This window comes from Rhipicephalus microplus, chromosome 2 (genome assembly GCF_043290135.1).
Source record: "Rhipicephalus microplus isolate Deutch F79 chromosome 2, USDA_Rmic, whole genome shotgun sequence".
NCBI lineage: Eukaryota > Metazoa > Arthropoda > Arachnida > Ixodida > Ixodidae > Rhipicephalus > Rhipicephalus microplus.
The window spans coordinates 258,634,218-258,778,396 of record NC_134701.1 but is presented as its reverse complement, the minus strand read 5'-3'; the positions used below and the strand labels follow the sequence as shown (position 1 = coordinate 258,778,396).

Here is a 144,179-nt window from a genome sequence, read left to right as displayed (position 1 = left end):
CTTTCGTAGGTCTTGAAGACTCCTGCGTGGCCACATTGTGGGTCAGCGTGAAAAGAGGAACAAATCTGCGACCTCAGGGTTCGTGGAACGACGAGCAGCCACTTGCGTCCCTCTGGTGCGTAGTTACGTCGATAGAGACGCGTGTCACGTATCGAGAAGTGTGGAACTTGGCGCCGAAGCGTTCGCGTCTTTGGGAGTGCAGAAGTGTCAGAGAGATGATTGAGGAGAGACGCAGTCCACGGGTCATTGCGTTGTTCGATAGCAATGGTGTCAAAGTCAAGCGATGACAATGTGGAATCGCAAGCGGAGTCAGCTGTGGCATTCTGGGACAGGGGGGAACGGGAAAGGGCGTCGGCGTCAGCATGCTTCCGTCCTGACCGATAAACCACGCGTATGTCGTAATCTTGAATTTTCAACGCCCAGCGAGCGAGGCGGCCAGATGAGTCTTTTAACGTCGAAAGCCAGCACAGCGCGTGGTGGTCGGTCACGACGTCAAAAGAACGACCGTATAGATATGGGCGAAACTTTCCAAGGGCCCACACAATGGCCAAGCACTCCTTTTCTGTGACGCTGTAGTTGCTCTCAGCCTTGGTAAGTGTGCGACTAGCGTATTCCTGATGTTCCGGTTTACGCTGTGCGAGCACAGCACCCAGGCCTACACCACTGGCGTCGGTGTGGATTTCAGTTGGCGCTTCAGGATCGAAATGGCGTAGAATTGGTGGCGTCGTAAGAAGCCGTCGCAGGGTGTTAAAAGCCTCGTCGCAGGCAGGGGACCACGATAAGAGGTCTTTACAGCTGCTGAGAAGTTGCGTGAGAGGTGATATAATAGACGCGAAGTTTCGGACGAATCGCCGGAAATACGAACACAAGCCGATGAAACTTCGAAGTTCTTTGATGGTGGCAGGTTTAGGAAACGCCGTAACAGCTCGCAATTTCTCGGGATCCGGGAGGATGCCTTCCTTGGAAACAACGTGGCCCAAAATGTTCAGTTGACGCATGGCAAATCGACATTTTTTGAGATTTAATTGCAAACCGGCGTTAGTTAAGCAAGTAAGGACGTGCTGAAGGCGACGTAAGTGTGTGTCAAAGTTAGGGGCGAAGACCACGATATCATCGAGGTAACACAAGCATATCTTCCATTTTAGTCCACGCAGGATGTTGTCCATCATTCGTTCGAACGTTGCAGGTGCATTGCAAAGTCCGAAGGGCATGACGGTGAATTCATATAAGCCGTCTGGCGTGACAAAAGCGGTTTTGGGGCGATCGGCCTCCGCCATAGGCACCTGCCAGTAGCCTGACCGCAAGTCTAACGAGGAAAAGAACTCGGCACCCTGCAAACTGTCCAAAGCATCGTCAATGCGCGGTAGTGGATAGACATCCTTCAGCGTGATCTTGTTCAATCGCCGAAATCGACACAGAAACGAATAGAACCGTCTTTCTTTTTGACGAGAACCACCGGAGACGCCCATGGGCTCTGTGAAGGTCGAATGACGCCTCTGCGAAGCATGTCGTCTACTTGGTCTGCAATGACGCGGAGTTCTGTAGCGGACACGCGATATGGTCGTTGTCGCAGCGGTGAGTGGGACCCAGTGTTGATGTGGTGTTCTACTGCTAAGGCACGGCCGAGAGATGTTTGTTCAGCGTCGAAAGAGTGGCGGTAGCTCTCAAGAATGGTGAGGATTTGTGAACGCTGCGAAGATGTCAAATCTGCAGCGATGAATGGTTGAAATATGTTTGCCGACGTTGAGTCAGGCGCTGAGACGACAGCCAGTTCACAGACGGAGGTAGAAGGCACCTCATCGGGGACGGATATAATTCTGGAAGAACTGATTGTCTCGACGTGGCCAAGGCACTCGCGACAAAGTAGAGATAAAGATGACGACTCATGATTATAAATTGGCATTGTGGTTGACCCTTCTACAAGATCGAGAGCAGCAAAAGGCAGGGGGAGAGCTCTTCGGGCGACGAATGTTGGAGATGGTGTGAAGAAGACCGTGCCGTCGGATATGGCGCAGCATGAAACTGGCACGAACGCAAAAGAGCATGGAGGGATGTAGGTGTCATCGCTAACGACAAGTTTAGCGGCAAACTGGGTGTCGACGGACGCTTGGTCATCCAGTGAGCAAAATTCGACCTCAGCCCTAGCACAGTCGATTACGGCGTTATGACGCGACAAAAAGTCCCATCCCAAAATAATATTATGGGAGCATGATGAAAGAACAACGAACTCTATCGTATACAGAACGTCCTGAATTGTCACGCGGGCTGTACATACTGCGGTCGGTTGAACAGGTTGAGCACTGGCTGTGCGAAGCGATAATCCGGAGAAAGGCGTCGTAACCTTACGAATTGAGCGGCAAAATCCAGCATCTATTACCGAAACAGCTGCACCGGTATCTACAAGAGCGACAGTAGGGATATTTTCGACGAACACATCAATAACATTGGTAGGTGACAAATGAGGACTTGGGCAAACCGAAACTTGCGCAGTTCTTGCCTCAGGAACTGCGTCGTCTAGTTTTCCTCCTCGTTAGGTGCGGGCCGTCGACGCATAGGAGAAGGCGAGCGGCGGCGTGGAGAGGGCGAGCGAAGACGTCCCGGCCGAGGGCGGTGGTCGTCCTGGTAGCGGGCTGGCATTGGAGTGGAGGAACCGTATCGCGCGTTGGAGTCAAGCGGGAAGAAAGGCTCACGGCGGTTTTCATTGGTGATATGCGTCCGGCGGCGGCAATACCTTACGACGTGTCCGGGATATCGACAAGTGTAACATATCGGGCGATTATCGAGGGTGCGCCACGGGTTGGCGGTGTTAGTGCTGGTCCAGTGAACTGGAGCTGGGGGATAGCTCGCGCGAGGCTGGAACGGAGGCGCAGGCGCCTTGCGAGTTGGCATGGCTGCAGCCGCGGCGTAGGTGAGAGGAGCAGCCACAAGATTAGGCTCGCGAGCAGCTGGTAAGGCCTCGGCGACCTCTCCTTGAATGACGTCACGTAGAGACGATGGTAAAGTTGTGGTAGCTTCTGGTGTGAAAGGCACCAAGAAAAGCTGTCGTGCAACTTCTTCGCGGACAAATGCTTTTATTTCGGCCATTAGTGACGCGTTGTCATGACCACTGATCGCACTAGACAGCGATGCCAAATCGTGCGCTGGAGGAAGTCTTGTCAGCGCTCGCTGCTTCCGCAATTCATCGTAGCTTTGGCAGAGGCTAATTACGTCGTTAACAGTGGTCGGGCTTTTCGCCAAGAGCATTTGAAAAGCGTCGTCGTCAATCCCTTTGAGGATGTGCTTACATTTTTCAGCTTCCGTCATTTCGGCGTTCACGCGTCTGCACAAATCGACGACGTCCTCTATGTAACTTGTAAAGGTTTCACCCGTTTCTAGTGCGCGTGTGCGTAAACGTTGCTCGGCACGAAGTTTTCGGACGGCAGGTCGATCGAAGACTGCTACAATCGACGTTTTAAATTGCGGCCACGTTCGGACGTCTGCCTGGTGGTTTCTAAGCCAAAGGCTGGCTACACCCGTGAGATAGAACGAAACGCGTGTCAACTTGTCCGCGTCCGTCCATCTGTTTAAAGCGCTCACCCGTTCGAAAGTCGAGAGCCACTCTTCAACGTCGTTGTCATCTGTTCCACTGAAGATTGGAGGCTCCCGCTGAGGAACACTGCCTGGACAGGTGGCCGGAAGAGATGGAAGCGTCTGCTGATCGGCGTCCGGCATAGCAGAAGGTAGCCGTCGAGAACGGAGTTCCAGGATGGTAGCGGGAAGGTGTAAGGGACGGTACCCGGCACGTCTCCACCAATTATAAAGGAGATTTATTAAGCAGAAAGGTTGGTGCTTGGAAGGCTTGGAAGGCGATGCACCAGCCGCAATTTCCGAGCTCGAGCCGCTGCTGCACACTCGATGCTGCTGCCTCTGCGCCGGAGTACTTCCTCTTCTTTACAGTAGAAAAGTTGTATTCGTTTACGTCTAACGGCTCCATTCACCACGTGTATTTGGATCCTTTCCCCCTGTTACACGCTCACAGAAACACACTATCACGCACACAGTTTCGTACTCACTTTTGTTCGAGGTATCGTTATCTGGAAGAGTTGAAAAAGAAACGAAGTCAGGGCATGGCCAGTTTTCGAATTTCGCAGTTTATACTGACTCAATAATATGGCGCGGCAGGTCGTTAAAGTTGTAAGACCTAAAACAAACAAGGCAGAGATATATTGACTTAAGACTAACCATTCTAAACATGCAAAAGTGCTTGAAGTCGCGATAAACGTGTTCTTATTAAGGCGAAATTCTTAAATGTTTTGTCTGATGGGAAATTATACCGCCTGCGGTGACTGCACCGCGTCGCCGCTGGGGCGAGTGTCGCAAAAAAAAAAAAAAAAATCGCGCGGTGTCTTCACCATGTGACGTCATCATGGCGTCACAGATCGCAATATTGTGGGATGTCTCGTGACGTCACAAGTACTGGCGTGACGTAACACCATAATGCCACTGTATAGCGTCCTCCTTTGGGCGGCGAAAGAAAAATCGGAGAATGCGTGAGCTCAAGAGAACTTCATTAAATGAAAACGGCGCTAGGCACATGAGGCCATGATTCGTGTTTCCCGCTTCCTTATACATCGACTAAGAAGAAAAAGAAGATGGCTTTAGCATTTGTGAAGTTTAGGTACATGCGCAAGGGACCCTAATATTTTTTTCCTGTGTTCATATTGCACCAACCCCCTCTGCGATACCCTGAGGGTATACTTACAACTAACTAACTAACTAACTAACTAACTAACTAACTAACTAACTAACTAACTAACTAACTAACTAACTAACTAACTAACTAACTAACTAACTAACTAACTAACTAACTAACTAACTAACTAACTAACTAACTAACTAACTAACTAACTAACTAACTAACTAACTAACTGACTGACTGACTGACTGACTGACTGACTAACTAACTAACTAACTAACTAACTAACTAACTAACTAACTAACTAACTAACTAACTAACTAACTAACTAACTAACTAACTAAACAATAAATAAATAAATAAATAAATAAATAAATAAATAAATAAATAAATAAATAAATAAATAAATAAGCGAGCGACTTTAAAATCTCGCGGCTGAGAGGAGCGGGAAGTGTGACCGGCGCACCGCCGTTTTGTTCGCGGCTGTCCCACAAGTTGCGGGTGACGATGACAATGACGGCGACACACAGCACGAGGAAGCCGAACGCTGCCCCCACAACCAGTGCGGTCATCTTGTACGAGACCGCGTCGTCCTGCAGCTGGTTCATGAAGCTGCAACAGACAGGAGACGTTGTTGGACCACAGGCGTGCACCAGGCAGTCCCCCCGTAGAAGTTTATCAGACCAGACCCTCTTTAATCGGCGTTATTGTGTGTCCGGACTGAGCGTGGAGGCGGCAGCGCTATTCCATCTAGTGTGGACGACTACTGCCATCTTGGGCTCCCACAAGTTTCTTCACCTATGCTTGCGCAACTACCCCCCAATTTCCCATTCCTTTCAACATGCTGTATACATTTACACCCGCAGGTACAACACATGTCATAAAATTCCCTCTTTAATTTAGAGCCCGGTCACATGATCTCCACACACCGACATCCTACTCATCACTGCATCCTAGCTCCGTCCATGTTCGTGTCTGTATGCGCAATATGCCCAATTAAGTGAGGATCCCCCCGCAAGCAAAACACGGAGATTGCCGCTCACCCTGCGACACCCGCCCTTACCACTTCTCTCCGCGTCTTCCTTTCCCTCCCTACTAATTATCTCACAAGCTAGATCCTTTCAATACCTTTGCCCGTCTTACTACGCTTCTATACAACTTCTCTGTTCTTGCGTACTTTCAAGATATCCGCATCTTACACCATGTGTCTGCCAATCGTGGTTTCACGACCCCACAAGTCTCCTATACAGTGCGCTGGCCACGGTTCACTACTGCATTGCAGAGCCACTGCTTGTGGACGCTGGAAGCGGGCGGTGACGACTGACACAAGAATCACAGCACGGGTACGAACAGTTCGCTCTCGGCGCTTCTGACTAAAAAGGTGGCCCACTACGGCGTATTATCCTTCTGGCTCCTTACAATGGTAACATTTTCGCAAATCTGATGAGGTTGGCTTCTTCTCCAGCACCCCCGGCAGTAGCATGCATCCTCACGGCTTACACCCCTGCGATCTTGTCGTCACCACTGCCGCCCCTCACATATGTGACTTTCACCCCACCAAATGTCCGCACAACTTCATTGCTTATCCGTCTAATAATTTCCAATTGCTAATAAACGCAAACCTAATTTCGACATCTCCGCTTTAAACCCTTACAAATTCTTCCAAAATTCTACACTCTGGCTAAGTGGCTAAGGCACTCGGCTGCCGTCTCGCAGGTCACGGGATCGAATTCCTACCACGGAGGCCGCATTTGCGATGGAGGCGAGAATTCTTGAGGCCTGCGTGCTTTCATATAGGTGCACGTTGAAGCACCCCAGGTGGTCTAATATTTCGGAGCCCTCCACTACGGCGTCTCTCATAATTATACGGTAGTCTTGGGACGTTACACCCCAAAATTATTTGCCCCGCCGCGGTGGTCTAGAGGCTAAGGTACTCGGCTGCTGACCCGCAGGTCGCGGGATCAAATCCTGGCTGCGGCGGCTGTATTTCCGATGGAGGCGGAAATGTTGTAGGCCCGTGTGCTCAGATTTGGGTGCATGTTAAAGAACCCCAGGTGGTCAACATTACCGGAGCCCTCCATTACGGCGTCTTTCATAATCATATGGTGGTTTTGGGACGTTACACCCCACATCCATCAATCAACACCCGAAATTATGATTATTAGTATTTTTTATTAAAACAATGATAAGATCCTGAGGCACGCCGTGGAAGAGAGGTCCGGAAATTTCGGTGTTATTTTACATGCACTAACATCGCACAGTGCAGGGGCCTTTAGCGTTACGCCTCCATAGAAATGTGAACGCGGGGGCCGGGTTCAAACTCGCGACGCTCGGGACAGCTGACGAGGGCCGTAATAATTTCACGGCCAAGGCAGACATGGCTCTTAGAAACCACGATAAAGCAAACAACAACAACAACAACAACAACAACAACAACAACAACAACAACAACAACAACAACAACAACAACAACAACAACAACAACAACAACAACAACAACAACAACAACAACAACAACAACAACAACAACGCATGTCCACGGTGGTCTAGTGGATAAGGTACTCGGTTGCTGACCCGCAGGTTGCGGGATCAAATCCCGGTCGAGGCGGCTGCATTTTTGATGGAGGCGAAAATGCTGTAGACCCGTGTGCCTAGATTTGGGTGCACGTTAAAGAACCCCAGGTGGGTAGAAATTTCCGGAGCCCTCCACTATGGCGCGTGTCATAATCATATATGGTGGTTTTGGGATGTTGAACCCCACATATCAATCAAATCAAAGAATCACAGGTGGTAGAAATTTCCGGAGCCCTCCACTACGGCGTCTCTCATAATCATATGGTGGTTTTGGGAAGTTAAACTCCGCATATCAATCTATCAGCAACAACAATAACAACGGTTTTTCCTTCCGACACGCGAAATAGACGTTTAAGGTGCCCCCTCCTTGCCCCCCCTCAAAAAAAAAAATAAGACAATATATGACAGAAGTGCGAAAATGCGACGGCTGCTCACTTTTGGCGATAGGCCGTGCACGCCTGGAAGATGGAGTTGGCGACGGCGCGCTTTTCTCCTCCGGCATCCTCATCGCTGTCCTGTGAGGTAGGACAAGGTGGCGGTGCGACCTCTGCTGGCTCCGGGTCTCCCTCGCCGGAGAACACCTCCGTCTGGGTTTTCATCTTGCCAGCGTCGGTAAACGCTTCCGCTGGGTCTCTGGCATCGTTGTCGGACATCTTCACAAAGCAGCACATGCGTACACAGCACCGTACTTCGTCTTACAGTACGCCGATGCGGTGAGGAAGCTCGATAAATTTTCGCGTAGGATGAAGAATCGGCACACAGCTTTGTGCGACACGACTCAAGCCTAAACGTATCGGTCTAGTACACTGTTCTGACTGCCACGTCAGAACACACGCAAAGCTTACAAAACAAACAAAAAAACAGCATATCTAGGGTAAGGTGGTTCATTCTTGATTACCATTGGCACAGGTATTCCTCCATCCCCCCTCTTTTACCTAACGCTTTCAGTCTTCCATCTGTGCCGTGTTCGTGCTGGTTTTTTCAAGAGTAGATTCACGCGTATATACACGGGCACACATAAAAATGCAACGCGTGCTTGAACATACACAAAAAGGGGTCACCGCCTCCCCCTCTGCGGTAATTTATTTCTGGCTGCGCCCCTGTTGATTACTGTCAGAGGCCCTTGACGAGTTGGGTCAAAAGAGTTGAAACAACACTTTTATCTAATAGCTGCTACTATAGCGATTAGGAGAGAGAGAGAGAGAGAAACAACTTCATAAAAAAAGTCCGCTCAGTTATTCGGGTATTCGGGCGAATATTCCCGCCTAGATGTCGGCCACGAGCCCTTGAGCTATGGCGACTGTCTCGGCCCGCTGGACGCCCACAGTTGGTTCTTTAGGGCATGGCTGAGGAGTGTACTCTCCCAGCGCGTTCGGTTCGAGGCTGCTTCCCCTTCTAGAGTCCACCTCTGTCACTCCCATAACATATGTTCCAATGTTTCCCTGGCCTCACAAAACATGCAGCGTGATGAATAAAGCTTCGGGTAATAGAGATTGAAGATCATTGGGTTTTGAAACGTTGTGGTCTGAAGCTGTCACCGCCTGCTTTTTGTGCAGTTTTTGGTGCAATGGCAGAAATTTGCCCCTGACCAGTCTGCAATGCTGTGTAACATCCTTGAAACTGCATGGTGAGGTGATCCTACCACTCCCACTTCGCACCAGATGTCGCGGCCGAGCCGGTGGTGACGGTGGCAACTCGGTTCTTGTGCGAGGCTGTCGCTTCAGCTCAATGTAAGCGGTGGGAGCATATCAACCTGAAGGTACGATTCGCCTGCGGATATGGGTCGAAACCGTGCTTTTTTGATGGGAGTCCGCAGTATATGCCCAAGCGACGCCGTCCACTCTTTCTCTCCCATCCCCATGCCGGCGCCTTGAGCCGCGCCCATCAGCGTTCGCGAGCGATTCCCCCCCCCCCCCCCCCCCCGCATAGAATGTACGACGCGTGGGTTGATGTTACAAATTTGAACTTTGTACGAAACATGAGGACGACGGCGAAAATGCGCTTTGTGAGCCCATATAAGTGCTATCGCAATGAATTATATTTCGCCATTAGGCATGGCGAACCGGCAGCCGTACGACAGCCCTATGAGGTCCATGTATGTCGTTGCCTGCGTGATTGGGCCGCTGTGGCACTTCAGTTGGGAGTTTGTTGTTCTAGAAGTGAAGCTTGGGGGTGGTCAATGTGAACAGAGAAGCTCACCTTTCTCCTTACAAGGCCGTTGTTGTGTCAGTCGAGCACAGCGTGATGTGGATTAGCGAAGATGATAATTGTTCTCAGCTACATGGAACATACCCACTGTGCAATGTAGTCTCATTTGGTCAAGCAATGGTTGGGAGTAGGAAACATAAGCTTGTTGAGGACACTAAAACGACATAAATAGATAACAAGAAAAGCAAGGGAAAAAGGAAAGGAGAAAAGATAAGAACAAGCTGCTATAGTGTTTTGTCAAATACAACAATCATTGTGAAATGAACTATTAAAAAGATGTTTTAAAGTGTGCAGCAAAACACCGTTGTGTAAAAGAACTAAAAGCACAGATAAAGAGTTGGTTGACTTTAAGATGAAGAACAAAAAAAAAAGAATAAGATTATCTCGATAACCGTTTTGTTTCCCATACAAGTCTGAATACTACGCAGTAAGTGCCTCTGGCGTCAGGGATATAATGAAAAAGTCATAAATGTTTCTACAAAAATATCTTAGTCCAGATTAACAAAGAAAAGCCTCGAGAAGTTCTTCCTCCTCTTTTGAAGAACGGTCAAAGGGTCAAGAAAAGTAGAATCAGTTTAATTACATGCAGGTATGATACGAAATCATGACACGGCGAATATAGTTTGTTTCAAGACATGACGCTTATCCACTACGAAAGTTTGCATGAAATGGTTCATCCCTGTGCTGCTTTATAAAAAAATGCAATGTCGTGACCAAATGTGAGTCACCCTATATGTTTGCATAGTTCCTACCGGAGCGAGCGTAGACCAATGAAATGGCCCGCACATGGGTCTAAGTTGCCCGTGTCTTCAGGGAAATGATTAGGAATGATAGCTCGCACAAAAATCAATTGATACAATGTGAGTGCATGTACAGGTACTATTACCTAACCCACGGAGACAGTTTGAAGTTGTGGCGTTGGGCTGATAAGTACAATGATCCGGGTTCGTTTGCCAAATCACGGTCATGGTTTCGTTTTATTTACAGTGCGGTAGCGTGGAAATTAGCGTCTTTCTTTTTTTTCCTTCAGCGTTAAGTGAAGTCTCTGAACGCTGTCAGATGATCAACCCATGACCATCATGATTCTTGTTGTTGCTGCCAGGTTGTCGTAGTGTATCAATCCTAGATAAAAAAAAAGAAACTGTATTTATTGACCACAATTATTCGACTACAGTTGAAAAAACGTTTTATGTTTGGCAGCCTCCTCAATACAATTAACACAACTATCTGAATCAGGAACCCTGTCAACGAGCCATGGCTTGTTCTCAGGGTATATGCGTCATCAGTAGATCATATACCTCACTTAAAAACACAGACAGAAAGATGAGGAGAAATAACCAACAAGAGGCTGAGCACTCGCTGATGGAATGTACACAAACGCAGACACAACAGGGGTGCTCTGTTAAGGTCGCGTTACTATTGCAGACTGTGTGGAAAGATGTAGCGTACTCTGTCAACGACCCATAGCTGGTTGTCAGGGTATATGCGTCATGAGTAGATCATATACCTATGAAGCACGATCTTCATATATACGTTATCAGTAGATCATATACATATGAAGCACGATCTTCATAGGTATTCATAGCGCCGTCCCTTCATTAGAGCTTCTAGCAGTGCAACAGAAAAAAAAATTGTTGTATAGCAAAATGGCTTTACAAATGAACAACTCTTCCCGCAACAGAGCTGTGTTTCAGTGGAATGCCAATGACCATAGGTTCAAAAGCGCAGACTTTAGGAAGCTGGTTGCTCAGTATAGCTTCCCCGTTGTCTAAATGAAGCCAACGTTGCCCTGATTTTAGGATTTCTAATAATATCACATATGCACCAAGAAGAAATCCAGGCTTGAGCAGGGCACTGTTATGCGTACGACGCGATTTACTCTCTTTTGTTTTATACTCATCGGACTCAGACGTGTCAGAATTTGTAGGGTGCAAAACTCAATTCCAGAAACTTGCCATCACGTAATTTGTGGTTATTTGCAACCATCAACAAGCATCTCCGAAGCATCCCTTATTGGGTGAAGTCCAGGGATCTGCCCTCATCTGTAGAGATTTTAAAGCACAAAATGCCGCGTGGGGCAGTACTCATACCGATTCATGTGGGAGAACACTTGAAAAAGCAATTGATCGATGTGGTCTTGTTGTACTGAATGATGAATCAGTAACGTTTTAAGGGGTTATAATTATGCCAGCTGTCTAGATTTGGCTATAGCCTCCCCTGACATTGCACGAGATATGAACTGGTGTACAGATCTCGAAACACGAGGGAGTGACCATTACCCAGTTCTCATGCAACACCCAAGAATGCAAGTGCAAACGATCACATTGATTTCAAAGCTAACTGACTGGAAATTATTTTGTTAACATACTAGACGTGACTGTGATGGGAGTTAATGAACTGGACACATTTATATCCTGCATTAAAAGCAGTTACTCCCGTGCGACAAGGTTTACAGTGGTCCCAGCAGGCCACTCCAGTGTAGATGCAGACTATGAGCGCCTATGAGCAATTAGAAGACGAGCAGAACGTCGCTATCGCCGCACTGGGAGGCTAGACGATTACAAGAAGAGTCAGGTCGCACGCATCCAAGCTAACCGATACATCCAAAAGTTAGGTCAGAAAAAATGGCACAATTTCTGCAATTCATTGACCCCATCTAGTCCACTTCCGAAAATCTGGCAAACAATCACTGCTTTGAGTCATCCAGTATCCCAGCGAAACTCATTCAGAGCATTGCCCATATCTCTTGAATTATCCGAACGTGATGTTTCTAATAAGTTTTGCACAATGCTGTCTAGAACTGGGCAATTGGTTCACAACACTACTGCACTGCCTAATTCTGTAGAGAAGCAAATCCAAAATACATACGCTTTATCACATGCTCAACTAGATAACACGTATTCTCTACTAGAGTTGCGTACTGCTATATCACTAACCCGCGTAAGAACGGCAACCAGTCCCGACAACGTATCGTACAGTGCTCTGAAAAATCTAGAGCCCAACGACATGCCAGTTCCTCTACAGATATATAACGTATATGTGGACGAAGGCGTACGTTCCAATGTTTTGCAAGGTCGCGAGAATCGTCCCACTATTGAAGCCCAGTAACTCACCGCTTTTGCGTGACTCATTCCGACCAGTCAGCCTCACTAGCTGTGTATCTAAAGTCATGAAAAACAGGGTTGACACAAGATTACGGTGGTGGATTGAAGCTAACAATTATCTTCCAGAACAGATGGCTGGCTTCAGACGACGGCGATACACCATGGACTGCGTCTTCGACCTCATTACATTTGTAGAGCATGAGATGAGCTGTGGAAACATGGCTGTTGCGGCGTTCATAGATATTAAGAAGGCGTTCGACTCTGTTAGTCACCTTTCTGTGCTGCATGGGCTTACCTCACTCGGGGTTCACGGTCGTATCGCCAACTTCCTACGTAACAGACAAATATACATTTCAACCAATAACGGAGACAGTGATCGCTTCAACATGATTAGAGGTGTAGCCCAAGGAAGCGTTCTAAGTCCACTTCTTTTCAATGCTGCAATGGCAGGTCTTCCAGAAGTGCTGCCCGAAGCATTGAACATATCCATGTATGCGGACGACATATGCATATGGACGTCCCACAAATCACTGGAAGTGATCGAACATCGGCTTAAACAAGGACTAAATGCCATAAGTGATTACCTCAAAGAGCGAGGCATGCAGATTTCTCACGCCAAATTGGTAGTTCTGCCGTTCACGAGAAAGACAGTGGAAAACTTGAAGCTTTTTTTGGATGGCCAGAGAATTGAAATCACACAAAAGCATCGCTTCCTTGGCGTTACTGATTGTTGAGACTCACACCGCGCTGGAATTAAACACACAAATAAAAGACACACTGAAGCACAGGTAGGACACACACGAGCGCGATTTTTCGCGCTCGTGTGTGTCCTACCTGTGCTTCAGTGTGTCTTTTATTTGTGTGTTTAATTCCAGCGCGGTGTGAGTCTCAACAATGTTCAACCAACTAGCCCCCACTCTTGCCCTTCCTTGGCGTTACCTTAGATAGCCAACTCAGATGGAGTCAGCATATTTCTGATCTAGAAAGTTAAGTGAACTGCAGCATAAATGTTATACGTCGCATCACGGGAACAAAATGGGGCGGTACATCAGTGTCTCTACTCCACGTTCATTGCGCACTAATCTGACAGAAAATTGCCCACTCTGCGACAGTTCTCCTCAACATCTCTCAGACGTCTCTACACCGACTTCAGCTGTTGCAAGCACGAAGCTTACGCATATCTCTGGGGGTTCCACAGGCAGCATCAAGTTCTTTGACATTGTCAGAGGCAAGAGAATACAACTTTATAGTAATTAGAAATGTGGGGACATGTCGGCCCCTCTTCCGACTAATCACGCAACACTCTTCACATACGCTCATATCGAACATCGTGAACTGTGCCGGATCGCAAATACACCATGTGTACCAACAGTACATTTCCTGGTTTCCTGTGTCAACACATTGGCCACTGGACCAAAACCACCCGCCATGGCTGCTTGAGCTACCAACTATTGAAACGTCAATAGAAGGACTTCGCAGCAAACATGAAGTGCCAATCGTTGCCGCACAGCAGTTGGCGTTACATCATCTGTTTGACAGGTACCATGGATACACTCACGTGTACACTGACGGCTCCATCACCAAAGAGACAGCGACATCATCATTCATAATTCTGGAACTGCACGAAGAATAAGCGTGTTGGTTGGGCCACTTCTCCTCTTAAACAACGTCCGAACTTGTAGGAGTTTTGCTAGCCATAAGCTTTATTAAACTGTGAACGACCCCAAGAAAATGGGTGGTAATCACAGACTCTCTGGCAGCACTCGCATGTGTGAAAAACGCCACTTCAAGACACATTGATGTGCGTATAGTATACGCTATACTAAATGAGTTTTCAGAAGCTACGAAGTCGAATCATCGAGTGGCATTTCAGTGGGTTCCCAGTCACTGCTGAATTAAGGAAAATGAAATGGTAGATGAGTTGGCGAAAACCGCTCATAATTCTACGCAAACGTGCCTCATTATGGTATCTCAATATGATGTAAATAGAATTTTAAAACAACAAAACGTGAATCATGCCTGTCTACCAGGTTCACAGACAAAACAAAGGAATCGATCCTATATTCCGTGGATCCTAATCTTGAATACCAATTACACCGTGACGTCCCAAGACGTATCGATACACTTATGCATCGCCTACAACTTGGAACTGCTTATACAAAGCACTTCCTACTTCGTATTCAGCGTGCAACATTGTCAGCATGTTCATGCGGCTACGACGACGAGGATATCTGTCACCTCTTGCTAGACTGTCCGAAACACGACACACACCGAAGGCAACTAGAACAGGAACTCTATAATTTAGATCCCAAGCGGTCATTTGCGCTGAAGAAAATACTAGGTCCATGGCCATCCAAAACAAATGGCAAAGCAATGAAGGTGCTTCAACACTTCTTCGAAGAAACGAAGATATGTGATGACTGCTGAGCGGACAAAAGTTAAAAGTGAGCGTGCACCTCTACGATTTTTTTTCTGCCCATAAGATAACTTTTGCTCTCACCTATGTAGGATTGTATATATGTATATCTGCTATTATTTTTTTAATTTTCTTTATTTGTACCAATCAAGTAAAAAGGGGTAGCCGTCACCAGGTAACGGTGACAAAAACTGCTTCGTTTATTTTCTATTTCAATAAAAAAAGATCATATACCTCACCTAATAACATTGACAGAAAGAATTGGAGAAATAACCAACAAGAGGCTGAGCACTCGCTGATGGAATGTAAACAAACGCCGACACAACACGGGTGCTCTGTTAAGGTCGCGTTACTATCGCAGACTGTGTGGAAAGATGTAGCGTATTCAAGACCCGAGCTTTACACCAAGAACGTCCTTTAATTATACTTCTCGTGCCTAACTTCTTCTTTCTTCGGTTCTCCTGCTTCTTGTCGCGCGGCCGCAATCATCCGCAACATACTCCCAAGGGGCCAAGATGATCACGAGGAAGTGGAGTCGCGCTGGCTTGCCTCCAGAACGCATAAATTTTGGACGGGTCTTTTTATGGTGTGTCCTGATGCTAGTCAAAGGGTGCATATTCGTGCGATGCCATCCATTCCCGGGTGCAGTGCCGGAACCTTTCCCAGCTTCCATAGTAGCGGACGTGTGCCTTCATCGTGCACAAGCGCCACGTCACTTTCACAAAGTCGAGGTATTTTACGACGAGGCGCGTTGTGCGCGGATCGAAGTAGAAGAAGGTAGGACTGCTTCCATCGGCTCCATAGCTCCGCCGTAGGACGCTCACGATAGCGCGCGCAACATAGCAGGTGCTCTCTAGTTGATGATATGCCATGAGTATTGCTGCATTCTTGCGGAAGGCATATTAGAGGTCTCCCGATCAAGAAGTGAAACGGAGTCAGTGGTGGCAGTTAATCAGGGCTGCTATCAAAATACGTAAGAGGTCCGCTGTTTATGACCGCTTCCACTTCACATTACCCCGTAGCGAGGGCCTCGGCGTCGAGACTATTGCGCCCAAGTGACCGATTCAATGCGTTCTTTGTCGATATGATGAGGCGCTCCCACCAGCCTTCCCACCAAGGAGCTCTCTCTGAGCGATAAACTTCCATTTTATCTTGATGTTGGCTGCATATTCTCGCAGAGCTGGCAGAATGGTCTTGAGCACTCGAGCTGAGCCGTGAAAACACAGCGTGTTATTCGAGTAAATGGTGTCAGGGATTCCACGCCGTGAGATAAAATGACGGAAGGTGAAAAGAGTTGTTGTCGTTGTCATGTCGGTCGTCAATTCCAAATGTATAGCTCGAGTGACACCACAGGAGAACATGAGTATGTAAGCCTTTTTGCTCGTAGCAGCCGTGTCACGTGTGTAGAGGGGTCCACAGAAATCCAACCCAATGACTAAGAAAGGACTTGCTTCCGTGGTGCGGTCTCGTGGCAATGGGACAAATGAAGATGTCTCAGCGACAAGCTTGTATCGTTTGCAAGACAAACAATTCCTCAGTACAGTTTTAATGGTTTGCCGTTCTTTCACAACCCAAAACTTCTCTCGAAGCCTTCGCCAAGCATGGACTCTACTCCGCTATGAAGGACGCGTTCATGCGTGGCAGAAACCACAAAATGGGTGAAGGTGTGCCTTGCTGGTAACAGGGCGCACGACATCAAAAGACTCGGCTAGCTCCTGCAGACGACCTCGAACGCGAAGCAGACCACATTAGTCCAGGAAAGGATGTAATCAGGCGTATCGACATCATAGGGATCAAGGCACCTGCTGAGGAAAAGAGCAAGGCTGCACTAGAGGCATTTGAAGAGGGCATTATCAAGCTAGACGGGCGCTACTAGGTGCCACTGATGTTAAAGGATCCAGGAATATCGGCCAGCAGTGACAATTGATGGTTGGTGGAGCGCCGGCTGCAAGTACAATTAAATAGGCTCAAACCACAGCCCGAATTCCTGAAGCAGTATGACAGGGCCATCAAGGCGTACTTTAACGAGGAGCGCGCAGAGCGAGTCGAAGAAGAGCTACTACCAAGAGAAAATGTGTATTATATGGCTCATCATGCCGTCATACGAAGAGAGGCGGTTACGACAAAAACTCCGAGTAGTGTTTTACGCTTCCTCACACGCGCCTGGCCATCCCTGCCTGAATGATGTCCTGTTCAAGGGTACGAGGCTGGGAGTAGATATTGTGCAGCTGCTGCTCACCTTTCGATGTCACCCGGTGGTCCCCATCGCGCATATCAAAAAAGATACTTGCAGATGCTTATTCGCCCGGAAGACCGCGACGTGCTGCGATTCCTCTGAATTGATCGGTTGCCCACGGATAATGATCCATATCCATCTGTGGTGACGTGGAAAATGACGAGGGTCCCATTCGGAGCCTCGTCTAGCCCATTTTTTCTCGCAGCAACCATTCGACATCACCCAGCATTCGACATCACCTAGCAATATACAGAGCCTGTAGCGTTACTGGAGGAGGCTTTTTACGTCGATGACCTTATCGTGGGACTTCGAAATGTGGACGAAGCTGCTACAGTGTACAATGAAGCACGCATGATATTCTCACAAGCAAACATGGAATTGCGCAAGTGGGCTTCCAATACACATACCTTGCGGAAAATCTTCATTAGAGACAAGATTGCTTTAGAAGACGAAGCCGGAGAGAGTAGCCTAATCAAGGTCGTTGGTGTATACCTTGGGAACGTGAAGGCGACAGAATTGTCCTCATGGTGCGCGAAGCATCTGACTTCGTTGCGAACGAGCCTTCAACCAAGCGCGTGCTCCAGACGTTAGCAAGAGTGTACAATCCGTTGGGGCATCTATAGCTCCATTTTCGCTCAGGGCAAATGCATGGTTTCAAGACTTGTGGAAGAAGAAATGCACATGGGACGATGCCCTCCCGCCAGAATAACAAGCAAGCTGGAACAGTTGGCTCACTGAATTGGACAGCATGAATTCCCATTCTGTCGACCGTTACGTATTCCTGCAAGTAGCTAATGCAACGATTTCAATCGAACTACACGTGTTCTGCGACGCAAGTCCCAGAGCGTATGGTACCTGCATCTACGTACGGGCGCGCTCAATGAATGGGGGCTGCAACTCACAGCTCCTCATAAGCAAGAGTCGCGTGGCACCACTTAAACATATTTCGCTGCCACGTCTAAAGCTCTTGGCATGCGTCGCCGGCGCAAGGTTGTGCGCAGTACGAGTGCTAAGCTGTGTTCCTGTACACTTCAGGACCGACTCACTCGCAACCATCCGCAATCATTCACTACAGAAACTGTGCGAGGCTTCTTCTGTTGCCCTTTCAGCAACAGTAGATGTGTGTGGAGGTGAAACATGTTTTCGCTTCACAAGGCACAATGTGAACTTCGAAGAGACACGCAGACATAAACAGGGTGCATATACATAACAAGCTCTAGTCTGTATGAGTATTGCGTTTTCAGTATTTCGCCTATATAGCACAACGAACTTTCTATCAGTTACGTTATCTGTTACTTACACACTTGGTGCGCCTTCGTGGATCAGTGGCTTGGGTGCTCGGCTGCTGACCCGAAGGTCACTATAAACTTACCCCCCCCCCCCCCCCACCACCACCATGGAAGTTCATACTTTTCAGCGAAACACCTAGTTACAGATTCCCACGCATGCGGTGGCTTCTTTGGCGAAAATGTCGATCCGGCGAGTTTACAGACTGAGATAAATGAAGGTGTGCTGTCGTGGCTACTGTTAGAGGGAACACAGAGTGGTAGGTACTTTAGGTACAGTGTACTACAACACCCAGTGAAGCGCCACGACGGGTGCCGTGCGAACTATTGCGGCAACCGCTTGTTGGCCCAGAGAGAACGGTCACACGTGCGGCGTTCAGTGGCCGCGACTGTACAGTGTCAATTTTTATGAAAGGGAACACGGGAGCGCGTTGCCCGCGTGCTCTGGCGGTCGCTGGCAGTGCGTTCAAGCAGGAGCGAGAGCAACCACATTCTCTTTTCGCGTCATCTCGCTGCGAGCGACGAAACAACCAATTCGTTGCTGATATAGAAAAGCAAGCTTGCAACCCCCCCCCCCCTCATGGCGATTACCAGCTCTCGCGTAATCACCTGGAAAGGGTAGGCGGTCGCTATCTTGCCGCTGGTTCCATATCAGCAGCGAATGGTTGTTTTGCTCGCTGCGAGATGACGCGAAAAGAGAATGTGGTTGCTCTCGCTCCTGCTTGAACGCGCTGCCAGCGACCGCCAGAGCGCGCAGGCCACGCGCTCCCGTGTTCCCTTTCATAAAAATTGACACTGCACATAAATAGTGCATTATAGATGCGCCGGTAACATGAGCATTGGTATATGCCATTTTCCAGTAACTGCCGCTCTCTGGATCGTGGACGTGTCGGCGGTCACGTGTTATTATGTGGAAATCTGTTCGTTTATCAAATTATTCGTCATTTAGAGTTGCCACATATTGTTGTTGCCTTTCATAGTAGCGTTTCATTGTCTCACGCTTGACCATAGTTGTTGCCTGCAACAACAAAAGTGTTGCGCTGCTAATCATATGATAATAGTTTCTGGCGTTTAATGTCCCAAAACCACGATATCATGATGAGAGGCGCTGTAATGGAAGGCTTCGGAAATTTCGACCACCCCAGGTTTTTTAACGGGCGCCTAAATTTAAGCACACGGGCCTCAAGCAATTTCGCCTCCATCAAAAATGCAGCCGCCGCTGCCGGGATTCAATCCCGTTAGCAGTCGAGCATCGTAATGACTAGACCACCGTGGTGGGCTTGCTGATTATATGGGGCAAGGTCCAATACCCAGCATCATGGAAGAAAAAATGAAAAGACACCTTCTCCGTCGGCGCCGCCAGCACAGGGAGGCGGCCCTCTAAGGCTCGATGACCAGCTCCGGGTGGCCCGGCGGGCCGAGGATGCCGCCTGAGTCGGGACTCCGAAACGCCACCCCTAGCCACCAAGAGAGATAGTGGTTGGGGAAAGAAGCAGATAAAAAGGACGCTATTTTCTACCTCCCGTCGTTTGGAGGCGGCTCAGTACCCTTAGGGATGGAAAAGGGGAAGATGATGTGAAGAAAAAAAGAGAAGATGGAAATAAGAAGGGCAAGATGGTATCTTATAGGGCAGGCAGGAAGACGAAACGCAGAGAATTCGTCTATGGCACGGCGAGATAAAGACTTAACTGCCTGCCCATTCTGTGAAGCGAACTCTTCTTCCCTACGAAGCAAAACTCAATGCGATAAAAAGAAAGAAAACGAAATTGGTGGTCAGGCACTCGCACGCCAGGCTACGCTTGCCTCCATTTCAGATGTCAGAGGAAGGACTCCAATTTTTTTTAGTGGTGCCGAAGTCTTCTGAACTTACTTTAACACGTAACTGTACGCATGACATAATGTTTATGCGTGATAACTCCGTATTTGAATTTGGTGTTTGGGCGTTGAATAGACCATCCACAAATGACGCCAATTATGTCATCCGACGTGTTGTCTGGTTTCAAGATTTTTGTCTTTTTATTTTTGATGGTGAGGTGAAAGGGTGGACTTCTCCCTACAGGTTCACCTTTATAGATGTACAAAATCCAAGGTGAGAAGCAGAAGAGAAGAGACGATGTGTGGAATGAAAATCGAGGCAGCTTCGCACTATAGTGTTGCCAAGCCCGAAGGAAGTGTGGAGCTGGGCAGCCTTTCCTGTTTCTCTTTAGTTTTCTCTCTCTTTCGTCCTCCCTTTTTTTTATTGTCCCTCTTGTCAAATTTTTTACTGTATTTCTTCCTCTGCTAACTGTTATTCCTATATATGTATGTGTTTCTCTTTCATTCTCTTTCGATTTCTCTCTTCTTTCTACATTTTTCTATTTTTCATACGTGTTTTTACTTGCATTACGCCAAGCTACCACAGATTAGGAAAACCCAGGTGCATAAAGTTTACGCCGGAAGCAACAGCAGCATTATCTTTCGATTCCTCTCTTCATACATTTTTCTATTTTTCATGCGTGTTTTTGCTTGCATTACGCCAAGCTACCACAGATTACGACAGCCCGGGTGCATAAAGTTTACGCCGTAAGTAACAGCAGCAGCTGGTCCAGCAGGCTCGAAAGATCGCGCCAGTCAATGGAGTCCTGGACTGAGGACCCCACTTACAGCGAAGGCTCTTAGCACATTCACTAATGAATATTTATTCCTTCTCTCTCTGGGCTTAAAAAAAAAGCAGCTGTGTAAACTTGCATGTTTATTTCTATATTTATTTATGTGGCTAGATGTGCACCAAGACAGGCGGTTAATATATCAGTTCGCCAGCCAACAGTAGTGGCATTAGTACTGGAGCAACAGCAGCGTTGCCTCAAATAAGTGACACGTGCCTCCTCTTGCGGAGTGATTCGTCACAAATGCGGTAACGCCACAGATACATACGTAAAAAAAATCAAGGTATTCTTGTCAGCAAAATGTTTCATGTAAAGCCTGAGCGTGCTATATTACCGCAATCTTTGCCATCCAGCGTCCATTGGCCAAGACGTAGCCAACATGAATGACGGCCCGCGAATTCGATGTGAGCACACAGAGTGAGAGTTTCATAAATGAATGAATGAGTGTGCCCCACAGAACGTTTATATACTGTGTGACCTTTGTTAGAGAAAAGGACGTAGAGGTTCTTAATGAAAAAATAAAATAATCGCGGTGTCGTTTATGTCTCTCTCTATGGAGGACACCTCCACAACACCGCGCAGGGGATGGGGCAATGTTAATGATAGGGAAAGAAGACTCTTGGCCGCTGTAGGAAATGGGGTGGGCAAGGAGCATAAAGGATGATGAGCAGCTTCACGTCACGCTTTCGCACGGGTCAGGTGACCTCTCCTACACTACTCGAAAGAGGCCAATTTGACTACCGTATTGTACAGGCCAAGCTTAGGTGCGCACTGACATAAAAAAAAAGAAACATGTTAATGAATTAAGCGCTGCTTTCCTTGTAAGTTTTTTTACCTTTTTTTCTTTTCCTTTTTTTACAGTATTGCTTATTCAGCCTTGTTGTGTGTGCAGATCATCCTAACAATGAAATATAACCAGGAGACTACTGATGATAAAAAGATCTGTCAGGAAGCAAGGCTGTATTAAGTACGGAGTATAATATTGAATACTTGCGCGCAACGTTGCAGGTGGGCTTGTCACTGTGTCGGCCATCAGAAAGGGCTTATTGCTCTACGCCCCTTGACTACGCCACTTGGCGTAGCCAAGTGCCAGAAGGCGTAGCGAAGGAGCGTAGCCACCCCTTGGCTACGCCCCCGACACCAGACGGTCAAAACTTTCGTAGTCATTCCTTTTCGCCCTTCACATTCAAATTAGTGGTTATTGGTCGTAAAATCCCCAATAATGATTATTAATTATTTCAGCGTGAATGCACTGAATCCACGAAAGATTCTCGATGTCTTAATGGTCAGGCAGTTCACGACTTTTTTTTCTGGTATCCTTGAACGCGACCTGTCTCACGCATGCGCTTAAGTTATTGAGTGAAATGAATAGGTTATTGATCGCAGTATGATGGCATACTTGATTTTACTTGAACTCCAAGGAAGCGATAAAAGCCATAGTTCATGCCGGTACTTTCGGTGACGGCACGCTTGAGCGATGATAACATTGTTTCAGTTTTCCATCATGAAGATCGGCTGACCCATTGGCGAAATCATTCTCTAAGCGATCGGAGAAGCGGCTTCGTCGAATGCGGATGCCAGCAGTATACTCTCGCCACTTGCATGTGTTTATTCTGCTCCCCAGCTACAGGGGCGCTCCGGGCGCGAGCAGAGTCACTCTCGCGGCATCTGGCTTGTTTAGAACAAAAAAAAAAAAAAAGCAATGTGTTTGGTCTCGGCGTCGACGCAATCCCGCAAGACCGGTTTCAGCGCCGCGGAAGTTTGAATAACAGTGCCCCCAGCGGCAGCAGCAGCAGCGGGTGGCGATACGTGTAGCAGACACACGCAGCCGCGTCGTCCTCTTCTCCAACTGTTGTGTCTCGCTGGAAGACTCGAGGAGGGCCGCTCGCTCCGAAGCGACGGATGAACCTGTCACCGGAGGCACGTTGCTGGTTTACACGGCATCCCAGGCGACAACAGCGAGCCCGCACGCCACCAGGGGCACCTGCGCGCTGTCCGCAGAAGTGCGCCTGTTATCGCCGGCGGGCTGTAGCGGCTGCTGCCGCTAGCGCGCCGCCGACTCGCTCGTTTGCGACTCGTGCACACTGCATCGCGCGGCCGCGCACGTCGCCGCCTTGACATGTCCTTGCGGTGGCGTAGCCTGGCCTCGCGCTCCCGCCTGGGCTCCGGGCCCGGAGGCGACGGGCCATGGGAGCCCGACGAGTGCGTCAAGCTGCTCGCGAACCCCGACCTGACGCGGCTCACGGTCGTCAAGCGCGAGCTGGGCCGAGCCAGTTCGTCGTGGATGACGCGCTTCTTGGAGCTCGACGGCCTGGATGCCCTGTTCGGCGCTTTGGACGCGTTCAGCGGTCACCACGAAGCGTCGTTCCAGGATGCCGTGCTGCAACTGCACTGCGTCGAGTGTTTGCGCGCGCTGATGAACGCGCGCACAGGACTGGACCACATCGTGAGGCAGCCGCGTTACACCCGCAAGTTGGCGGAAGGTGAGTCTTTCCTTCCCGGGCCTCTCATTCCCCCGCACGCGTGCAAACCCGTGGCATGATGTGATGGAACGCATTTCTTAGCACTTTGTAACCGTAGTGTTAGCGCAGGGGCTATGTTCTTTTTTTTTTTGGAACACCACAGGTGCTCGATAACTTCCAAAATAGGGATCAGATACGGACGTTTCGCCGCCTTGTTAGCGATACAATCGACGGACGCAACCAACGTTGCAAACGTCACGTATTTTGCCCAGAAGGCTTTCGCCACTCGGCTGACAGGTGTGACGCGAAGTGTTGTTTACAGGGTGCTCATTACAGCCCATCAGTTACGGCGTCGGTGGAATGTTCTGTCAAGTTTCTTCGCGTGCCCGCGGTAATTGTGTCCGCTACAGCGGAACTTGCGTAGGACGAAGACGTCTGGCGTCGCAGTTGGACGCAAAGTTACAGCGCGCAGTGTACAACCAGGACGACAGCGGCTCGGTCCCATCAGCTGATGGAGCGGCGCGCTCAGTGACAGCTCGTTCGTGGGGGCGCATTTTCCTTCGCGCGGCCACGGAGCCGAGCGATTTACGGCGACACACAGCTGCATCGGTATACCTTCTCTGCGAAACACGCCGAGCTCGAGGCCAGCTGCCACAGCTGGCGCGGTCCGGGAACCTTTATTTCGCGCGCTCGTTCGAGCACGCGCGTGACGTCCACGCCGCAATAGAGAGCTCACTTGCGCGGCGACGCCTCGCGATACACTTGGGGGCCTTTCAGGCGAGCCCCCCTGCCAGCGGCGTTCGCCTCGACTGCAGCGAGAGTCGACGTATAATGAGCGTTTTGTATACGCACTTAGCGTCTAATGGAGTGGCCCCTTTCGAGACGGAGGGAGATTGTCGTCGGAGTTCCCAGATGATGGTGTCACGAAGTACTAACGGGCACCTCGTGTAATGTCTCGTTGGCTCGGAGCGAGGATATTGAATGCAGTTCCGTCCTTATAGGAAAGGCGCTGTCTCTGTCTCACACGAAAGTGAGACAACTTGACAAACTTTATTCTTGTCTTGCATGCGTGCGGTCTACATTAGCGACTTAACTTTCGAGATGCTTCATCACCTAGACCCTCGAGAAGTACTTCCTGGTTGCCGTTTCGCTATAGAGCGAATCTTGCGGTAGCGTGCGGTCGAATAGTGATGACAGATTCTACTGAAAGAACAAAAATCGTCACCTACCTTCATATTGTCCTTACCGCAATCGACTGAAATACTCTCAATGCAAAACTTTTGCGGAGTCGCAATGCAGCCTTCATTTTGAATAGCTTTCTTTATTAAATGTTCGCAGGTGTAGTCTACGTGTTAAATAATATCAATTAATAACTTGTTTTTGGTCCTAAGCGCTGCAGAGACGAATGAGGGAAAGTGACATATGGGCGTGGTCACTGGGACCTTCCTCAGCTATAGCCACATCAATGGTTTACCTTTTGAAAGCTTACGTTAAATGGAATCCTTAGTCTCATTGCAGAGACCTTGCATTGGGTAGTTTTTTGTCTCGTATCATTTCCGACCTTTTTAGTTAAATATATGAAATATCCATGGCACTTGTTGGGGCCGAACCAAGTCAATTCAGTTTGTTTAGTGTGCTCAGTCCCGCATTAGGTGTAGCGCTGCATTTCCACGCGCGTTTGATGTTTTAGTTTAGCTGTATTTGGTAATGTTTAGCCGCATACGTAAATTTAGTTGTATATGCAAGGCTTGATAATGTTTAAGCAACTTAGATAATATGTCATCACTCATTTAAAGAGGCGTGGTATGCAACTTACCCATTTGTCGAAGAGAAAGGAAAACCCTAAATGAATGTTGAATTAGTATGATACCAGGACCGGATAGGGCCCTCAATCCAAGGCTGAGCTTGCTGTTGTGGCTTGCGATGATTGGTCCAGGTGGGCCCCTTGGTTTCCACGTACGTACTACATCGCTTGAGTGTAGCGCCTACCACTGCCATGCAAAGGTCGGGGTGCTTGGAAGAAGTAAACTGACGCTAACTCGCTATAGTCGTTAATTTTGTAATGACTATAACTATTCATAGATGTTACATACATTTATAAAGTAATTACGCGTGACATGCACATGTAGGAATGATAAATGCAGTGTGAATGAATAAATGTGTGCCGGCTAGAATACACATGCCCCTGATAGGTGCAGAACGCTAACCCGAATGTCACGAGATCGAATTCCGGCTACATTATCGATAGGCGCGAAAATGGTTGATGCCCGTGTACTTAGATTTAGGTGCACGCTAAAGAACCACGGGTGGGTCAAATTTCGACTGCGCACAATAGATAGTTCGTCTAGCTGAAAAAGCAAGCAGTGCGCACAGTTTCCTTCCACTACCCTGCGGCGTCTCTCATAATCTTATCGTAGTTTTGGGACATTAAACCCCAGGTGTTGTTGTTATTAATGCCCTGAGAGGTGTATATGCTGAACTAGGACGTTGATCTTAGCTAAACCTCCCCCGTGGTTGTGCAGCGGCTACGATTCTCGGCCACCGAGAAGAAGGTCGCGGGTTCGATTTCGGTCGTGGGGGGAAGATTTCGGTGGAGGTGAAATGCTAGAGGTCTGCGTACACTGTGCAATATCAGCGCACGTCGAAGAACACGATATGTCCGAAATTTCTGGAGCCCCCCTCCACAGAGTCTCTCACAATCATAGCGTGGTTTTCAGACGTATAAGACACGCCCAGCAGCGGTGGTCTAGTGGCTAAGGTACTCGGCTGCTTAACCACAGGTCGCGGTATCGAATCCTGGCTGCGGCGGCTGCATTTCCGATGGAGGCCGAAATGTTTATAGGCCTGTGTGCTGAGAATCGGGTGCACGTTAAAGAACCTCAGGTGGTCGAACTTTCCGGAGCCCTCCACTACGCCGTCTCTCATAATCATATGGTGGATTTGGGACGTCAAACCCCACACATTCAGCAATCAGACGTAAGACACCAATTAATATATATCCCAGCTAGTTGGTATGGTGTACATATGGGCCCATGAAGCACATAAGAACACTGGTAGTGAGAAGAATGATGTATAGAGAGCAGAAAGCAGTAGTTACTTCTGAAGTGAAATGGAAGTTCTCTTCCTCACAATGACCATACCTAGCCCATCCCAACTTTGTTCGTACAGGAGGGTCTTGTTATCACGTGCCGTCGCCATCCTGAAAACGCAATGCATCATGCAGTAGTCGTTAAAAGAAGAGTGCTCAAGTTATCTCTCCGAGACGAATTCTTTTTCTTTTTTGTTCTTCTTGGCTAGCGTCAGACAGCCGCGTGCTTGCGGCGCCAACCGTGGTTGCTCGGAGACCGCGGTGATGTGTCGCAAAGAAAGAGAACACGGTTTGGCACTGCCGGACGCATTGAGATAGGGGCGCAACACAAACATTCCAGCACTCAGAAGTCTTTAGTTTTAACAAGAAAGACAAAGAAAATATTTATTTGTTTTCTTGTTTCATCTTGCTTGTCATCCAGCGCATCGTCTTTCTTCAGTAGGTACGGAATTTCAGGTGTCCTCTCTGTGAGTGGAGTCTCTCTTAAATATTAAGGAAACAAATAACGGTCGCGGTATTTCGGAAATCAAAATAATTGCACCAGCTGCGATGGTTCTCAAGGCCAGTATGTAGACTTTAGATGCAATTCGATCAAAATGAACGAACGAATGAATAAATTAGTTTCATCGTCGCATCGGTTTATACATATTTGCATGGCGAGCTGCGGTGCTCAGTCTGCCATGGTCTCTTATCGCGTCACCTGCAATGAAGTCGAGTAACAAGCTTTGCAATGTGGTCGTTTACTTGTTACGATTGCGTATGTGTCGCGAGGAAAGAGCAAGAATGCAACAATAGATGCTAGCCCGGCCCTTGTGCGATACAAGTAATCTTACCGTATTGTCGTTACACCGTGACACGTATACTTACTCAAGTCAGTTTCGCTTTCTTGTCTAAGAATGATCTACTGACTTCTGTGAGATTAAAAAAATAGGTTAAAAAAATCCCTCATGACATGGTCACATGCCAAGTGCGTACGAGAAGCGCAAGAAAGTGATGTCTATATTTCAGTTAGGTGCGTAGCATTGGCGCTGACGACGTATCCGGTCCTTGAACGAGGTTGCGTTCGCGTGGGTGTGTCTGTATGCGTCAGCGTCCCCCGAGGGCAACTAACTTTCGCTCATGCTGTTATACGCGTGCGTTTAAAAAAAGTTTCAATGCCAGTGTAGTATAACTGCTGTGTAAGCGTATTGCATCACTTGAGCGATGCGCAGACGTTTTGCACTCGTCCTCGGCGTGGGACGACGATAGTTATAGCGCGAGAACAGAGCGACGACAAAGGGACAAGAAAGGAGACATCCGGAAGACCTTTCGCGGGGCGGCCCGCCCCAACGATTTCCTCCTGTACGAAGAGCCTGCGGAGACGCACAGTTATGCGACTCTAGCAGCACGATGTAAACTTGCATCCGCTTATTTTACGCAGCAAAGCAGTCGCATGTCTCTTCCACTTGTTTGTACAGGTACGCGGGAAGTCGGGATCGCGGCGAATTCGCGACACCGCTGGACCGTTTTTGCTGTCAGAACGTTTCGAAGACGGCTAAATGACCGGCGTTCCCGCTGTTTAAAAAACAAAACGAAACAAAAACAAAAAAGAAACATGTCGTTCTGAGGAAGTGTGTCTGAACATACAGTGGTCGCTTAGTGGTAAATCCATAATAGCAGATGCGTTAGTTACGAAAAATAAAAACACACCCTAACACCTCGTTTCTATTCTGCATATACTTATAAACCTTAAGTACTAGCTGTATTGCGTTACAGACTAGAGAATTTTTTAGTAAATCATTCAACTGACTTGTTTCCATTTCACTTTCCCATTGTTCGCCAGGTAAGCTCGTCGATCGACGTTTAACAGTTTTATTTTTGCGTAACATTATATATATATATATATATATATATATATATATATATATATATATATATATATATATATATATATATATATATATATATATATATATATATATATTCTCTAATATTAAGTGTTAGCGTTTCACGTTCGAAAACAACGCTACGACCACGAGGGAAGCCATAGTAGATGTCTCCGGGGATTTCGGCTACCCGGGGTTTCTTTAACGTGCACCCAAGTCTGAGTACACAGATCTCGAGAATTCGGCCTCTATTGAAATGTGACAGCCACGGCCGGGATTAGATCCCACGATTTTGGTGTCAGCGGTAGAGCAACCATAAGCACCAGACCACTGTAGCAGAATTTTTTTTTTCTCAGCGTGTGGCGTGCGACACGCGCTTCGAAATCCAAGTCAAACACGCTTCCATTCCTATACAGTCGACACTTTTTGTCCGTTGTTTCGCGTGGACAATGCATTCAGTGCAAGGAGCCCGGCGACAAGACTTTGGACAAGCGTGGAAACCGACTGCGTACAATAGATAGCTCGTCTAGCTGAAAAGGCGAGCAGTGCCTCAAGTACCCTCCGGATTGCTCACTGTGCGCGCAGTACGGAAAGGGAAAACTGGAAAGCATATTTGCTGTGCTATAATAGGCGTACTACATTCGAGGAAAGACGCACTCTTTTAACGGATAGTTGTGTTTGGTTGCTCGCCATTTTTGGCTATTATACCTGATGAAGCTGTACCGTTTGAAAGAATGTATAAGTTATAGTGTGCGTTGGTATTCCGTTTAGCATTATTACACAAAACGCTTTGCTTGTGAAATCTGTGCGCAGAAAGTAAATCTCGCTGCCAGAGACTTGCTTCTGTTTTTTCTTAAATTGTAGCTGACATTTAGTAACTTATTGGAAACAATGTCTGTAACATAAAATAAAGAATTAAATAAAAATTCACGGTTTGCTCTAAAAAAAGGTGGCGGAAAAGTGTGACCAAATTAGAGGATACTTGAACTTCGCCTTCAAGGGCGGGTCGCGACAGCGTAATCGGACCTCGTGCGCATCGGCTTCTGAAATGCGTCGGTTCTCGATGCCTGCTTCAACCGTATACTGTGAGGAATCAAACGACTGTGCGCGTGATAAGGCCGTTTCAAAGCATGATTGAAGGCCCATTGCAAGCACAGTTGTTAAGTGCCCAGTACACCATAGCTATCCCTTTTCCGAAGTGCCGAACGACCAACTATGCGTCCAAACACACGAACCTATACGCCACTGTTCACTTTGTTGGTGGTTCTGCTGCTGATTGTGAATAATTATGTCTGAGCGCATTCAAATTGGTGGGCCTTCAAAACACTCACTCCAGGCCCCTATCCAGGAATATTTTTCGGTGGAGGGTGGGGGGGAAGGGCGTATTTGTACTATTTATTCTCGGTGAAACATCACCATCCATCCGAATTCCGGGGGAACCCCCTCCGCCTCCACCCCCAGCTACGAGCCTGACCCACTCGTTGCTCGATACACAACGTTTGACGCCTGGCGCGATTATGCGCTTATTCCACGCTGTATACGATGTGTTAAGGAAACGCCTTCCACTACGTGACATTCATAGGTCTTTTTTTTATGCAATGCAGTTTCAACAAATATTGCCGCCCTGCGGCATAGAACAGTTGCTTGCCACACAGACAGCCTGGGTTCGACCTTCGATAGGATCCGAAAACATTTATTACTTATTTTACTTGCATTTTTCTAGATTTTCTTGGTCAACATACAAAAATCAACATGCGGAAAGTATGTTGATTTTTCGCCCACAACTAACGACGCCCTCGCTGACACCAACTACGAAATTTCTACTAAACTAGCTCTTTAACGCTCTCGCGTTAATAGGTAGACCGCAGTGGCTCTATTTGGATGAAGGCGAAATGCTGGTTGTCTGTTTGCTTAGACAGAAGTGCAAGTTGATGAACGAAATATGGTCGAACTTGCCAGAGTTCTTCGCTACGGTGTACCGCAATATCATATCACAGTTGTGAATGTGAAACCTCAATTATTATTATTATTATTATTATTATTATTATTATTATTATTATTATTATTATTATTATTATTATTATTATTATTATTAGTAGTAGTAGTAGTAGCCGCACCGGCAGCACTAGTAGTAATACGAAATAAGCATAACGTCCTGTAAAGAAATGTGTACTGGAAGTACTCAGTGTATAGTGCACAGTAAAGATAATAACATTAGATGGTGAAGATAGTCAAGCAGAGTTTGCCATTTAAGCGTTACACCACGAAATTTAAGAAACAAACCGTGAGGCTTTCTTAGGTAGGTGCATGCGACAGCCAACATTTACAGATAGTATTTTGTTCGATTACGTGCAAATATTATGCAAAGAAGAAAACGCCGCTAGTCAAAACGTTTAGCGAAACAAGTATGAATTCTGGGCACTTCAATAAAAGAGTGGTCGCTAGACGTGTCCTTATACGATAAGCGGAATTACGTGTCGCAGAGACCAAACGAGTCAGATAGGTGCCTTGGAGATAGCTTGGCTCCGGTTGTCCGTAGTTCTGTTCACTGTGCCTGTGCAGAGGCGTATCTTAAGAATGTGTGTTTTGCACTTCATGCGGAAGCAGTATCGCTCATTATCACAGTGGCAACGGTCTTGACTGTTGGTTGCACCAATACTCAGCCCCGACGAGAGTAGCACGGTTTAGTGGAAAGCTTCCATGAAATATATACCGACAAAGAAAACTGCTGCGATTGCATAGAAGAAGGTTTTGCAAAGAAAAAAACAATACTATTGTTCCTTTAGGCCCTGCTTAGGGTGGCGTGAGCGCATGTATTGCTCTAAAAACACTGAGCTACAGGCATCTGACGCAGGCGGTAGAGTAAAAAAATAAAATTGTACAGAAACCAATGACGATGAATGTCAGTGCACGTGTTGCCGAACGCCTCAAGAAAGTTGCTGTCCGTAATAAATGAATGATGCACTTTATGCCGGGTACTTGTTGCAGTTGCGGGTACATTGTCATTGTATCGTGTGAGTTTTAGATAGTAGAGTCGATAATCAGCTTATATGTAATTAGAGTCCTGGCCTATGTGTGTTCTGAAGGTGGCCAGTCCTACAGATTGTCAATACCAGAAAGTTCCTCACTTGTGATACCAACCAACTAAACCAGAAATCCCGGCAATGGATGCACAGGGGAGGTTCGTTTATAAGTTGGCTCTTGATGACCTAGTTCCTGCACTAAAGTCATTCAAGTGTCGTTTCTCGTTCCATTGCGTGTAGAGATCTGAGTTAGCAAAATGCACCTGCATGCATTCGTAGTATAGGAAGGAAGGAAGCAACAAAAGGGAGAAGGCAAGGAGATTAACCAGAAATACATCCGGTTGGCTACCCTACACTGGGGGATTAGGTGTTTATACATAAGAAAGGTGGTTGTAGTACGTCGTTCAGTGAACGCGGCTGCCGTACTTCCGCTGTTTGTACCGCCGCGGGCTGTGCGCCATTTGTTTTTGTTGGAGTGGAGCGGCTGGAGACGTGCGGCTGCCGACGACACAGCGCCTTGAATCATCAGCGGCGAAGTGATCGGGCCTCTTCTTTTCTACGTAGTGCTCGCGAGTGTACTTTTTTTGTTGCACTTTTAGGTTGTTATAGCAAGGCGAATGCTATGAATAACAGTTACACTACGCGAGGTATAAGAAAGAGATAAAAAAAAATCCCCACGTTTTAAAGCACGACGCTCTGAAGAAATTTCTTACTGATCTCTCAGAAAGGAAGAGTCGTGCTTAAAGTAAAAAAATAAATCTTTGAATGCCGCCTGTACAGGTCCTTGCTTTCGCACGTTTGCCTTATTTTTGTTGTTAATTGAGATACGCAGCTCACAGCGAGCTTAAGTCTTGTCCATACCGAATTACACTTTGCATTCTAAATAGGTACAACCGCCCAAATACTTAACTAGCGTGCTCGAGCGGCAGCTATTCTGTGCGTGAGATTTCAGCAGAAGTCTAACGCTTGACGAAAACTCCTCTGTCGAGGAAGAATCATTGTAGAAGAAAGCGTATACGCTCGTCAACTAAAGAAGACCGAAAAACAAGAAAATCGACGTTTCGGTGTCCAGTGCAGGTGCCTTGTTCACAATGAACGAATGCACGGTGATCTTTAAAATAAATAATAACAAAACAGGTGACTGACCAAAATCAAAACAAAACAAAATTGACATTCCGGGATCCATTCGATCGCTCAGCCGTCATTTCATTGGGAAATGACGGCTGAGCAATAGGTTTTAAACATGTGGCATTAAGCGCATGACGCAAAGTTTGGTTGTACATGCAGACTTTTTGTTGTGTTTTGTTTTTACACTGGTCGATGGAGTGTTCTTTTTTTCAACAATGTCTTTACCTGACCAGATGGTATTCCGTCGAACTCTCGACTACGGTGTTTATACACTTGTCGAAAGAAGCAACGCGCTAGCGTATACCTCAGGAAACAGACCCTGTGTTCGATTTATCGGGTTGAGTTGATTGTGTGCTGAAAGATTCGATGAGCGAGTGGAGTGATAACATTTCCTATTTTTCGATGACGAAGTCCAATCGCCAGACGAGACAATGACCAGTTTTTTTCGTATACGCTAAACTACAGACTTTATCATTATTTGCAGCCGCCAAATTATAAAAAAAAAAACAAGACAAACAAAGAACTGAAACATAACGTGTGAGATAGGGGTCTAGAAAACAATAAATGCAAATAAAAAAGTAGTAGAAATTATAATAATTGCTTTATTCACGTATTACGACATACTGCGGACAACAGCTCGAAGCAGGGTGAACAATATGCACGTGTTTATATACTCAAAAGAAGATAACGAATCACGTCTATAACACAATTAAAAAAAAAGTTACTTCGGATGAAGGAAAATTGAACGACTTCGTCATAATAGGACTCCAACGAATAGTGACGTGCAACCAGTCTCTCAAAGAAGGCTGAAAAATTAGAACATTGCTTCTATCATGTATACACATTACCCACTGACTTTCTTGACTGTCGGTCTTGGTGTTCCACCTTTGCGTTGCAGCGTTGGCCAGCCCGAACCGGGTGGTGCGCAAGCAGGTGCTGGAACTCCTGTCTGCCGTGTGCGTCTACGCTCCGGGCGGCCAGGTTCTGGCCCTGGACGCGCTCGACCACGTGCGCGCCTCGACGGGCGGGGAGCACCGCTTCAGCGTGCTCGTGGACGAGCTGTCGCACCCCGAGGTGCTGCCGTACGCCGCCACCGTGCTCGCCTTCATCAACTGCGTGCTCATCAGCACCGACGACTTCCGCGAGCGGCTGCGCCTGCGCAACCAGCTTCTGGGTCAGTATCGCACGATCTGCTCTAGAGCATGATTAGAAGAGCTAGATTAGAATTCCTTGCTCAACTTTTGAACAAAAAAAAAATAGCTCTAGACCCATCCCCGTATTTGACACCCCTCAGTAGTAGCCGGCTCACCCGACACCACCACCCAAAGGCCTTGATCCCATATTTTGCTCGCACAGACCTACTGAAGTATTCGTACTTTGCAAGAACCATATGTGAATGGAACTGTCTAACTTGGACACCGATGACAGTGGTTCCCCAAGCTGCGTTGGGAGAGCTTCTCTTGCGTTCGTAGGATCTTTGCTTTGGTTTGAGAATAACGTCAAACGCATGGGGCGCCACACTTCGCGTAATTAAAATTATGCGAGACGCGGACCATATTGTCGTGGCCCGCGCTGCGTCGTATCACTGGGGACGCAGGACAATTTGAGGACCGACACTAGTTATAGATGCGAGGCAGATCTTTCACTCTAGTGTGTAACGCCGTACGTACTTGCGTCCGTACGAACACGCCACAACGTGTTACCTTCACCGCAGGTGTTGGGTCGGTGCCAAGTAGGTCATGCTGCAGCTGACCGTTGACGTCACGCCCCCCTCGCACGCTCCCCTCTCAGGTGCGCGCTCACGTCACACTATTCTTCACCCGCAGCACGCTCGCCGCAGCGCCCCTCTACCCGCTCGTAACACACTTCTTTCTCTCTTCACCCTCTCCACAGCCCGCAATGCTCGACCGCACGTGGAGTGGCAAACTCTTTCGGCTTGTTCATCTGCGATGAAACTTACAAAAAACCCGACCCACTTCCCGTGTCTTTGCGTATCAAACAAACGTTTACTTGAGTAAACACGACACCGAGTTCCAACCGTTCTTTCAGCACCAGCGTGGACGCCCGTTTCTACCGGGTAAACGCGGTGCGCACCGCTGCTGCTTCGCATCCCATCTGGGTTTCTTTCGGAGAGATAGTTCATAGTTTTGAATTTTGGGTCTTGGACAACGCTAGCGAACAGCCCGAGAGTAATTTTGCTTCTGCGCATGCATTCTAGCCGCTAGCGGAGCTCTCAAGTTTTCAAGCATCTTGTGACCCATATCTCACACTATTAATATGGAGTTAGAGAGGCAGCACGACAGGAAAGTTTATTGAGTGCTAGTAACAAGTGTTCAGGTGAGTGCAACTGCACTGGGTAACAACACTTCAACAGCACGTACAAACAGAAAGGCACATGTATGATGGAAATAATGACAATTGGAAACTATCACAGTTGACGGATTTCTGATAAAAAAGGACAGACTAATTTTGCACATATATGTTGGGAAGGAATGCTATATTTGTACTCAAAACATGCGGCGATCAAGCGTGTTGCCACCTTAGGCCGGATCATATGGTACCTTACTTTTTTTTCCTCTGCCAAGTACTATTAAAACGATTGTGGTGTTTAGAAAAAGTGGTCAACGAGTTAGAATATTTCTTGCTTTTCTAAGGGAGGGTGATGAGCCGTCCCAGGTCTCACGGACAACAGTGAAAGTATTAGGTGTGTTTATCAGAATTTGTAATGATTTGGAGTACATAATACTGTACTATGGGAGAAAATAAAGCCGTCCCAGAACATCTACAATCCCCTAGACGTGTTTAGGAATAGTGAGTAACAATTTTGAGTACTCGGTACTCTACTATGGGAGACCATAGAGCCGTCCCGTCACACTCCTGTCGCTTAGGACGATAGAAAGTCAATGCTGATTACTAGCAGTACAAACACCATCCAGATCCATGGAACCAGCGAAGCTGAAACCCGAGGTCCCGATGTTTATGACTGGGTTAATGCCGGTGGTTTAATAAGATATCTCTGAATTATTGGTCCCGTCTGTCCACAAATCTCAATGGGCGCTTGCCGCTTGTGTATCCCTCTTCATTTTTTATTGGACCAGTGGTGAATGATAGGATTTGCCAAATTTTTGTGGTACGTGCGCATGGAGTTTCTTGCCCACATAGGACGGACAAATTTTCGTTTTGCCTAGTCACACACAGCTTCACTAAAAAAAATCACCAAAAAGAAAAGCAGCCCTGAAGACACACAACAGAGCGAATCAAAATCGTTTAGAAAGTGAAATATGATGCGGTATAAAATAAAAACAAAAACGTGCGGAGCATCGTTTGAAGTGACTTATGCGTGTACCACGGTAACTATCTAGTAAAAAAATGAACGCTTTCTTTCAGAGACCTACAGAGATGAATATTGGCGGTATTAAGAGTCGGCTCTTTCAAAAAGATTACGCCGCGAAGTAGTCTCTCTGGTTTTTAAATTATTAGTGTGTATTGGTGGCGATGATGTAATATGAATATGTATACATATATTTTCCTGACGAATATAAGTGCTGCGTGCGAGTATACATGTGTGTGTGAAGCATCGATTGTACGTCCGCCTGCTCGTCATTCTATGTTATGCGTCTGTGTAAGTCAACGCTGTTTTGGTATTCTCGTAAACGTCTAGTAAACAAATTCCATGATGCTATATATATGTTGGATTGTTCACGTCAACTGGCTGTGACATAATTTTTCTAAACACACACACAGAAAATTATCGTGAATCTTGTGCGTTCTGAGCACTGGTCAGGGACACTAAGATTCCTATGCAAACAAGACAAAAGAAGCTCTGAGGAAACTGGAGATCTTACTTTGCGTTTCTCGCGTGTGATGCGCGTTTGTTTGCGCGCAGTTAAGAGTGCCGCTTCGGGGTTCCGTGCTCTGTTTCTAACGTTGTAAAATGCGCAATAACGACTTATCACGATAACTAATTGGTTATCGATTGCTTCATTTGAATCATAGTGTTAGAATTTGATGTGAACTTATAGCGTGCGTACAGTATCCGTGTACAAGCAACGTTACCTTCCAAGAGAGAATAATACACAGAGAATATAAATTTTGAACGCAGGCTCAGCAAGAACACGTTGACGTAAAATGCGTACCTGAGGTGTTAGCAGGGAAATAAAATGATGTAATTGTTTTGTAGAGGTAGTTTTAGCGCAACGCCGATGCCTTTTTCTTTACGTCACTTTTTTGGGGGGAGGGGGGTGATAACTTTATTTTTACGTGTGCCTATAAAGTTGCTAGTGTAATAAGTTCACAGACGCTGCATATAACGGAGCATCCAATATCTTCATAAGCTGTGGGCTCTGTAATGTGAGCTCGCATCGGTACATGACACGCCCACTTGTTAGTCACCGGTGTTCATAATATATAACTACATATAATTACTGTGCAGTGTACGTTCCCAAACTCTCTCTGCGGTTTCTCTATGCACAGGCGTATATCAATTTCTCGATTTGGTCTGTGTCTCGCCTTCCCATTTAATTTCTTTTACGTCGCAGCCTCACATATGCTGACCCTGGCACGCGTCGCGTGTGCGATTGTTTACAAGCATTGTCGAGATAGCGCACTTTTGAAATGTTTTTATTCCCGGCCCACAAGGGCTTCGTGATGCTCCTTGTTTGATCTGCGGCTGCCACAGAATCGTCTCGCCACATGTCTACTTTCGAGCTGGGGTAGCATGTGTTAGAGAGAAAATAAAAAAAAGAAGAAAGAAATTGAACTCAGTCATCTCGGAGACCACACGCATGCAGACGTGACCAAGAGTGCGCGCGTCCGAGTATAGTTTGTGTCGTGTGAACTTTGCTATTGATAGAAAAACATTTACCACGAAAGACTTTTTAGGGAATTCGATTGGATCGTTAGCTTTAGCACTTGAAAGGCCGCATCGGCTGTCACCGTGAGGGCTTTGCGGGATGATACTGTCCGCAGCTGGTCTATGGGCGTTCGTCTTTGTTCGCACTCAGGCTTGGGCTTCCTGGAGTTGGTGGAGCCGCTGCGTCGTTCGGGCGACGACGAGTTGTTCATCCAGTGTCACGTGTTCGAGACGACTCGCGAGGCGGACGACGAGCACGCGCTCAGCCTCGGACTCACCGCCTCGGGAAACCACTACGACGCATTCGCAGCCGTCATGAACAAGGTGAGGCGGCGCCTCTTTCCTAGAGGGCAGGGTTGCCAGGTTTGGCTACTTGGCTACTTTTTGGCTTCTTCTACGTTTCTTCGAGTCGGGCCAATGGTCGTGGGTTCGGTCCCGGCTGTGGCGGTCGAATTTTGATGGAGGCGTAATGGTTGAGGCCCGTGTACTGTGCGATTTCAGTTCACGTTCGAAAAACACCAGATGGTCAAAATTTTCGGAGCTCTCCGCACACGGCGTCTCCTATAATCATATATCGCGGTTTCGGGACGTAAAACCAATAATAATAATAATAATAATAATAATAATAATAATAATAATAATAATAATAATAATAATAATAATAATAATAATAATAATAATAATAATAATAATAATAATAATAATAATAATAATAATAATAATAATAATAATAATAATAATAATAATAATAATAATAATAATAATGATAATGATAATGATAATGATAATGATAATGATAATGATAAATAATAATAATGATTATAATAATGATAAATAATAATAATGATTATAATAATGATAATAATAATGATAATAATAAATAATAATAATAAATAATAATTCCATTCTTCTACAACTCAAGTTTTCAAGTGCGCCCACCAGACCTATTGGCATTTTCGCTAGAAGTTGATTGAAAAAAAATGGCTGCTTAAATAAAAGCCTATTGTTTCCACACAAGCATGGCTAATTTCGAATTCTTTTGCCACCCGAGGCTTAGCTGACTACTTTTTGGCCAGTTTTCTGAATTTTCTGGCTACTTTTTGTCTTTTACACCTGGCAACTCCGCCAGAGGGTTCTCTAGTTGCTTAAGTCGTCTTCCGAGAATGGCACACACCTAATACACCCTGTATTAGGTGTGCATTGGCCGGGTAGTGGTTTAGTTGGGGTAGTAGTCACGACATGGTCCCGACACGAAGCAGAACCAAGTTTGCATGACAAGCTCTAGTGAAGACAGTCTGGAAGGAACGTGTTAAAGCATCCACGAAGAGAAGGCAGGGTGATGTTCACATTTAGACAGTTTTTCTATATATATAAAAAAATCAGGGAGAGGAAAAACAAAACAAAAGCGGGGGCCATCCTTGCGCGGCGTATATAATTCTTACTTATCAAGGCGTTAGCGCATGGTGACATGAGTTCCTTGAGTTTTACCATCAAGTGAAGTTGTTCATAAGTTGCAATAGAACAAACCAATAAGCAAAAAATAAAACAGAAAAAAGGAGGTATTCAGGGTTGTACTTGATATTAACATAGGTGCCGATAAAGGCTAAAGAAGTGTCCATGTAATTAACAAAAATTAGGTGAATGTTGATAGGTCCGTATGGTGAAACTGCAAAACGAGCATTGTTTTGCCTTAAGGTAACATAGTTATCCATTTTGAAAACTGGCGAAATGAGTTTCTAATCAGCGGCCGTGCTCACACCTGACATAACTACAAATTTTTTTTTTCAATGTCTGTATATTTTTTAAAATGTAGTGAATAGGTTGTTCGTACAGGCGAGGCTAATCCTGCAACAACCTTACTTAATGCAGATGTGATTGACTAATTCGCTGTTATAATTACATTGAAAGCAAATCGAATCTCCACTTAAATTCAAGTGCTACAGAATATGTCTCGGTGTTAAATATGGGTACTGTACGATACAAAAACTTTAAATATAATTATGTGGACTGTTTGACGTTGCAGAAAGATTAATTGGGTCACCGTATTATTTTCATGTACACATATGTGAATTCACGTGAAGCGGACCTCTCAATGAAAGTATTTCGTCTGTGGACATAATTCTGGGAGTATGGGGGACGGCACATTCCCGAAAAAATATTTTTAAACGTATTTATTTTTTTTCGCGTGATTGGTTAGACCTTGCGGCAGAAAAGACTGGCATTTGGCAGGCCGCGCTTCTCTCGTGCACTATTCCTCACCCGCCTTGTTCGTTTGCAGGTTGTTGATGATGTATCACAATGATTACAAGGTGCCCGCTTCCCTATCCTACAATGGCAGTTTTGTTTTATTATTACGTTTAATGCCGTGACCAATCTACACGACTCAGCTTGTTGTTTAGCTACAGCATGTACGTTGAATCGGGACTCAAATACTTCGACCTTGAGAAATAGTCCGCTTAAAAGCCCACAGAAAGAGTCAGGCAAGCACCGCACTATGCTTTTGTCAATCTCGCAAGGGCAGTTCGAGCTCCATAGCTCTGAGAATACAAAAACTCATTATTTGAGGAGGAGAAAAAAATACGAAATGCAGGAACAGACAACGTACCTAACATTCCTTTGGTGTGGTGATCACCCCAGCACATGTCGCTATGTAGGGAACACGCGTTCCAGCTGGGATCGCAGCGGGTTGTCTAATGCCTCGCTATTGTAAAGGTGAAATGGTGCCGCAGTCGAAGTATTCTTTGTATATCAATGCTATAAATCAGTGTGACATTGCACGTCGAAGTGGAAGTGCACTTACAGATTACATCGTCAGGACTCATTCGAGCCCCTGTGGATCTCCCAGATTAACTTCGACCACTTGTTTGAAAATGTTGATATAGGACTGTTTCTATAAAGAAAAAAAAAACTAACGTTGGACGTTAACGTATGCCATTGACTTCGCTTGTTAATACGTATCATGGGGTAGTTTTCATTCCGGAGTTATATTTTTTTGTTCTTCCACATAAATTTACCATAATAAATTACATTTGGAGTAGCATTCCAAGCTGGGATATAAGGCTAGACTCTTCAGCTTTCCTTCAAAACTTTCTCTCGGCGTCCAGCTTCCAAAAAGTCATACTGTCCCTCACGAATTTGGTATTGCACTACCCATAGGCTAAAACCATCTTTCTCTTCTCAGTGGATTGCATTGATACGATCCTTTCCCTCCGAACGATCTGTGCCGCTTCTAGTGTTTTTGTAGTGCCTCTGGAATCGACGGCGCCCTCATTCGACGCCCTCATACGACTCATTCGACGACGCCCTCGTGTGACGTCATCATATTTTTTACATGACTCGTGTTGACGTCAATGGTCACTTGCCTTAAAGATAAACTGTTTATTTATTTATATATGAGAAAAAATACGAAAGGGCAAGCTACGTTACAACTGGCTATACAATCATCAAGAAACACAAAAAATGTGAAAATTAGAAAGTATAAAAAATTCACGAATATACACGTATTAAATTATGCCGAGGGTGCGAAGCTATGGGTGTCGTGTCGGCGAGGTACAGTACGTTGTCCAAGTGTTGCGCCATATAATGTAAGTTGATTGACAATAAGTGTATATACACACGTAAATTTATTTCGCCTTTCAGTCGTTTTGGGCAATTCAATGTGGATTTAGAAAAAATTCTTGTATGAAAGGTATGCCTTGAATGTGAGTCTCGAAACCCGCCATCTCACCAGTAGCAACATGCCATTTTAATACGGGTAATTTATTCGAAGTTGTAGTACTCGACGTGTGCCTTTGTGTTACAGGTTTACTGGACATCTGGGCACATTTTAGTAAAAATAAAATCATCGATACTCTCCCCGATAGGCTATTTTTAACGGGAACGGCGATACGTTACCTTATAATTAGCTAACAATTGTTATAGCGCGAGATAAGAACGACGACAAAGGGATAAGAATAAGACAAGCGCTCGTCTTGTTCTTGTCCCTTTGTCATCGTTTTGATCTCGTGCTATAGCAATCGTCATATCATACCAACTAGCTCAAATCGGCTCGCTTATAATTAGCCTATGTCTGCGTTGAAGTCTCCCGTAAAGCCTTTCTTTTTTAAGCGAAAGCTGTTATGAAATCCCTTTTAGGGTCACGCGCACTTGCGTGTTGTCCGCCACCGCCGCCGCCACCGCTGCCACCGGTGTCCGTAACCACATAGTGCGAAATTAGAAAAAAAGCCTAGCGCCAATGACACAGTGGGGATCGAACCCAGGTCCGCTGGGTTTCAGCCCACTATTCTACCACTGAGCTACACCGGTGCTTGTGACTTGCCAAACTTGCCTTAGGCAGGCTTGATGCCGGGAAAACAATCGCGTTAATGCGACTTGTGAAGCATTTTACTACAGTGAAAGAACAACCAGTCGTCGCACAATGCGAATAGCGTAACAAGTGGGCCGTCCAATGCTCCAACCTATTACAAAAGTTTGTTCTTGCTTCCATATTAACAGTGGCGCATACTCACTTCAGCCATAATTCCTCATCGTCGTCAGCCACTGCATGGACAATTGGCACGAAATTCCTTGCAAGTGTTCAGCCGATATCACGCTTCTCAGAAGAGTGACGAAAAATAGCATAGCGAATGGCGGCCTACCACCCAAAAGTTTATTATTAATGCCCTAGTGGGTACCAAGCTAGTGTGCTTGCACTAGTTACCCAATGAGCGTTTTTAAAAGACTCTGAAAGGTCGCTCTTCTAGCTTTCGCTGTGACTGTGCTGCGCCTACCGCGCAGGCCTGGCGTTTTTTTTTTTTTGTCCCGGATATGTTTTGAATATAGCAACGGTTCTGTACGGCGCCCGCAATGAAAGTCGAGGCTTGGTCCTGAGGAACTTCGCCCCTAAAAATAAGAATATACAATATGCGGCCTACAAAGCATCAGCAGAGTCTAAGAGCATGGTCTTGCGCCATACAACGTGGTAAGATTGCGAATAGAGCCTGTACAGTTAATTTTTTTGTGCACTTACTTATATCGTGATTATAAGCAAAGCTGGGATACGGGGCTGCGTATATAGATAACGAAGCTGGTCCTCTTAACAGGTATAGGGCGTCCGCTCAAGGAAAAGGGCTGTAATGTAACTTAATAGGACCTGCAAAGAAACGCTGATTTAGAACTCACTTAAAATATTTAATTTAGTCCATTCAACTTATGAAAAATCGATCATTAAAGCCTACGTGGGTTGAAGATAAGGTGTCACAAACGTGTAATGCTGTGTGGTACAAATTACGTTTACGCATAAGCACAGCATTTCAATTTGTTGATTGGCAGGCTTCGAACGATGTCGGTGCAGCTAATCAGCTTGCTGCTAAATTCTGAGGTGCCGACCTTTAGTGTGGGACTATACACCTGCAGTAAATGACAAAGCTTCCGTGCAGTCATTTCTTTTATCTATAATTATTGGCCATCTATAGTGTTCTTGATTAATGAGTGATTAGTGAATAGGCCTTACACGGGCTGCCCGCGTTCGATCTTTTCCATGCAACAGAAGGGCGTGGCAACAGGGAAGTTTAATTATGCTTGACATTCATGTGACTTTATGACCACGGCCGCACGTGGTATGACTTTCAGCGTGGCCGCGCTGTTCAATATGACAGTGGGCGAAGTCCGTGAAGGAAGGTCAATGCTGTATTTTCCTAACCAACAGCAGTTGCACGTATGTAAAAAAGGCGCAGAGTCCGGTACAAAAAATACAAGAGGAGAAAACGACAAGATATATATATATATATATATATATATATATATATATATATATATATATATATATATATATATATATATATATATATATATATATATATATATATATATATATATATATATATATATATATATATTGAACAGCGGATGAGCAGTTCGCCTTGGCTCAAATGGGATGTTCTCGGATATTCAATCCCATTTTATTTGTCTCTGACGATGAGAATCACAGAAGAAAAAGAACGACGTTCGTACAGCGATGCTATTTTTCACCAATGGAATGTATACTGTGTGCGAGATCCTTTCTGTACAAAGTAAAAAAAAAAAAACGAATTCGGCACGTAACTCCAGCGTATTACGCTACTCGTTTTATAAAGTTTTGTGCAATATAAAGACGAATGCATAATATACGCCTCTTTTTACCGGTAACTTGTTTTTGCGAACGCAAAAATACAGAGACTCCGGAACAGGCAGCTCTGATAGGAACAGGCAGCTCTGATATTTCAGTTTGGTTTTAAGTGGGTCGCTGCTGGCTTCCTTGATATGAAGCGCGTTAAGCTGGAAAAGGTTACAATGAGAAATTCAACCACATAATTGCGTGTATGATAGAAACTTAGTTCAACGAGACATAACTACTATAGTTCTTCGGAGCAACGCCTTAAAACTTTTATATATATATCGGTGCTTTCATTTTTTTGCTGATCTTTGAGTATACGTTAAAGAACACCAAACTCGAAATCTCCGGAACCCTCACTACGGCGTCTTTCACAATCATATCATGGTTTCGGTACATTAAACCCCAGATTAATAATAATAATAATAATAATAATAATAATAATAATAATAATAATAATAATAATAATAATAATAATAATAATAATAATAATAATAATAATAATATTTTGCGGCATCATGTGTTACACTTTGGTGACGTACTTTTCTCGAGTGCCGTTTCAACTGCGATGCGCTCCTTGCTTGCCGCACTGTGCGCTCTGGTAAGATATCACTCTTCTAACCCTGCTAAGTAATATAGTTTCCTTGCGGAAATGGCGTATGTGTGCTTTCCTACGTAAGCTCGATTTTCTGTGGTTTTAGTATGTCTATAGGCTCTTTCCGCATTATTTAAATGCTTGCGCTTCCTTGTTGTGAAAACTAGAGGGAGTGGTGTTGGAATAAGTATAAAGGATAATGCGCATAAAAAAAAATTTCGTGTATTATGTATCCATGTCTTAGCTTCATCTTCACGAAGTCGCTGTTTGGCAAACACCCGAATTTATGCTGTTAAGGTGCTTCAAACGCTAGCACATTGCTGTATTTATGATTAAAAAACTCTACTCGTAGCTTGCTTGTTGCCAACCGAAGTAAGCATGAACAATGACACACGTGAGATCGTTTTGCCAACAGTTTTAGAAAGCACCGTTTTATAGGGTTAACTTGCCTCGTCAAGCTGCCCGTAAACAGCTTTTCCCCGCAGGGGCGCCTGCGCAAGTAGGCGTTTGGTGTGTAGCGACACCACGGACCCGAGCTAACGGGGGAGTTTCTACTCCCTCCCACGCCTAGCCGTGCGTGGCTTTGCCGTGTCCGGGGAAAAGGGGATCCTGGGGGTTGAGCCGACGCTGGGTGATTGGACCGTTAAGGCCCCCCGGCAGAGGCAACACACCCCTTTGGCCCTGGCTTCACGTAGACGGCACCACAGGATTGACCCGCCTGGGGGGAATCGGCAGTCGCCTTTTCCTGTCTCCCCCTCACATCTTCGTCTTTTCTCTTACTTCAAATCTTTCCTGTCCTCTACTCTTTTCCGTTGACTTCCGTGTTTCCTGGCGGCAAGGGTTAACCCTGTGTGGCTATCCTACCTTGGATACACCATATTCGGTTATAGTGGTGGTGTACAGCTGGCGTCTGCAGGTCCTGTGCTTGCAGACCCTGCAGCGTCCCCTTGTAGGACTCCATGGTGGGTGGCTGGCGCCGCTGCCGAAAATAAACCTTTTCTTATGGCTTGTTCCTTCCCCCCACTCCCTGATCGCCCTCAGAAAAGAGGGCGCACCGATGAAGTATTCCAGTTTTTTGGTCACCAGAGAGTATCCTTTCCACGATTCCACGTTATCCACGCTGACACACCTGGCAAGTCAGTGAGAACAATTTCACCTTTTCTTGTTTCGAAGTCTTTGACAGAAATCTTTGGCCAAGGATATAAAGCATCGAGAATGGCAAGTGGTGACCTCCTGTTAAAGCTCCGCGACCAGAAACAATATGAGAAACTGCCTAATCTAGTGAAATTTGGAGATACCAAAATAATAGTAACCCCACACCGAACCATGAACACCACCCGTGGCGTTGTTTCAGATGATGACCTGTTAGGGCTGACTGAGGCTGAACTCCTGGAGGGTTTCAGCGAACAGAATGTCATCAACGTGAAAAGAATTAGGATGAGACGTGATGGTAAAGAAGTCGAGACTAAGCACCTAATACTTACGTTTAATTCAAGTGCACTGCCCGACTCCGTTGAGGCTGGGTACATCAAGCTTCGAGTGAGGCCTTATATTCCAAACCCTCTACGATGTTTCAAATGCCAGCGGTTCGGCCACAGTTCGCAGAACTGCCGAGGCCGCCTAACTTGCGCAAAATGCAGTGCTGAAGACCACACATCTGATGCCTGTGAAAACTCTCCTCACTGTGCGAACTGTAATGAGGAGCATGCCGCATACTCACGGTCATGCCCATGCTGGAAAAAAGAAAAGGAAATTATCACAATTAAAGTAAAACAAAACATTTAATTCAGGGAGGCACGTAGGCAGGTGTCCTGCCTACCAGAAACTAGCTTTGCCGAAGTGGCGCGTCAGGGGGCAGCGCCACGATGGCCCCCGGCACCTGTCTGGCACACGCGTAGTGAGCCAGCGGTGACGCCATCCGCCCCCTCGGCGGTTGCAGCAAGTGCTGCTCCGCCATCCAAGAAAGACCCACCAACCTCCGGGCTGGGGGCCGCGAAGGTCTCGTCCTTTGAGGCGAGGCCCTCAAAACAAATGCAGCGCTCGCAAGAGCGCGTGTCCAGCGCCTCGCAAGAGGCAATGGACACAACACCGAGCGTGAGGGCGCAGCCAGCGCCTAAGGATCGGCGCGACTCTGTCGACCGATCCAAAAAAGAAAAATCTCGTGTCACGGCCTCTGGAAAGGGTCCGTGAGCTTACTTTCCATCCTTGAGCACAGAACACAAAACACACCTAAAATGGACACACAAATACTACAGTGGAATGCCAGAGGCCTATTTAATAACCTAGATGATATCAAAGACTTGCTTAATGACTATCAGCCAAAAGTGTTCTGTGTTCAAGAAACTCATTTAAAGTCGACTCATGTGAATTTCTTAAATCAATATGTGGTTTTTCGTAAAGATCGAAATGGTGGCAATTTCTCTTCTGGAGGTGTGGCCATCATTGCACAAAGAAGCGTAGCATGCCAGCACATTGTGCTACAAAGCTCTCTTGAGGTTGTGGTTGTTCGCGCTATTCTATTCAACCGTCTTATATCTATCTGCTCGATCTACATAGCCCCTGACGAACCATTCAATAAAACAGAGTTCGAAAAGCTTATTGATCAGCTTCCAGAACCATATGTGTTAATTGGAGATTTTAATGCTCACAGTTTGCTATGGGGTGATACCAAATGTGATGCGAGAGGTCGTGCAATAGAAAACTTTCTTCTCGCATCTGGAGCCTGCCTGCTCAATAAGGCAGAGCCAACATACTTCAGTACCACACACAATACATATTCATGCATAGATTTAGCCATTGGGTCACCGTCACTCCTACCTTACTTAGATTGGAAAGTTATTAATAATCCATATGGAAGTGACCATTTTCCAACTCTTTTAGCAACAAAACAACGGGATGACCGGCCGTCTTATCCCAAAAAGTGGAACTTTCATGTTGCAAACTGGGTGAAATTCAGAGAGCTATGTACACTACACCTCGAAGAGGTAGACCATTTGGAAGTAGAAGAGATGGCCAACTATATTTCGGAATATGTTCTTACTTGTGCAAAAAAGTGCATACCGCAGTCTAGGAATGATAAGGTTAACGCAAAGCCATGGTGGAATCGGGAGTGTGAAATTGCTAAAAAACGGCAAAACAAAGCATGGAGGGTTTTTTCTCGCTACCCAACAGCAGAAAACTTGATAACCTTTCAAAGTTGCAAAGCGAATGGCAGGCGTGTTCGCCGTATAGCCAAACGGGAAAGCTGGGCACGCTATATATCCTCAATAAACTCCTACACAGACGTCAGCAAGGTTTATAATAGGGTGCATAAACTTAAAGGACGAGGCTCAAATACCTTCCCTTTGGTGAATGACTGCGGTGATACAATAGAAGAACAGGCAAACGCTCTTGGCGAACACTTCGAGAAAATGTCAAGCTCAGAAAACTATACCACTAAGTTCTTACGCCACAAAAGCATAGCTGAAAGTGTACCTCTGTGCCGGAACAAGCCTCGATCAGACGGATACAATAAACCACTAACAGTATATGAACTGAAGCTCGCCCTTGGTTCCTGTGGAAGTTCTGCTCCTGGTTCTGATACAATTACTTATGAAATGATCAGAAATCTCCCTGATGAAACCCTGAACTGCCTTTTAGCACTTTACAACAAGATTTTCAGTACCGGCAAAATACCCTCTGCTTGGAAAGAGGCAATAGTACTACCAATCCTTAAACAGGGCAAAGATCCCTCTTCGGTAAATAGTTACAGGCCTATCGCCCTCACAAGCTGCCTACTCAAAGTGTTTGAAAAAATGATTAACCGCCGCTTGGTCTATTACTTGGAGTACAATGGCATATTGGACCCGTGTCAGTCTGGTTTCCGTACAGCTAGATCCAGAACCGACAATCTTGTCCTCCTCTAGTCGTATATACGTGACGCGTTTGTACACAATCAATACTGTCTGTCTGTTTTCTTCGATCTTGAGAAGGCATATGATACTGCCTGGCGATATGGAATCTTGCAAGATCTACTGTCTTTCGGAATATGTGGCAGGTTGATTACCATCTTAAAAGATTACCTGTCTGAAAGGAAGTTCCGTGTAAGAATAGGTACTGTGTTATCGCGCACATTTCTTCAAGAAAATGGAGTGCCGCAGGGAGGAGTATTAAGCTGCACACTATTTATAGTTAAAATGAACTCTCTTCGCTCTGTTATTCCACCTGCAATATCGTACTCTCTATACGTGGACGACATTCAAATTAGTTTCAAATCGTGTAACTTGACTGTATGCGAACGCCAGATACAGTTAGGTGTTAACCGACTTGCAAAATGGGCTGACAAGAATGGTTTTAAGTTTAACACTGACAAGACTACTAGTGTGCTGTTCTCGAGACGACGAGGTGTGCATCCTGACCCCTGCATACTAATGAATGGACAAAACATAGTCATCACGAAAGAACAAAAATTCCTCGGTGTAATTTTTGATTCCAAACTCACCTTCATCCAGCACATAAAACAGCTGAAGTTAAAATGTCTCAAGATCATGAACCTTTTAAAGATTTTATCGCATCAGTCGTGGGGGACAGACGGGCACTGTCTCATATCTCTGTTTCGAAGCCTGGTTCTGTCACGCATAGACTATGGATGCATAGTATATCAGTCAGCTTCAAGGACAGCACTGAAAATGTTGGACCCTGTATACCATCTAGGTATCCGTCTGGCACTTGGTGCCTTCCGTACCAGCCCTATTCAAAGCCTTTATGCAGAGTCAGATCAGTGGCCACTAGACTATCAGCGCACGTATCTAGGAGTCAACTATGCAGTTAAGATCATGTCTCTGAAGCAGCACCCATGTAAAACACTTATGAACGATGTGTCTACTACCCAGTTATACCTAAACCGCCCTTCTATCGCCCCACCGTTTCCATTGGCAATAAGACCTGCAGTAGAAAAACTTGCAATTTTCTTCAATGACTTGGCGGAAAGTGACCATGTCGAACACATCCCTCCCTGGCAGCAATGTCCAGTCACTTGTGACTGGTCTTTCAAAGACATCATAAAGGAAAATTGTCCAAGTGCACTTATTGAGCAACATTTCTTGGCCCTTGAACACAAATATCGTTCAACCGCGTTCTTCTCTGATGGCTCAAAATCTCAAACATCTGTATCTTGTGCAGCCTATGGACAAAAGTTCTCGGACACCAGAACCATGCACACACATACCAGCATTTTCACAGCGGAAGCCTATGGTATCCTGCTTATTATACAACACATTAAACAACACAAGATGCAAAAGTCTATAGTGTACACAGATTCTTTAAATGTTGTCAGGGCCCTGTCTTGTGGCAAGTACAGCAAGAACTCTACTTTCAACAAGCTCCTTAACGAAATCTATGCAGCCTACAACTTAAAACTTTCTATTGTTATTTGCTGGGTTCCAGGTCATTCTGGAATTGCGGGCAATGAAATAGTGGACAAGAATGCACGAGAAGCCGCTGGTCGGCAAACCATAGATATAACCTCTGTTCCGGGTGTAGATCTAAAACCTGTTGTACGTAGAGGTCTACGCAACCACTGGCAAGCTGAATGGGACAGAGAAGTCGACAACAAACTCCACCTTGTAAAACCCCAGCTGAGAAAAGTTATCCCCCCAAAACTCAACAGGCTCGCCGAAGTCACTCTAACACGGCTCAGAATAGGCCACACTTATGCCACACATAAACACCTTTTGACAGGCACTGATCCACCTACATGTATACACTGTGGAGAGAGTCTAACCGTTGTGCATGTCCTCATACAATGTCCTGTGCTTCACCAAGCACGACTGACGCATTTCAGGGAGCTCTATCGATATCATATCCCACTTCATCCAGCGCTGTTTTTATCACTTGATGCAGTGGTTGACCTTAAGAGACTTCTTCATTATCTTGGGAAAGTGAAATTTTTAACAATGATATCATTCCATCCTAGGCACCAGACTGCGCCTCAAGTGTGAGGTACCCCCTGGTGCATAAAAAGTATGTCTGAGCCTTCGCAGTTCTTGCTCAGACAAGGACTTCAGCTGCGAGGGTCTTGGGCCTTGCAGACTAATTTATCAGCACAGACTTCAGCCAACAAAATGAAGGTTTTAGCAAAGTGACATTCTTTTTAAATGTACTGCGTTTTAAATGGTTCGTATATATTTGTTTTAATTTTTAATCATGTTTTAATCATTTGTTTTATTTTTAAACTAATAACCGAAATGAAACAACACTTGCACTGGCGCTCTTTGGCCTTAGATGCCCTTGCGCCAATAAAACTCAACGTAAACAGCTTTTAGCCAGTGAACCTCTCCAGAACCTCTTTCCGGGAAAATAAGATGATTTGATTTGATTTGATTATTGATTTCCGCTTGTACAAGTAAGGTGCTGCTTTGGAGATAGTGAACACGTGTGTGCGCTTCAGCAGCAACTCACCAGCAATAAGTGACGTGTGATTAATTATATGTTTCTGAATACGTGCATGAGAAATACTAAATTTCAGTTCCACGATAATTATATAGGCCTGCCTCACGGCTCGTTCTCGTCATGAGGCCGACCTCTTTAGTTATCATGGAACTACGGGGTGGGCACTGAGCGCATTGAATAGAGCACCAATCTGTTTCATTTGCCGATTGTATATGTGCTATGTCATTTCTTACATGAACCAGGCAGCACACAGTGGTCATCAGCACGCAGTGGTCATCATATACAGGGGTTAAGCACATCATATGTCAAGTGTGAACTGCTATACGACTATGATAAAGAGTTGGCGGTAACGCCGCTTAGAAATGCGCCAGTATTGTATACAATGTAATGTACTAGGCTAATGACGCTACAGCGATAGACAGGAGGAAGGAAATTTTGTGCGTGCTCCAACTCTCGGCTAATAATGTGTTATTGAAAAGAAGGAACGAACATGTGAAAGGACCCTTCTCCCCCTTCCAGAAAAAAAAAAGGCGTCTCTGAGAAGGAATGTGAGAGACTCAGCTTAATCATGATCAGCTTAGACCACGATAACTTGGGAGCCTTTCATATTTGAAAAATAAAATGAAATGGGGTAGGCTGATGACTCCTTTCAATGTGCTGTCTGGTGGCGTAGACCAGACTTAAATGATTGCGTCCTGTGTGTGGTAGCCATTTATGATTGCTTCAAACTACACACCGTCGTATTGCACTGGCGCTGTAAATTAATATGGAGGAAGTGCCATCAAAACGCAAACTCATCTTCTCCTTCCACCCATCTTTCTGTTGTAAAATAGGGTAAGCATGTTTGTCAAAGACATTTTGTTGATACTGTCAAACAATTTGAATATTGTGCCATAGCATGTGTACAGTACCACGTGATCAATATATCTGGACACGTAGTCTCTTTTTAGAACTTCGCGATGTTTCGACCTTTCGGTTATGTATGTGCTCTCGCTTTTTTTAAAATAACGATTAACGTAGAGTCAGTTTGGGCTCTGTGTTTCTTGCATATACTACCTTTGTCTGACTAGCGTCGTCGTCTTCCATGACAGTTAATCAGGTTAGCAATTTTTCTGTGCGGGAATGCAATCAATTCACGCTGATGTAACGAGGAAACGTGGAACTATGTGGTTGCAAAACGCTTCAAGTGCGTGTTTTTCCCGAGGAGCCCTGTTTTGTGGCGTGGCCAAAAAAGCAAGCTAATGAGATGACTCACGTTTGCACGTGCGACAGCAGGCATGGCCGCTAGACGACTTGTTTTTTTTTCAGCGGACAGCCTCAAAGGTTGGTTTACTAATATTGTTTTTCCCTCGCCGCCGTCGTGTCTTAAACCAGAAGGCCATAATTCAGAATGCAAGAGAACAATGAGCTGTATACAATAAAGCATCAATCGAGGTAGTAGAACAGGCACACAATGAAGGGACATATAACAAATTGTACACGGAAGCTTGTCATGCAGGTTTTGATAACCCGCGAGAATGCAAAGAAAAAAATTGAATTCTTAGTATGGTTTGCCAGATGAATAGTTAGATTGCGTTTTCAAACTATGATTCACTCAGGCGCTTTGCGAAACTCGTTTTAGTAGGGGCTAGATACCATTGCAAAACTCTTTAATTAGTATTGGTGGCGTTATCTGCTAATGACAACGTTGATTCCTCGATAATTAGTTTTTTTCCTGCTTGTGCCTTTTTTTCCCCCACTTCCTTTCACGACCGACCGGGTATACTCAGAAAGACTGAAAGCTGGTTCACTTGGTGACCGTACTTGAGCATATTTTAACACAGCGCATCACTTTGTGGACACAAGAGAAGGAACAAACCACAGCGCTGATTCGCAACTCAATAGGTAATTAATTTTCTTACTTTTTATTTTATTTTTCAATAAGTGTTCAGTTGCGAGTCAGTGATGCGGTTTGTCTCTTCTTTTGTTTTCGCGTAGTCATGCGCTGTGATAAAATATGTTCGGGTATACTCATATTTATTTTGCAAATGCACATCAATCAATCAATCAATCAATCAATCAATCAATCAATCAATCAATCAATTGATTGATTGATTGATTGATTGATTGATCGATCGATCGATCGATCATGTGGTTGGTTGGTCAGTAAATTGATAAATTGGCTGTCAAACAATCAAGAAGTAACCATTCAATCAATGGGTCAGTCAAATGATTATTCAATCAACGGACCAGTCAAATGAATATTAAATGAATTGGCCAGTCGAATAGCCAATCAGTCAGTGAATAAATTGTCAATAAATTGATTACCCAGTCAATAAACCAGCTAACAAATCAATGAGCCAATAACACGAGAAAAATGGCGAACTGGATCGCGTTGTTCAGCAAAGGGCCAACAAGATAAGACGGCTTGACGAACAGAAGTCCGCTTCACGAATTGTGAGCTTTTTGCCAACGATTTCCTTGTTCCCTGTACACCACACCATCATCTGCTGTGCAGATGATGGTGTGTGCACCGACTGTGCTATGCGATCGCTCTTCAGCGCCGCACAGGGAGTCTCTGTCTTTCGAAACGTCTACAGCAATACGCGCGCTCTCTTCTGACACAAACGTCAGCCTACGTGTTGCAACGTACCACGAAGGGCTACAATGTTGCCGGCCGTAACGCAATGAAAGGCGTCAAAGCTGTGTGCAGTCGCGTTACACCGCATGATATTCTAGTGGTGAGAATTCGAGTGTTTTCGCGAGGCTACGGAACACTTTTTTTTGAGGACATAGCTAGGCAATCATGTATACAATGAAACACGTGTATGTTTACTCAGGAATACAGAATAAGTGAACACAAATGCGCGATAATTGACACCACATAGACGGCAACACCATTTTTGGGGCAGATGAAAATATATTGCTCTAAAGTGCGTCCGAGAGGGATAGGCGTAGAGCTGCCTTGTCTAAACATTCTGTGCCTTTGCTGAAACACGAAACGCAGCTGCCTTGTCTAAATATTCTGTGCCTCTGCTGAAAGACGAAACGCAGGCTCCGCATGCAGGGCTATAAGCTCCCAGACATGGGTACCCTCAAGGTCACTGTCTGCTCGTGACTGGCCGAAAAGCGAGTGCAAAACAGCCCGAGAAAAACAATCGCGAGCTATGTGGGGCGACGGAAAAGGGTGGCAGTGGCTAGACAACGTGGAGCCTTCTTCCTCCGCTCATGCGCCGTTGCTTTGAAGCCTCAAATTAATTGCAGGAAGTGTGACTTAATTTTTAGCACTTTTAAACTTTGGGCCTTAATATTTCTGTGGGCGTGCAGAACAACGTGAACCACATGAAATCATACCTCCTTGTGTGCCGAAGGATAGCTTTAATTAAGTTGTGTGTCAGTTAGCAAATGGATTACTACTGGGTCATATACCTCTAAATATACATATATGCTATATTGCAACTTTCGTGTGAACGTGCACTCTATGACTATAACCAAAAGAAAGAAGTTGTTCAATTCATCTTTTACTTTGTGAATGGATTCGTGAGGCTATCACTATCTTCGTCAGGGACACATTGCGACTTTTGGCACGAGCGCTTGTAGCCACTTTGTACACTCACATCTTATTTTTTTATTGCGATAGCAATTACATGGACACTGTCGGCTGGATTTAACCGACGGCGTCGATGTCATGCACCGTATATGCATACGTATCTATATATAAGAATACGCAAAAGAACAGAGAAAAACAATAGACTTTGGTGCGCGGAATCGAACGTGGGACCTCCGTGTCGTGAATGCGAGACGTTTAACTCTGAGTCACCGAGAGGTTTCTTTTTTTTTGCTTTATTGCCTGCTCATAGGCGTGTACATCAATCAAACCACAAGCACAACAGAAATTAGCAGTAACAGTCCGACACAAACTAAAATTCCGTAAGTGCTACCAGGGGCTCTACCCTCGACAACGACTCAGGTACAATCTCCCGAGTTTTCTGCAGTACAACAAACTTGGCCATACATTCACGGAAATACATTCGTGCAGGCCGTGCATCCTGATCGCAATAAAAACCCCCCACACGGGCCTGCCATAAACAATGAAGGCCACATAGCATAATAAAATGAAAAGGCATTCGTCCACTATTGGCAGAAATCTTATACCATAAGAATTTAAAGGTAATTCCTTCTTTGACGTCCTTTGAAGTACATCCCAAAAATAAACTCCCTCCCAACAATGTAAGAAAACATGGTTTCTGTTTTTTCACAGATAAGGCAATTTGTCCCCCAAGGTGAGTAAAAACCACGTTCTGCTTCAAATGTCCTGACAGATAATGTACCCGTGTGAAGCTTAAAAAGGACTTCGCGGCAGGAGCCACTCGCATTCTCTTCACTCGCTTAAATCACATCTTGACCTTGACCTCCAGTGTACATGGCACGATACAGGGGTTCAGGTAAAACAACACCACGCACATCTTTGATTACCCCTTGAAGTCGCCGTGCTAGTGTTTTCATTAAAATTTTGTAATCACAATTATTTAGTGATATAGGTCTATACAAAGAAACTAATTTCAACTTCTCTCAGTGTTCTGTCTTAGGTATCAAAACTGTATGGGAGCTTCACTAGAGGACCTAGGGAGGCCATCAAGTTTATAAGCCTGACTGAAGACATTTGAGTACTTGGGATAGTTCATTTTTAAACTCCTTATAAAACGAAGCACAAAGGCCGTCCGGCCCGGGAGATTTACCAGGATTCATTTTATATATAGACCTTTCTACTTCCGTTGGCGTTATAGATAACTCTAAAGCTGATTTGGTGTCATCTGACAACTTCGGCATTCTGCTAAGGAACTCTTGCTTGAATGCCTCTGCATCAATGGGCGTAGCAGCGAAGAGTGCTTCGTAGTGTTCGCCAAACGCTCGTCCTATGCTCTCATTGTCTGAAACTTCGATACCGTTGACTTCAATGGCATCTATATGATTTTGTCTGGCATGACTCTTCTCTAATCCAAGCGCTTGCTTCGTCTGGCGATCATCCACAGTCATTGATGTTGCTCTGGCTCGCACTAGCGCTCCGCGATAGCGTTCCTCCTCATGTACCTCTATCCTTTGTTTGATACTCTGTAAATCGTCAGAATATACTCCAGATTTTTCACATTCAAAAGCTGTTAGCCTCTCAAGTGACCGTCAAAGCTCTTTCTCATTCTATTTAGATTCAAAAGATAAAACGCTAGATCTCTCTATTGCTTTCACTTTGATTCGCTGTTTGAATAGCTCCCATTCTTCTTTTATTTTGTGCATACGCTCCATGTTGATATTCTTAATTTTTTTTTTAACTGATGCGCTAGATGACTCATCACTTAAGAGGTTAGAGTTCATTTTCCAATATTCCCAAGAAAATGCGTTCTTTTCTTTTTTGACCCGATATTGCATTCTACAAGACAGTGATCAGAAAAGAAAGCATGGACAATGTTATAACTGCCATGCTATACAGACACTCCGCTACATCTACTAATTCGTATTCAGTAATCACCTGTGCCAGGACATCACTACTTTTGTCTTTGACGTCGCGACTGCTTGATCTAACACTTTCATTCAGGACAGTCAAGATCTGCAACCGATAAGAGTTTCCTACCAGTACAGATATGTTGTCGTAAATTGAAAAAAAAAAAACCTCGCTCTTTCCTGGCCAATAGTTGGAGCGTAAACACATATAATGCGCCATTCAATGTCACAATAAACTATATCACACCATACTACTCGGCCTGGCAAGCACGAAAAGCTACTTCGTATGACTAATCCTGAAAGTTTTCTAACAAAAAGAACACATCCCCCAGATGTACCTATGGCATGGCTCACAGTCGCAAAATACCGTGATGTAAACGTAAGCACCATGCGCCCAGTCTCCTCCTCTTTCAACTTTCGTCTCCTGCACTGCAAGTACAGCCAGATTTTCTTCCAACAGCAATCGATACACTTGGCTTTGCTTCTTTTTTGAAGCTAAGCATCTAACATTCAGAGTGGCGAAGCTAAGTGATACTTGAGGCACCATTTCAACCATGTGAAGGAGTTAGGCTGGGATCATGGCTCTTACCTTGCACGTCTAGCGCTACGCTAGTCTCCTCCGGGACCGGCTGACCGCCCGGTTTCACTGCACAGTGGAATCGATTTGTTCACAGCTTTCCTTTCCGCGGCGCCACCAGCCCTTGCTCTAATGCTGGTGCGTCTGCCAGTCGGCGTCTTTGCCGGTGGTTCTTCCACGCTACTTGCGCTGTTCTTGTCTCCCGTCTTCGCAGGCTCTTCCAATGGTCTTTTAATGGCTGGAACGGCACCGCTAGACCCAAAGACGCAGCTGGTGTTGCGCGTGTCTCCGTCCATCTTCATGTCAAAATCGACGTTGCAAGAGGCACCATCGACTATTTGGCCCTGTTCCAACGCAGGGGCAGACAATCTGGTGACTTCACAGCTTGCGTCTGTCACTGCATTGTCAGCTGCCTCTGTCCATACAGCTGCAGAACCTGGTCATGTGTCCACAGGTGCCGGTGTAGATTTGTCTACTGATGTTGCAGATTAGCAGTTCAAATTTGCTGCGACTTGACCTCCGCAACCTTCAGCCCCGTCCTCCGCTTCCATCACGTCCATGTGTTCGGTCGCATCCTCGGCCTCCATTGACGCGGTCACTGAGGCGTACGAACGGACGCATTCTGCGTGTCCGTGCCCGAAACGCCGGCAGCGTGAGCACTGTGGCACCTTACACTCGCGACGCACATGTCCTGTTCCGCTGCAACGCAGGAACTGCATAGGCCGACCGGGGGCCACCACTAGGGCTAATTCACCGGTGACTCGATGTCACACCGGTCCCGTTAATTAGGGAGGCAATCGCCGGGCTAATTCCAAGGGCCGAAGTATCGGCCCCCCGAACCGCACCACGAAAGCGTGGACAATTTAGAAGTGGTCCTTTTTGGCGCGCCAGCGGACGCCGGCTGTGGCCCAAAGAACAAGTCAGAGCCGAGAGTTGATAAACAAAACAAATATTATATTCTCAAAAATGGCAGATCGAAAACAATACACAAGAATGCACACTCCACAATAGTTACATACAATACGTCACCAAACAAACAACGTACTACACAGTACAATCAGCCACACTCAAAACAACGGACACAGACAACGATACGCACTACAATGCAGTTGCATGCATTGAACAACCAAGACACTTAAAGACTAAAGAGATAGAAAACCTATCCAGTCCAAAGTTCTTGGAACAAAAGTCTGGATGATACTCTTCCGAGAATCACTCACTCAAAGTCCAGCGTTGTTGTCGTTCCGCGCCCTCGAAGTTTCTCTTCCAGGAAACCTCGCGTCTTCAATTGGCCACTCTCCAAGCTTCAAACTTCTTCGCCCGAACACGTCGGCTTCACACACGCAGCTGTTGCCACGCGTCTTCGCTCGATAGCGGTAAACACACGCTCTTGCCTGTAGCTCGAGCCTTCACCCCTCAGGTGAAATCCTCTTCATCTCCTGCTTCGTCCCTACGGACAAAACCTTCGCCGACTACACGGCGGAATCCCTACGCGCTCTGGCGTTAACTTCCGTCTTCCCCTGATCTCTCGTCTCGGTTGCTCGGTTAAATACCTTCCGCGCGACTTTCCAGAAGGTTCTCGTCATTTCGTCGGCGCGATACGCAGCGAAGGCTGGGGGGAGAGCGAGACTGTACGAGGGCCGTCCCCGACCGATGACTCAACCCGGCAGAACACGCCCCTTTCCTTCTGGAACTTTCCAGCGCTTGCTCGGCCGCCGTTGTGGGGTGAGGAGGTTCGTCGGCGAAGCCACGCTTCCGAGAGGAGAGCACGCGCCCCGGGGAGCCTTGGATGTTTGATTTCTTTTTTTTTTCTTTTGACCTCGCGGCGTCTCTTTCGCGCGTTATCGCAAGAATTTGGCGGCGCGCCCATTTTTAGCGCTCGTTCTGTGACACTCGAATCTAATGAGGCAGGTCCTCAACTTTCATACCGCTTTTTTGCTTAATGAAAACAGTGTGGGTCGTCAAATTCTTCTCACTTACTTCTTCTACCCGCCAGCGTTCCCGGGTCACTTCTGTAACTTTTCCAAACGCTGCCAATGCCGTGCGGACATTTTCGTCCGCAACGCCGTGTAACTGCCAGTTGAGCTGCAGCCTCACCTGCTGCACCTGAGGGTCGATAACAAGGCAGCGGTGACCTGGAGTTCTTTCAGTTCAGTCAACCTCTTCGTCACCTCCTGGCCGTTAAAGGTGACGGCCCACACATGGTTGATCTGGTAGGCGCCCAATGCTATTCCGGAAGCAGTCGTTCCTTGTCCAGAGCATCCCGGAAATCTTCGACCTTGAAAGGCCTCACTCGAATATCCCCGTTTAAAAACACTGTGTTCAAAACAACACGTCCTGTTGGCAGATTCGGCAAGATGATCTAAAACTCCTTGTCACTTTCGTCTGTAATCCTGTTTCCGCGGCCACCGAAAACCGCCTTCGCTGCTCCGCGGCAGCCCATTATTTTTGCGTCTGACGCGCGCGAGTGCCGGCGAAAGGATTAGTCACCGAGAGGTACTTCCTTTACCGTTCGAACGGCAAGCTGTTCGTATCTACTACTTACCGCTGTTGGCGGGCATCTCGGGGGGGGGGGGGGGGGCTTATCGTGTTTTCAGCATTATCAGCAAGATGGCGCAGTAAGCGCGTGGCGGCTCTCACCTATCACGCGTACTTTGGCCCGCGTAGAAAATAAGGAGGTGTACGCTCGATCGCGTGCCCTTATCTTGCAGTGGGGAGAAGCGTACATCTTGGCTAGTCACTGAACTTCGTCGGAACGATTCTGTTGTAGTTAACGGGCGCACAAAGGTCACTTCAATCATTGCACGGCCTCCGTTTGCGAAAAGAGCGCGCTCTTCAGACACCGCGAAGTAGCAACTGAGACGCTTATTCGCGTTTATCTGTACTTGCGAATACGTTTCGTGCGTCATTTATGCGTGAGAAACGTGGGGCACGTTTCGATCTGCTTGTCATTCTGTGCGTGACCTTCCAATTTGTTGCTATCGCGTTCATCGCTTCGCCTTTGCGGCAAAGCTGTGACCTTTTTTAACCTTTCCGCACACGCAAGACTTTTTTCGCAGCACGCCGAACTCTTTCTGAAGATCCTGTTTTACATTGCCTGTTTTCCTTTTTCGTGTACTTGATTTTTGCCGGCATATATGACTCCTGTGGTATAGAGTGAATGATGTAGAGGCATGAAGCAGAGAGAAATACATCCTGTCACAACTTTATGTGTGCAGCTTGCGAACACCTTCAGCTGCAATATCATGAAGCAATGCGCCGGGCTCCCGACCTGGCTGCAAAAATTAGGTGTTTTTTCCTCTTCTAACCACTACCACCAATATCATGCGAAGCAATGATACCTGCTGAAAGACGCCAGCGCACTTTTCCTCGACAACTGAATGTGTCAATGTATGGGTATCTCAAGTTTCACTGTAATTCGTTAAGGAAAGCACTTCAGGGATATGAATGGTGTACTTTTGTTTAATTTGTCATCTGGGTATTATTTTTAAAGTTGGTTACGTCTGCCACCAATACTTGGGTGTCTTGCTTCGTTAAGTTAGGTCGACTCAAGTGTGTCGAGTTAAGACCAGGGCTTATACCCGTGTTGACCCGACAATTCTGGCATGCATAATTACCAAGCTGGCTTGTAGAACTTGCTTCAACTCTCATTAGGCTATGCACACTGTTATCTAGCCACCATAACACTGTGTGTAAATCTGGCGACCAGTTTTTACTCCAGCAAGCCGTACTTCCTTAACTTAATTGAGATAACGCTGACATGGAAAGTATTGTGTGTGTGCGTGTGTGTGTGTGTAGAAAGGGAGCTGGGCCAGTGAAAGATGTGGAGAAAAAAAAGAGAGAGGGAGCCACAGACACATAATCCGAGTCTGGCAATATTGCCACGATCACTTCGCTCTCGCTTGTCTATTGCAACATTTAAATAAAAACCGAAGCTGCCGCGGCAGCCGTTCGTACAACTAACAGGTAGTTCGTAATGAAAAATCCCTGGAACACGAGGGGTCGAAGACAGGTCACCTTGTGGAATCGCTGGCTCCTACAGCGCCGCGTGTCTCAACTACGTTTAATTGGTTCAGGATTCCATCTTCTCCTGTACTTCTACCTTATTCCATAATAGTGATAATGATGATGACGAATGATAATTAGGACGCGTATCGATGATGACGACGATGCTAATTGATGAAATAAATTCATAGGTACACGTGCAAGAAGTACGAGCCACGGAGGGTGCGGGACGAGGTTGGAGTTTGTATGAACATCACATGCAATACCCGTGAAGCAGCGCAAGTAGCAGGGAAGGAAAAAGTATACCTCCGTCCTTTGCAGTGTGGTGTGGGAATATAATCATTATCGTTCCCCGTCCACCACGGTGGATCAGTGACTAAAGAGCTCGGCTGCTGAACCGATGGTCGCGAGTTTGATCCCGGCTGATGCGTTCATATTTTGATGGAGGTGGAGGGGTAGCGGCCCATGTACTGCGTCATATCAGTATATATGTTAAAGAACACCGGATGGTCAATATTTCTTAAGCTCTCCTATATGGCATCTCTAGTAATTATATCATAGTTTTGGGACGTAAAACCACAGATAATCCTATTATCGCCTCCTGAACTCCGGCTGTGTGGCCGGTGGCAGTCTTGTCACTGATTCCTAACTCGCTGACGCCATGATCCATGATGATGCTGTGTCCCGGCCGTCCTCGTGTCCGGGGGCCCGCCACGGCAAAGGCCTAAGCGGAGGAGCGGCTTTTACTCCTATACTCTTCGCGAACACTGTGCTGTGCCCGGCAGCCCTCAAACATTTCGATCCCGCCTTTTCCGGCAGCTGCTCACACTGTGGGGAGACGTCTTCGGACATCTATCATATGGTGTGGACCGGCCTCTGCAACGCCGCTGTATCTTATATTCCCAACCATACCCGGGAGGAGTGGGAGGTGACTTTGATAGGCTTCTCTAACCTTCAGGCCCAAAAGGCCTAGGTTCGACGAGCCAAGGCAGCAGCCGATGACAATGAGGTCCCATGGATCCCCACCTACTAGTTTGTGGGTGCCGTCCTCTGATGAGGTGGTCGCTGCATACCTCCCTTGTTGTTTTGTCAATAAATGTTTTGTCAATAAACGTCATGGCGGTTATCACCCGCCATGACGGGTGGTGACCGCCACCACTCGTCATAGCGGGCGACGCTCAACTGGCGCGTCATCGTACCATTGCCAGACACGTATGCCCCGCCTTTCGTGCAGGTATATGGCAAGCCGCAGTCCATCGCTTTCCTCATGCTCCTGCGAAATCTCGAGAAGCTCGACCCCGATGACACGGCTAGGTGAGTGAAACTACACGACGCACTCTGGGGTTTTGCGAAAAGACACTGGCACGCTAGACCGGCCCGGTGACGCGGTTCACGTGACGCAGTGCATGTTAAATAATAAAAATGTGTATTCGACAATGTCAGGCTGTTGCCATTGTTGATTCCAAAAACTGCAGCGTAAGCTTTCGCAAAATTAGGCCGCGTAGGCATTGTAGATTTGGTGTTAGTTGTAAATTAGTTCAACGAGCTCGTTGGATATAGATTCAATGATAATAGAACGCCCCAATAACTCGTTTTTAGTGTACAACTACGGATTATCACTTCAAAATTTTGCCGCTGACACATTGTTGGAAATTAGAAGACTATTATTGACATCATAAACCTGATAAGCGATCGTAAAACATTTCAAGAACGTCTGTACGCACTACTGACTTAATCTGCCTTCATTTATTACATTGTTCTGCTTGTTCACTGTGTTTTGGTTCTTTTACTATGCAGTTGCTTTATATGTATTTTCATGCTGTTTCTGTTGTTATTGTACTAATGCCCCCTTACTCGGTGTCCGACAGGGCCTGTAAGTTTCTTTTTCTTTCTTTCTTTCTTTCTTTCTTTCTTTCTTTCTTTCTTTCTTTCTTTCTTTCTTTCTTTGTCTCTTTCTTTCTTTGTCTCTTTCTTTGTCTCTTTCTTTCTTTCTTTCTTTGTTTCTTGCTTTGTTTCTTTGTAAATAAATAAATAAATAAATAAATAAATAAACACATAAATAAATACGCAAATAAATTCAGTTTGTTAGTTGTGACATTATTATACAAATAATTTAGTTCATCTTCTGAACTTAAATTTATCTGATATATAATGAATTATTTAAATTGATCTGACGCTTCTCTGATAAATGTATCACCCAGTTATTTATGTATTAGTTAAAATATCGAGACGCTGGATTTTACCTAGAGCTTAAAGCTTTAATGTTTGTTAGTCTTATGACACAGCAGACATATCTTCGCCGATTCGAGGCGAAATGCGGATCAATAAATCCAAGAAGGTTAATAATTGGTGATTTTAATAAATACTGTCCTTTTATATACACCGTACTTGAATACACGGCAAGGCCGTAGGCTCGAAATAACTATTTCAGGAAGAGATAACTCTTTCAGAAAGGAAAAAAAAAAAACTCGATTTGCAGATATATAGCACGTTCTAATGATTACTGTGGGCAAAATTTACGACTGATAAAAGAAATTCGCTGAATATTGACAGCTGACGGCTGTTTGAAGTTCCTTAAGAAAACTTTGGGCACTTCAATACGTCTTTTTACGTGCCTGAAGTACGTTAAATGGGTGAAAGATGACGTGCGTACAGAGAACTGCTCGATTGAACGACGTCATTGGCAGTATAACCGCTTATGCCTGATTTCACTAAACAATCGGGCATTAATCTGGGTAGAATGTACGTCGAGCGCAGCTAAAGCTTTTGCGTTTTATGTAGTCCGCAGACGTCAGGACCTCGGCAGCTTCGTATGAAAGAAATGCCTAACCAGAACGACCTTGCAGATTCTTGTTTCTTCGTTTTTTTTTCCCTCAGAAACGGTTAGGTACTCGTCGCTTAAACATCTGGCGCAATACAGCGCTCGCGGCGAGTTGTACTTTGTTTGGCGCAGTCTGGACTCCTTCCGTTCGTTCGGTGCATCACTCATCACGCAGGAAGCCGCTGCTAGCAAGCACGACAGAACCGGTATTCATGTTTATACAGAGATCGCCGTGCTGAGTTAGGCCATACTGACAGCGACGGAACCGTCTCGAGGCCGTTGCTATACTCTGTGTCATCCATCCGGTGCGTTGGAAAAGCTACGGATCAAGGTTCAGTCAACAAAATAAGTGCGTACACGCGCCTCGCCCCGGTATTTGGTCGTTTTAAACGTGGCCATCAAGATCGGTTACGGCAACGCGCTACCAGAACTGATTGCGGAGGCCACGATAAGAAAATAGAGACGCTAAACAATGCAAATGAACCTACTGACAGCCTTGTAAATAAAGGAGTTTGCTTATTCTGTAAACACAACACATATTCATTCATTACTCGTTATGAAAAAATTAAAACCGCACTACGGATGGCAATACCATTACAGGTGCGTTAGAATTCTTGGTGCTAACGCGTCTTCTACACGAAGGCTCGCTAGCTTCCATACTAAGACACCTAGTGTACCTGTTGCACCTAATGTGAATGTAGCACCTGTTTTATGAAACGGAATGTAGTCATTTAGGTCCATCAAACTGCTCATTGAAAGTTTTATATAGAGAGGGTGTCAGAAGCATTCACAAGACACTTTATAATTTATACGGCTGCAAGTTTACTCGAAGTACGCTCTGTCACCGGGGAATTATCGAGGATGGATTAGTCATAATAGGTCGCGGATATAACAGCTCACAAAGCTCAATACGCGGCAAAAGTGGTTGCGATAGGCGGCAAAGTAGCCTTGTGAGAGTGGAGCCGTACAAGCAAACACATTCACGTTTGTGAAAAAGTATTACACTACGTGCCATCCACAAACTTGTATCGCAGTGAGCACAGCGGAATTGAGATTTCCGGTGAGGAAAGGCTAGTACAGTGTTCCTTTAAACTAAATAGTTAATTGGAGTGAATGTGCCTCATTAGATGAGAATAATTGAATAAAGATTTATTAACAATGATTACTACTTTTCGAATCCAAGAAAAACGGGAAGAAATTGGAAGGTTGAAAGGCCGATTCGAATAATGTGCTTCGTGGCAAAAAAAAAAAAAATTCCAGTATTTATGTAAAGTGGTCGAGTTAGTCGGTAAGGCTCATTCAGGTCGATTCGTTGATAGTGAATGCGGCATAAATTCATGCAAATACTAGGATATATGTAGCTCTTGAAGTTGGAGATCCCGGCTGCGGCGGCTGCATTTCCGATGGAGGCGGAAATGTTGTAGGCCCGTGTGCTCAGATTTGGGTGCACGTTAAAGAACCCCAGGTGGTCGAGATTTCCGGAGCCCTCCACTACGGCGTCTCTCATAATCATATAGTGGTTTTGGGACGTTAAACCCCACATATAAGTCAATCAATCTTGAAGTTGGAGTGCACCAAGCATTCACACGGAAACACACTGGCACCGTATGGGGCAGACTGCATGCTCTCACACTGAATGCTTGCGCACTTTTCCTTGCTTAAACGCCGCGCGCCTTGTACTACCGGCATCAAATGAAACTAGAGCAGAAGCAAGCATCCGGAATGTCATAGTGCGCGCCGTCCTGTTATCACCACCTACAGGTGCGAATATGCGCAGTTCTGCAAAACCGTGTGCGTGTGCCTGTCAATGGTTATGATTGGAGGGCGTGCACTGTATACACCATTGCGAATGCTTTCCGGTGTTCGGGGTTAATTCGATGCCCAAAGTACTTCCACGTCATGAGTGCCCAACTCTATCAGCGTTACAGATTAGCAAAGTAGCGAGCACGGAGATATAATTGAAAAAAAGGAACGTAAGCTAGCCGGTTGGCGATTACTGTTGCGCGACAGAAAGACCCGTCTATAGGTGCGACTGATTTGTTAGAGCTGCGTTTTCGTCGGAAAAGCGAACGATCTTGTTGTTACTCCCTTGTCTGCTGAACCGTGCATCTTACGTATGTAACATATCGACATATTATGTGGAGTGAACACCGAGCGCCATAAGTATGCGCAGGATTTTTCATTAGATGGGGTGAATGTTTAATATATATCCCCCCCTCCACACACACACACACACACACACCAAGTTTGCCGAGTCTAAAAGACAATATGCTTAACAATTGAAGAAAAAATTAATAAAAAAAGCGGTGAGATGCTTCTCACGATGACCTTCCTCTGGTCCGTGGCTATTCGAGAGTAAAGACAAGAATTAAACAGTTCTTTGAATGCAACGTCAGGGTAGTCATGTGCTGTGTTTAGTTGCGCTCTCACGATGGTTTCTGTGTCAACGTTAAGGTACTTCTGCCGCCATTGCCGTCAGGCACATTCGTGGCCATTCTCATTTTCTTTAAACAATGACTGGCCGTAAAGTATATGGAGCGCCTCTCTGCACCCTCTCCCTGTGCGGCCGCCGATGTTAGCAACCCTACCAAGCGTCTTCCTCAGAGTCGCGCGCTCGACGACCGAGTCAGGAGGTGCCACTCCTGGCGCAATCTGGATCGCCATGGACTCGAGCCAAACGGGACCGGCGAGTTGTCGCGTTCATTTGCAAGGCGTATTGTGCACTCAGCGCGGCCACATAGCTGTCAGCGTCTGTCTTTTCACGCCGGGCCATTAGTGGCACCTCGTGCCGGTGACAGGGCATGCGCGCGAGGGGCAAGTGCCGTATGTAGTACATCTCGCGCTAACTTTTGCACTCAAGTACGGCTAAAATGCGAACAACAAGCGTTTGGCGGGCATGGTGGGCAAAACTGTAATCAGAAGATTGTTCTATGGACCTTTTAGGGGCGAAGCTCTTGTAGTAGTAGTAGTAGTAGTAGTAGTAGTAGTAGTAGTAGTAGTAGTAGTAGTAGTGGTAGTAGTAATCGTAGTAGTAGTAGTGGGTACCTCCACTGCCGGACTAAACGAGCGGCACGTGCGAACTCTTTTGAATGGAGGAGTATACCCGCGCACGTTAATCATAAGTAAAAAGATAGTTGTTTCTGATGTAGTAACCTACAGAGACGAGTTTCAGTTACTTAATCTCCAATAAAATTTGCCTTAAATTTGATGCTCGCTAAAAAAAGGCCCGAATCTACATATTACACTGTAAATGTCGTCAAAAGACGATAGTCTTGCGTCAGGAGAGAGTGAACAAAACGTTTACTTTATGTTTGCGCAAGAAAATCGGTGAATGGTATTCTGAAGGCGCTGCATTAGAGTGCCTCCAGCGTGTAGCGGAGGCGAACAAGCGCATCTAGGCACGTTATATTCGAGCGCCATCTGGCAGTTATTTTCGAAAACGAAGGCGTGCGTGACCGTGGAGAAAGATGCGCGCCAGTCTCGGAGGTGAGAAGGTGTAGAATGCAAAGCGACGGGCAGGTGCCACCGCCATGTCGTCGTAGCAAAGCGTTGGAAAAACCTTCTTGAGAATCGCGTTGCACTGTCAGCAGAGCGCGATAAACTCTACAGTCCTTAGACTTACTTGTGTGTGCCTCTTTTCGTATAAAGGCAGACATACAAAACATAGACGTGTTGTTATGGCGCCTCAGGTATGCGCACTATTTGCTTTTTTAATTGACAATCGCACTAATATGAACGCTAAACCTTGAGCAATATTGGTGGGCACTGCTGATGGGGTTGGCCGTTTGGTGCCGTTTGAGGCATCGTTAGGGTGGACAAACAGACAAATGTGCAGACAGACAGACCAAAATTTTTCCGTTGAAGGTCCTCAAGAAAGACTATCGTCTTTAAAATACAGCGACAGAAGAACGCACTTTGAGCCCTATCTGTTCAGAAAAATTGCCACGTTAAACTCGTTGGACGCCGCGTAACCTCTTTGGCTTTACATGTTTTTTCCACGTGATCTCATGTTCATTTAAATGAAGTCTGTTTTGTAATCATCGTTATTTAAAGTCTAATAAGAAAATGTTCTGTTGAAATGTTATTGACGTCTCTGGCAATAATTATTTCTAAACAGGTTTAGCGAGGGTTGGGCCGCATCGCCATGATTTAGCGGCTGTGAAAAGTGGAAACTAGACACGAAGCGCAGGCCGTAAGACAGTGCGCGCGTGCCGCTCCTCTAGTACGGCCGGGCCACCTCTCGTGTAATCCTTGAAATGTCCGCTGAATGGCGTTACTTCTACACAATGAATATATGATCAAAAAGATACAAGATGGTGGTACTTGGAGTGTTCACTAGACAGATGGACAGGTGTACTGACGCACGGACAGACGCATGACGGACGCTTCGCTTCACACATAATTATGCACTCCGTGGATATGCTGTGAATTTTTTTACGGAGAGGAAGATTTTCTTCTTTCTGGGCTGTCGCACGAGAGAACAAAATTTGACGTCACAGCTTCGGCAGTGCATTTTTGGGGGCGTCACGCGCTCTAACAACAGCCCAGAGAGGGCTGAGACGGCGCCCAGGGAGCCTTGAGTGAAAAGGTCTATAGACAGCTCAATGAAGAACAATGTCTTAGGGCTGTATAGTCGCGTCGCATGGTCGACTGTCAAATACGCAAACTTGGAAATGAGACGCTATGTCAGAAAATATGCAGAAGTATTGACTGCTGACCGAGTGCCCTGAGATCGAGCTATTGTCATCAAAGACTGCGCACATCCGATCTTTCTCTAAATTTTGCTTCTTGTGGTTGAATCAGCTATCGGACAATTTAATCATTTTATATTGTGATTCATTCATGGTAGTGCAGATGATGCCTCAGCGAATGATTAAATTTTGTAACAATTGTATAATATGGTTGGTTCTATTTAATGGTCGTGAAATTTCTCATTTCGTCTCTCCATCTAGCCCTTTTGCTGTTCCCGACTGCGTCTCTTATTTCGTGATAAGCATGCTTGACTGCTGAGCCGCTGGTTGCGAGATCGAATCTCGGCAACGGTGGCCGCATCTACAAAGGAGGTGAAATTGTTAAGGGCTGGTGTGTTTAGCTTTAGGCGCACGTTAAAGAACCCCAGGTGGTCGTAATTTCCGGAGCTCTCCACTACAGCGCCCCTCATAATTATATTGTGGGACGTTAAACACCAACAATCACTACTATTCTATGATAAGCATTCAGTCTCTCCTAGCTGACCTTGATTATTTGTCCTCTGCATTATGTAGACTGCCCACGGAAGATCATTTTTTTCTTCTAATGTCGGTATGAATGTCGGCTGCCTCGCTACTGCGCCTATGCCACGTAGTGGGTGCATAGCAAAGCTTTTGAGGAGGAGGAGGAGGAAGAAAGTTTAAGCGGAAAGACAGGGAGGTTAGCCAGTTCTTAGACCGGCTGGCTACCCTGTGCTGGGGAAAGGGGTGAGGGGAATGAAAGATGTTAAAAAGAAATGTTGCGAAGAGAGGGAGACATTACAAAAAAAAATTGCGACAGAGGAAAGGCGACATCAAAGAGTATAAGACACTAAAGTCTGTCTCTGAGGCCAGTTGTCCGCAAAAAGCGCAGCAAAGCTTTCAAAGCCTTCTGGGCTGAGGATGGGCTTGGCCAATGACCCAGAATCCTTTGCTCCGACAAAGGCCGATTGTCTAGTCTATCCAGAGCTGCAGTGAGTTCTTGTCTTTGCACGTTGAAATAGGTGCACTCACACAGAAGGTGCGCGATGGTTTCTTCGCAACTGCAGTAAGTGCATGTAGGAGAGCTGGCCATCCCGATGAGATAAGAGTATGCGTTCGTGAAGGCCACTCCAAGCCACAGGCGGCATAGAAGAGTCTCCTCAGCTCGAGATATCCTTGGGGGAAGACGAAGCTGCAGATCGGGATCCAAGTTATGCAGGCGCGCGTTTGTGAAGTCTGTCGAGTTCCACTGTACCAGTGTGAGGTCACGTGCAAGCGAACGAAGTCTTGTAGCTGCGTCGGTTCTTGAGAACGGGATGGCTGTGTATTGGGTACCATCGTGTGCAGATCTAGCGGCCTCATCTGCGCGGTCATTGCCATATATACCGCAATGACCTGGTATCCACTGATACACTATGCTGTGCTGTTTTTCGGTTGCTTGGTGATGAAGAAGCCTTATTTCAGCTACTAACTGTTCATTAGGTCCATGGCGAAAGGGTGATATAAGACATTGAAGAGATGCCTTCGAGTCCGAGAAGATCGACCAAATTCCCGAAGGTTCTTTCACTATAAACTCCAGAGCTGCACGAATGGCTGCAAGTTCTGCAGCTGTCGACGACGTCAAATGCGATGTCATGAATTTAATTGTGATGTTCCTCGCGGGAATAACCACCGCCCCTGCAGAGCTTACTGAAGACACCGAGCCATCCGTGTAAATGTGAAGGCGTCCGTTGTGCTTCTCTTGCAGGAAAAGTAATGTGGCCTGTTTCAGGGCTAGATGCGACGACTTTTTCTTATTTTGGATGCCAGGAATTGTAAGAAGGGCTTTGAGTGGGTGTAGGCACCATAATGGTATCGGCGGCTGTGCTGCATGCGTGAAGTGCAATGGAAGCACTGCGCAATGCTGAGCTACAGTTGCGCTGAACGCTGAGTGGGGCCTTGAAGTTCGAAGTGAGGCTAGGTGATGAGATGGAAGCCGAGCGAAATGTCTTATGTGCATTCTCAAAGCGTCTACGCGGATGTATGCGTTGACTGGATAATCACGCGCAATGATGACTGTCGCTGCTGTAGACGCGCATCTCGGGAGACCAAGGCATATCCTCAGGGCTTGGGCTTGGATCGACTGGAGGACGCGCAAGTTTGTTCTTCGGATCCCGCAAAGCACGGGTAAGCTGTATCGCATATAACCGAGGAACAAAACAGTGTAGAGTTGGAGCATTGCTTGTACCGATGCACCCCACGTTTTTCCAGCAAGAAACCTCAGTACGTGGGTGATCATGGTGAGTTTAGTTTTCATGTGGGCGATGTGAGGGCTCCAGGAGAGGTCGCGATCAACTATGACTCCGAGGAATCGGTGCGTCTTCACGTAGTTGATCGTGTGTCCGTTGATTTTAATAACATATGGGCTCATAGCCTTATGCGTGAATGCTATAAGCGAGCATTTCTCTGATGACAGCTCTAGTCCCCGTTCTTCCAGGTACTTTGTCGCTATTTTTGCCGCTCTCTGAAGCCGGGCACGCAAATGAAGGCGTGTTACGCCTGACGCCCAGATGCAGATGTCATCTGCATATATTGATAGATGGACAGATTCTGGAAGTGCATAAACCAGGCCGAGTAGCGCTAGATTGAAAAGTGTGGGGCTAAGAACGCCGCCTTGAGGCACACCTCGACGGTTGCAATGGTGCGTTGTTGTGCCATTCTCCATCTGTACAAAGAAAGTTCTGCCTTTCAGATAGCTGTGGATCCATTGGTAAACCCGACCCCCTAATCCAACATTTTCCATGACATCCAGAATGGCTTCATGTGATGCGTTATCGTATGCACCTTTCACGTCCAAGAACAACGCCGCAGATAAACGTTTCAGTCTTTTTTGATGCTGAACAGATGAGACCAGGTCTATAACGTTATCAATTGCGGACCTCCCACGCCGAAAGCCCGTCATAGCATGAGGGTATACCTCGTGGCGCTCCAGGTACCACTCTAGACGAGTCAAAATCATCCTCTCCATCACTTTCCCGAAACAGCTGGTAAGCGCGATGGGGCGATAAGAGGTCAAGTGCAGAGGAGATTTACCTGGTTTAAGCACAGGGACGAGGCGGCTGGATTTCCATGAATGAGGGATAAATCCGCTGCTCCACGAGTCGTTGTACACGGATAGAAGGGCCCGTCGAGCTGCTTCTCCGAGGTTGCAAAGAGCCATGTACGTGATCCCATCCGGACCAGGTGATGAAGATCGTTTGCATGCCGTCAAGGCCGCTTGTAGTTCCTCTAGAGAGAAAAAGGTGTCCATTCTTGAATCTCTGGAAACTGGAGCGTTTTCTAGGTGGCGCGTGGTGCACGTGGACGCATGACCAGCAACTTTCATGCAGAAATCTTCTGCTACTTCAATTTCGGTGCGTCCTTGGTGGAGAGAAAGACACTTGAAGGGGCGATGTTGATGTGGCGATGTTCGTAGGCCACGGACAATCCCCCATGTCTGCGTCAAAGGCTTGTGTGGATCCAAAGATTCGCACAGATGTTTCCAGCGAAAGGATTGAAGTGAAATGATTCGCCGCTGAATTTTTTTCTGTAGGCGCCTTGCCTCCCTCAAGTCGTGAATGGACTTAGTGCGCCTATATCTTCTTTCTGCGCGACGACGGATCGCTCTGAGCCGTTCCAATTCCGCTTGATATTGACAATAATCTGAAGTATGTTGAATATGATAGGTCGCTTCTTGAGTTGCACCTCTAATCATATCCTCGAGGGTGTCAAGAGGAGGCGTTTTATTTTCTTGACACCTTTTTTCCGTCAGTGACCTGAACTTTGTCCAGTCGATGCGAGTCGAAGTGTCGTAGTTTGGCGATTTTTTCAGGCCCTTGATCTTCAAATAAGTTGGTATGTGGTCGCTTCCATGAGTTTCATAGTCTGCGAACCACTTGACCTTTCCATTTAGGCTTCGTGACACAAATGTCAAGTCAAGGCAGCTGCTGTATGTCGTTCCCCGTAGAAACGTTGGGCTTCCGTCGTTTACACAAAGCAGCTGCTGCTCCAGAGTAAAGGAGAATACTTGCCTTCCGCGACTGTCTGTCTTCTGACTTCCCCATAGTGGGTGGTGAGCGTTGAAATCTCCGGTGATGATCCATGGTCCAGGTGTGGCTGTTAACAGTGCACGTAGACTTTCAGGTTCAAAACGGTTCGCAGGTGATATATATGCGCCTACGAGCGTGAAATTGAGGTCTCTACGTTTAACTGTCAAGCAGACATACTGGTTGCCATCGTGAGGTGCTACACGGTGCTCGATATAGGTAAGGTCGCATCTGATATATACAATGACTTTACTCTGTTCGTTGCAGGTAGCGGACTTGAAGGCTTCGTACCTGGATAGTCGTATTGCATTGTGTAGCCTTGGCTCACAGATAACAATAATTGGAAACTGGTTTTTGAACACAAATTGTCGTATATCAGAAATGCGGGGCTTGAGCCCTCGGGCATTCCACTGAAATATCGAAGCTCCTTTGACCTCTTTACGAAAGGCTTGCAGAGGCGGAGCCATGGTGCCTTTCCAGACTTGATAGCACCGGCTTCAGCGCATCCACTAACTGAAGTGCACTCTTTGCAGCCGGACTGTCAATGCTAGTGAGGAGCATACGAATGGTATTCATAAGGGCTTTTACCATGGCTACGATTTCTTTGTCGCGACTATCACCGCATTCTCGTTTCGAAGTGATTGTAGACGAGCGATGCGGTGGCTCAGACGGTGGGTCTATCGTTGGCAGCGCTGGCCATGCTTCAGGCGAGCCGGTGATGCTCTTGTCTTGCTTGGAGGATTTGTTGTCGGTGTGTCTGGACGCTTGAGGTGGTATGCCGGTGGTCGTTTGGTGAGGTTGAATCCTTGCTTCAGCACTGGGTCTCTCCTCAGGGGCCTCCGGCGACGAGACCGCCGGCGTCGTACTTGGGCAGCGGCCTCCCTGTGAGTTGAGCCATCCCGGACCATTTGCCTCAACACTTTTGAAGTACGCACTATGAACAGGATGTCGCTATCACGTTCAACTCCTAAAAGCGAAGCTTATGGGCCCCCTTATTTTTTTCCTTTTATCGCACGTTTCGTGGTTTTTGGCTTGTCGAGCTTCTTTGCCATACTTCCGCCCATTAGGTTCCGCCCATTAGGTTTGTATTGGTAGTAAACAGTGGTTGCAAACATTCTGATTTAGCGACTGTGGTAAATTTCGCGTCACGCATCGTTAACAATAGCTAATGTGTTGAGGCAAAAAAATAAAGTGGTAGTTCAACGGCGCCGAATCAGTCCAACCTTCAGGGAGACATGAATGCAAAAGTAAGCTTTATCATTACATCTCTCACCTTTTCGATCAAAACGTGTACCAGTCCTGCGATATTTACAAATTCTAAAGGCTTTTACCGGTAAGTTTAGAGGGAGGCATCAAGTTACTATTCTTTATAACAACCCTTGAGAGTTAGTTTCAATTGAAGTATTGCTCGTATTTTCCGTATTCACACATGTATATGATTGGGCAAAACAAGTAATGAAAATGCTACTGACAGTTGAGCCGTTTGCTCTGTTTACACAACCTTAGGCGACTGAAGCAACCAATCTGAAATGTCCCTTTGGAAGATGCTGCGAGGATACACAATACGACACGGCTGTTGATATCGTGATGTCTCGTCTCGTATTACGCAAAACTACGCGTGCATGAGCAACGCAGAGTGTCGTGTTAGACATCCTTGTCGCCCCTGAAGACAAGCCACGGACGTAATCGCTCTCCTGATCGAATGTTATGAGCCACTGGTATGCTACGAAAGGAATAAGCCTTTTTTGACGACGCAGCGGCCCACAGTAAATTAATAAGGCAATCGATAGTTTTAGTGCGGGTTATTCGTAGTCGTTGGGTATATAGTGTGGCGTAATGTTTACAGTATCAAGATTCGCTACAAATAAGTCCTTAGTTGAAAGAAAAAGTATACGTTTTCTCGAAGGCTGCTTGCGAGAACACGAATAAAGAACTGCCGTCACTTGACTGGGGCTGTGCAAGAAGAAATAGAGATGCTTGCAGATCTCTGCAAGGGCTACAGAAACACCGCCACAGCTCTTGTTCTTGTTGCCCTTCACTTGTGGCTGATACCCACAGTGCGGGATCGGCCTATAATGTAGTGGCCTTATAGTTATTTGATTTTAGAGTAAAGAAACTTACGAAGTGAAAACACCGCCACAGTCACTGACGATGTTCCACGCTCAGTCCTTTGTTTTTCCTTCTACCTAGTGGCATAGTGCACGCTATTAATTGACGTCGGTGGAACGTCCACCTTCGCTTATGCAAATAAAGGACCCTTCACATGCATACGAATACATGTCATCTAAGAAATACTGAAGTAGCATTTGAACAGATAGTAACACCGGTACAGTTGCTGTCAGGGGCGTGTAGCCAAGGGGAGGGGAGGATTGTGGAAGTTCAACCCCCACTCACCCGAGGTTTTTAATTTTGCTTGCGTATATTGCAACAACGCGGGATCAACGAGTAAACGGAGGATCGCAAATAAATATGCTTTATCAATGAACAAAAACACTGCAACGTGTTCTTCGTCCCTGTGCTGTTCCAAGAACACTCGCGCTCTTTTGTTGTTGTCGCAACTGGCTCATACGTGCGGCATTATTCCCCTTAATAAAAAAGAAAACATCGCTCTGATGTGAAAAGTTCAGAATGAAAGGTACAGGCAGTTAGTCATTAAAAGGATGGCTTCGTCGGAAACTTGTGAACAATTTCTGGCGTATGTCTTGGGCAATTTGACCGTTGAGGAATCCCGAACAACCTCGCAGTTGACGTCACTGATGCGTCGCAGAACTTCGTAAAGTCCGAAGTATCTTCGCCACAGCTTTTCAGAAAGCCCACGCCGATGAATAGGTTTCCAGATCCACACTTTGTCGCCCACGTTGTATGTGACGGTTCTGTGCCGGTGGTTGTAGAGTCCGGCGTCATAGTCTTGTAGCTAGGTGGTTCGCAACTCGGCAAGCTGTATTTTTTCTTCTGCTCACTGTGTAAACACTTTAGCGTACTTCCCATTGCCGTCATCTTCACGAAGAAGCATCAAGTCTAACGTTGTCGTAACTTCGCCGCCGTAGACGAGGCTCAATAGCATCTTCCCTCTGGTCTCCCGACCAAAGGGAAGACTTCTCCGGGCTTTCGTGCTCTACGTTTACGTCATGTCCGCCAGGGTATGGTTGAGACATTTAACACGCACAAGTGAACTATCGTTGAAACTACGCCCCCCCCCCTCAAAAAAAAAAATCCGGCTACGCCCTCAGCTACCGCTACTGTTACTTTAGAGCCAAGCCTCAGCTGCACGTTGAATGAAATCACATAGAGCTCACTTTTCTTACATTACAAGGAGGGATTCATTAAACAGCAGTTTGGGCGATCGAATCTTATAGTGCGTAGCAGAATGGGAGAGAACAAAAATGAAACCAGCTTATAAATTTTGGTACGTACTGTAATGACATGCTTTAACGCCTCAGGTGTCGACGTTAGCGCCCTAAGTATAGTGAAGCACGTATGCGATTTGTGTGGAAGGCGCGGTCGCTGAGATCGCGCGCCGTGCGTGGCCGTGGGCAGCTGGCCGCAGCCCTTGCCATCGCAGCCACCTTGCCTGGGAACTGCTGGAGCGGCTGTCGCTGCAGCTCAGCTCGGGTCCCGTGCTGCCCCTGTACAACGTGATGGGACCCAAGCTGACCCCGGCACCTTTGGAGCTGGCAGCCATGGAGCGGCTGGACAACGGCCGCCACCGCGGTGGAAGCGAATGCGACTCCGATGTCTTTGCCGAGTGCTCCCCGCCACAGCCTAAGAACAGGCTGAACATTTTCAAGTTCATCACTCAGGTGCGCAGAGATAGTTCAGTCTTGCTTTGATTTGCCTTGCTTGTACTTTGTACATGTCTTGCTAGTGCCTGGCTTTTACATTGCTATGCCTTGCTTGTGTCTTGCCGGTATCTTGCCCATGTATTGCTTGTTACTTGTTTTTGCTCTGCTTCTGCCACGTTTTGCCTTGCTTTGCCTGTGGGACAATGACAGCCAGTGCCATTGGAAACATCGAAAAGTACGAAATTCGTTATGAGCCTTCAGTCAAGAGGTTCATGCTGCGGCTGCCAGTCATGGTATTTTACGTCACTTTCTGCAGTGCGCAGAACAGTTCATAGAACACTTCGCTGACAGCCTGCAGTGCTGCAACATAAGCGTAATATTGAGTGTTGGAAGGAATTGGAGGATTTGGTAAGCCTCTGTCTTGTCAGGGAGAATGTGCATGACAGGCTGCATGTGCCATCACGCGCACCCACATGACAGCACATGATTTCTTTTTGCCGCACAGAAGAAAGGAATGAACAACTTTATGAATCCTTGGGTAAAGGGTAGGGGGCGGGCGCGAACTGCCGCGCCGAGAAAATGCTGCATTGGTCTCACCGTCTTACAGAGCAAGTTTCCCCATTATGGTGCACGTTTCCCCATTATGGTGCACAATGTCTGGAGCAGAGGTGTGGGATAGGTGCTTAGGTGGCGGTGCTGGACGCTCTGCTTACGCGTGCGCATTTCGTGTTGCTCTTTAAAGGGTTTCAAGAAGGGCTCAGCACGTGGTCCTACGGGCGTGCAGGTCTCCAATCTGTCACGGTCCACGTCGTTTAGGTCCAAGTCTAATCAGTCGCGGAGGTCTTCTCAGCCCTCACCCGTAGTTCGGAGGAGCCAGGAGCTCATCGGTGTCGAGCGGAGCAAGTCGACAAGCGTCAAGAAGCATAGCATCGAAGGCTCGCTCCAGCGATCGTCATCGCGCTCGACGCAGCTGACACGCTCCTCTGTGCATCAATCGTCGACCGATGGCCAGCCGCCGGTTGTCCCGGCTGTGTGTAAGACATCGCCTGAAGTCCTGGGTCGCCCGGGCCTCAACGGCACCGGACGCCTATCCACCCCTTTGTCATCAAGTGAGCCTCAAGGACCCAAAGGAGCTCAAGCTTCACCCGTCAATGGAGGTAAGGTGCTCTGTACGCTAGAATTAAAATTTTCTTCCACAACAGTAAAATTTCTAGCACACCGGGCAGCATGACATTGTTCGGTTAAGGGAGTACAGCCAACAAGGAGAAAAATGTGAGATACTGAACAACGACAAAAAATTATAATGCAACCACGAAGCGGAAAAAAAAAGTAGTGAGTCACGCAGTGTTTAACAACGCCACCGTTCGTCTAGAAACAACGCTCGTGCCTGCGAATAGCGCAGCGTTCAGGTGGTCATGCAAGAAAACGGTACAGAGACGAGAAGGAGATAAAAACGTACGGAGAAAAATTGGCAGATCCTACGTATACAGTGTTAACCGACGACATGCGAAGCACGAATTTAGAAGGTTGATATGTAACTCTAAAATCAGCACAATGTTACGCGCTGGAGGTAAATGATGCCGTACATGACCTCCATGTTATGATTATCATGTTTGGATGTGTCGTTTACCCTCGTCATCTATTCACGTCATGTGATACCAAGATCAGTATATGTGCAGCTAGTGAAACTGTTGTGAGCACGCTATGAGCGTGGTATGTTGTCATGTTCTTTCATGACACGCGTGTCAGGATTGTTATGTTTGCATCAGTCATATATTTCGTCATCCATTGATGTCACGTAACACCAAGTTTGGTATATGTGGAGTTAGCAAAACAGCCACGGCCGCATCATGAAGAGCCCAATATACTCCAATGTAGCGTTGATCCGCGCACACTGGGCACAGCGAACGCCAGGCACGACCAGCATCCGTGGGCGCAGCCCAAAAGCAACTGCCGCGAAATGCGACGTGCTGCATTTCGCGCCGATGCATTACCCAGAGAGCACTGCGTCTCCCTCTTTTCGGGACGGAGGGATGCCGGATGCGCTGAAACGCGCATGCGTCAAAGCAACGAAACGCGGCGCGCACCTGCGAGTATGTGGCAGGACCGGCGCCTATACTCCGTTTCATACATCATGTGCAACGCTGTCAAAGCTAGCGCTCTTCTTTGCGCTGTGTACTGCCGTGACCAAAAAGTAGTGCGTCGCTTGGGGTGTACGAGAATCAATAAATGCTTCTCCGCAAACTTCTAAGCATACATATTTGTCATCAGGTTAAAAAACAAACGCCTGTGTTGTCGGATAAACAATTCAAATATGCGAGTTGGTAATTTATGTTTGTCGCTTTCGTATCAGGTTTTCGCTCTCCGCGCGACCCGCGCCGCCGTTTTTTTTTACTTGTTGTGGCAGCTTCGAAAAAATGGCGTCCAGCTCTGCGTCCTCGACCACCTCTCCTGCGCGAATTTTTTCGAAGCTTCGCACATCAAAGCTGTCAAAGCACGCCAAGCAAGTAATTGCAAATGTGTACGCCCGTACCAGGATGCGTTTCCCGGAGAAATCTGTGCGGGAAGTGCTCTCCGGAGCGACGCGTCAGACCACTCGGCTACGAAACCGCGCGGAGCAACACCTCGTGTTTTCTTTACGGACTACTTGCCTAGCCTTCACAGCGTTGCACCTGATGTATGAAACGGAGTATAGCGTGGCAATGCCGGCCTGACACGACGAAATGAACGCTGGCGTGCACATGCACCGCGTCACGTCGAAATGTCTTGGCGCCTTGACTGTGGCATGTAGTCATATTCACACATGACACGCATCTCATGATTATCATGTTTGCACCAGCCACATACCTTCATCATCCACTAACTTCACGTAATACGAAATTTGGCGTATGTTAAGCTAGCGAAATGGCCGCGAGTGCATCATTAGTGTGGCGTGTAGTCATGTTGTTACATGACATGCATGTCATGATTATCTTGTTTAGATGTGTCATTTACCTATGTCGTCCGTTCGCGTCACGTAATAGAGAGCTTGGTACATGTGAAGCTAGCGAAATGGCCGCAAGCGCATCATGAGCGTAGCATGTAGTGATGTTGTTGCATTACACGCATCTAATGTTTATCATGTTTGCACCAGTATCATACCTTCATGCGCATCATGAGCGTAGCATGTAGTAATGTTGTTACATTACACGCATCTAATGTTTATCATGTTTGCACCAGTATCATACCTTCATCATCCATTCACGTCCCGTAATACCGAATTCAGTATAAGTGAAGCTAGAAAAACAGCCGCCAGTGCATCATGAGCGTGGCATGTAGTCATGTTGTTACATGACACACATCTAATGTTTATCATGTTTGTACCAGTGTCATATACCTTCGTCATCCTATCACGTCCCGTAATACCAAATTTGGTATAAGTGAAGCTAGCAAAACGGCTGCCAGCGCATCATGAGCGTGGCATGTAGTCATGTTGTTACATGACACACGTCTCATGATTATCATGTTTTCACCAGTCACATATCTTAGTCATCCATTCGCGTACCGTAATACCAAATTTGGCATATGTGACGCTAGCAAAACGGCCGCAAGCGCATCATGAGCGTGGCATGTAGTCATGTTGTTACATGGCACGCATGCCACGATTTTCATGTTAGGGTCGGTCGCTTGGGTTCAGCATGCAATCATGCCATGCCATACCTGTCTTGCAACATGCCATGTGAACGAAACCACCGCAAGAGCTGCTGGGCCATCAAATGTAAATCATGACATTCATGATATACATATAATGATTTTCATGATACGACTAGTCAAATATGTTCATACAGTCATGTTATGCCATACCAAGTTTGGTATTGATACCATTATCGAAACGGCCAGGAGAGCTAACAGTTTTAGGCGGCTAGATAGATAGATGGATACGCTCAATGTCACCGAAGTTCGCTAAGAAATGCTTCGCATTTAAAGTTCGGCAGATCGCACCTTAGGATTCGATGTTATGCGAAGCATGCGGATGGAAGGCGAATGTGTTCTATCTTTTTATTGAGGCAGACGTTATGAAGTGGCGCTAAATATATGTACAAATTGTCGCACAAACATGCGTTAAACAGCCGCGTACGTGTTACATCAGCACTTGTTTACAGTTTGCGTAACGATGCCAACAGCAACACGGATATTGGCAACACCAGAAGTGGTAAGCTTATATGAAGCGCCGATGTTCGCGCTGGTGCTTGCGAGAAAGGTAGCCTTCAATACTGCTACACGAGTCAACTTCAGTGGATGGCGCCTAACTACAATTTACGTTAACCCGACATGACGGCTGTAGCATAGGAGTACATATGGAATGTTTATAAAATCGGACAGCCAGTGCTGCAACTGCAATCGACGTTACACGAACATTATGGTCCACCTGAAAAAAAATATATATCTGAGGCCTGGCGTGGCTCTGTGGTAGAATACTTCATTGCTACGCGTAATGCTGGGGTATGATTCCTACTGGGACACTGATATTTACTGTTGGCATTCATCCGGTCAACGCTGACTATGGCAGCTTTTTCTTAACGCTCAAGTGTTTAAGTTGCCCATGTGTGTTGTCGACGTTCCTTGGTAGATATAAAATGTCCATTACCTGTGGCACATACCGCATACCAGTGGCACATACCCGGGGGCGGGTATCCGCCACTGCTTTTTGGAAAGTGTTTGACAACATACGCGATGAGATTGTAATATTATCTATCTCATGAGCAGTGAGTTGTGTTTGACAAACCAACTTACCCTCCCATACTAACTGGTGTACCCCAAGTTAAGGGGGTGATCATGAGAGCAACGATACGTAAACGGATAGATAGATAGATAGATAGATAGATAGATAGATAGATAGATAGATAGATAGATAGATAGATAGATAGATAGATAGATAGATCTATTCGCATTTAAAACTACGCCAGTTTGGCACAACTGATTCCAAAACAGAAAGAAAGGCAAAGCTGGGCAGCCATCTTTGTTTCTTTTCCGCTTTCTTTTCCTTCTACTTCCAGTTTTTTCTTTCTTTTCCTCTTTTTATTTTCATTTGTTGGCTTCTTTTATTTATTTATCAATCTTTTTTGCTCTTACTATTTTTCTACCTGTTTTTTTCCTTTGTCTTTCATTATATTTCGGGCTTGCTTCCTTTTTTTTTTTCATATCTATACGTGGTATCGCCTTTGCTATACCGAGCAGACTAGTTATATTCTGCTGCTTATGATAAGAGATCGTCATCATCAAGGCGCTTGAAAAACAAGATTTTTTTTTTTGCGCAAGCGTGCCCTCAGTATGTCATACATGGAGCATTACACCAAACGACGGCGACAATATAATACATCATACGACAGCCCGGCCTCTAAAGTGCATCGCACTTATAGGACAGCCGTGACTTCCCGTCAATACACACACTAAACACAGTTCTCTTGTTGTTATACTTGATATGTTAATGTTACAAAGTAGCTGTGGGCCTTTGTCAAGCTGCCTCTTTTGGAGAGCAGCTTTTACCTGCAGCTGTCCTTCATCAAACTATGGATAAGTAATAATAATAATAATAATAATAATAATAATAATAATAATAATAATAATAATAATAATAATAATAATAATAATAATAATAATAATATATACCATAGCCAGCTGAATGATGGGAACTCTCTCTGAAACAGCGAAGGGATATGCCCTTCCCCCAAGAATGCTTTTCTATACTGCTGACACCAAAAAATAAAAAAAAAAGAAGAAATACGTTATTGTGTCTCAACTGCTCGCGCGGCGGGAGAACGCGATTCCTGCAGTATATAGAGTGGTCACAAAAATGTTTACATTTCTTAGACTATTTACCAACGAACACAATAGATTACGGTTGGAAATTTGCAGTATTCACGTAATGCGCCAGCCATAATAGAATAACTTAATTTATATTGTATTTCCATATTCCCTGCAGCACCAGCCGCTGCCAGCGGACCATCTGGCCCACCACCTCCGCCTCCTCCACCACCTCCACCACCTCCACCACCGCCGCCACCACCCCCACCACCTCCACCACCACCACCCCCTCCACCTTCACTGCCAGGTACGCAGAGCCCTCATGGTGATGGCCTGGAAACCGAAATTACGCCGTCCAAGGCGACGCAACTCCAAGCAGCGCCACGTGGATCGGCTTCTCCCGGTCCTTTCCACACGTTGCCTAAACCACAGCAGAAGATGAAGACTCTCAACTGGACTAAGGTGCCAGATACCCTTGTATGCGGTGAGCATTAATCCAGGCAATCTCCCTGGCGACCTCAACGACACCTTTTTGTCAACCCCTCTTCCCCCTGTTCCTGCACTGTTGTCTCCTTTCGGGAGTAGGGTAACAAATCGGGTGAGTAGGAACATGAAAGATGCTCATGGTGGCCAGCACAAAAACAGAACACAGTACGAGAAAAGGAGAGAGTACGCAGGTGCTGCAAATGGCCTGGAAGGTTGCGCTCTGCCAACACTGTGACAACCTCATTCGAATTATGTACTGCAAAGGGATCAGCAACAGGGAGAGTTGGGCTGGTTGGCTTGTGTTCATACTGGAACAGCGCAAAGACGTATCACGAAGAAGACTGAACAACTCGAGTGCCGTGTCGTTCAGTCGCCGTGATTCGTCTCTGTGCTGTTCCGGTATGAAGAAAAGGATCAGCCAGCAATAAAGGGACACGAAAGGCAACTATTCGGTTGCCGTTGATTGTTGAAATAGTGGTCCAGAAACCTCGTAGTGTTACTTTAGTGCCAAGGAATAGCTTATTTTGAAATAGCATCACGTTTCAAAGGTCCACATCGGGCTAACGCACTTCAAATTACCCGCCTCAAGCGGAACAATCACGTCACTGTTGCCGTGCACAGCGTTGCCCGTCTGTACTGCGCTTTACCTCACACTATTAGCAGCAGAACGAAAGTAGTGGGAGCCACAGCAGCAACAAGGGCCTTTGAACCATTTCCTGCTATGGCCTCCGAGATAATAAACGTGCTCGGTTCAACTGGTCCCCGCTAGATGGCACGACCTGCCCAATTTAACCAGGCGAAAATTGAACTTTTGAACAACTCGCGTGATTTCCCGCATTATCGTCGGGCGGTTCTTTTTTCTATGAATAACACATAAACGAACAAGCAGCAATTTATTATGTGTCTTGATGCGCGGAAAGTTCTTAAGTGTAGTAAGTTTAGTGTAGTAAACGCGGTACCTCCTGCGTTTTCAGGAGCATTGTGCGAATGTCCTACGCGTAGCGTATGTGTTCGGGTGCATTTACCTTAATTTCTCGGTAAGTAGGGCACTGTTGATAATATTGTCGTTTTATACTGCTTTCACTATGACATAAATTGTTATTTAACTTTAGTGTCCCTTTAAGGTTTCGAGATGTTTCTGCAGGAAATCCAACACAACGTGCTTTTCCGCCTTTATATTTTCTTCTAATGCACCCTGTTTTCGCTGGTCATCATAAGTACTTTCTGAAGGCTAAGATCTTTCTGTGATCAAGAGTTTATTGAGGCCTTTATTAAATGTCTTGTGTTATAGTGCGACAGGACACAAGTACGAAATAAGAAACGACCAGCACACACAAGCCCTGTGTATACTTAGTATACTTGTGTTCATTTCTTCTAGTGCGCTTGTTTGCAGCTGCGTACGCTGCAAGCCGTTTCATCCTGACAAACGATTCCGCATTGTTACCCTCGTCGGTGTCAAGCCTTGTGCACTCAAGTGTAACAAAGATTGTATAGGTTGTGCTGAAACTTCTGCAACTTCTGCCGATCATAGTCCTTTCTTCACGATGTGGTCACATTGGCCTGATCTTATACAGTGCGCCTCGTTGTGCGTTATGCACATGGGGCGAACCTTTTGTTTTATTCAGGTGGCAAGAGTATCTGGAGCGACGTCACCAAGGAAGCCCAGGAAGAGCACGTTGAACGAAAGCTCAACTTCAAACAGCTCGAAGAGCTCTTCTGCCAAAAGACGGCCACCACAGCGCAACCGAAGGTGCCACCAGACAAGAAGAAAAAACGGGAGCCAGCACTCGTAAGCCATAGCTTTGCATTCCCGTCATTTATATTCTCAATTCTAAACGTGTGTGTTCTCCTCACCTTCTGTGCTTAATGCTGTTTTTACATGCGTGGTATGTAGAAAGAAGGCATTTGATCTTTGGTGGTCAAATCTCACCTGAACGAAAGAATTGACGAAGCTTGCACCGTGCCTTGCAATGCTTGTAACAGCAAAACTGCTGACAATTGTGAAGACGAATCTGGTCGCTTCGAGGTAGTTTCTTTGCCTTAGCTAGGTCATGCAAGTCCCAGGTTTCTTCAAACTTGCTGCTAGGCTTCAGCTGAGTGCTGCTAGGCTGTTTATACGTTGGTTTCTAGAGCGAAGAAATTTCTGCAGAGTAGGGTGTTTCCGCATCACAGAGAGGTTCGAGTTGAGCCACAGACAGTCTTGGACGCGACGTGGATGCTCGAACTACAGAGGCGCGAACACGCGCTCAAACTAAGCGTTCGCACCTTTGGTAAATCTACGCGCACGTATTCGTTGGTGTAGGCATTCCTTCGGTGCCGGGTATTCTCGCAGCCACGGTAGCCTTTCCCGTTCCCTAGTGTTCTCTCGTTGCTGTCACTCGGGGTCGTCGGCACAGCGGCCTCGCTTCGCAGCCATTTGTTGCTGGAATAACTGTTTCCTCCATCATTTTTGGTGGATCAGGGGCGAGTATTTGTATTTAGCCAATTTATGTTTTACATAGCTGTTTATGATGACAGTTTTCTTGCAGACGGCACGGTGGGACACACACTAAGGTGACGATAGTCTCCTGCGATCGACTCGCAAAGAACAATTTGCTCACCAGCTTCGCTGCTAGATATCCCTTTTACAGTAAGGGTGAAGCAGTGAATGTGATAGCGACAGGTTATGTTATACAAGGCAAGGCCAGCAGCAAACGCTTGGGTATTCGATCTCGCGTAACGTTCCAATTTATGCGTGGCCTTAACTGACTTAAAGTCGTAAAGACCGACGTAAAGTGGAGGTTGGGGCAGGCCTCAATGGTGCCCAGCTAAGTGAACGTGGGCATGGTTTAGCACTGAATGAACACCCTTTAGACTTCACCACATGCATGTATCCAATTGCCGAATCACCTACTTCCTCCACTAGCCACCAGTGCACTCTGCTATACCCTCCCTTCTCTTCACCCTCACTTTCCCGCCCCTTTGATATTAGGTTACTATTCACGCCTATGTAATGCTTCAGTCTCTTCGCGATCGTCCTTAGCCTCCTTCACTAGGGGGCGGACGACGCTTCCGATCAGATGTTGCTGGGCTAGTTGGCTCACAGGTAAAGAAGACAAGTTTAAAGTGAGCGAAGACAACACGTAAGAACATTGCGACACGCACACACACGAAGCGCATCGCCTGAGTGCGTGTTACTATGTTATGTGTTTTCTTCGTGCAGTTTAAACTTCTATAATAAATCTATTAACCAACTATACCAACAACACTGTGATTCCCGTGTGTGCGTGCGTCTGTTCTTTCATGTTGTCTTCCTCGCGCAGTTCAGACTTGTATGCTGAATTTATGAACCAACTAGGCCAACAACATGCGCCAACATTCCGCGCTTCATGTGTGCGCCTGTTTCTATGTTTTATGTGTTTTCTTCTTCGCTCAGTCTATACTTTACTGCTGTGCGAAATTACGAACGTTTGAGCTTAGAGCTTACCGCTCCACTGTAAAAGCCTGGTGTAAGGAATTGCGGCCACTCCAGGGACAGGAGCGGTTTTCGTTCAGTCTGTTGCCTCAGTGCGAAGGGGTTAGGGCACATCACTTCGAAGGGAATATGTGCCGTTCGGTGACGTCTGCTGAGATAGCGCGCGCGCCAGCGATCGTGACCACGACCTGTCGATCACTGGTCATAGTTGCCGCTCGAGCGACGCAGCCCTCCCGTCTCCTCCACCGACGTCCATGCTTCTTTGCCCGAGGAAAAACGGGTATGGCTTATCTTCTCTGCCAAAGAAGCTATCAAAGGCAAACCTCGTATGCGAGATGATGTTATCGCATGCGCCATCCTTGCGACGAACATGGCCAGTTCGTTCCATCTTACTTCGCCCGCGTTGGTCCTTCTTGTCGCGGATAGAACGTAGCGATGTGTGAGGTGACGTTATCGCTTTGGACTTCATATGAACATAACTGCGACTACGACGTTGACTGCGTCGGCAAAAAGCGGTATACACATAGTTGTTATCGCAATAAAACTAAGAGACCATGAAATTTTGTCAGGTGAAGGCGCACTCCTGCTAGGCTTGAAATAAAAGTTGTGTGTAGAGTGGAACACTGCTCTTATGAGAATGTGTCTTAATGGTAGCATTAGTAAGCAACCATTGAAATGCTTCTGAAAGTTTTTTTTATATCAAAATAAGCTTTTGAAGCAAAAAAAAAAAGAAACATGTGCTCAATGATGAGCCCCAAACACAGGATCACGAAATTGACAGGACACTGGGGGACGAATGAAGTGCATCTTATTACAAATATTACGGGTTCAGTTGTGATGTTAACCGTATATTACCCGCAATATTCTTGGTTTTCAAACAATGGATAGCGTTTCGATTCGTGCACGCAGCTTAGCCTCCTGGATGGAAAGAGGAGCCTCAATGTCTGCATCTTCCTCAAGCAGTTCAAGTCGGGGCCTGAACAAATTGTCGACATGATTCGATCTTGCAAGTCTAAGGAAGTTGGCGCTGAACGCTTGCGAATGTTGCAGAAGATACTACCAGAGCCAGATGAGGTACGTTATCTTCAAACTACGCGTCCGCTTTGCTGCACACGTCAATATCGTAGAATATTTTTTGGCTCTCGCTAGCCGACCCGATTTCTTCGCTAATTCTGTTCAAGCTGTATAGTCCCTGAATGTACGCATTAGTCATAAATTTACTTATTTCAATATTGAAATTGGTTCTCGTTAATCATGAGAGCTTTGCAAGTTCGTACGAACTCGCTAGGTCCGGGCAGTGGGCAAAATGCGATCGCGATGACTATTAAAAGAAGCTAAGGCGTCCGCTTATTAGTGCCAGTATTTGATGTCTTGTATTCTGGCTGTTTTTGGCAACAACGCTTTTTATGAACCTTTCTGAAATGACGATAGTTTTTTCACTTACACTGCATGCATAAAAGAAAATTTTCTGTCTTATGTGCTGATTATTGTTCAGTTTGATGGCCACTGACTCAATGAAACAAACATATTTCTAATATTCAATACATTCTATGACTCATGACCTTTAAAGATGCCTGAGAAGAAAAAAAACTTGGCAGATCGCAAGTTTTTGAGAATCGACGTTATGCGAAGCATGCAGAGGAAATGTATCCGTGTTGCAATTTTATATTGAGCGACACGTCATGAAATGACTCTAAATATATGTACAAATGTTGCACACACAGGCATATGTTCAAGAGTTGCAGATGTTTATATAACCAGTAATTTGCACTTGCGCAACGATGCCAACTAGAACATGCGTATTAGCAACAGCAGAAGCTGATATGAAGCGCTGATACCTAGCGAGGATGCTGGCCCTGAACACTTCTACATAAATCAACTTCAGCACATGGCAACTAATCACAATTGACGCTAACACGACGTGACGGCTGTATCAAAGGAGTACATATGCAATGTTTATAAAGTTGCGTAGGCAGCACTGCAACCACTATGGACGTGTCACGAAGATTAGCGTCTATTGAGAAGTTTTTCTGAGACCGGGCGTGTCTCTGTGGTAAAGTGCTTCATTGCCATGCAGAATGCTTGGGTTTGATTCCAGCTGGGACTCTGACCTTTATTCTTTGCATTCGTTGGGTGGACGCTACCGATGTCGGTTATTCCTTAACGCTCACGCGTTTAAATTGCCCATGTGTGTTCTCGTCGTTCCTGGGTAGAAACTAAGTGTCCATCGCCTGTGACACATACCCGCATACCAGCGGCACATGCCCGCCGGTGTGTATGTGTCACTGTCTGGAGGAAAGTCTTTGACGACGTATTGTGACATTATTGTTGTCTTGACCAGCGCATCATATTCTTCAAATATTCTTACGCTTCCATGCTAATTTTGGTTCACGCCAAGTTAACGGGTGGCCACGAGAGCACCCAAACGTTAGCGGCTAGATAGATAGATAGATAGATAGATAGATAGATAGATAGATAGATATATAGATAGATAGATAGATAGATAGATGGATAGATAGATAGATAGATAGATACGCTCAAAGTCACCGAAATTCGCTAACAAATGCTTCGCATTTCTTAACTTAAACGAGTTTAATAACTCATTTTGCTAACTTTTACGTTCAATATAAAACGTGCAATGATGGCTGAAACACCGGAATCCCCTTTCATGTGTTCAAAACACATTTCTGAAAAGTTTAACGCTTACCAGTTTGCCTTCCTTACTCATTACCTTGTTCCCTTCGTAAAGGACCTAAAGCGCAGAAAACATGACCAAGGACGTTGCACACCTGCACACCTTTGTTTCGTGAAACCCTCTTGGTCTGTCGTATTCCCTACGCCCCAAGTTCTTTATGAATAAAGCAATACCCCCTAGCCCACCTATGCACTCTAAGACGACTCGTGTTCGCTCGGATTCAGTATAAAAATTGTTGTGGAAGTTCGTGTTCGTCGTTTTTTTTGTTCAGTTGAGCATGCTGCGGTCATACACGGGCGATCGGAGCAAGCTGGGCCAGGCGGAGCAGTTCTTCCTGATGCTGGGCGACTTGCGGCTGTATGCCCTTTACGTGGACGGCATGCTCCAGATGGAGGAGTTTAGGCCGAGCGTCGATGCACTGAAGCCACAGCTGGACAACTACATTGGCGTCTGCCAGGAGATACTGACCAATCGCAGCCTCAAGGAGTTCCTCAAGCTCATTCTCATCACCGGAAACTTCATCAACTCGGTGAACAAACCATAACGTTCTTAAATGTTAGGTTGCTATGTCTCATAGTAGCGTAGCTTTTTTTGTTGTCCGTTTTATAGTATTTGATCGCCTTTGAGTCGCTTGCCTCGTTATTTTCCTTACTTGGAGCAACAGTGAATATTTATGATCACTACACCTACCCCTATTAACAAAGCCTTTTTTATGTCGTAAGCTGCGTGGCTGTTGCCAAACAAATGGCGTCAAGCCACTGCAAAGAGCCCGCCTTTAATATAATAATGCATGCAGACTTCGCACTCGTGCAGACTAATGGCCTTATTGGAATACATTGCGTGCTGTGTACGCCTGAGTCATGTCAGGCGTACACAGGCGCTGTGCGAGGCTAGCGCGCTCGCATTTTCATCCCCAGCTATGTTATGTTTAGTCGATGAGCCCACCGGCAGCCTCGGTGGCAGTGTCTTCATCCGCTGACCAAGTTAGATCTGCAGGCCAAGTTAGATAGCGACTTTATATGCTTTTTGCTTCCCCTTGCCCAGCACGTCAAGTGTTGGATGTCGCCTTATCTCAAAGGCTTTGCGGACTCGTCAAAGTTAAAGGAAATGTGATACGCTATTTCACATCTGATGACACTGATAATCGAGGCAGCGTTGTGATGTCGGGTTCGCAGTCACTGGCTGAAATATGTCTCCACATTCGCACGTGCCTTACTGTATTTCCTAATTTCATTAGCAGGCGAAAATATAGTGCAATAAATGCAGTCATCTTACTTTTTCTAGTTGTCTGATACTTATCAATCACTATTATTACTGTGCCTGTTCGCTGAAAGCAGCAGCTTGTCTTATTTACCACTTCCCCCTTCAAGTTGTGTCCTTTAAAGTTCGGCAATGAGGTGCAACTTAATTAATTACAGTACCACGTTAAGTTTTGTGATGGTATCTTTATAACACCAAAACCGTGCAGTTTCATAAAACATGTGTTAGCGATATGCCGCAGTGTAATCGATGGATGAAGGGGACACTCTGATCAACTACGCAAAAGCTGTATTATTAAACTCTGTTCATTGGATGCGGTTGTTGTGGAAGGGTCTTCGTCAATGATCTGCAAACTAATCACGGTTAAATCAAACCTCCGCCTGGAACTGAAATCTATACTTTGGCTGGTAATTTAGAAACAACTAATTTACTGTATCCTATGAGACAATACCCAATCTGTTGGCTGATGTTTTATTAGTGCTTCTCGATGGTCATTCCTCTACTGCCACAGTTCAGATGGATCGACTTCTCTATTTCAGGGCAGTTACGCGGGCAACGCATTTGGTTTCCGGCTGAACACGCTTCCGAAGCTACTCGAGACCCGCTCGAACAAGCCACGCATGACACTTCTTCATTTTCTAGTCGAAATCGCTGAAAAGGAACAGGCACAGACGCTGTCTTTCACCAAAGATCTTCGACATCTCGCCCAGTGTTCCAGGTACATGAGTGCTTATCTGACGGTGTATGCGCTAATAGAAAGCAATATTAATTTTGGTTGCTCGAATGAGCATGAAGTGTAGTTCAATGAATGATGACTCGTTTACTTATACGTATCTCAGCATACCGTGAGATCAACGCGAGTTTAAGAAAATATTCCGATTTCGGCGTCTAACAAGAGCACTGACTACGTTTTTTTGACGAAAAATCAACGTAACTTGTTCCTTTTACTATCCATCTTTAGTCACGAAACGTTTTGAGTGTACTTAGAGTGGCAGTGGGTGCAGTGCCTAAAAATTTCATTACCTTGATCGGTCATATTTGCACATCAGAAAGAATAAGCACTGGTTGCAATGAAAAGGTTGCTTGAGAAAAAGACATGTTCACGTGGACGAGTACAAGGACAAGCGTGAACTCGTACTGTTTATTCATGAGTGGAAACACTGAATAAATAGAAAAAAGTAACCTCAGAATAACGTGTGCATTGAACAAGTATGGAACACAATAATTGCACAAGTGCAGTTAGAGATCTCTTCTCTTTAGTAAAACTCTTGTAGATAGTACTTTAAGATAGGTTTAACACACTAAATCAAGAACGAGTTCTATTAGAATAAGCACTAGTGTTCACAGTTCGATATTTGTAGAAATAAAGCATGTGCGAAACAGAATACACATTGCCGAAAATTCAGGAAATACAAAAGAACAGAACAATAATTATGAAGGCACGGCTAATCTAATTGTTCTTTCTTTCTGCTCTTAACATATATTCCTAAAGATTACTGCGAGCGAAACATTACGTAAACTACATTACAACATATAGTAAATAATATCGCGAGAAATGTACCAAGTTGAGCGATTTTGTCGTTTGTCCCTTGCAGGCTGTCCCTAGATGGCATGCGAGCAGAACTGAAACAGCTGTCTACTGGCATTGAAAAGCTCGAGAGGCATCTCCCCCAAGGCGACGCTACCTTCAAACAACACTTCGGTGCCTTTATCACGGTAAGAAGCCATACACTTCGAATGTGGTTTTGAACAGAAACTGTGCTCGCTTTCGATTGCTCCCGCACACCGCTACTGAAGCTGGACCAACCACGAAAAGACCGTATACCCCCCTCAAGCCCACACTGTCTCCCATGCCACCTCATTCTTCAACCATATATCAAGGAACTGTAATGACCTTCCCACTAAGGCAGTGCTTCATTCCGACCAAGCCATCTTCAAACGCATCATAGAAGAGCTGTTCTTGTAGATATGCCCACCCCTGATGTAAAACACCTTCCTTTGGGGGCCTTTGAGGTATAATAAATAAATAAATAAATAAATAAATAAATAAATAAATAAATAAATAAATAAATAAATAAATAAATAAATAAATAAATAAATAAATAAATAAATAAATAAATAAACACGAGTAGGAAGTAATCGTAAAATGACTGCACATTGAACAGTTCTAATGTCTTGTGAATCTCACGCAAACGTTAATGAATACACTAGGCATGTATTTAACTTCTATTCACCCACATTAGCAATCTAAAATCCTGTGTCGCGTTGCCGTCCATGAATCTGCGCTTGTTCTAACGGGTACTGAACACTTGAGTCATCGCGAATTCTCGTTACATCGAAAGCGGAATTGTTTTAGCAGACATTTTGTGACGTTAAACCCCAGGTATTGTTCTTACGTTCTGGCAGATGCTATTAAACAGTGCATTGGCTCTCTGTTTGCCCCATTTTTGAAGTTAAGTAAGTATAGTGGTGCAATGCCTGGTTATTGACGTTCTACCGACTATTAACTCATGACTGCAAGATGACCCTTCATGCAGGCGGCCAAGGCACAGCTGAGTGAACTGTCTTCGAGCTTCGAGCAAATTGGACAGCTCTCACGGAGGCTAGCTGAGCACTTTTGCGAGGAAGAGAGCCGCTTCTCAGTCGAAGAGTGTCTGCACATCTTCAACAACTTCTGCGAAAAAGTCAAGCTGGCACAAAAGGCAAGCCGCAGTGCCTGATACGTCTCCGGGCCAGTGCATCTCACCCGTATGGGGTTAGGTAGTTGGCATATGACACATGTAAACCGTCCTCCAACAATGAAGCATCAAAGGTCACGTAACATCCGTCTCACTTTTTCTCTATCATGTTTAATTCTTTTCTCTATGATGTTTCATTGAACCAAAATATTGCCCTTATCTGCAAATAGTGAAGCATTAGCTGCAGTTATCTTAAGTATTGCAGTTACCTTTAGTAGATTTTCGCAAGGACCCTGTTTTTTTTCACGATTAGTTTTATCTGTTAGCTTTCTGCAACCTTTTAGAACACCATAGAAAAAGATGGCAGACGTTATGTGGGTGTGTGGATAGTTTTTTGTGTGTATGGTGTGTCTAGACATATTAATATCTTGAGCGGGTGAATTGTAAGCTCTCAGTGCTTTTTTTTTTCGAGCTGCCATAAAACAAGACTACATGTACGAGTACTGATGCAACATCTATAAGCATGTGATTGATGTGAAAATTGTGATGAAATATTAGTGCAACATTAAGTACAGGTTTTCAGATTGAAAAACGAATCTATGTTTATCTTTTAATATTGAATCCGGAGGTACGGCTACCGCGCATGCCTTTGATTTTATGAATTTTGTGACTTCTCTTCCGTGCCGCAGGAGAATGAAGAGCGAAGGCAGCTGGAGGAGCGAGCCGAGAAGCTCAAGATCACACGGATGGGCACGGACCAGAGCAAGCCAGGTACGCAGTGCACAAAACATATTACTCAAATTTTGCGAAAGCAGTTTAAGTGAGAAACTGCTGGAGAGAACATTGTCGCGTTTAATGGGTGGAGTTCAATGAATAATTTGAATATTTTCATTGCAAAAACAAACCTCTGTTTTATTGATGTTTTGCGACACCTAACATATAAGCTCGATGTTTGCAATATGTTTATATTCTAGGTAAAGCTAGGCCCGGCCGCGGTGGTCACATTTCGATGGAGATGAAATGCCGGAGCACCGTATACTGCGCACGTTAAAGAACGTTAAGAACGTTACTGTGCGCGTTAAAGAACGTTAACGAAGACCAGTGCACGTTAAAGAACAAAAGATGGTCGAAATTTGCGAAGCTCTCGGCTACGGTGTCTATCATTATCAAATCGGGGTTTCGACACTTAAAACCACTGATCTATAAACTGAAGCTAGTGGATAACGAGGCACAGTTGAGTTGTAGCTCAAGATAGGGAGTTTTCTCTGGCACAAGACATGGCGATGCTTCTCGCACGGCACGATTGCTAACGAATTATGAAAATCAAAACTGTCATTTCGAAGTTTTATGGTCCAGTGTACACATGTGAGCCAACGTACGAGAACATAAAGTGCAACATACACTATGTAAACGCGTGGACGGTTGCACGGACGGATCAATGGACGCACGGAAGGACACATGCACGAGCGGAGGGACGGAAGGACACATGCACGAACGGAGGGACGGAAGGACACATGCACGAACGGACGGAAGGACTCACGGACGGTCGCACGGACAGACGCACGGGAAAACGGAAACAAGAACCAACGAACGAACCGACTCTTCGCCCCACTCATCATCATTCAGGCCGTGTATATGCTGCGATTTTTTTTATTCATTGTAAGCAGCAAGTCAACTGCCTAACTTGAAATCGCGCTCTATTTTCTAATACGTAGGGGCAAGACATATTTCTTACACCTCCTTGCTGTCTTAATATATAAAACCACAAGCAAAACATAAGAATGTGCCACACTCTGGCCTGCTTTCGGACTTTCATGACACTTTCACATAAATAATCACATGGGAGTTTCAACAGGAGCACCCACCCTACTAAGGTCTGGAGCTAGAATTTAATTTCTGGTGACAAATTTCAAAACTGTCGGATTTTCCATAGACTCGGTTTGTCGGGGTGTAAATGAGACGTAGACACTTGCTGCCTGCAAGTTCACGTGTCTGCTTCAACTAGAAAACAAACATTCAAAGCTGTCATTGAAATAGAAGGCTCTCAGCATAAAGTTCGAATCTACGTAACTTAAATTACGAATATTTAAGGCTCCCCAAAGAAGAACTTAATTAAAGTGTAGCTAACGTAGAACTAGTAAAACAACCTGAAGATATTGCGTGAGTTCTGCACAGTATCTTTGAATAGTCTTTTTTTTGTTTCGTTTTTTTCCACCCTCCACTCGGTACACGTACGTTATCTCAGAAGAGCGTGTAGAAAGAGATTCAACATCACTAAATGGCACAGAAAAAACATGCTGATTGGCAGGTTTACACAAGGACTAATTGATGGATTTGCTAGCTCTACGAAAGTGATATGTAGTTAATAAAGCAAGCACTTTTCGTGAATAGCTTTAAGTGTCGGCTACTGCAATGCTGTGTGCTCCCTTTCCTTTATAGTGTGCTAGAAATAGAACGCGTCCAAATTACTGCATAATTCTTCCTAGTGCGATGGTAAAGAAAACATTTTGTATCAAATGTCGTGCATATAAGTGAATACGGCTAGGCTCAGAGAAATTAATTATGTCGCGATACGTCCGATAAGCGGGGTGATTTTGCAACAGTCCTTTCACATAAGTGGTTAACGAGCATAATGTAAAAAAAAGAAAAGCCTCACGCGATATGTGAAGCATTGTTAGATATGAGAATGCATCTTACAATCCACACAAATTTAGATTGTAGCCTTTCGACCGTCTATATTTCCCAACTAATTAAATTAACATGTACATACAGACAGGCGTGAACGGATCTCACTCGATGACCGACGACACTAGGTGCCAAAAAGCTGGCGTCATGAACAGCGCAGACGAGAGTTAGCAGACTCGTTGCTTTCCCTCTCACTTAAATGGCACAGTGCGACATCCAATATTTGGCTACTGGCTAGCGCACCTAAGAAGGGACCGGGTATCCTGATCGCTTCATCTAGCCTCTGCAGCTTCTGCAGAATACACGCGGGATGATGCGCACGAGCCGTCTTTTTGGTTTGCTGGTGTGACTGCCGCAGCAGAACTACCGAGAGCAACTTGGCCAAGTAGCTAATTAGACGCACGTTTCTTTGGCCTGCCCATCTCTACCACGTGCGCTATCTTGCCTGTCCCTTTCTGCTCCGCTACGGCGCACTCGTGTCTTATCTCCCATTCGCCCCTTACGCTAGCGCTGAACCCTTACGGTGCACTCACACACCCCTTTATCGATATTTCTCAAGCACTTTCTGTGAGGACTCCGTACATCCTCGCGCACCTTCCCCCGGGCACACGGCGTACTGCGCTCGGCACACGATAGCATCTCATCGCATTTGGAGATTATACAGAGCGTCACGCTGATGGCGAATCAGTAATATAAATGTACCTATAATTAACACCGCAATGAGGTTTTCTTATAAAAAACAAAGGGGGATTATACATAGACGACTCAACTGAAGTTCTTACACTTGTGCTTATTGCAGCATTAGATATGGGAAATCTTGAGAATAGTAATGACTTAAACGCATACATTTTTGTCTTGCCCCTTCTGTTGCTGCACTACTGAAGCTTACCATCGTGTTGTAAGAGGCATGTAATTTAGGTTCTTGTAACGATAGCTACAGCGCTATCACTGGGGATTTTCCTCTTCACAACTTGTTAAGCTTTCTTGAGAATTGTGGCCCCGTCACAATGAAATAAGCTAGCTCTGTTCAGAAAACTTCTTAGTAGAAAAAGACATAACAATCAAAGAAACCGCGTAAATGAATTGCACAATAGTAGTAATGATAATGGTAGTATTACACTGTTTAGAAGCGTAGCTACAGAGATTTAGTTGTAGAACTGCAGCAACGAACCTTTTCAGTGGATGTTCGAGGAGACGACTCATTCAATTGCAACTTTCTATATCATAGTTCATTTAAAGTTGTGGAAATGTACAGTCGGTTTATTACTTTTACTCTGCTATAGTAAGTAATAGGATAACGCAGGAAAAGAAATCTCGATTGAAGGGTCTTTAGTGGTTTGGATTATAATAGCGAATGGCTGACTGTGACCGTTCTTGAGCTCAGATGAGACCTTAGATCGCCTCCTTGTATTCAGCATAAATGCATTTTTTTGGGGCTGTTATTGCGATTATGGAGAATAACAAATATCAATGTCAATAAGATATGTATTGTTCAATAAGTTATATTCATTGATAAAACATGCATACGATAAGATTTTTATTGATGCTTTTGGATCATGATTGCCATTTATATACTCTTCAGCACTCCATTGCAGAACCAATCAGAGAGAAAATAATAAAACTTGCAGACGATCTCTAGGCATATTCTTATGACATCAGAACACGAAAGCGTTGCCTTTGGCTAGGTTGCTTCAGAACGATGCCGCATATTTGTGTTCCCAAGAGTGTCGATAGCCACGTGTTGCAGACATCGGCTTGTTAGGTAGTGTGCCGGGTATTCTTATGCGCTTTTCTTGTCTTGTTCGTGTCGGGGAAATGTTCTTGTGCGGCGGGGAATCCCCTACCCTATTGGCTGCAGCCGCAGGAGATGGTTGCTGCTTTGGGCGCTGGCGTCAGTTCTTGCGGGGAAGGTCACCTGTTTGCCGGGCGCAGCTTTTATGGACGTGAGCTGGGTGGGCACTTTCGCCAACCTAGTCCGGAAACGCCTTGTTATGCTTCATATAAATGATCATGTTAGTCTCATTGCTTGTAAAATACCATTTATAATGGATTCTCAAAAGAACGCGGTGGTAGTAGGACTTCAGTGTGTTGCAAGTAAGTGTTGTAGACATTCATTACATGGAAACATCTAGAACTGTATGTTTTAGACACGTGCTATAGGAAAGAGAACAATTGTTGTAGGTGTTGTTGTGCGTGGCTGAATGAATGACTAACCTCTCGCTTGTGCTTCCGTGTAGATCTTCCAAATAAGCCACAATTTATTACTTTCATATGCAGCTGTTTTTTTGTTGGAAAAAAAATCACGTTCATGTTCACATTTTTGAACCTGTGTTGTCTCCCGGCAGAAGCAAAGCCATCACAGTCTTTCCAGCTTCTGATGCAGCTGCTTCAAAGAAACGTACGACGCTAACAGTAACATTTTTGGCTAATGGGTGGTACTTCCTGCATGCCTGCACGCAAGCAATACTCTTGATTGTTGCGACGTGTGGAATCTTCCTGCGCATGACTTTCATTTTCTGCAGAAATACCAATCAATTTGTCCTAGCACCATAAATGAGCAAGTTGCACAAGCACACCACGCAACGACGAAAAAAGGAAAAGCATAAACTGATGTTGAATCAGTGCGATAGATCAGTAGTGACTGTTAATTGTGACATCTTGAATCATTGGGCGTTAGAAGCACTTCAGCGTTTTTCCCTAGAGAAGCCGTCTGGCTGGCATGAAACAACGAACGAGATCTTTTGCTAGAGTAGCGTCGATTATCTGATCAGTATGGGAGAAAGAGCGTGGGATGCAGAAGTTGTGCAGTTCTGTCAGCAGAGAAATACAACTTGAACTGTCAAATATTCTTATTTGCAAATTACGGGACCGAGAATTTGAGATCACCGTCTATCGTTCTTTTCCAGCGAGATAACCATAGATGGGAATTCGTATCTTTAAAAATTCTCTGCTCTACAGGCTTTGTAGCTGCCGTTTCGGACCAATGCTTCATTGATATAATAAGTCTATGTAGGATCTGCGGTAATCTGAACTGTTGTCATGATTAGGCTCCCGGTTAGGTTGCTGGAATATTAGTTGTACACAGTTGCTCAATCGGCAATTTTTCTCGTGTACCTGGGAAACGAAGAAATATACCACGATTCTTATTTATCACGGAAAATTGATAGAACCTACAGCTAGTTATTTTCTAATCAGTTAAAAGAGCAGCATATTTAAAGAAGACCGTTTTTCTGTCAGAATCGAAGGCTTGTCGTTGAAACTGCCTAACCATGGCAGTTGCTCTTGAAGAAATGTTTGATAATCTACGATAAAATTACATTAGACAAGTCGTATAATATGAGTATTTGTAGTCGCTAGCGGATAGTGGCACCCGAGATTGACAGCAACAGAAATCGGCAAAAAACTGCACAGAAATGAATGCGGTCTTAAAACCATTGCTGTGACTTTTTATTACCCTATTGAGAGCCCTACATTTTCCCAGAAATACCACAGTACGTAGGGAACAATGGAAGAGCCACGAAGATAACGAGGTGGTCTGAAGGTACCGTGAGAGTACCTCACAGGGGAGAGTAGTCACTTGGCAACGCCCATAGCACATTGAGACGTCACAATACTGTAGGAAGAGCGAGGTGTTGGTAGCCAAGTGACGGTGTTATGAATCAACTCAACTCAATACAATCGACCGAGAAGAGAACGAATATAGCTTCTGCCTTCGAATCACATTAGGCCAAATGCTCAGGGTTCCTTGTAACCATTTCCCCCTGAGCTTTTATTCATAAATGCAGACAAAGTGACATGAAATAAAGCTAGTGCAGCGAAATGTGAGTTTTGAGGAGTTTTAGGCAAGTGAAGCGCTAGACAAATATTGTTATCCCGAGGGACAGAACATATGAATAACACTCGATGATGCAAATAAGGAATATACCTCTACACACTCAACCTTCACTCGCTCGCTCGAAACCAGCGTATTCTGCAGACAAACTTCTCTGCTTTTCTTGCTTAACCTACTCTGCACTCTGCTTTATTTTCCAACACGAGTCTTGTGAACCACACCAAAAAGCAAGAGGAGGGGAGGGCACAAAGTGCGGAAATCTCTCGCTTTGTTGCTTGATGCTTCTTCGGGAGACGATCGTGAGGTCACATCGCTGAATGTTTACCATTCGTTTCAAGAGCGATGGCAATGCTGTACACGTTGCTACCTCAAAAAGTTCGTCACCAATGAGAAACAACAATTTGCCAGACTTTGAATTTCGTAAGTTGAAGCAGTTCACTAGGTATTAGACTCCGATACTGGTAGAGACATTGTTTCATTTGATGGGACTAGCAAAAAAAGAGGCTGCGACGAGACTTCCTGAAGCAAGAACGTAAGTCTCCAATCACTGGCTGCAGTGTTTGAAGGATTGCCAGCGTCGACTGTTTCCTGTAAGATTCGTAGTTTTAAGTGGTGCATAAGTTTGGAAAAGTTAACCGCAGTTTCTGCAGTTAACTACGGTAATAAATTGTGGTATGTAGATGAAGGGTTCGACTGGCAGAACTTGTCTTCATGTGCTGCGTTGAGGATACCGACTTAGACGGTGTGCATATGTGACAGCGTTATGAACTGTGCAGTGTCCTTGCATGCTGATTGTGACGTATCTGCGAGCGTACATTTGTCGTGACTTGCTCGAGAGTAACGTGCATGTTTTTGTATGAGGGGACGTGGGTAAGCACACATGTTGATGAGCATGGTGGAGCTAGCGTGCAAACTGGGTGTAAGGAATCACGGCATTAAAAGAAGTTGCTTGCTTTGAAAATCGTATATGTGCATGCTGGAGGTAGAAATGGCATGCAGTGTTCCTGCTGAACAAATTGGGTAAAGATAGCACCCGCAGGGACACTGGGATGCATGCATTTTGCATGCTACGTGCTAAGAGAACTGAAATTAACAGAACAGCAAATTGATACGAATTGCGAGTATTATTGCGAGTGAAGTGTGGATTACTTTTGCTGTTAATACCCATATATTAATTAGAGGACGCCGTATTTCACCGGCATTGCTTAAGGAAGTAAAGATAAAAAAGTCATTTTATTTGTGTTACTAAAATATATAGCTAACCACAATATCAAACGCAACACTTTTGCGGCTTTAAAACGCTTATAAGCCCGAAAAATGGTGCGAAAAGTGGCGACGCTGTCCTCATGTTTTCTCATCAATTGATCATGATGTCATTGGTTCGGACAGCGTCTTATAGCACTTGTGCTAATTTTCCCGGTTCTCGACAGCGAACTGCATTGCTTCCTAAGAAAGCTGTGCGTTTAACATGAAAAGTTTTTTCGATACCGTACAGAGCCCTTGTTATCAAATCATGATACCAGAAATGGAATTTGCGGGGTTACGGTGTCATTAGTGTGCAGGACTTTCAATGGGACATTCCAAAAAAGCTTTTATTTTCGTTTGCTCTTGTGACATTGAGCCTATGATTCCGATATAAAGAAAAATAACCTTTTCAAAATTATCTTCAGCCTGATATTGTTCTAGTGTGTCATTTTAGGGTCCCTTCAGTGAAGCTGTATTCACACGACGGACGTGATCGCGGACGGATCAATCACGTGACATGTGGCGTGATTCTGATCCCTTCGAAGCCAGAATTCACACGACAGAGGGGAATTTATGCTACAAGCGAAGATTTCGGCATTGCTTTCCGAGGATCCCGACTGTGATTTGGGCTTACGTCGTTTCACGAACCGCTTTGCGTGGACCGAACCGGGGACGTGGGAACGGGTGACGAATGGTGACGCAGTACGCGATAAAATTGCGATCTCATCTGTCGTGTGAATACAGCTTGAGGAGTATATTCTCTTGCTTAGCGGAATTATGCATTACCGCCGCGACTTACCTCAAACTTCTGGTAAACTGCTACGAAAGAAGAATGTGCTGTGTTTTCACAGTATAGTATTATTTTACCCTCTTTCGTTTCCATAGGATACGCAAAGAAGCCGGCTGCCTCCTTTGTAGAGGAGGAGTGCATTGTCGACCGCCTTCTCGCCGAAATACGTCGGGGAAGCTTCAAGCTACGCAAGACGCCCGCTTGACACAGTGCGGATGACAGCGGGCGCAGGAGACTCAAAATTCTATTGTTTTTTGCTTCGTGGTTTTTAACAAATAAAGATTTATTTTTTAATTTTAAGCCACATCTCACTCAACGTCTACATCTCTAAGAAAGTTAACGATCGCGGATGTCGGGGCTTATTAGTGTACAATCTTCTGTCCTGCCTTCTTTTCTTCTTGTTTCTGAGCTAAGCTGCATGTCTCGGTTTGAAAGTTAGTGACTGTATTTTTACTCGAGGAGCGAATCAGTAATAGTTGTGTTACTGCTAAACATATCTCATATAGTGCTAAAAAATTTTTTTGCCAGAATGGTTAGCTAACAGATGTTTCACATTCACGGCTACTGAATGATTTTTGGCTTGCATTTCACTCTGCCACAACTCCTGTTTTTTTTAGTATCGTTGTTATTAAACAAATTTTTACAGAGAAGCCATTGATGGCTAGGATACAGGCCTCGTGGTGTCTGTGCCTCCGCGTTTGGCTCTCGCAATGCACCGCTGCGCGTTGACTGAGATAAGGCTCCTTGAGATGGCGCTACTCATCCATGCTGGAGCACAATGCGCGGGAATGGGGTGCACCTCTGAATTGGTTGTTAACAAACATGGCGTGTTTTATGAAAGGAGTTTACATCTCTAGCTTTACCTAAATAAACAAGCATAAGGAAGGTTTCTATGGAAATCTTTCTATCAAATACTACACTAATTGATACTTCTCGCGGTTCTTTATTAATCGAATACGTAAATTGTAGCGGATTCTAGAAGGAATGATCCCAGAAGCAATCGTTCACCTGCAGAAGTGATGGACAAGAAAACAAAGCTTCTTTGCGAGAAAATTATGTACAGTACTTCATACCTGAGAACACCAGCTGAATGATAAAATCAAAAGAAGATTACTCATTTCATCAGTACCATATAATTGTAATGTATACTGGGATGGGTGGCTTAGCGGAGGCTCATTCTCGCCGGTTGAAACATCGCCAAGAACGCGTTAACTGCAGATTGCGACTCTTATGAACGCTGAACGCAGTTAAGTTTTTCGTGAAAAACTAGTATGCGGTAAAGGGAATACGGAAGTCTCTACTAAAGCCTACTTTATGACTTGCGAGTAGATTTGAAACGATTGTTCTCACCGATTGCTCACAGAGGTTATGGCGATGCTCGGTATTTTGATGAACTAAAAGAACTACAACGAAGATATGCCGTGCCGAGAAATTCGAAGTCCTCATGCATGACTGAAGGAATAATGATGAAAAAGTACCTTCCCCCGTGGCAACAATAGTAAAAAATAACGCGAGAACATAACAAACAAAAATAAAGAACGAAGCAAATATTGATGAGAAATACGTGGCACCAGCAGGGTTTCCGCGAATGGGTGTGAGTGGGGAGGAATACTTCCGTCGAGGAAGCTTCTCCTTATTACCGGCTCCACTGTGAATCATAGCCGGGAGCCAATTACACGCGAGGCGCGTGTGGTGACCTCGCATTTCTCCGCAAGTTGACGCGTGCAGGGATGGCATGCGCTCGGCGGTAAGGGCGGCTGCCAGCAGGAGTATCACTTGGTGGCGCTTCTGCGCCAGCCTGTTACTCGCGCACCCGTTGAAACGCCTCCTTTGGGGAAGCGTAGCTCCTGACGCCGAGGACCTTTAGGGACGCCTGGAGGTGCCCCCTGTGGCTGCTGCTGCTGATGGTAGATTCGCTCGCAGGATTTCAAGCTGGACGGTTGTGCCCTCGCGATCTCCGACTTCAGCGTAGCTCCCGCCGACTGGTTCGCCCTCCGCGGTCTCCTGACGCCGTGTAGCTCTCGCATTGTGGCACCCCGCCCTTGGACTGCTTCGACCGGATCCCCACTTTCCTATCTCCTTCTTCTTTCCTCTCGTTGGCTGTCTTCTTCTGCTTCTACTTTCCTTCTATTCTTTTTATCCCTCCTTCTCCCCACCCCTATAAGGCACTGCGCCGTGTCGCCTGAAGGCAGACAGAAATTAGGTGCCTTTTTCCTCTTCGCTCTCTCCTTTCTCTTTCCTCTCTTCGCTCAAGTCTATTATCCCCCATTCCCCTTCCCATGTGAACCACTGCTGAGGTGTCGCACTTAGCTGCAGACAGTTGCGGGGTTCACTTTTCTTTTCTTTTCCAATTTTAAGAACCACTTCACCCCCCTGATGGTAATAAGGGCACCAGAAGGCGGCCACGTTGTTAAGAGTGTGTTTATCACCACGTGCCCTTAACTCGTGGTATCTCCGACAAGCAGACGCCGACTCACGGCTTCAACGTTTCCGTTGAAGTACGAAGGACGGACTGATATTGCGTCGGCCAAAAAGCGAGGGGGTCTCTCTTTACATTAATATTTTCCGTTTTAAATGTGAAGCATTTGTTAGTGAATTTCGGCGACTATGAACGTATCTATCTATCTATCTATCTATCTATCTATCTATCTATCTATCTATCTATCTATCTATCTATCTATCTATCTATCTATCTATCTATCTATCTATCTATCTATCTATCTATCTATCTATCTATCTATCTATCTATCTATCTATCTATCTATCTATCTGTCTATCTGTCTATCTGTCTGTCTGTCTGTCTGTCTGTCTGTCTGTCTGTCTGTCTGTCTGTCTGTCTGTCTGTCTGTCTGTCTGTCTGTCTGTCTGTACATACATACGTCCGTTCAAAAGCGGTATGGCATAACATGAATGTATGAGGAACATGAATGACTTGTCATATGAAAACTAGTGACTTCAGAAGCAGTCATCATCATCATCATCATCATCATCATCAGCCTGACTACGTCCACTGCAGGACAAAGGCCTCTCCCATGTTCCGCCAGTTAACCCGGTCCTGTGCTTGCTGCTGCCAATTTATACCCGCAAACTTCGTAATCTCGTCTGCCCACCTAACCTTCTGTCTTCCCCTAACCCGCTTTCCTTCTCTGGGAATCCAGTTAGTTACCCTAAACGACCAGCGGTTATCCTGTCTACGCGCTACATGCCCGGCCCGTGTCCATTTCTTCTTCTTTATTTCAGCTATGATATCCTTAACCCCTGTTTGTTCCGTAATCCACTCTGCTCTCTTCTTGTCTCTTAAGGTTATACCTACCATTTTTCTTTCCATTGCTCGCTGCGTCGTCCTCAATTTAAGCTGAACCCTCTTTGTAAGTCTCCAGGTTTCTGCTCCGTAGCTAAGTACCGGCAAGATACAGCTGTTATATACCTTTCTCTTGAGAGATAGTGGCAATCTACCTGTCATAATTTGAGAGTGCTTGCCAAATGTGCTCCAGCCCATTCTTATGCTTCTAGTTACTTCAATCTCGTGGTTCGGCTCCGCGGTTATTACCTGCCCTAAGTAGACATAGTCTTTTACAACTTGAAGTGCACTATTACCTATTTCGAAGCCCTGCTCGAGGTAACATCAGATCTGCTGATAGATGGAGGACAAATTGTGTTAGAAAAACTAGCCACCCTGTTTACGAGGTGTCTCCTGACGGGAAGAGTACCAGAGTCTTGGAAGAACGCTAACATCATGTTAATACATAAGAAAGGAGATGACAAGGACTTGAAGAATTACAGGCCGATTAGCTTGATTGATTAGCTTGTAGTATACAAGCTATTTACAAAAGTAATTGCTAACGGAGTAAAGAAAACATTAGAATTCAATCAACCAAAGGAACACGCAGGATTTCGAACAGGCTACTCAACAATCGACCACATTAATACTATCAATCACTTAATAGAGAAATGCTCAGAATATAACCAACCACTATACATAGCCTTCATAGATTACGAGAAGGCGTTTGATTCAGTAGAAATATCAGCCGTCATGCAGACACTGCGGAATCAGGGCGTCGATGAAGTATATATAAACATTCTGGAAGAAATCTACAGGGGATCAACTGCTACCACAGTGCTTCATAAAGAAAGCAACGGAATACCAATCAAGAAGGGTGTAAGGCAGGGGGACACAATCTCCCCAATGCTATTTACCGCGTGCTTACAGGAGGTTTTCAGAAGCATAGAACGGAAACAGTTAGGGATAAAAGTTAATGAAGAGTACCTTAGTAACCTGCGCTTCGCCGATGACATTGCATTGCTGAGTAACTCAGTGGACGAATTGCAACTCATAATTACAGAGTTAGACAAGGAGAGCAGAAAGGTAGGTCTTAAAATGAATCTGCAGAAAACTAAAGTAATGTACAACAACCTCGGAAAAGAGCAGCGCAGGAGCAGTGCTTGGTGTTTTCTCTGGCGTTCAGGTATACACTTTAGGCGAGTGAACAAGCGGGTTGGAAGGTAAAAAAATCGCATCATATGCGCGGATTGAATGTTGATGAGGGGGCGAAGCGTTCGTCCGTCGGTCTATCCATCTATCTGTCTGTATGTCTGTCCGTCCGTCCATCCGTCTGTCCGTCCGTCCGCTCATATCACGCTGGAGCACGCATCAGATGAATGAACGCATCGCCCAACTCATCATCATTCACTCCGTGGATATGCTGGCTACGCAGGATGGAAAGACGACCGACCAGGTGATGCTATAAGGAGCTTTGCTCCCAAAAAGGACGCACGTGCGCAGTCTTGGACTTTGCAAGCAGCCGCAAGAAGGGGCAGTGGTGCATTTCGCCAAGCGTTTCAGTGGTCTCCGATCGCGGCATTACAGTCACACGCAACATGAAGGTTATCGCGCAATCGTCGACCTGCCCAACATCACAGGGGCCTAGGGGCACATTTCACGGCAGTGAAAATCAAGATTGTGCATCTTTCTCTCCCTCGTCGGCTGTTCCATGATACAACAATCACCCCTACGACAAAGTCTACTCCCTTCCTATCTTTTTTTGAGCCTTCCATTTGTGACGATTAAGTGTATTTTTGCTTGCATCTTATTTTCGAAGGCGATTACGAAATCACTGGGAGAGATGTGTTAAAGCTGGAGCTTCACACTGCTTCGTTTAAAGAGCTTCCTTTAAGAACGGCAAAAAAGTGGGTGCCGCTTGCGTGATACCACCCTCTGCTATAAACAGTATTCTGGGACGTGGTGCTGTTGCAGTGGTTGTAGTTCTTGGTCGATGATCACTTGATAACCTTCAAATCGCGCTCGACTGTGCAATGGCTATCACCTCCGCTCGGACTTGATGCGAATGTGCTTACGCCGATCCTGCCAGAATGCGGCTGTAGTTGACGGCTGTTCCCACTGTTGCAGTGGAAGTTGGGTCTCTGACGAATGAAGGTGAGAAAACAAGTTACTAGAGGTTTAGATCACCTAAGACTCTGTGGATTATTTTTATACGCCTTATTGCCTGATGCATAATTCACGTGCCGTAATTAAGCGGGAGTTGAAGGTTTGTACTCTTAACTGGATCTTATGGTATTACCTTACCCACCGAACGTGAATTATACCTACTTTCAAGAACCCTCCGGGGCAGAAGCCTCAGCATCTTCGGCTTAAGACCACCCGGGCCAATCCAGTGTCGCCACAGTGGCAGGCATGTGCAGGTTGGCTCGTTACTTTTGAGCGTCAAGGAATGGGCGCGTATTTGCAATTTGAGCTGGGGCTGATATGAGGGGGGCAGGGTTGAAGAACCAAAATACAGGATGTAGAGTAAAAGTGAACAACATGGAGCGCTTTATTCCTTTTTTTTCATGTTGTCTGAAATACTAAGAAATGCCGGACATGGTTCACCGTTTTCGAACCACGTGGCGTACGAACCTCGAACGTTCGAAATTCACGCTGTGACGGACTGCTGACCGGTACTAGGCCGAAAACAAGACTTCTCGATATTCACTGATGTATCAATTTTCCACTGCCACGCGGATTTTAGGAGCGAAGCTCCTTAAGGCGTGGGCTGTGCGTCCCCTGTATTTAGCCACCTCTCGTTCAGTTGTAAGTATTACGCTAGCCACCACCCGATCTAAAGGGTACAGCCATATCCATCCGTCCACCCGTCCGTCCATCCATCCATCCATCCATCCATCCATCCATCCATCCATCCATCCATCCATCCATCCATCCATCCATCCGTCCATCCGTCCGTCCGTCCGTCCATCCGTCCGTCCGTCCGTCCGTCCATCCATCCATCCGTCCGTCCGTCCATCCATCCGTCCGTCCATCCGTCCGTCCATCCGTCCGTCCATCCGTCCGTCCATCCGTCCGTCCATCCGTCCGTCCGTCCTTCCGTCCATCCATCCATCCGTCCGTCCGTCCGTCCGTCCGTCCATCCGTCCGTCCAAAAGATGCAAGATGTTATAAACTAGACGGCGGTACGTGTAGTTGATTATGGAAGATGCGAGGTGTTATAAAATAGGAATGATGCCACATATGGCGCGTGTCATCGTTCGATATAGTGCGGCGACGTACGCTAGGGGGAGCGTTGCAATAAAATCGAGTGGGCAAAATGTACAGAGGATTCATGGTTTACCAGGTTTACCTCCGGAGCTTCGCCCACTCATCATCATTCACTTCGTGGATATGGCGGCATTTTTTGGTTAGTTCATTGTTTTCACGCAGAATACCTATCTGCGGCATTGATTGCCATACTTCTACTTTAATAGAACGAAAGCTACGACGGCTTGCTTCGAACTGTGGGCCATTGGGTTGATAACGTTTTTGACGATTGCTACTGATAACTTATGCTGACAGATGGCTCACGAGACAGAAAAACTAGGCACTGCTGCCGAAAAGCGTGCCGCGTTCAAAGTGTACGATGGAAAATATTTGTGCCAAGTGAGAAAATGACAGGGAAGAGGGAGAGATGCGTCTTAGGTGTAGCGCTATGGTTGATCGTTGCCTTCGCAGCAAAAGACGTCACAAAGAGGCTCCTGGCCACACGCTCACGTGGTCTGCCACTACGTTTTCGAACCACTGCAACCAGGCCCAACCCTGGTTGGCTGGAGGAGCCTACAAAGTGCTGGACTGCAGCGTGGAATGTACGAAGCAAAGTATACGGTGCATCCAATTTCCTGAAGCCCCTGCGGTCCTCTCCACATTCCTAAGCCGAATGGCCGCGCAATGGCACTACGCAGTGATCCGAAATCCGGAAGTAGCGAGATCCCTCTGATGCAGCTAAAATCGATACCCGAAAAAGAAAAGCTTCATTTTTCTTTCGGAACAAAAGGCATCATCATGAGAATGAATGGACGAAACATGAAGCGATAAACAAATCGCCCCGTTTCTGCGACGAAAACAAAATCAAATTAAACAACACACACACGCACACATGCGGACTCACTGAATATAGTGACTCTCTAACAAAACGCAAAAAAAAAACTGAAATCGAAAATTTGGCGTTTTGTGCGATATACGATGGGCGAACGTTATTGATTGAGGACCGAAAGTAGCTTTGGGAAGGCGGAAACTGAAATCACATTTAAACGGCTGGCTGGCTCTGTTTTCTGTCAGTCACCTTTTAAACAAGTACATTCAATCCGAACCTCTGGGCTTCATTGTGCAGCTGGAGACTTATAACGAAGTGATCGAGGGCAAGGTTATAAAAAATAAACGCCGATACTGGGCATTGTAATTCTCGAAGTAGCAGTAACGACAGCCTGAATATAATTTTGGAACTATACCTCGCTAAAAGAAGAATGATGACAAAAGGCGCTAGTAAAGTGCAGTGATTATTACGTGTCACTTGTAGTAGCACTGAGTATCATCATGAATGTTTCACCGGCTCTACGGATAAAGTGCTATTTTCAGTTTTAACAGCAGTTTTCTCATACTTTTACTATACACTTGGGTTATTGCTTTACCTTATCTGAGGATCACAGCTTCAGCAATTTTGACCGGTGTACAATGATCATATATTGCCCTGCCTCGGTGGTCTAGTGGCTAAGGTACTCAGCTGCTGACCCGCAGTTCGCGAGATCGAATCCTGGCTGCGGTGGCTGCATTTCCGATGGAGGCAGAAACGTTGTAGGCCCATGTGCTCAGATTTGGGTTCACGTTAAAGAACCCAGGTGGTAAAAATTTTCGGAGCCCTCAACTACGGCGTCTCTCATAATCATATGGTTGTTTTGGGACGTTAAACCCCACATATCAATCAATGATCGTATATTTAAAGAACGAATAGAATAAACCAAACTAAAGCAAAATATCGAGTCATTCCTGTAGATTAAAACGCGGTTCATTATAAATGAGACACGATGTTACTTTGTGAAACATTCCACCTGATCTAGCAAATCTAGTTTTTTTTTATGTTCAAACCGCAGTTTTTTTTTCCGAGCTCCATCGCAGCTTCACTTTTTTTCAAACTTCAGTTGCAGGGCCCACCATTTTTCTTTCATCGTGCAAACACATAGGTTAAAGAAAGATGTTTTTTATGCAGCTATTTTTTTTTTCGTGCTAGATCAAAACATGTCAGGGGGAATTTCGAAATTTAAGAAGCTTTTTGGCTTGGTGCCCATTCTCTTCGTGGAACTCAATTTGTCTTGATTACGGCATTTTCCCCGAGAGTAATAATTTTTGCGCCTATGATACAGTGACGTAGGCACACATGGGGAAAATGATTTGTTTCACTAGTTGTAAGAAAAAAAATGTTCTGCACAATGGCGCTTATGCCACGTTCCATTTCATTAACAAGAAAAAAAAGGTGAAGAAAAAATGTGAGCGAATGATTTGAAGCTTCGTGAGAAAGCGCTGCTAGTCGATTGCTTTTTTTTCAATGTTTTGAGCTTTTTGATGTCTTCCAAACACTCACAGAGAGAATAAAAGCAACCAAAAAACTTCCGAACAAAAATATGACGTCTCTTTTGAGTTATGCCTTAGATGAATAATAACTGCATGGCGTTGGCTCTTGAATCGGAATCGCTAATACGCATCGATGCTACTATTATTTATATTTCACATTCACAATAAATAATGGTTAAAGGGCAAAAGTACAGCGAAGCTTCGTGTTACTATCGTGGCTTCGGTTGTTAATAGCGTTTTTCCCTTCTAGCCGGTGATATATTGTACCAAAGTGTCCGTCCTAAAAGGCAATAGTTTTTTCTTTGTATCATTTGCTGTACGGGAACAGTCGTCAACGCTGTGGTGAAGCCTTCGAACAGTGGGTCGTCCTCTCCAGCGCCTTCTAGTGGGTTGCCCTTTTTAGCAAGAAGAAGAGCAGCTCGTGCAGAGAGTCGGTACCCGCATTGACTGTCACTGTCAAGCATCGTCGACAACCGTCCGCCAATAAACGTCTCAACAATTTGGTGGAGAGTGCTGTGCCCTTCTAACACCTTCGGTTAGCATTTGATGCCCCTGGAGCTACGATCCCGCACCGTGCCTTCTACCATGCACCAAGACGCCGCACAGCAAACGCTTCCTCCTGCGCCGACGCCATGTTCCGGTGTTCCCCGCATCCGGGACCCTCCTGTCTTCACCGGCGCGGATGGCACCGACGTCGAGGACTGGCTTGCTATGTACGAACGCGTCAGCGTCCCCAATCATTGGGACGAGGCAGGTAAACTCGGCAACCTGGTTTTCTACCTCGCGGGTGTGGCCGGCATGTGGTACAACAACCACGCATCCGATTTCCCCACTTGGTCCGCTTTTAAAACCGCCGTCGTCGACGTGTTCGGCCGTCCTGCCGTTCGTAAGCTCCAAGCCGAACAGCGGTTACGTGAACGAGCACAGCAGAACGGTGAGTCCTTCACAAGCTACATAGAGGACATCCTTGACTTGTGCAAGAAAGTGGACGCGAGCATGTCAGAGGCCGACAGAATTACCCATGTTCTAAAAGGCATCGCCGACGATGCCTTCACCATGCTCCTGGCCAAGAATCCTCGCACTGTGGCAGAGATCATTACACTTTGCCAAAGTTACGAGGAGCTGCTACGGCAGCGCTCGATGACCCGTCGACCACCCTCACGTGACGCTGATCTCTCGGCCTTGTCAACACTTCCGGACCACACCGCCTTGCTTGCTGAAATCAAGTCATTCGTGCGTGAAGAAGTTGCCCGCCAGGTCTCTTTACTGGCCTTTGCTTCCCCGCAACGTGCTGAACAGTCGTCAAGCACACTTCTGCCTCCCCTCCGCCGAGCCATTCAGCAGGAAATCGCGGAGGTCGTTCCAGAATATCACCAGCCGCCTCCAGTATCTACACCACTCAGTTACGCCCAAGTTGTCGCCAGGCCACCCCCACCGATTCCTGTGACTGGCCCTCTTGGTTACACCGAAACCAACGCCAGACCCCAGGCCTTCGGAGAAACTGTGCCGCCTACATATACTGACGTCATCCACGTGCCCCGTGTGCCGCCCACTATGCAGTTATATCAGCAGCCGGCTCGCCCATCGCGTTCTTCGACATGGATGGGACCCGCGAACCGATGGCGCACTACGGACAATCGCCACATCTGCTTTGCTTGTGGTTGCGTCGGGCACGTAGCACGCTACTGCAATCGTGTGCAGCGACCGCAAGTCGCCTCCGATTTTCCCAGCCAATCGAGCCGCTTCTATGACCAACCGCCACCTACGTCACCGTCGTCCCGCCCCGCTCCATCTACCCGCCGCTCACATTCTCCGCGACGTCGCTCACTGTCGCCGATGCGGCCACGTCCACTAGAGGGTGACCAGGAAAACTAGTCGTCGCAGTCCACGAGGCAAGGGCTGCGACGCTGTCGAACTGCGGAAGCCCTCAGGAAAGACCATCGAACGTGATAGACGTGCTTGTGGATGGTGTTCGTGCATCTGCCCTTGTAGATACTGGAGCCGCCGTATCCGTGATGGACGCAGAGCTTAGCCGATTACTGCGCAAAGTGACCACGCCACTTTCTGGGCTCTCCCTCCGTACAGCCAGCGCCCAAAGCATTCACCCTACAGCGATGTGTACAGCCCGCCTCATGATTCAGGACGTGATGTATGCCGTTGAATTCATCATAATTCCTTCATGCTCTCACGACGTCATCCTAGGATGGGATTTTCTCTCCCGCCACGATGCCGTCATTCATTGCGCACCAGCAGAAATAGAGCTAACACCATTCTCTTCTTTGACGCCGGCCGACAGTCCATCTACTGCAAGCAAATTACTCGTCAGGGACGACACGCAAGTGCCTGCAAACTCGTCCGCGGCGGTGTCGGTGTACTGTGCAAGTCTTTCAGACACCGCTGCACTCCTCTCACCATTTCATCGTGTTTTCACCAGGAAAGGTTTGCTGGTTCCTTTCGCGACCGTGCAAGTAACTCGCGGCAGCACCACTATTTTTGTTCTGAACTCATCCCCGTACAGTGTTACGTTGGTGCGAGGGGAATGTCTCGGCAGCGTGGAACCCATCGAAGACACACAAGTCATGAATCAACCTGATGACACGCACTGCCGAAGTTCCAATACGCTTAGTGCTGTTTCTACATCTGTTTCATCATCCGCTGATGTATTTGGTCCTTCCATTGCCGACAACCTTACGCCGGTCCAGCGCTCCCAGCTTCTGGCCCTGTTGGAAGAATTCCGCTCTTCTTTCGATGTCTCTCAACCTTCTCTCGGCCGCACATCCACTGTTACGCATCGCATTGACACAGGCGCACAACCACCACTACGGCAACGTCCATATCGCGTATCTCCCACAGAACGCCGTGTAATCAACGAGCAAGTGGACGACATGCTACGCCGCGATGTTATTCGACCCTCTAACAGCCCCTGGGCATCTCCTGTCGTTCTCGTCGCGAAGAAGGACGGTTCTGTGCGGTTCTGTGTGGACTACCGACGTCTCAACAAGATCACTCGTAAGGACGTGTACCCACTACCGCGTGTGGATGACGCGATTGACAGCCTGCAAGGAGCCGAATTTTTTTCATCTCTAGATTTGCGCTCAGGGTACTGGCAAGTACCTATGGCTGAGGACGCTTGACCGAAGACCGCTTTCGTCACTCCCGACGGCTTGTACGAATTCAACGTCATGCCGTTTGGGCTGTGCAATGCGCCTGCCACCTTTGAGCGCATGATGGATACCGTCCTGCGTGACCTGAAATGGCACACGTGCCTGTGCTACCTCGATGACGTCGTCGTTTTCGCTCCGGACTTCTCAACGCACCTTCAACGCCTGCGGCATGTTTTAGCGCGTCTGAGTGACGCCAGTCTGCAACTGAACCTGAAGAAGTGCCGATTTGCAGCTCGGCAGTTGACAATACTCGGCTACGTCGTGTCCAAGGACGGAATTCTCCCCGATCCAGCCAAGCTTCGGGCCGTGACCGAGTTCCCCAAGCCGACATCCATCAAGGAACTGCGCAGTTTCATAGGACTGTGTTCCTACTTTCGGCGCTTCATCCGAAACTTCGCGTCTATCGCATCGCCGCTGACAAAACTCCTCGGTAGTAACGGGCCTCTCCATTCGTGGTCATCACAGTGTGACGACGCATTCACAACGCTCCGTCGTTTACTGACGTCGCCTCCCATACTCCGCCACTACGACCCTACTGCCCCTACAGAGGTACACACGGACGCCAGTGGTGTCGGTCTCGGCGCTGTCCTTGCGCAGCGCAAACCAGGGTTCCCGGAATATGTCGTGGCGTATGCAAGCCGTACGCTTACAAAAGCCGAGACTAATTACACCGTCACTGAGAAAGAATGTCTGGCAATCGTGTGGGCCCTTACCAAGTTCCGACCTTATTTATATGGTCGCCCATTTGATGTAGTCACCGACCATCACGCACTATGCTGGTTGTCCTCATTGAAAGATCCCTCAGGCCGTCTCGCCCGGTGGGCACTTCGCCTGCAAGACTACGACATCCGCGTGCTGTACCGCAACGGAAGGCAACATGCTGACGCCGACGCCCTGTCGCGCTCTCCCTTGCCTGATGACAATGCCCACGACTCAGCGTCTCACCTTGCCGTTTCTTCCATTAGCATTCATGCCGTTGCTACTGAACAGCGCAAGGATCAATGGATTGCCTCACTGATAGACTTGCTGACTGATCCATCCACTCCATCCACTCGCGCGTTGCGTCGTCAAGCCCACCATTTCGCCGTTCGCGACGACCTTCTCCACCGACGCAATTACAGCGGTGACGGCCGCCAGTGGCTACTAGTCATACCCCGCAGTCTGCGCTCTGACATATGCGAATTCTTTCATACTGATCCGCAATGTGCGCACTCCGGCGTATCGAAGACTTACCAGCGCATTCGCCAACGGTACTTTTGGCGCGGCATGTACCGCTATGTGAAGAAATTCGTTCGCTCCTGCATAGAATGTCAGCGCCGCAAAACTTCAACGCACCTGTCGCCGGTAGGTCTGCAACCTCTACCTTGCCCTGCCAGGCCGTTTGGGCGCGTTGGCATTGATTTGTATGGGTCACTTCCACTAACGTCGGCCGGTAACCGCTGGGCCATTGTTGCTGTGGACCACCTCACGCGATACGCCGAAACCGCCGCTCTCCCCGCGGCTACAGCGAGCGATGTGGCCTCCTTCCTGCTCCAACGATTCATGCTGCGACACGGTCCACCTCAGGAACTGCTCAGTGATCGAGGCCGCGTCTTCCTGTCTGAAGTCGTCGAAGCCATTCTCAAACAGTGCAACGTTGTTCACCGCAAAACTGCTGCTTACCACCCGCAGACGAATGGCCTTACTGAACGCTTCAACCGTACGCTCGGCGACATGCTCTCCAAGTACGTCGCCGCCGATCACACAAATTGGGATTCCATTCTACCCTTCGTCACCTACGCATATAACACCGCCCCTCAGAGCACTACTGGCTTTTCACCTTTCTTTTTATTATATGGAAGGCACCCGTCGCACACCATCGACACTATACTTCCGTACAAGCCAGATCCGTCAGAGTGGGCGCCTATTTCTGCTACAGCCAAGCTTGCTGAAGAGTGTCGAGAGCTCACAAGGACCTTCACAGCGCATCATCAAGAGCGGCAAAAAGGCATTCGCGCTGACACCAGCACTACTGCGCCCATGTCCCTCCCTGGAGCGCTCGTCTGGCTCTCGATCCCTACCACTTCAACTGGCCTATCTTCAAAACTATTGCCCAAATACGAAGGCCCCTACCGTGTCGTCGAACGCACTTCCCCTGTAAATTACTTGATCGAACCCATCGAACCATCTTCGGACATGCGCCGTCGAGGGCGCGACATTGTCAACGTGGAGCGCCTCAAAGCCTACCACGACCCGCTCATAGTAACCAGCTGCTAGGTCGCCAGGCGGCTCCCTCTTCGTACCCGGGGTAGTTGTGGTGAAGCCTTCGAACAGTGGGTCGTCCTCTCCAGCGCCTTCTAGTGGGTTGCCCTTTTTAGCAAGAAGAAGAGCAGCTCGTGCAGAGAGTCGGTACCCGCATTGACTGTCACTGTCAAGCATCGTCGACAACCGTCCGCCAATAAAAGTCTCAACAACGCCTTCACAGTTTCAATAAAACGTAGGTGGGCACAATCATAAATTGTGCCGATGGCGCAAACACTATAATGTGTGTGGGGGGGGGGGGGAAGGCAACAAAAGCCTATGGTCGGCTACCTGAAGTCACGTGACGTAGTTCATTCATAACTACACATGAATGAAAGTAATTTTCAGTTACGGCTTACTGTTTATTTTTCACGCTATTTTTGTAACATATGCTGTTTGTATTATTTATTTACATCATCGTACTAACTAAACGCAGCTGCGTCTAGTCGTCACAAGTTCGTAGCCATTTAGAAAATCCACATCTTTAAACCTTCATCCCATTCTACAGTGTAGGGTAGCATACCGGTCCTTCTAGGCTTATTAACATCCCTGCCTTTCCATTCTCTCCTGTTCCTTCCTCCCCAAATATCAATATTATCATGTGTCTTGTAAATAGTGATGTGTATTCATAGTATACTACTGTGTAACATGAATTCTCCAATATATGATATATCATAGCAAATATTTGTGAGACGGTAGGAAATCTCAGCTACGAAGTGATATTCCAAGTGGATTCCAAGGGAAGGCAAGTGTGCGAGGAGAAGACAAAGTTCAGTAGGCAGATAAGATTAAGAAGTTTGCGGGTACACCCCGGCAGCAGTGGGCACAGGGCCAGATTGATTGGCGGAACATGGGAGAGGCCTTCATCCTGCAGTGGGCGCAGTCAAACTAATTATGATGATGATGGTGATAATGAAGTGATATAAGTGGCGTAGGCAGCCAGGTAAACGGGTGGTAAGCGGCATCAAGCTCCTTCGCTGGTGGCATGGCGTGTTTCCATATCTAAAAGAGAGCAACGAAATAATTTCAAGTGGCCGTCACATGTGAAGAGTCAAGTGGCCAGAGAAGAAACGTCACGTGTGTCGTCATTGATAGATTGGCTCGTCACTTTCAACCCTGGTTCTAGCAGCGGTCATGCAGGGAAAATAGTGAGAAACGCTACGCGGCGCTGCGGGAGTTACCGGCTCCCCAGTGACGCGGATCAGCCACTGACGTTGCAAAAATAACTACAGCTATGCAGCGCCAGGCCGAGCTTTCCATTTTGTTTAACGGGTACGGCGGAGATATGACGTGATGCGCGAGGTCTATGCTAAGGTCATGGGACCCTTTCGCGTGGAACGACCTCGGAAAGTTTCCACCTTATGCTCTTTGGAGTACGTAAACGTAGGTCGGGGAGAGAAGGGTGTAAGATTAAGTGTTGTGAATGAGTGTTAAAATGTTCGTCTACTTGCGATTTTGTCGACGTATGACGTGGTTATTCGGATATTGCAGGGACATACGTCCCCGTCCTGCTGTGAGCTTAAACTTAGTGCAAATTTGTTGATAATGACAATAGAGATGACGAGGACATGGACAAGAACTAAACAAACAGGTGACGAGAAATAGCTAAAATTGAGAGCTGGCGGATTACTCAATAGAATACAGCCGGCTTGAATGCAGTCTTGAATATAGACTACTTATACATACCGGAGCCTTAAAGTTTACAGAATGCTTGTCGCTAAGATTTTATTGAAATTGGAGTACTTATTGAACTCGCCACCAACTAACTGTGGTCGTAATAAGCGGTCGTCGCAGTTAGGCTGCAGCACATAGTGGAAAATATTCTGTCATTTCTTGACGCCTGAAATTCACACTGACGCGCCTGTCTCAAACACTTGAAACTTTCAAGCCTGGCACACTCTTGTATAGTGGCTGTTATCAGTGCCTGCGAAATGCGCAGGTGTCCGCCCTATGTTCTCTTTTAGATGTGGAGTCTCGTGGAAGCTAGCGGGTAAAGGAACGCCTGCTTTCGCGCTCGCTTCCAGCTGAGGTTTAAACACACCGCGTCACGCGTTTTACAACCGAGCGATTATCTAGGTAATGCTCGTGAATATTTGCGAGCATGCGCCAAACAGTTACGTGCTCCCCCAATATAATTGCCCCCCTCCTTTGTTTTGTGTTTCTTCCCAGCACTTAGGCCCCACAATTAATCACACAATTTCGCTCATGAACCGTATGCGGTAAATTGGATCCGCGAAAGCTTGTCGCAATAAAAGTGGCCACCATTACCTTCCTGACCGTATGACATTACCCAAAAATGCCGAGCAGGAGGTGAAGTGCGTGCTTGGCGGGAGTACTTGGAATGCGAGTTATGTGAGATGAGTAATGGCTGTTAGCCAAAACCTCGCTCTATAACGCGAGAATAAAAAGAACGCCTGAGGTCAACGTCTCATGCACTCTCAAAAGTCTCCCGGACTCGAAGACTCGACCACAGAAGTCTACACTTCTGGGAAAGCATCAACATAACAAGCGAGCAAGTAAAAAAAAGAGAAAGAGTTAATTTATCTTAGGGGGGGGGGGAAAGCTGGATGCCTCTCCTCCGCTGCTTGCTTTCAGGGGCAAGCTATCCACGCAGTCCACCACGCACTCTCGAATCTTCAGTCTTGCGCAAAGTACGGGACCATTGCCGTTGCATTTGAACGAGGGATAGCTGTTTGGCGCACAAGGCGTGAACACCATACAGTGTCGTGGTTCTGAGAGGCAATAAGTCATTCAATAGTATAAGGCAACACAAAACGCACGACAGCTTGCTGCGAATCACATACAGATTAAAGGGCGCAGTGTATGTTCGCAGCGTTGGTGTCGCTATTAGTGTCGGATACATCTAGCACACAGTTCATCTCCACGTCGTCGTATTCTGCACACATCCGGTGTTTAATAATAGAAGAGAAGACAGAGAGAGAGAGAAAAAAAAACAGCAGTACAGCAAAGGAAGTAAATACCACAACGAAGCATGTGGCGTGCTAATTGGGGCGGAACGCAAAATTTACGGCATGGTTGGGGTCCTATATAATCCCGAAAATGAAGCACCGGTGGCTCAAAAGGGCTCCGATCTGCCACCAGGGGAGGCTGTAGTGGCGGTAAAATTTTTTTGTACATTTAGAAGCGATTTTTCAGGCACTTCACACTGCTTTCTTTGCTCTTTCTAACTTTCTTCGGATGGTACTAAAGCAAGGTCAAAACGCTTTCCTCCCACGGCAGCATTTTGCCAGCCCACTAAACATTAACGCCCCGCGACAGTTACATAAGTCTCGAGCAAGCAGCGATGAAAACATGAATGATCCCTGTGTCATAGGCATCGGTAGAATACGAAAGTGAAATGTCTCTTCACAGATGCAACTCATCGTTTAATGAGCATTGTTTTGCCCTAAAGGCTGAGAAACGAATGCTTTAGCAACCAAGGAGGTTAAAAAAATTGCTGGTGTGGAAATTCTTGCTCACGAGTGAAGCCACGCCAGCCGTAAGATGGCGGCTGTGTCAGCCATCGTACTAGGGGCATGATGAGGTGTTGGTGTTTGGCGATTAAGAAAGGGAAGTTTATCGTACACATAACTTGTACATAAACAAAAGATCGAACACAAGTAAAGACAGTGCATAAATCTTACAAATAAACACCAAAATCTAATTGATCACTTGGTATCCAAATGTTACAAGTGAAATAAAAATGAAAGTGAATAAAGTTAATCACGTTTGACAGAATACAGAAGGAGCGTTTTCCTCGCACGCCAAATGAGTTTAACGTGGCAACCTTTACGGATCAAATAGTGCTTGAAGTGCGTCGTTGTGTAACTAGTTTTATTTAGTAAGCCTCGTAAGGCAAATTTTATTGGAGATTAAGTCACCAATATTTGTCTCTGCAGACTATTTCATTGAGCTCAACTATCTTTTAATTTATGTTTAACATAGCTTTCAGACTAACAAATCAAAACCGCCTAATGTCTAAGCGGGAACCACAACAGAATAGCCTGTTGTTGAGATCTTAGGAGGGCAAAAGCTGGCTTCACTTCTGCCGGCAAAGCACTGCGAGTGCTTCCACCACAGCAATTTTTTTAAACCTCCTAGACAGTAACCAATTGCCATGTCACCCGAAGAACGACAAGCATATCGAAACGTGCAGCGCGCTCCTGATGCAGAAAGGACGCGCGATAAGAACATACACACGGAAGAGTGCGAACTAACAACCATCACAGCTTGGCACTTAATGAGCGAAGCTCAAACAAAGAAAAAGACGCACGACATACCGCTAAACTATATACACAATGAGCGCCAAGTTAGAAAATATAATCTGGGGTTTCACGTCCTAAAACCATGATATGATTACGAGAGACGCCGTGTGGAGGGCTCCAGAAACTTCGACCACCTATAGGGTTTCATAACGTGCTCGCATATCTAGTAAACGGTTGAGCGTCAACTAACAACTGCCGCAGTTACTTCACGACGTTAGTTTGTGTGTGTGAGCAACGTGCGTTTCTTGCAAACGCGGCCTCTGCGGTGAGTGAAACGACCTTCGTGCTCTGTAACTTCAACGGTGGTGAAAGAACAAGACGTAGAAATCACCCCATTCATGAGAGCCCCGCCGCCGTGGTCTAGTAGCTAACGTACTCGGCTGCTAACCCGCAGGTCGCGGGATTGAATCCCGGTTGTGACGGCTGCATTTCCGATGGAGGCGGAAATGTTTTAGGCCCATGTGTTCACATTTGGGTGCACGTTAAAGAAACTCAGGTGATCGACATTTTCGGAGTCCTTCACTACGGCGTCTCTCATAATCATGTGATTTTGGGACGTTAAATCTCACATATCAATCAATCATTCAAGCGATAAGTACGTGCTCTCAAACTGAAGTGCCATGGAGCTCGGAGTATCGCCAACGCTAAACAGTGACTACAATAGCTCGCTATTAGCACGCTGAAGAACGTTCGGTTCGTGGCCGATTCGTATCGCACCATGCGCTGCGAAGCGAGACGTTTTAGGTTTGACTCTCGGTGACATAACATTTTATTCGTGTTTTTTTCTCTGCCTCTTGTTTGAATTAATATTGCATCATATCTTTGACGGAAATACATCAGTGAAGCCATGATAGAGCCCCGCATAACATTTTCCTGTAAAAAAAGTGTTATGGCTGGGCGCATGTTCACGCTATGTACAACCTGTATGGAACGGCGAGAGCAAATTGATTTGAGCATGTTAAAGCACTTCAGGTGGTTGAAATTTCTGGAGTCCTCCACTAGGCGTCTCACATAATCATAAGGTGATCTTGGGGCGTTAAATGTCACATATCAATAAATTTATTTGTGTTTACTCAACCACTTGTTTCAGTTGCCAGCGAATGAAGAAAATGTCCTCTGGTATTGTTTTGCGTATTGTTATCATGTATTGTAATTGTGTATACTGTTGTTATTGTGATTGACTTTCCTTCCTTCTTGCTCAAGAATATGAAGGTTATGGCCATGTGCAATACGCCATGAATTGTTAGTAGCGCTGCATCCCGGTGCCCTCTTGTATCCTCTACACTAAACTTCAAAATCTGCAGATTATTACTGTATTGGCAATTTCGCATCTCATTATTGGTTCATGCGCATGTGATCATGGTGTTATATTTTTCCTATTTATTCAGAGGGATCCGCCCGTGAATAAACAGTGTGACTAGTTTGCTTTTTTCTCCATACCCTGCCATGTGAGCATGCCCCCCTTTTTTGTGCAACGTTTAGTTTCAAGATTTTTATTGTAAGTGAACCTGTGTGTTGCTAAAGTAGACGGAAGTACTAACTTGCTTACGCGTGATACTGAAAGAAACGAATGTGAATTGGCAGAAGCTAGAGCCACAAAAAAAAGTACTGACTACTTGCACACGCTTTCATGTTCCATGAAGCCAAGAAAATCAATCGTTCCCGCACGTGTTGCAAAGTCCCGTTTTATGTGCACGCAGTCCTGAGTGCACATTTGTCTGGGGAAATTAAGAATTCATAAGCCAAAGGCGCAGCAGCTCGTCGGGGAGACATTCATGAGCACGCAGAGAAGACGCGAAATGCGCTGCGTGTAATGTGTTGACTTGGTGCAGCAGAGGTGGCTTGGAAAATGGAGAGCTCTATTGCGGCATTTTCCCCAAGAGAGTACGTACAGTAGGCTTAAAGCGAAAGGCTGGGTCACGAAGGAGTGTAAACAAAACACAACTACCTCCGAAATAAATGAGTGGGGGAAGCAGTGGGATCATTTGGTGTCACCGTAGATAACCCGCGACATTAACCACTCACGCATGTAAATGAGTGACAGAGCGGTGTACAGTTATATACGACGTTTATTGGTCATAGATGGTATGCTGTGTTGAGTTGTGAATTTCTTTCCTCCTTCATTATTAGTGCTTTGTTGTATCAGATCTAGCCTGAAGTTGGCAAAGACGAGGTCTGGGCCCGTTCCCCTAATAGTTTTTGGTTGTTTCCAGTCATACAAAATGCATCGTAGACGATATCTAGACGTCATATACGGCACAAGTCAGTCGTTGTCCAGAGTCATCAACGTCATCAGCATTATCGTCATCATCAGCGGTGGTTACGGCTCACAACAACGCCAACGCCAACGCCAACAGACAAGCCTCAACCATAAAGAGTTTGGCCCCTAAATGAAACCAAAACGACGCGAAAGCTTTGCGTTTCAACTGATAGCTCGGGTTCCTTCGTCAGTGATGCAAGGAAATGCCGAGAAAATTGCACGACACAAGAAAAATATGAGGCTTTCGGCTTCGTATTCACTGCCTTCGAGGTCAATGCATTTCTCTTTCGAGCGCAGTGGGAGTGAGGTCGAAGCCCGCGCTTCGCAGAAGGCAACTTCGATGTTTGAATGGACTGCCGTTGTTTCGTGTCCTGTTCTCTCTTGCGCCAAGTGGCTGCTCACGTGTGGCAGCCCCGGCCACGCCAGCCAATTGGTGACGATGACTTTAGGCCCTATTCACTCTCGAGCCACCCCTTCTTTGTTTTCCACATAGTCTACCTCTTCGTCCATGGCATCATTGAAAGAACATCGAAATAAATAGGTAAATAAATTAAATAATACATATACATATACAGAACATGACTAGGATGGCAGTGGCAAGATTCGCCGAAAGTCTAATTTTAATTGCTGTCGCAATAAATATAACTACCCTTACGGCGCGTATGTATGACTCGGGGAAGAATGATTTGATCTTATCGCAGAATTTACTGTCCTGCTTACGCTATTCGTTTCCAAACAAACAAGTGAAGGAGCTTTGCAGATAAGACATTGTAAATAAATAAATTTGAACGAATTCGGCACAATGATAGCTTTAGATTTGGCGCAAGGATTCTGGACAGCTCGAACGCAATACGGTGGGGCATTGTCTAAAGCGGTTAGTTCAAATCACAAGATTTTTTCTACGCAGAGTGCTTTGCATTGAGCTTCCTACCCTGCTGTTTGTTTCTTGCTCTTTTCTTATGCGTCACCACTCCCTATTCTGCACTCCAGCCTGAACTCCAGTTGCGGCCACATTTCGAAGGGTAACGAGCTTAAGCGAAGAATTATGATCAAGGCCGACATCAAAGAGGCGTCCTTCGCATTTTCAAATCCGCATTTCCGTTTTGCATATACACAGACGGATTTACAAGGCACGCCAAAGGCAGAAGTGTTTTCCCCGTATGCCACTAAAAAAAAAAGCTTGGAAGTACGCAACGTAGCTCAGCAATTCTCGCAAGCAACGTGCTCGGCATGCGATTCGCGGCCTTGGAACACTTGCACTGCGAACATATATTTTTAGGCTTTTCTGTCACTGTGCATGTTCTTTTCGTATCTCCCCAAGTGCCCTCATTACAACGGATGACTCGTCTAATACAGGGATAGCCTGCGCTGCCTGAGGTCACCGCTACACCTCATGCATATTCTGTGTCTTGCTTTGACTGTGGAAAAGTTCAGCATTGTGATGGATCCGTTGATGCATCAGAATAGTAGGAATGCCTGGCTGCCCGCTCCAGCGATTGTTCCCGGTTGAAATATATGGAAAGTGATGCATATACACTCCCTTTATTCAAGCAGAAGCTGTTTCTCTGACCACAGCAATCAATCGTTTGGGGGGCGTATACTGGATGAATGATCAAACTATAGGAAATAAAACTGCGAAACTGTCTCCAAAAATAGTGCTTTGCATATGCCTTTTACTTTCTTTTTCTTGGCCGCCGTTTGTTGTGAACGAGGACCTGAAATATATATTGCTCTGCTCTTACTCTGAATTTAGATTGCCCGTGCTTGCTCAGAATCGAGCTTCTATGCAAATGACGTAAGATTCGTATGCGCACGAATGTGGGTCGTGATTTACTGAAGCGCAGATACCAGTGCAAGAAATAGTTTTGAAAGAAAACTCATCCATAAAATACTTTTATATACTAAAACCGTAAGTGACGAAACCGTTGAACAGGGCCTAAAAATGCGAACTGTTAGTTGAGAGTGGGGACCAGACATCGTACGAAGAACGAAAGAGAGGATGATGAAGAATATGGAAATTGAATGGGGTGCTTAGTATAAATAAACACGGTTTTTGATACACTGCATTGAATGTCGAAATTTGCAGTGTACCGTCTTTACCGCCTAAGGATAAAATGAAAAAAAAAAAGTTGCCGCCATCCCACCCTGTGAACGTGAATGTCTAGCTAAGCTGCATCAAACACTGAACATGCTTATGCGGCGGGGTGGGGGGGGGGGCATGTTTTGATATTACTTTAGAGTAATGGTAGTGATAATCAGTGTGTGGTCACTGTGGTAGACTGTGTTGGAATCTGCGACCATCCTCGGTAAGACTAATTTGTTCCTGTCGTCGAGCATTGTACCTACGCTGTTCTGATGTCTTTACTTCTCGTGGTCTTCCAATGGCAGTGTTAGAACGAGCTGGATAAGTGACTAGACGGGTGTATGAAAACAGAAAACACACTCGGGGAGAAGAAAAGACAGTTTCAAGTCATTCAATGCGGTTGTGTGGTAGTGCAAAACAGCTGCAACATAATATTATGCAGACCCCGTGGAAGAGTTTCCATTGTTTACAGGTGCTTTATCATTCACACTGCGGTTTCGATGTTTGCTTTGTATTTTGTTTATTGACCTGAGTACTGAGCTTTATGCTATATACCTGATTTTGAAGAAATAAATAGACTTTACTTGAAATTTCCAAAGGGCTCCTCAACCAGTCGGAGATTGAAATTCACCTGTGGCGTTAGGGATGTGCGCGAGTCTACTGCGAACGCATTTGTCAGCTCTCCGAATACCATTGATAAAAAAGAAAGATAAAAATATCCTACAGCATTGTGTTGTACATAGTTAAAACTGGCGCCGAACTGCTCAAACACCAAGAAGTAACTGTGAACTGATGTCCGTTCGCGATTATTTTGTGTATACTTGTGTGTTATTTTTGGGGGTCCTCCTTTTTGCTTGAGAAGTGCGGTGCAAATGCGGAGGTGCAACAGTTTTTAGTGCTCACTCGTCCTTTGTGTGTTATTTTCGTGCGTTTTTTGTACTTGTGTGGTGCGCTGTGAATTACTAGGTGCTTGTCTTTCTTCCTGTGACATTTATTCTAGGGCTATCACATTCATTGTTTTGTTCTTGTGGGGAAACTGTAACTTGTTTATTTATACCCGACATGTGACACATCAAAGGCCTCAGAAACGATAGATCAAAGGTATTGCTAATGGTCAGTTCTGATCTATTAAAAATATCAGTGTCACATTTACGTAAAACGCGAGGAAGAAGAAAGAACATTCACGAACTACTGAAGGCACTGCTTACGACTTACAAGCCCAATTAAAACATTTCATCATCATTCATATTAAACTAGGTAACATCATGTCAACATGTCACTAGGGCTACAGAGAGTGATATAACAATAAACGTCACTCCACGTTTGAACTTCAAACTTAACCTTTCAGCAGATTCTATCCACTATTAGAGGTAGTGAACATTCGCGCACATCATTACGCAATGCATTCAGTCGACATCGGTGTGCTTTACCTGTTTTACCTCATTCTCAGTATTCACATCGCTGTGTTGCGGGATGGCTCCCTGCGTCGTTCAAACGGGAAGCTAGATGCGGTAATGGCGTACAATGTGGTACGCTCGCTAATTGTTTCTTTTCCCAGCGCGGAACTACTACTATAGCCCGAGGCGGTGCATTCGAGGATGCCTCGCAACGCCGTTAATGCCAGACACGGTGAATCGTATTGTTCACTTTATTTTTCTTTTTTTATTCTTTTTTATTGGCGTTTCATTTCTCCTCTCTCTGGCAAACGAGAGTGTATTTAACGGAAGAGCTACCGGTGTAGCCCGACAGCAACAGCGGAGCAATTACTTCCGCTGTGCGTGCACGGTACACCTAATTACGTCCCTTAAATTGCCGCCTCTCGTTGGCAGCACAGCACGTCACGACAATCTCGCTGTGTACACACTCTTAATAGGAGAAAAGCTAGCGTCTCATTTATTGTTATTTTCATTTAAACTCAAAGGTGCGACAATAGGAAAAGATGCTTACAGGAATTTGCTGCAAACTGCTTTAGCGCAAATTTTCGGGAGTGGTGACTTCCCCGCAATGACACACACCCGTTTTTTATTACTTATATTTTAACTCTCTATTTTCTTATTACATATTCACAGAAAGAACAAAGCTCAAACAAAGCTCTCCTAAGGAACGACATAAAATGTTACAAGCTACTTGTAAAACTTAAATGGTAACTCCATGCACTATTAATGAAATCTAACAGACAATCATGACGGAGAAGGCACAGAGGATGTTAATAGAAATAATTGTGACGTAATTGTGAAGAAATAAAAGTGTACGAAAAGATGCCTTGCCGTGGGCAGAGACCGAACCTACGACCTCTGAATAGCGCGTCCTATGCTTTACCAACTAAGCTAGCATGGCATGATTGTCTGTTAAATCTCCATGATGTTATGTCTTACGAAGGAAAAAAAAACCCTTAAGCGTACACTCATTTCCTTAACTCCTTACATCCAATTTCATGCCAGAGTCCACAGTTTGCGGTTCTGGGCCATTTAAATCATGCTGCAGGTTTGCATTATTGCCATAAAAATGTCATGCATACTCTCCGCAAAAATTCGCTGCTGCTGTCACAGTCGCTTCATGTCCCGGATATGTGTATGTATGTATGTATGTATGTATGTATGTATGTATGTATGTATGTATGTATGTATGTATGTATGTATGTATGTATGTATGTATGTATGTATGTATGTATGTATGTATGTATGTATGTATGTATGTATGTATGTATGTATGTATGTATGTATGTATGTATGTATGTATGTATGTATGTATGTATGTATGTATGTATGTATGTATGTACGTATGTACGTATGTATGTACGTATGTATGTATGTATGTATGTATGTATGTATGTATGTATGTATGTATGTATGTATGTATGTATGTATGTATGTATGTATGTATGTATGTATGTATGTACGTACGTACGTATGTGTGTGTATGTGTGTGTGTGTGTGTGTGTGTGTGTATGTATGTGTGTACGTATGTGTATGTATGTATGTGTGTGTGTATGTATGTGGGTGTGTACGTATGTGTACGTATGTGTATGTATGTATGTATGTATGTATGTATGTATGTATGTGTGTACTTACGTATGTATGTATGTATGTGTGTACTTACGTATGTATGTAAAGATGTACAATAAAGAAAAAAGCTTGAAGAAAAAATGCTGAAGCACCCGACCGCGGATTCCATCACGCGCCATGCATGCACGAGCGTAATAACGGCAAACTATTTTTACGCCAATTATCCCTCGTAGATCTCACGGAAGCTTGAGCGTATTTTGTATCACACAATGATCTTGCACTTTTTTTTCCATTTGAAAGCGGCATTTGAGACGTGCACAAAAATGTGGCCCTCTTTGTGTACCCACTTATCATGTGGAACGACAAAAAAAGGAACACCGGTTACACCACGTGTCAGACGCCATCACGTGACAGGAGACGCAGAGGGGTCACTGCATGCCCACAGCCTAAACATAAGTGTCTAAGAACGTAGAGTTATTATACTGACTCTAGAGGAAAAGCTGCGTCGGAAATTCTATAACCATCAAAGCGCTGACATCTTGGAATGTTGTCAATGTTTCCATCACAATAATTTAAAGAAGCGGTAAATTTAGACGTTTAGAACACTCAAGCTTTCACTGTACAAATCGTGAAAAAGCGTGTTCACGTATAATAGACGAACTAGATTTGCATGACGTCTATATCACTTATTTTGAAGAAAGATACGATGGCCATTTATGCAATATACTGGGCCCGGAATGCAGCATTTGCATGTTTGTTTGGTAGATGGCGCCATCATCTTTGTCAAGTTGTGAGCGCGCGGTGGTGCGGCGTTCGACCGAATTCGCCGGCTTGCTTGCCCGCCGAGTGACTCTTAAACAGTGCCTCGTCATCCATTTTTTTTTCGTTGCCATGAGTAAAAAATTCTACCTAATGTGGCAGTCTTTTTGCGATGTAACAGAGATCCACGAAACAGAAAATGTGACCGGGGTTATTGCAGCTTGCCTTGGCGTGTGCGAGTGAACGTCACTCGAAAGTTGACTATCGTTTCATTATGGCAGCACCCGAGTGGTTATAGGTTTTAATGCACGGGCCCTGTAGAAAAACTTTCCTCTAGAGTATGCATATTAACTCTAAGAGCGCCCTGTTCACCATTTATGCCACTTGCGCTGCGTTGCTGGAACACAAAGACGTAACTGTGACAGTTGCCAGTTAAAGTTGGTCCGGTGAATGCCTGCAAGTTTTTTCGAGCGTCCATATTTGCGCTTCAGCCACGATCGAGATGCTTGTCGTAGTTCTCCGTGTGACATTAAATTTATTGCTATCGCATTCAATGCCTCGCCCTTGTGGCAGAACGCTTTTTTTTTCTTAACTTTTAAGATCTTAGCTCTCGAATTTCGAAGTACCAGCATGGCGAAATGACAGGCTACGCGATTTCATTGTTTAAAATCAGCGAACTTAATAATAATATTTAGGGTGTGGATTCGTACATTTATCAAAATATTTGACCCTTTTTATTGTTATAAAATACCTCCAATCTCATAAATATAAAATCGTCTTCACCTTTGAAAGAAAATTACTGTAAAAAAGCACGCTTTACAGGTAACCTAATTGAAGAGATGGGTAATAGGTGGGCTGTCCCAGCAGAAGGTAAACGTTATTACGTACAACTGGAAAAGGCACTACGCTTCATAAGTAGCAGAACTTACCGTTTATGAGCTAAGAGCTACAGGGTCGTCGTTAATACACTAAGCTTACAGAATGCGGCAAACATTAACGAGGTGCGTAGAGCCAGTAAAAAAACAGTAATTGGAATGCTATATTTTAATAACCTAATATGTTTACTCCTCTTTCCTGCTTACCAGTAATCTTAGATACTGATACATAAAACGTAAATTTATAAATTGACAGGTGATGTAGAGTTTTAATGGCAAAGAGAAGTACCTTTAAAGATTAGCATGACTTGTTTAACGCGTGGCACTGTTCAAGGGGCCCCCTAACACTTTTCGCGACCTAATAGTTTTACATGTTTTATTATAGCTGCTTGCATACACTGATGGCTCAAGAGATAAGTGCCGCAAGAATGGCAGTGATAGGGCCACGCAGAGCAAAGTTATTCAGCGTAGAGATATCGAAATACAATAAAATGAATGCTTACCCTCAACTCGATTTTCACGGGCTCACCTTACTGCGTTTCCCTGCTCTCTTACGTCGGAAGGCTGCCCAGTGAAATGAACTGAAAGCCCTACCGTACAGTAAGCTCGCATGACATATTGCCTGGTACGTCTAGCGTATTAAGGACTTCGTTGCGATGGTAACAAACTATGTGGTACTTGAAGAGGGAACGACACGTGCGAAACGAGCCAGCTCGTGGACGCTTCTATAATGTTTTGTAGCTTTGCTGACCTTTCTGTTTGCAATGACGTATATATATCAACGCTCTTACGTTTTTTTTCTTTTAGTTTCTTTAAAGACCGGCGCCCAGAGCGTCGGCGTAGCGTTTCCTTCAGCACGTGGCCTTCGGCACATTCTTTGATCAACTTTGCAGTTTTAGAGCTGGAAAAGTCGGAGAGCTTTATTTTCTGTCGCTTTGAGTGAACAATCATGCTAATGAAAAAATAAATCCAATAGTATTCACTATTTTGATGCAATGCCGCGGTCACATTTAGCGTTACATTTATCGAATCAAATGGCGGCAACCTTCCAGCGTCATTTCCGCTCGCAGTAGTTCTGGCGAGCACCACTACGAGTTATCCAGTCGGCACAGATGTTTTGAAGCGTTACAGGGCCCCTTTAAGAGGACAATGCGTACATACTCATACTTTTCACAGAAAATTATTCCTTAAAAATTCATAAGCTTAGCCATTCAGATTAGTCGGAGGAACACAAATTAGGCACAATAATTATCGCAATATTTACACCATATGCTATCTATATTTTCCAGAAGAAAGTCTGGCCCTTGAAATGTCTTTTCTTGCATCTTTGCAGTGCTTTCATTCTGTAGAGGCGAAGGGCTCCATCATTAAAATCAAATACCACAGCAAGTGCCAGAAATAAAATTAAAAAAATGATAGAAGCAAAGAAGGAAACAGTGTATATCTGTGGGACTTTCGTGGGCCGTGAAGATTCATCAGCTTCTGTATAATCTCCAGAATAAATGGCTGCCGCTTCTTAACACTCCGGGGCGATCGTTTGTCAAAGTGCCTCGCTGGCCGGAAAGCCACTTCCTCGCGGGCGTTACTCACGCCAAAGCTCTTGCTCGTTTCATTCTAGTTTGCCTCTGTTTTTCTCCCATTTGCTTCTTTTCTGTTCTATTTTTTTTACACTTGCATGTCAATCGGGTCAAGGAAAAAAAATGAGCAGGAGGAGCGCCGAATTTAAGTGTGCGTGTCTTCGTTACCACGCCACAGTTTTTATACGAGCATCTTCCTCGGCCGGATTCAAACAGGAAAGTAGTTGTTATTTTTTTCCAGTTTTGCAGCGAAAGCTCTTTTGTGAGATCACAACAAGAATCGCGTGCGCCGCTGGGGTCCACCGCTGCCGGTGTCCGTAAACACTTTTGCGAAAAATAAAAGAAAAATCAATAAAGTAAGAAAAGACAATGTGATTAGAACCAGGATCGCCTGCATGCCAGCCTAGTATTCTACCACAGAGAATCGCGTACCAAATATTATGCATTCAAAGTCGCTTCGCTTACAGGTAGCATGTAATGTCCCGACGTAACTTGGTTGCTTAACATAGTAACCATTATGATTATGACATTAATTCCTTTTTTCTGTAAGAACTTGCAGAATATTTTCCTAGAATAAATTTACAAAGGAAACGACGAACCAGTATCGTCACAAAGCATGGATTAGGTGGCTGCAAAATGATAGCTTTTATTACAAATACAAGCTTATAGGTATTTGCGCATAAGCGTAACTGCTCAGTTCATGTTATACTTTCTGTCTAGTAAGTTTCATCAAGTAAGTTCACCGGCTCAACTATTCATATCACGCGTTAGTTGGGCAGCTACTAGCGTGCCCCCACTGCTATCCATCATCACTCATTTCCGATTCAACCACTGAGAAGAGCAGTTAAAATAACACTGCGGTTTTGTCCAAGCACGTGTTTCTGCTTAGGAACTGCACAGCCAACACATATTAAGCTTTCATTTCGTTGAGGGAGTGATTTAATTGTTTCGTTGCTTGATGTAACATACAAGGGTGGAGAATGGATAACTTTTTCTTTTGTTGGGTTGCCTCATGAAGCAGTGATGTCTATCCAAGCTTTGCTTTATGCCATTACAAGCATTATAGATGACTTCAAATAGCTTCAAAGGTGGCTTGACTTGGCACTAGAGCATCTAATTTCTCATCTTAGGGCTACAAGCGAAGTCATAAGGTACCACCGCAAATGGAAAACTTCTTGAAGATGCCCGTGTGCTCAGATTTGGGTGCACGTTAAGGAACCCCAGGTGGTCAAAATTTCCGGAGCCCTCCACTACGGCGTCTCTCATAATCATATCGTGGTTTTGGGACGTTAAACCCCACAAATCAACTTCTTGAAGATATCTACAACTGTTATAAATGTTGCAGTGTCCATGGTCTCAAGTTCACCGTAAGGTTGACTCATTTTGAAACTGTCAACACCGGACTAAGCATGGTCGCAAAAACTTGGGGTTTTAGGAAGTGACTATCTTTACTGTGATATTCAGCATAATGATTGCCTAGCATTTTTTTATTTATTACGCGACACGACTTGAACAAGCGGCTGTAACAGTCAACCACGAAAGACAAGACTGAACTATGACTGAATGCGCGCACGTGTGCTGCTTGGCGTGCTGTGTTTATCTGTCTTCCCTCTCTGCTCTCTATCTTTCATATCCCCCGTACCCTCCCATGCGCAGGTAGTAAACTGGCTGCCTATAGGCTGGTTAACCCTCCTGCCGTTCTTTCCCTCCTATTTTCCTTTTTTTTCTTTTTACGATCTGCACACTCTATCGTAACAGTTTTAAGCGTGTGTGAGTTCAGCTGCTCAATTCGCGAGCCATTTTACTCCTAAATGCTTTGAACCTATGTCGGGTTGCTTGCGTTAACATTATGCCCAGCAAGAGAATTTTGCTTTTGCGAAAAGGTCCAGCATAGACATTATTTTGTTTAAAATTCAAAATTTACGTGATTCAGCCTTTACAGCCAAAGAACTGCTCGCGTAAACGCCTTCAAACACCTTAAAGGGTACTTGACCTAGTTTTGTTAAATGATTGGGATCGCAAAACCAAAAGTGGTGATGCAAGCAAAGGCTAGATAAAAACTAATAAATCAATCAGCGCAACAAAGAAACCCAACTCATAGGCATAACAAAATGTAAACGAAAGTTTGGGAAGCCCATGTTTCTTCTTTACAGCTCTCCCCCCTAAGTTTAGTAGCGTGAGCACCTAAAATCGATCCGGAAGTGGGCACTTGAGACACATAAAATTTACCGTTTTTACAGTCACTCTCCATTGAATGCTTAATGACTTGTAAACGTAAGTGCCTTCCTCAACCCTCCTGCTGATAAACGATCGAGACCTCGCAGGAATCCTTCTCGCGTCTAATGTCGTGGAAGATCAAAGGTGGCAGTGTGTCCCGACTCAGTAGAAATAGTGACAGATTGAATGGGAAATCTACTGACCACAGGAGAGTCGCAAGCCATTTGAGATGGTGGGTTTTTGTGAAACATACGTGCTCCTAAGAATGTACGTGTACGCACATACCATCCCGAAGGGTCACACTCAATGAGTTGCAACATGTTGGCTATGGCTAAAATGACCCTAATTTTGAACCATGGCCACTTGATCTCCCCCTTGATGGAGTGGCCGTACTTGAACAATGACACTGACAAAAGTTAAATTGGTTCAGAAAGTACCACTAGCTGAGAGAGCTTAATTCATCAGTTTTCTTTATATAGGTGCCGCTTTGAAGTGGTGGCGCTATTTGGGCACAGACAGTGATTGGAACTCACACTGAGTGCAACTGTACATACATAGATGCATACATACATACATACATACATACATACATACATACATACATACATACATACATACATACATACATACATACATACATACATACATACATACATACATACATACATACATACATACATACATACATACATACATACATACATACATACATACACCCACATGGTGAAGTGGCAAACCTATTTCTCCTCTTCATGTGATAAACTGCCTTTAGGTTCTTACAACCTGCAGTTGCATTAACTTCCACGCATCATCGTGCAACTTGTTAATAAGGTGTTTTACCATGTCGTTATTAGCAAAGAAAGTACTTGATTACATAGTCTCAATGTTAATAATCCCAAAAACGCTTCCTTATTTTTGCTGGTTATATTATTAATGGGTTACCAGCCCATTACACGTGTTACTAATGCTTTGCGCACCCCCACCCCACTCAATAAATGCGAACCTCCCAAATTACTTTAGATTATTTCTTGTGCGTACAACACGAACATTTGAATTCATTCTAGAACTTACGTGGTAACTGTAGATAAAGCTGGAATCATCGATAGCACATGTAAAAATGCCGGTGCGCTTTACAGCGTGGCAGATGACTCGACGGCTGGCGACTGTTCTTGTGGCTATCAATGCACAGCGCTTATCTTTTATACGTAGAGCTTTTTTTTTTAAATTTCCGAACACAAATGCAGCGAAATGTATACAGACTTCCGTATGTATTGTTCACTTTCATAACTATGTGACAGTATGGGTCAGCACCACAGCAGCAATTCTCAAAGAAGGCTAACGTGATCCCGAGGTACACGATGGCCAACACGCTCTCACGACAAATACGCCTCTCTAATATGTGTGCACCCGTCCCCCCTCTCCTACACCGTGGCCTTTCTTTTTCTAGTGCCACATCAAGCATAGCGCGCCTGCAAAAAAAGCCTCGCGGCGCCATCAGAAGTGGTTACTTCCGCCCAGAATGACTTAGTAGTTCGGCGTCTCAGCTAAATAATGGCAACGTAGTGAGCAGGGCGGGTACAGCGTCACGACGCTGGGAGACGTTGGTGAGAAAACGAGGATATCATTTCCTCTCATCTCGTGCCCGCTAACCCCAACGTCAGAAGCAAACCGGCTCGTCATTGGAAGCCCCTCCAAGTGACCGGTACAGCCACTGGAACTAGAACGGTGCAGAAGGAGCCCTGTCGTTTTGCAATTTTCTAGCTGCTTTCTCTCCTTCGTCTGCGTCCGTGTTTTAACGTCTATAGCAATTTCACGCGAAGGGCGACAATTGCAGTAGATGACTTAAGCATACAGCAGAAAGCTGCATTTTCATGTATTTCCCCAAAAAGAGAAAGCGAGCGCAAGCTCACTCACTCACTCACTCACTCACTCACTCACTCACTCACTCACTCACTCACTCACTCACTCACTCACTCACTCACTCACTCACTCACTCGCAGTATGAAATATCAACAGCATCGCTTGAATGCTTCGTAATTATTACTTATGTCTAACAGCATTGCATGTAAATTAATAGACGTTGCAGGAAGAAGCGCATTAAGATGGCCACGATTTCTCAAAGTGTATTATTTTCTAAACATAATTAAAATACGCTGTTTTATTAACCAGTTCTTAAATAACCATAACACACAATGAATGTTTTATAAGCGTTCGATGTAGGTAAAAGAAACAATTAGTGTCTCTATCTGCGGCAAGTATAAAGGCCTCGCACCATAAAAGAGCAACTTGTATTGAGCGCACGATGCAGTAAAAGGCGCACCATCTAACAAAAGCAAGACGAAATCCATAAACTGGCTTCATTAGTTAAATGTAATTGAGACGGTGACCGCATTATAAAACGCCACGCATCTAGCACGACCATGCACTGAGCGATTAGTGACTCGTTCCTAAATTTAAACTCGGCCGTTGGTTAAATGTGAACCCAAAAGAAATTTGCTGCTCTTTTCCTTTTCACGCTCGCTGGGGCCTTCTTCTCACATTATAGCTTATTCGTTGTTGCCACTTCTATTTTTTTTGCGAGGGTTAAGCTAGAAGCTGCTTTGTTGCCGCTCCTAATTTCTTTATAACGACGTCTCGCAACGTGCTTTCTTGGATCTTGCCTCGTTTTCATGGTAATCCGCTGGCAGGCACCATCGTCATCGCAGTTGGCGATCGATAAAAGAGAACTAAAGAAAATCAATTAAAAAGGATCGGGAAAGAAAAATAAACCTTACGCGGAGGCTATTTTTGAAGCGGTGGAATACTCTGAAGGGTGGAATACTCTGCTCGAAGTTCGGTGCTACTTTGTGTTGCAAGTAGGCACCGCTCTAAGGTGTCGGCGCGTTTTTAGTTTTGCCGGCCATATCGTCAGCTGCTGGCTTACATGAAACGGAGGAGAAAGTGTGGCAGTTCGCAACTGTTCACCGTTTTGCATCGCCCACCAAAGATGACTTCAAGTTACCTGCGCACACGTTCGCAACGTGGACTTCGCGAGAAAGTAGGTGGGAACAAGTTGACTTTGAAGGAGCCCCAGGCAAGCACGTTGAGTGCTCTGGATGTTGCATTCTAGACTGTACCACATCCGCACATGACAAAGCATGAGAATACGGTAACACTAGAGTAAATCGTACAGGAATGATAAAAGAACTTTTGTAAGCAAAGTTCGTAAGTGCTTCATCGGCGCAGTGTTACTACACCTTCCAAAGACTAGAAAATAAAGCGACCTTTTGTGTTTTACAAAGAAGAGAGGCTTGTGCTTAGCTTACTGGCAGTGGGACCTGAGTTAGTGTTAACCTTCTTACGTTATACTTCAGATTCAGAACGCGTAAAAAACCAAATTACAATATTTAAAGATGAAACAGGCACAATGCGTCAAACTTGAGTATTGTAGCTAGAACCCGATCATCTTAATTCATCGCAATTCGTTATTGCAGTTCATAGCGATTCAACAATTTGATCGCACTTCGTCAATATTATCGCAATTTGTCAGATCGTAATATTTGTCAGAACATCGCATAGGTGTTTGTAGATGTCGATCCATGATCGTTTGTCTTTTAACAATAAAAAATGCTTTAACAGCTTCACTGTTGAAACTTTGTTGAACCGGGTAGCGCGAAAAAAAAATAATTAACCAGCACGTGATCACTTCATCTGCCTTAGCCTCACTCCCACAACTAGTGTGCCGATTTGTCCTTCCATGGAATGCATTAACCGTGTTTGACGATTAAGTTACGAGACTAACAATGATGTGTAGTCACGTCACTAAGATTACGTACTACCACGTAACAAATAGTCACGTGGCTATGTCCTGTGACATCACGAGACGTCTTCCCACCTAACAACTTATTGCGTCACTGAAACTGGTAACGTCATGCTACAGCTAGCCAGGGTACTGAAAATTGCCTAACATCACGTGTCAGCTAGCCAAGTGACATTTTTCTCACCATAAACCATGTATTAACTAGTTACGAGACTCAAAATGCGTAACTGCTAGCCACGTGACAGTTCCCGCCTCAACCGTGTTACAGCTACTCTCGTGACTAAAACACATTGAAACGCTACTGAAGATTAGGTACCATCACGTAATAGCTATAGTTGCGCGAAGAAAATCGTAACACCAGGTAATAGCTAGCCAGTCGCGTTAAGTATTTTCGCCAGAACCACGAGACACATTTATAATGGTATAGCTCTTTCATGCGCAGAACTTCATTTTTGGCAGGAAGCAGAGTTTTATTTTAAAAATGGCGTAATCTTCAGCAGAAAACGATTTTTTCCCAAGGAACAAAATATTGTCAGTTTTTGTTAGTTTTGTTTACCTGAAGTGACCACCATGCAGTAAGGGTCCACTGGTTCCTTCCGGTGCGAGTAAAGCCCTCCATTTTTATAGTGGCTAGCGTTAACTACTGATAAACATGCTTTTGCACTACTAACGTAGTGGGAACAGCATATACTTATATATTTATAAATACATCTAGAGTCCACCTTCTAGGGTGCCTTGAGCACAACGGCAACCAGAAAAAAGCAAACGTAACATGCCACATTGGAGCCCTAAAGAAAGTAACGTCATCTCTGTCGGATTGCCGAAAGCTTTAAAATGTGGGCCATTCAAAATCCGACGTGCCGGGTTCACGGGTTTCAAGAGAAAAAGTGAAGAAAAGGAGCTTACCTGGGGTGACCACCGTGCTGGAAAGAGATAGGGAACCAACCCAAACCGTAGAAGTACAGCGAGGCCTAGCCATACTTTGAAATACTATTAAAAAGAAAAGACGTATCTTGGAAAAACTTAGAAAAAAAGTTAGGTCGTACACGAACTACTTTGCTAGTTAGAGCCTTGCACCACTACTGCAAGTTGCACTTTTTTTTCATCATGGATAGATTTTTCAATTTAATGTTACCAGGCAATGTAAAAAGCGAGAGATTCCGGAAAAAGGATCGCACCATGCTACAATGGTATTATATGTTCAAGTTTCCGCAACATCATCTTCTATGAACAAGCGAGCGCTGGGCCATGCCCGTATGGTTTGTAGTTTGCAAAATTATCCTACGCGTATACGAGAAGCACGTTTTTTTTTCCTGCGGCCGCTATAAGTCATTTTTTCTAGTTAAGAAGACACCCTTAGCGTTTATTAGGATCTCAATGCTAGCGAGACAAAAAGAAAAAGATACAAAGATGAGCACAAGTCGAGAATATCGCGCTTACGTAACAGTTAATGGTGGGACAGTGGATTCCTATTAAAGAGAGACGAATTTCTTTTCCTTTATTAAAATTTACACGTCTGAGATAGGCAAAGCCTAAACCTCTCCTTGGCTTGTGTGTCATAAGCAACGTAAGAAGGAAGAGTTTTATGATCATGATATACGAGGCAAGATGGCAGCAAGCATTTTCTGGTCGGCCATTGTATACTTGCGCTAATATAGTTTTTTTTTCCCTATAACTACCACATACAAGAAGCGTCGTTAACTGTACCTTGGTGGCAGATGTCGTCTTCACACACAGGCAGACGCGCCACCAATGCGATCAAAGCAGCCGAGTCGTTTTCCGTCTTAAGCCAGTCGTCATAAATCATTCGCGAGCCATGCCGTCGAGGTCCTTTCGAGTACCATTTTCGGGGAACATAACGTCGAAAGGAGCTGGGCGTTGAGTTATGCGGTCGTCAAGTATTTACCGGCGCCGCCAGGCCCGGCGCAACAGTTGGACTTCTTAATTTGGCAGCTTACACCATGGCCATAAAAGAGCGAAAGGAAGGCAAGGGGTGCCTTTATCAGAGCTACATTAAAATTTAAAAGACACTTGTTTAAGAAGCTTAACTGCCTCCTTCCCTATTAATTCCCGAAACTTTTCTCAGTTTCGCGAAGTATATAAAATCCAGATCGTTTCTCAGTTTCGTCATTCGTTTTTTTTTTCAACAAGTCCGCCGGGCAGCAGCCATATAGTGTTATGGCTCCGCGGGCGAGCCTTAGATAAAGCGAACACCATCCTCATTTCAAGAAACGATGCTGGAGGGACTGCACATCGATTAAACAATGACGCCTATAAATCTCGCGCGAAAGGATAGCTCTTTCCTCCAACCGGCTTTCGACTGAAATTCGCGGCGCGCTTCACCGCTCTGTGACTAACGGATGACGATAGCCTAGAATCGTGGCGAAACGTTGTACTTTGCACGTCATTGTGCCGTCACAGCGATGTTTGTATTGACGAGTGATGTTTTATGTCGAGGTGCAAGGAATACGTTTCCAAAGGATTTTAGATGTCGCAGGCATCCGGCATCACTCAGCGTCGGCTGTTTTCTAAGCTTCGATAGCCACTTTGAGCACAGTTATTATGATTTGGCATAAAAAATGACTTGACTTTGCGAGACGAGATTCGTCCCACGCACGTGAATGTTCTTAACCGTGTTTGTTGACGTCTGAAAGCTGTCGGTCAGTTGTTCCTTGTTTTATCTGCCGGCTCACGCATCCTGTGTAAAAAACATTCTCCTATAGCTGGAGTTAGGTACAAATCAACTTCACTGCACATACGCACCAGCGCGTCTACATACACAAACATTTATGCCACAGGGTGGGGTGTACGATTCAAGTATGCCATCGCAAACAGTTACAACACAAATGCCGCGGTCAGAACTGTCGCTATTCTCGGGTTATGCAATTAAATTGCGCTGTGGGAAAAACAGTGTCACTTCTTAGTTTCGGGCACCGAATCGCTCCTTTGAGAAAAACAATGGAGGTCAACAGGGTGCGCGTTCGCGTTTTTACCCCATGATTATACTAAACTTCGTTCATATTGAAGCTACAAAGCCATTTTATATATTAAGTGTCACAAAATGTTTCTTTTGTAAGTGTTAAAAACACCAAATTATGGATTTGTGCCTAGGAAGGGACCTAAACAAGCCACACTATAGTATCTGAAGCATTAGAAATATACAGCACTGTGACGACACAATGCATGCAGGTCTGTGCGTGCGTGCATACGTACGTGTGTTTCAATACGCTAGGTATTGCGCCCATTACTGCAGTTCACATTGCGCACATTTGCCGCATTGCTCAATTTATCGCAGTTTTATTTTTCATCAATATCAAAACAATTAGGCATAGTTTGCCTCCGTTAAGAACACATTTACTCGTATGCTTAGTATAGGGCACTTCAAATTTGCTCGTGCGGCTAAATCATCCTAATCGTCTTTCCGCTAATTACTTAATCTTCTAAATCCTCTGTATACCAGAGCGTGAATGCTGCTAGGAAAGGAAAAAACCTTGAAAGAGCGCCGCGCTAAATATTGAAGAACGAGGATGATTAGATGTTTCTATGAATATTAAATACCTCTAAAATGAAGCATTTGGGAGCAATATATTGAAATGCGTCTGTTTTATTTTCATTCGGTATCCTATTTGGTGCGATATGCTAAGTATCTTAGAAAAGCACGCATCACACTGAGGCGAAAAAAAAAATAAAGGCCCACTTTTTTCACACTCCACTCTGCAGGTGTAAGCACGTAATAGCGAGGCAATGGTTTTATCGGCTCCCTAATTGATGTTGGGAAATAAAAGTACTCACTAACAAGCTGAAATTCTTTTGTACAGCGAAAGCTGCTTTTGGTCCCTAACTAGATTACGCCCAGCCTTAGTTACTCTTCGCTGCAACTAAGAAGCGAATTTTTCCGTACACAGTCACGGGAAGGTCGTGTGTTTTCACATCTCTGCTGTGAGAAAGGCGCCAGATGTTGGGCACAGCAAGATACTGCCGAAAAAGAAAGATGATTTTTAATAAATATAACACGGCCCCTAGCAAACAATATTACACAGAAGCACACCCACAAACACACAAAAGTTTCGATTTTCTTGCATACAAAAGTAAAGCATCAATCATAGAAAATAAATACATAAAAATGACTCGTTGTGTTTGATTGCATGTTCGATGTACGAATGAGAGCGAGGCCCATTTCTCCAGCCGTCTACGATAAAACCATTTGTTATCGTCTCACGGGATGTTTCAAGCTGCATAGCATGGTGTCGATAAATTCTTTTATTGTCGTTTCGAGACCAAAACCACTCGTTTCCGTGGTAGTCGCGAACAGTTGGTGTGTTTACAGAATGATAAGAAGGAGATCGGAGGCTTACCTGTACTCGAGCGCAGCTTTGGAAGCAGCGTGATTGCTGAAGTCTTTTGCAGGCACCGATTCTCAAGCTTACGGGTTCACGGAGAACGCTAAATTGATATCACAGGATAAATGACGTAGCCAGGTGGTGGCACTCCAGGCCCATGCCCTACCCCAAACTTCTTTCTTCTAGGTTAGCATCCCTGTCTCTTCCTTTTGTTTATTTCTGTCTTTTCGTCATGCATACAATGCGCGAAATGACCATTCTCCACCCCACCCCCACTTCAGATCAACAAGATGCCCAGCCTCCCCCCCCCCCCCCACCCTACAAAAAAAATGCATACAACCATGTACAGATTGCTCCCTGTTTTCTTGTTCTTTTTTGAAGTACCTTTTTTCACATAGATTGAAGAAGCCTTCCTTAAGTCGGTATTTGAATCGGGCATCCCGGTTCTCTCGTTTCAGAAAACTCAAAATGGAACGAGAATGCCGAAAATGTGAAGGTATACAACGAGAACTTGTGAGCCAAACGGGTATGAAGTGGCTGAAAACACAAAAAACAACGTAATCTCTGCAATCAACAGAAACAACAACGATGGTAACTAGTTCCTTCTTGGACTACCTTGTAAATGATATAAGGTCCTCATGCAGACTACACCAAAAAGTAGCTCAAAAGTTCAGAATACCAGCATGTGTTTGTTCGTCTGTTGAAAATATTTACTACAGAAACACGTTTGTATTAACACAGTCTAAGTAATACCACTGTGTTGCGACAACTTCATCTCGCAGTCACTGAAGAATTTTGTTCCGAATTTAAATACTCCTACAGGAGTGCTCAATTACAAATGCAGTTACAAATGCAGTTACAAATGCAATTACAAATGCAATTACAAGTGCAGCAGAACGATGGGTAAGGAGATGGCGACTGAATGTTTAGATTGAAAATGTATTCTGTAAGTTGAAGTCACTCCTGGAAGCGCAGCCTCAAACTGCGCTCTTACGCGCAAAGATGCACTCACCCTATCGGAAAGACAGGGAAGTTAGCCAATTCTGAGCAAGTCTGAGAAGTGGCTAACCTCCATGTACTTCCATTTTTATCTTCCTCCTCCTCCTTCTCGTTATGCTTAACAAAACCATATTAGAAAAAAAACAAGTACAGGAAAAGGCACGGATGTCAACATGGCCACACTGTTGGATATTCAACATTTGGTGCAAAGGAAAGGGAAGGATATCAATAGAAAAATAGTGAACACCCTATGTGCACGCAGGAGCGCAGGTACATCTACAGTTCGATGTCCGCTAAGTGATGCTCTATGAAAGATAAACGACGCCATTAGTTGGGTTAGTGGTGCTCCCCAAAATCGCTAACAGGAACAGCTGTACATGTATACAAATACCTCTTCCCGCCGACTATAGATTTGACTATTTTCTGCGTACATAGTAACGTGGATTCACATTCAAACACATAGCGGAATAAGACACGAAAGATAAGACCATCAGTTCAGTTAGTTCCAACTAAAGTTAAGGAAGCTCTTCTCAGATATTTCAATCGAGCCGAGAGAGCTGCGACAGGACTGAAAGCTTGGTGTAAGTTTTTTTAGAGGTATAAAAACATGCTTCTAGCTTTCTCATTCTCAAAATATAGCACGTTTATGGCTTTAACTTCAAAGGCCCGTAACATGCATACTGAGAAGCTTTCTTTTTCTTCCCCTCTTCTCTCCCTCACCTACCCACCTGCTCGCTACCTCCTGAGCTTTCGTGGCGTTCTATAGGACTTTTCAAAAACGCCTCCATGGGCGCCGCCATAGTCTTCTTCGGGCTGCGCAAATTGGCGTGACCCCTCAAAAATGCACTGACAACGCTGCGTCCTTATCCATTTTACTCCCGCGCGCAACCCATCATGACGGTGTTTTTTCTCTCCTGTGAAAAGATGCATACGTCCACCAGACTCATCATCCATGAAATGTAGAGCACAACGCAAAAAATTAAGCTACTGCACCTCAACTATGTTGCGCTAACTTGTTCCTAATCACTGACAGTCACTACAAGCTAAAAGGGTGGCGGGAGAGGATTACTCGGCCGCTGCCTAACGTTGCCGTCGAGAAATGATTTCTCCCGGTCAGTCATACGTGCCGCAGTGCGATGCGACAGGGGCGAAGTCGGCCCCAGGCAAGACAAAAAAATGAAACATTTTGCGAAGAAAATAGCTGTAACGTAAGAGAGATCGAGTCAACACCGGCAAGTACGTGCAGTAAAAGTCGGCAGAAAGTCGAGTAACAGAGAGAGGTAAGATAGAAGCCAAAATGCATAAGCGGTTAGTGACATCCCGTGGAGAAGTCGATGGCGTCATGCCGTGAAGGATGACGCTGCTTTGGCCGTTGCCAAGCGAAAAAAGCAATGAACGGTGATGCGGAAGGAAGAAGCCCAGCCGAGAGCTCGATCCAGCGTAGCTGAGCTCCGTGCGTGACACTGAGTGGACAGCAGAAGATGCTCTCTGCGAATTGCGCGATTGTGTCTGTGAGTGAAGAATGGTGGTCAGGATGCCTCGCTTCTCGAGCGGGACCGCATTGCTCGTGTCAGAGATGGCTTGCCCGAAGCGGCCAGCGTATAGTGACTCGGACAGAAGTACAGACGCATGAAATGTTTGCATGACACAAATGTGGGGCAGCGAATGGGCTGTGTTGCCTTGCGTATGGTCCTAGGCACTGTTCAATGTAGCCAGAAGTACCCGCTGCTCTAATTGCGTCCCTAATAAATGCTCCTCGTCTTGAGTTATTGCCGAATCATTCCTGGATGATTACCTGACGTCTCTTGACCTATATGGAACACACATTCCCTCCCGCTGTTAGCTTGCGTGTGTGTGAGTGCGCGTGCATTGAAAAGAGTGAGGCAAGTGCTAGACATGACTGATGCAGCAATAAAGAAATCAAGCTTTTGTGAGGAATTCTTCTCTGGGATTGTCTCTCTACGCCGAGGACTGCCCTTCGAAGGCCGAACACAGATCCCTTTGACTCGTGATGCTTCAGCGTAGGCTGAATGATGGTGCTGGAGAAGAGAAATGACTGATTTGTGCTTAGGGGTTAGAGAGAGGCGAGCGTATACTGTAAGAACGACTAGTCAGCTTAGTTACATATATGGCATGTTACACTATGTTGATGCTTGTGTTGCTTATGTTGCTTGATGCTTGCTGATGCGTGATGCTTGTTGATGCTTATGTTGATGCCTGTGTTGATGCTATGTGACAAATGTGAATACAACATCATGAAACAGGCAGCGATGAAAAAGCTATGTATATTTGTTGAGAAGTACCGGCCAAAGGCCGGCAGCGGAGACATGGAAACCAGTCGATGGGGCAGGGCAAAAAAGTCGAGCATTTATTTGGCCCGACTTGTTATCTGCAGCAATATTGAAGCAAGCGGAAATATTCTGTCGTCTATAGATGATGTGCTGTCTTTCAGGGCAAGCTGAGGTCTATCTTACAAGCTGGCACTGCTTGTCATCAAGGGAAAGAAAGCAGTAGTAATCTAGAGGTTCAGAGGTGTGTCCCCATACTGAGCGCATGATTCCGGAACAAGTGTACAGTGTTCGATCTCATTTGAGATTGTATTTTATAG

General features: G+C 45.6%; 1 protein-coding gene across 3 annotated transcripts; it reads left to right on the top strand.

Moving 5' to 3' along the window:
* Positions 1-23,008: 23,008 nt before the first annotated feature.
* Positions 23,009-101,358, top strand: LOC119169249 (inverted formin-2-like). 3 transcript variants are annotated; one of them, XM_075880201.1, is made up of 16 exons: positions 23,009-23,627; positions 33,609-33,884; positions 37,714-37,886; positions 62,008-62,087; positions 75,930-76,167; positions 76,892-77,306; positions 82,112-82,417; positions 84,045-84,208; positions 86,783-86,947; positions 88,840-89,097; positions 90,368-90,546; positions 91,424-91,544; positions 92,366-92,530; positions 93,196-93,277; positions 97,537-97,589; positions 101,154-101,358. In XM_075880201.1, exons 1-16 carry the CDS (start codon positions 23,264-23,266, stop codon positions 101,184-101,186), a joined length of 3,072 nt encoding a protein of 1,023 aa, XP_075736316.1. In that variant the 5' UTR covers positions 23,009-23,263; the 3' UTR covers positions 101,187-101,358. The 3 variants fall into 3 exon arrangements, with proteins under 3 accessions (XP_075736316.1, XP_075736324.1, XP_075736310.1); XM_075880209.1 differs by lacking the exon at positions 97,537-97,589 and having other exon boundaries at positions 76,934-77,306; XM_075880195.1 differs by lacking the exon at positions 97,537-97,589.
* Positions 101,359-144,179: the final 42,821 nt, after the last annotated feature.

Excerpts from the sequence above, each read along its gene's own strand:
- LOC119169249 (XM_075880195.1), top strand. The coding sequence starts at position 23,264 with ATGTCCTTGCGGTGGCGTAGCCTGGCCTCGCGCTCCCGCCTGGGCTCC. Across the intron at positions 62,088-75,929 it reads GACCCCGATGACACGGCTAG|CCACCTTGCCTGGGAACTGC; the intron begins GTGAGTGAAACT and ends TTGCCATCGCAG. Across the intron at positions 86,948-88,839 it reads TACTACCAGAGCCAGATGAG|TTGAGCATGCTGCGGTCATA; the intron begins GTACGTTATCTT and ends TTTTTTGTTCAG.